This window comes from Macaca nemestrina, chromosome 20, assembly GCF_043159975.1.
Source record: "Macaca nemestrina isolate mMacNem1 chromosome 20, mMacNem.hap1, whole genome shotgun sequence".
NCBI classification, from domain to species: domain Eukaryota; kingdom Metazoa; phylum Chordata; class Mammalia; order Primates; family Cercopithecidae; genus Macaca; species Macaca nemestrina.
In genome coordinates this window covers 65,176,884-65,283,583 of record NC_092144.1, presented here as the reverse complement: position 1 = coordinate 65,283,583, position 106,700 = coordinate 65,176,884, and the positions used below count along the sequence as shown (strand labels likewise).

The following is a 106,700-nucleotide window of genomic DNA, read 5'->3' as shown; positions in this document are numbered from 1 at the left end:
TCTCCCTACCTTCCCTTCCTCCCTTCCTCCCTCTCTCCCTCCCTCCCTTCCCTTCCTCCCTCCCTTCCCTTTGTCCCTCCCTCCCTCCCTTCCCTTCCTCCCTCCCTCCCTCCCTTCCCTCCCTCCCTCCCTCCCTCCCCTTCCTCTCTCCCTCCCTTCCCTTCCTTCCTCCCTCCCTCCCTCCCTCCCTCCCTCCCTCCTTCCTTCCCTCCCTCCCTCCCTCCCTCCCTCCCTCCTTCCTTCCCTCCCTCCCTCCCTCCCTCCTTCCTTCCCTCCCTCCCTCCCTCCCTCCCTCCTTCTTTCCTTCCTTCCTTCCCTTTCTTCCTCCCTTCCTTCCTTCCTTCCCCCTCTGAACATCAGGGTCGGTCCTTCCTTCCTTCCTTCCTCCCTTCCTTCCTTCCTTCCTTCTTTTTTCTTTTTTTTTTCAGACAGGATTTCTCTCTGTTGCCCAGGCTGGAGTGCAGTGGCACCATCTCAGATCACTGCAAGCTCCGCCTCCCTGGTTCACGCCATTCTCCTGCCTCAGCCTCCCAAGTAGCTGGGACTACAGGCGCCCGCCACCACACCTGGCTAATTTTTTGTATTTTTTAGTAGAGACAGGATTTCACCATGTTAGCCAGGATGGTCTCGATCTCCTGACCTCATGATCCACCTGCCTCAGCCTCCCAAAGTCCTGGGATTACAGGTGTGAGCCACCAGCCTCCTCTGACTTTTTCTGAGACAGAATCTCGCTCTGTCGCCCAGGCTGCAGTGCAGAGATGTGATCTCTGCTCACTGCAACCTCTGACTCCCGGGTTCAAGCGATTCTCCTGCCTCAGCCTTCCGAGTAGCTGGGACTACAGGTGTGAGCCACTATGCCAGCTAATTTTTTGGTAATTGTAGTAGAGACAGGGTTTCATGTTGGCCAGGCTGGTTTCAAACTCCTGATCTCAAGTGATCCTCCTGCCTCGGCCTCCCAAAGTGTTAGGATTACAGGCGTGCACCACCATGCCCAGCCATGGGGGAGTTAAACTTATCTTACACTGCTGAGGTCTCTCAAGATGTGTGTAGGAAGAGAAAGTTGGGGGGAGAGGGAGAGACAAAGGAAAAGAGGAAGAGAGAGAGAGGGAGAAAGAGGAAGAGAGAGAGAAACAGAGAGGAAGACTGAGAGGAGAAAGAGAGTAAGGGGGAGAGAAAGAGAGATGGAGAGAGAGAGAGAGAGAGAAGGAGACACGGGTGGGGGAGAGAAAGAGGGAGAGAGAGATGAGAGAGAGAGAGCGATGAGAGAGAGAGAGAGAGGAGACACAGAGGAAGGGGAGAGAAAGCGGGGGGGGGGGGAGAGAGAGAGAGATTGATAGCACCCAGCTGTCAATCAGTCGCTCTAGTGCTGTGAGCCGGAAGGGAAGAATGGATACCGAGGAAGTTACTTGACTTTCCTTAGTGGGACAGTTCCTCCTTCTAGAACTGCCCTTCCTATGTCCCCTGTGCTCCTCTCCAGTCCATACTCTACATCTCAGCCAGAAAAAAACAGCAATTCTAAAGCACGTATCTGCCCACGACCCTCCGTGGCTCAACACTCTTCAGTGGTACCCAGCACCCTCTAAGTCTACGCCAAGCTTCCTACCATGGCATTGGAGCCACGCTCTGGGTCCTTTACTGATGGCTCCTGCCTCATCCCTTCCACCCCCTCCCATACCCTGCATGCCAGCCCAGGCAGCCCCTCCCCGCTCCCACAATAGCTCTCCTGCATTCCTGTCCCCTGCCTTCTGCTTAAGCTGTTCCCACAGCCTGGAGTCTGCCTCCTGGCTGGAGGAAATCCTGCCGGCTCACATGGCCGTGATCCCCATCATTTCCTACAGAAAAGCTTGCCCAGCTCTCCAACACAGGGGCCTTCTGCCCCTCCTGAGCCCTGAGTCCCCTCCGTCTTAACTGGGAGGTCACCTGTTTGCGTGGTGTCTGCTCAGTTTGCAGGCAAGGCCACCAACACGCTCCTTTCCTGTTTTGTTTCCTTCCTCCCATCCTCTCCTGTCCACCCTCTGCCCCTCCCTCCCTTCTTCTTTTCTTTCCTTCTAGTTACTGAGCCATGCCACGTGCTGCATGCAGCGAGGATGAATAAAATAAACCTAGAGCAATCATTCCAGTTACTACAGCCATATAACAAATTATTCTAAAACTCAGTGGCTTCAGACAAGGACCGTATTTATTTTGCTCAAAAACTTACCATCTGCACAGGCCCTGGTGGAGGCAGCTTATCTGTGTGCCCTTTGGTGATGGCTGGGGCTGGCAAGAAGCTGGGGAGGTGCTTGGGCTGGAAAGATTCAAACGGCTGGAGTCTGGGACAACTGGAGCTCGTTGGCTCCTGTGCTTATCTCTGCACAGCTTCAGGGTAGCTAAACTTACCTTACACTGCTGAGGCTTCTGAAGATGTATGTAGGTAGAGAGAGCTGGGGGGAGAGGGAGAGAGAGAAAGAGAGAGAGAAGAAGAGAGTGGGGAGAGAGACAAGAAGAGAGAGAGGAAGAAAAAAGGAGAGAGAGGAAGAGAGAAGGAGAGAGGAAGACAGAGAGAAGGAGGGAGAGGGAGAGAGAGAGGAAGAGAGGAAAGAGAAAGAGAAAGGAAGGGAAAGACGTGTGTGTGTGAGAGAGAGGGAGAAAAGAGAGGAGACAGAAAACAGAGGAGAGAGAGAGAAAACAGAGGAGAGAGAGAGGAAGAGAAAAAGGAGGGGGGGAGAGAGAGGAGAGTTAGAGAAGAACAAGAAAGGAGAGAGAGAGGATGAGAATGAGAATTGGGTGCCATAAACCCTCTGATGGGGAAAGCAAAGGGCATTGTGGGAGAATCCTCTCAGCACCTGGGACAGCACCCGATGCTGACCAGGAACTTAACAACCAGGAAAATGGTAAAGGGGTGCACAGCCCACCTGGAGTCCAAATAGATGTTCTAACTCTCTTGGGTGTGTCTGGGAATCAGGTAGGAGGTCTTCAGAGGAGGAATTTGCATGCGTTGTTCTCTTTATAATAACCATACTAACGGCCAGCAATGTTCTGGCACTTACTATGGATTAAGTCCTTGTTATGAATGACTTCACGTCATCCTTCCAAATTCAATGACAGGTAGCCGGGCGCGGTGGCTCACACTTTGCAATCCCAGCACTTTGGGAGGCTGAGGCAGGTGGATCACCTGAGGTCCGGAGTTCGAAACCAGCCTGGCCAACACGGCAAAACCCCGTCTCTACTAAAAATACAAAAATTAGCCAGGCGTGTTGGCGAGCACCTGTAATCCCAGCTACTCATGAGGCTGAGGCAGGAGAATCGCTTGAACCCAGGAGGCAGAGGTTGCAGTGAGCTGAGATTGCGTCACTGTACTCCAGCCTGGGCATCGGAGCGAGACTCTCAAACAGGAGCTGGCAGACTATGGCCCACTGCTTGTTTTTGAAAATAAAGTTTTATGGGAACACAGCTATGCTCACTTGTTTTCATATCATCTATGACTGCTTCCCAGTTACTATGGCAGAGGAGGTGCAAGAGCCACTGTATGGGTCACAAGTCTGAAATTATTTACTATCTGGCTGTTCGTAGAAAAAGTTTGCTGATATCTGTCCTGGAGGTCAGTGATATTAGGATTTCAGTTTACAGAAAAGGAGAAAAAGATATAGAGAAAAACAGTTTTTTTTTTTTCAAGGTTGAGAAAATGAGCATCTGAACCAATTGCCCGTGTTATTAAATTTAAACATTTATTATTATTTTTGAGACAGGGTCTTGCTGTGTCACCCAGGCTGGGGTGCAGTGGCACAATCACGGCTCATCATAGCCTTGACCTCCTGGGCTCAAGCAATCCTCCCACCTCAGCCTCCCAAGTAGCTGAGGCCACAGATGCATGCCACCAAGCCTGCTAATTTTTGTATTTTTTGTAGAGATAAGGTTTTGCCGTGTTGTCCAGGCTGGTCTCAAACTTCTGGGCTCATGCTATTCTCCACTTTGGCCTCCGAAAGTGCTGGGATTACTGCCACCATGCCCAGCCTAAAATTTTTACTTTTAGTTGTGGTAAAATATGCATAAAGTAAAATTTACCATCTTAACCATTTTAAGCGTGCAATTCAGTAGTGTTGAGTATATTCACATTGTTGTGCAACCATGTTGCACAAAAGACCTTCAGGTCTTTTTTTTATTTTGCAAAACAAACTCTGTATCTATTAAAAAACAGCCTCCCCCGGCTGGGCGCGGTAGCTCAAGCCTGTAATCCCAGCACTTTGGGAGGCTGGGACGGGCGGATCGCGAGGTCAGGAGATCGAGACCATCCTGGTTAACACGGTGAAACCCCGTCTCTACTAAAAATACAAAAAACTAGCCGGGCGAGGTGGCGGGCGCCTGTAGTCCCAGCTACTCAGGAGGCTGAGGCAGGAGAATGGCGTAAACCCCGAAGGTGGAGCTTCCAGTGAGGTGAGATCCGGCCACTGCACTCCAGCCTGGGCGACAGAGCGAGACTCTGTCTCAAACAAACAAACAAACAAACAAAAAACAAACAAACAAAAAAACAGCTTCCCGGCCAGGTGTAGTGGCTCACGCCTGCAATCCCAGCACTTTGGGAGGCCCAGGCAGGTGGATCACCTGAAGACAGGAGCTTGAGACTAGCCTGGCCAACATGGTGAAACCTCATCTCTACTAAAAGTACAAAAATTAGCTGGGCTTAGTGGCGGGCACCTGTAATCCCAGCAACTTGGGAGGCTGAGGCAGGAGAATGGCTTGAACCCGGGAGGCGGAGGTTGCAGTGAGCCAAGATCACGCCACTGCACTCCAGCCTGGGGACAGAGTAAGACTCCGTCTCAAAAACAACAACAACAACAACAACAACAAAAACAACAACAGCAACAACAGCAACAACAGCTTTCAGGCTGGTGCAGTGACTCATGCCTATAATCCCAGCACTTTGGGAGGGTGAGTCAGGTGGATCACCTGAGGTCAGGAGTTTGAGACCATCCTGGCCAACATGGTGAAACCCCATCTCTACTAAAAATACAAAAATTAGCTGGGTGTGGTGGTGCACGCCTGTAGCCCCAGCTACTCGGGAGGCTGAGGTAGGAGAATTGCTTGAACCCAGGGGGCGGAGGTTGCAGTGAGCCGAGATCACGCCACTGCACTCCAGCCTGGGCGACGCAGTGAGACTCTGTCTCTCAAAAAACAAAACAAAACAAAACAAAACAAGAAACAAATCCTGCGACTTCCCAATCTCATCTCCTCCAGCCCCTGGCAGCCACCACTCTTATTTTCTGTCTCTATGAATTTGACTCCTCCAAGTGCCTCATGTAAGTGAAATTATACAGCATTTGTCATTGTGTAACTGGTTTAATACGTTTGAGATGGTGAGAGCTTAAGGTCTACAGGACTAAGGTGTTTTTTTTTTTTTTTTGTCTTTTTTTTTTTTTGACAGAGTTTCACTCTGTCGCTAGGCTGGAATGCAGTAGGGCGATCTCGGCTCACTGCAACCTCTGCCTCCCGAGTTCAAGTGATTCTCCTGCCTCAGCCTCCTGAATAGCTGGGACTACAGGTGAGCGTCACCACAACCGGCTAATTTTTGTATTTTTAGTAGAGACAGGGTTTCACCATGTTGGCTAGGATGGTCTCGATCTCCTGACCTCGTGATCCGTCCACCTCCACCTCCCAAAGTGCTGGGATTACAGGCGTGAGCCACCGCGCCCGGCCATGGACTAAGGTCTTTTTTTTTTTTTTTTTTTAAAGTTTTTTTTTTTTTTTTTTTTTTAGGCGGAGTCTCGCTCTGTCGCCCAGGCTGGAGTGCAGTGGCCAGATCTCAGCTCACTGCAAGCTCTGCCTCCTGGGTTTACGCCATTCTCCTGCCTCAGCCTCCCGAGTAGCTGGGACTATAGGCGCCCGCCACCTCGCCCGGCTAGTTTTTTGTATTTTTAGTAGAGACGGGGTTTCACCGTGTTAGCCAGGATGGTCTCGATCTCCTGACCTCGTGATCCACCCGTCTCGGCCTCCCAAAGTGCTGGGATTACAGGCTTGAGCCACCGCGCCCGGCCGGACTAAGGTCTTAAAATAGCTCTTCCTGTCTGTGTAATCTCCATTATGGCAGGACTCATATAAGAAGATGACAGTTCATCTGATGCGGAAGAAAACTTACTCCTAGTTAGAGTGACTTGGATTGAATTCTTCCCTGTTCCCAGCAGTGTCTGCTCATGGAGTCTCAGGCACTGTCAGGGGTAGGAGGTGGTAATCAGATATGCTCGCTCTGAGCAGTGCAAGGGGAAGCAGGTGCCCAGAGGTGCATCCCAGTTTGGTGGGGGTGATAAACATGGACAGGTAAGTGCAGGAGTGTCTGCAATACTCAATCTAAGAAAGGTAGTTCCGGCAGAGTTCAGGGGAGAGATCTCTGTGCAGAGCCAGACATGGGGATGAGATTCTGAGAATTTGGAAATGAATAGGCCACCAGCCCCTCCTCCCTCTGAGTCAGGAGTCCAGGCACTTGTCCCTCCTCCCTGGGACCTAGAAGTCCATGCCCCCGGCCCCTCCTCCCTTGGACCCAGGAGTCCAGGCCCCTAGCCCCTCCTCCCTCGGACCCAGGAGTCCAGGCCCCCAGCTGCCTTCTCCCGCAGGACCCCAGGAGCTTGGGTACCCGCAGGCTACTAGATCCTTGTTTCTGTGCATGGAAATTCTCAAATTATCCCCAAAAGTCTATGAAGAAGGTAAACACACATTTCCAGATGAAGGAATAGGCTGATATATTTGAAAGACACACAGAGGGTCACAGTCTGGAATTGACAGTGGTGGGATTCGAACCTGTTTCACGCCAGAGCTGTGACGCGCCTTACATGGCGCGGCAAGTATGACGTCATTCGAAGAAACCATAGGCCCCGCCCCCTGACGTAGCCACGCCCATAGGCTACTGAAACCACTTCTCCCAGCTGTGACAGCGCTCAGGACCGTGCTCATAGGTCCGGCCCCTGGGATCCCCGCCCCCTCCGCCCGCGCCCCGCCCCTCGCAGCCCAGTTCCGGAACCCGCGGGCCCCGCCGCGCCTGCGCCTCCGCACGTGGATAGCTGCGCCGCGCGCTCTTCCTCCGAGGGGCCGGGGCGGCTGGTGTGCAACCAGCTCCGCTTCGACCCCCGACCCCTGTCCCCGGCCCGGCATGAACCGCTACCTGCTGCCGCTGTCGGCGCTGGGCACACTAGCAGGCGCCGCCGTGCTGCTCAGGTGAGTACCTTCTAGCCCCGCGTGCACGGTCTAGGCAGGCCTCCCGCGCAGGGGCAGGGAAGACGGCGGAGACCCCCGCCCCTCGCACCCGGGTCCAGCCCCCGCAGCTCCCGACCGGCAGTGTCCGCCCCAAGTGGGGCAAACCTGCGCTCTGGCCGGCCAGGTCACCGGCCCAAGGTCACTCGGAGGGAAGGGCGAACCAGGGCCCTTGTAAATGTTGCTTTCCTTCCAGACTTTTAAACTCTTTATTTTATTGTATTATTTATTTGTTCGTTTATTTTTAAAGGCAGCATCTGGCTCTGGCGCCCAGCCTGGAGTGCAGTGGCGCGCTCTTGGCTCACTGCAGCCTTGTCCTCCTGGGCTCAGGTGATCCTCCTACCTGAGCGTCCCCAGGAGCTGAGACCACAGGTGCGCCACCACGCCCGGCTAATTTTTGTTTTTTTAGGAGAGACAGGGTTTTTGCCATGTTGGCCAGGCTGGTCTCAAACACCTGCGCCTCAGATGATCCGCCCGCCTTGGCCTCGCAAAGTGCAGGGATTACAGACGTGAGCCACCTCGCCCGGCCTTCTTAATTTAAACTTACTTAAATTTTTTACTTAAAAAATTAGTGGCTGGTGGACACTGTATTGCATGGTGCCCTTCTGTCCTGTGGGTGCAGTGCTGTTAACCTGCTCAGCCTCCTGTTGCTGGAGACTGGCTTGTTTCCAGCATTAGCCTCTGTGGGACATGGGTGTGGTGGGCAGAGTCATGGCTCCACAGAGGGGTCCACGTCCTAATCCTCGGAACCTGTGACTACATTACCTCAGGTGTCAGAGGTTCTTGCTGACGTGTTAAGTGAAGGATCTTTTTTTTTTTGAGACGGAATTTTGCTCTTGTTGCCCAGGCTGGAGCGCAATGGCGCTACCTTGGCTCACCACAGACTCCGCCTCCCGGGTTCAAGCAATTCTCCGGCCTCAACCTCCCGAGTAGCTGGGATTACAGTCATGTGCCACCACGCCTGGCTAATTTCTTTTTTTTTTTTTTTTTTTTTTTTTTTTGAGATGGAGTCTGGCTCTATCCCCCAGGCTGGAGTGCAGTGGGGCAATCTCGGCTCACTGCAGGCTCTGCCTCTCGGGTTCCTGCCATTCTCCTGCCTCAGCCTCCTGAGTAGCTGGGACTACAGGCGCCCGCCACCACGCCCAGCTAATTTTTTGTATTTTTAGTAGAGACAGGGTTTCACCGTGTTAGCCAGGATGGTCTGGATCTCCTGACCTCGTGATCAGCCCGCCTTGGCCTCCCAAAGTGCTGGGACTACAGGCATGAGCCACCGTGCCGAGCGCCTGGCTGATTTTGTATTTTGCATGAGATTTCTCCATGTTGGTCAGGCTGTTGGTCTCGAACTCCTGACCACAGGTGATCTGCCCACCTCGGCCTCCCAAAGTGCTGGGGTTACAGGCATGAGCCACCATGGTCAGCCAAGCGAAGGATCTTATGATTATCATGTAGTCTTTTTTTTTTTTTTTTTGAGACAGGGTGTCTCTGTCCCTGGGCTGGAGTGCAGTCACGCTGTCACAGCTCACTGCAACCTCAGCCTCCCTGGGCTCACGTGATCCTCCCACCTCAGCCTCCTGAGTAGCTGAGTCTATAGGCGCGCACCACCAAACCCTGCTAATGTTTGTATTTTTAGTAGAGATGGGGTGTCAGCATGTTGGCCATGGCTGGTCTTGAATTCCTTACCTCAAGTGATCCTCCTGCCTTCCCAAAGTGCTGGGATTACATGTGTGAGGCACTGTGCTGGGCCTGCCTTGTGGTCTTATAGGGTCCTTATAAGAGGGAGCAGGAGGCTCAGTCAGAGGGGAGATGGAAGATAAGAGAGGTTGTCAGGTGTGGTGGCTCACACCTGTAATCGCAGCACTTTGGGAGGCCAAGGCAGGCGGATTGCAAGGTCAGGAGTTCGAGACCAGCCTGACCAACGTGGTAAAAGTCAGCCTCTACTAAAAATACAAAATAAATTAGCTGGGCGTGGTCGCACGTGCCTGTAATCCCAGCCACTCAGGAGGCTGAGGCAGGAGAATCGCTTGAACCTGGGAGGCGGAGGTTACAGTGAGCTGAGATCATGCCACTGCACTCCAGCCTGGGCGACAGAGTGAGACTCTGCCTCAAAAAAATAAAAATAAAAGCCAGGCGCGGTGGCTCACGCCTGTAATCCCAGCACTTTGGGAGGCTGAGGCGGGCGGATCACAAGGTCAGGAGTTCGAGACCAGCCTGGCCAATATGGTGAAATCCTGTCTCTACTAAAAATACAAAAATTAGCCGGGGGTGGTGGTGGACGCCTGTAGTCCCAGCTACTCAGGAGGCTGAGGCAGGAGAATTGCTTGAACCCGGGAGGCGGAGGTTGTAGTGAGTCGAGATCGGGCCACTGCACTCCAGCCTGGGAGACAGAGTCAGACTCCGTCTCAAAAAAAAAAAAAACATAAATAAATAAATAAAAATAAAAAAATAAAAATAAATAAAGGAGAGGTTCCAGTGATTATGCGGTTTGAAGATGGAGGCGGGGCCAGGAGTGGAGGAATGTGGCGATTTGTAGGAGCTGGAAATGGATTCTCCCCTAGAGCCTCCAGAAGGAACCTGACTCTGCCAATACCTTGATTTATTCCAGTGAGACGTATTTTGGACTCTTGACCTAAAGAACTGTAGGAGGATGCACTTACGTGGTTTTAAGCCACTAAGTTTGTGGTAATGTGTACAGCAGCCGCGGAAATCTCATTCAGTGGGCATTTTAAATTTAAATTAAAATTTTTTTGAGATGGCGTCTTACCCTGTTGCCCAGGCTGGTGCCATTTTGACTCACTGCAACCCCCGCCTTCCAGGTTCAAGCAATTCTCGTGCCTCAGTCCCCGGAGTAGCTGGATTACAGGTGTGCACCACCATACCTGGCTAATTTTTTTTTTTTTTTTTTTTTGAGACGGAGTCTCGCTCTCGCCCAGGCTGGAGCGCAAGTGGCGCGATCTCCTCCGCTCACTGCAAGCTCCGCCTCCTGGGTTCACGCCATTCTCCTGCCTCAGCCTCCCGAGTAGCTGGGACTACAGGCGCCCGCCACCTCGCCCGGCTAGTTTTTTGTATTTTTTAGTAGAGACGGGGTTTCACCGAGTTAGCCAGGATGGTCTCGATCTCCTGACCTCGTGATCCGCCCGCCTCGGCCTCCCAAAGTGCTGGGATTACAGGCGTGAGCCACCGCGCTCGGCAATTTTTGTATTTTTAGTAGAGACAGGGGTCTCCCCACGTTTGCCAGGCTGGACTCGAACTCCTGACCTCAAGTGACCTGCCCCCCACCCCCGACTTTGGCCTCCCAAAGTGCTGGGATTACAGGTGCGAGCCACCTCGCCCAGCTGGGAATCTCATGCAGTGGGCATTTATAAAATAACGACTGTCACCAGGCACGGTGGCTCACACCTGTAATCCCAGCACTTTGGGAGACCGAGGCAGGTGGATCACGAGGTCAGGCGATGGAGACCATCCTGGCTTACACAGTGAAACCCCGTCTCTACTAAAAATACAAAATATCAGCCAGGCGAGGTGGCGGTGCCCGTAGTCCCAGCTACTCGGGAGGCTGAGGCAGGAGAATGGCATGAACCCGGGAGGCGGAGCTTGCAGTGAGCCGAGATCGCACCACTGCACTGCAGCCTGGGCGACAGAGTGAGACTCCATCTCAATAAAAAAAAAAATAGACTGTCACTTGCGGAAGGCGTTCCACACACCAGACACTGGGTGGAGTCATTTATGGAGAACAGGACGGAGATCCCGTGGTGTGATGTGATGACGTCTGTGTTTCAGTTGGGGGATGGGAGTGAGCTCAGACGGCTTTGCCTGAGATCACTCAGTGAGGGGCACGTGGAGTGAGAGTTGGCAGATAGGACTGACCATGTCGCTGCTCACCCTCAGGGACTATGTCACCGGTGGGGCTTGTCCCAGCAAGGCCACCATCCCTGGGAAGACGGTCATCGTGACGGGCGCCAACACAGGCATCGGGAAGCAGACCGCCTTGGAATTGGCCAAGAGAGGTAAAATCTCCCCTGCTTTGGCTCTCAGAGAGATATCTGCACATCCATGCTCACTGCAGCGTTATTCACAGTCCGAAGGTGGAAGGAAGCCAGGCACCCATCCACAGATGAACAGAGAAACAGAATGTGGCCTCTGTAGACAGTGGTATATGATTCAGCCTTAAAAACGAAGGGCATTGGCCGGGCGCAGTGGCTCAAGCCTGTAATCCCAGCACTTTGGGAGGCTAAGGCGGATGGATCACCAGGTCAGGAGTTCGAGACCAGCCTAACCAACGTGGTGAAACCCCATCTCTACTAAAAATACAAAAATTAGCCAGGCATTGTAGTGGGTGCCTGTAATCCCAAGCTACCCGAGAGACTGAGGCAGGAGAATCGCTTGAACCCGGGAGGCAGAGGTTGCGGTGAACCGAGATCGCACCACTGCACTCCAGCCTGGGCAACAGAGCGGGACTCCATCTTCAAAACAAAGCAAAACAAAACAAAACAAAAAGTAAGGTCATTGAAACGATGAACCTTGAGGACATTCTATGAAGTGAAATCAGTCAGTCGACAGAAGAGCAAATACTGTATGATTCCACTTATAGGAGCTACCTAGAGTTAAATTCATAGAGAAGTTTGAATAATGGCTTGCCAGGGGTTGGGAGGGGAGGAGAGAATGGGGAGTTAATTATTTAATGGGCACAGAAGTTTAGATTGGGAAGACGAAACAGTTTGAGAAACAGGTGGTTATGATGGTTGCACAACATTAGAAATTATTATTACTGTTTCTTTTTGAGAGGGAGTTTTGCTCTTGTCGCCCAGGCTGGAGTGCAGTGGCATGACCTCAGCTCACTGCAACCTCCACCTCCTGGGTTCAAGTGATTCTCCTGCCTCAGCCTCCCAAGTGGCTGGGACTACAGGCATGTGGCACCACAACCAGCTAATTTTGTATTTTTAGTAGAGACGGGGTTTCTCCATGTTGGCCTCATCTTGAACTCCTGACCTCAAGTGATCCACCTGCCTCGGCCTCCCAAAATGCTGGGATTACAGGTGTGAGCTACCATGAATGTTTTTAATACCAATGAACTGGACGCTTAAAAATGGTTAAGAGGGCTGGTCTTGGTTCACATCTATAATTCCAGCACTTTTGGAGGCTAAGGCAGGAGGATCACTTGAGGCCAGGGTTTCCAGACCAGCCTGGACACTGTAGCAAGACCCACATCTCTACCAAAATTAGCCAGGCATGCTGGCACAGGTGGTGCCTGTAGTCCCAGGTCACTTGAGCCCAGGACTTCAAGGCTGAGGTGAGCTATGATGGTGCCAGCACCCAGCCAGGGCAGCAGAATGAGACTCTGACTTAAAAAAAAAAAAAAAAAAAAAAAAAAAAAGCAGGCGGGAGGTTAAGATGGTTAATTTTAAGTGATTTGTATTTTACCACAACAAAAAAATTGGAGGCCAGGCACTGTGGCTTATTTGTAATCCCAGTACTTTGGGAAGCTGCGGAGTGGATCACCTGAGGTCAGAAGTTCAAGACTAGCTTGGCTAACATGGTGAAACCCTTGTCTCTACTAAAAAAAAAAAAAAAAATTAGCTAGGTGTGGTGGCAGGCGCCTGTAATCCCAGCTACTCGGGAGGCTGAGGCAGGAGAATCGCTTGAACCTGGGAGGTGGAGGTTGCAGTGAGCTGAGATTGCACCACTGCACTCTAGCCTCGGTGACAGAGTGAGACTCCAACTACAAAAAAAAAAAAAAAGGAAAAAAAGTCCTAATGCCCTCCCCAAGTGCTGGGATTCCAGGTGTGAGCCACCGTGCCTGATGAATTCCATGGTGTTTAGTATAGAGTGCAGAGTGATGCAACCATCTTTAAAGTCAATCTTAGAACATTTCTGTTACCCTAGAAAGAAACCTTGCTCACTTTTAACTATCAAGCTGTAATTCCCTCTGCAGCCCTAGAAAACCAATAATCTATTTTCTTTCTCTATGGATTTGCCTATTCTGGGCATTTCATAGGTGTGAAATCATACACATAGCATTCATGTAAATGGGACTGGACACTGTAGTCTTTCGTGTCTGGTTTCTTTCCCTGAGCACAGTGTTTCTGAGGGTCATTCTTGCTGTAGCGTGAGCCAGTGCTTCACTCCTTTTCATGGCTAATGTTCCATCTCTATGGATGGACCACATTTTGTTAGCCCTTCATTCACGGATGGACATTTGGTTGTTTTTTTTTTTTTTTAATTTAAGTTCTAGGGTACATGTGCATAACTTGCAGGTTTGTTACATATGTATACTTGTGCCATGTTAGTGTGCTGTACCCATCAACTCGTCAGCATTTACATCAGGTATAACTCCCAATGCAGTCCCTCCCCCCTCCCCCCGGCATTTGGTTGTTTCTACCTTTTGGCTCTTATGAAGAATGCTGCAGTGAACATTGGTGCACGTGTTTTTGTGTAGACATATCATATGTTTTCATTTCTCTGGGATCAGTACCTAGGAGGGGATTATTATTATTGAGACGGAGTCTCGCTCGTCGCCCAGGCTGGAGTGCAGTGGCGTGATCACGGCTTACTGCAAGCTCCGACTCCCAGGTTCATGCCGTTCTCCTGCCTCAGCCTCCCGAGTAGCTGGGACTACAGGCGCCCGCCACGGCGCCCGGCTAATTTTTTGTATATTTTGTAGAGACGGGGTTTCACCGTGTTAACCAGGATGGTCTTGATCTCCTGACCTCGTGATCCACCCGTCTCGGCCTCCCAAAGTGCTGGGATTACAGGCGTGAGCCACCGCGCCCGGCCAGGCGTGGATTATTAATTTAAATCTTTTTCCATCCTGGGTTTTCAGGAGGCAACATCATCCTGGCCTGCCGAGACATGGAGAAGTGTGAGGCGGCGGCAAAGGACATCCGCGGGGAGACTCTCAATCACCACGTCAATGCCCGGCACCTGGACTTGGCTTCCCTCAAGTCCATCCGAGAGTTTGCAGCGAAGATCATTGAAGGTAGGAGGAGAACGCTGGCCGTGTGGGATGAGGACTGGCAGAGGCGGCTCCCAGGGCCAGGCTCTGAGGAGTGAATGGAGCAAGCAAACTTCAGAGCAGAGTTTTGGCAAACCATGGGCTAGGGACCAAATCCAGCTGCTGCCTTTTTTTGTATAGCCTGCAAGCAATGACTTTATTTATTCATTTATTTATTATTATTATTTTTTGAGACAGAGTCTCACTCTGTCGGCCAGGCTGGAGTGCAACGGCACGATCTTGGCTCACTGGAACCTCTGCCTCCCGGGTTCAAGCACACAGCCTCCTGAGTAGCTGGGATTAAGGTGCCCGCAACCACACCCTGCTAATTTTTTTATTTTATTTTATTTTTTTTTTGAGACGGAGTCTCACTCTGTCGCCCAGGCTGGAGTGCAGTGGCTGGATCTCAGCTCACTGCAAGCTCCGCCTCCCGGGTTCACACCATTCTCCTGCCTCAGCCTCCCAAGTAGCTGGGACTATAGGCATCCGCCACCTTGCTGGGCTAGTTTTTTGTATTTTTTAGTAGAGACGGGGTTTCACTGTGTTAGCCAGGATGGTCTCGATCTCCTGACCTTGTGATCCGCCCGTCTCGGCCTCCCAAAGTGCTGGGATTACAGGCTTGAGCCACCACACCCGGCCAAATTTTTTATTTTTAGTAGAGACGGGATTTCACCACGTTAGCCACGCTGGTCTTGAACTCCTCACCTCAGGTGATCCATCTGCCTCAGCCTCCCAAAGTGCTGGGATTACAGGCGTGAGCCACTGCACCCTGCTGACTTTATGTTTTGTTTGTTTTGAGACAGACGAAGTCTCGCTGTGTTGCCCAGGCTGGAGTGCCATGGTGTGATCTTGCCTCACTGCAACCTCCATCTCCTGGTTTCAAATGATTCTCCTGCCTCTGCCTCCTGAGTAGCTGGGATTACAGGCACCCGCCACCATGCCTGGCTAATTTTTTGTGTTTTAGATAGAGACAGTTTCACCATGTTGGTCAGGCTGGTCTCGAACTCCTGACCTCAAGTGATCCTCCTGCCTCAGCCTCCCAAAGTGCTGGGATTACAGGCGTGAGCCACCGCGCCGGGCCTGAATAATTAGTTTGTTTGAGACAGAGTCTGTCGGCTGGGCGCGGTGGCTCAAGCCTGTAATCCCAGCACTTTGGGAGGCCGAGACGGGCGGATCACGAGGTCAGGAGATCAAGACCATCCTGGCGAACACGGTGAAACCCCATCTCTACTAAAAAATACAAAAAAACTAGCCGGGCGCCGTGGCGGGCGCCTGTAGTCCCGGCTACTCGGGAGGCTGAGGCAGGAGAATGGCGTAAACCCGGGAGGCGGAGCTTGCAGTGAGCTGAGATCCGGCCACTGCACCCCAGCCTGGGTGACAGAGCGAGAGTCCGTCTCAAAAAAAAAAAAAAAAAAAAGAGAGTCTGTCTCTGTCACCCAGGCTGGAGTGCAGTGGTGCAAACACAGCTCCCTGCAGCCTTGACCTCCTGGGCTCAAGTGATCCTCCTGCCTCAGACTCCTGAGTAGCTGGGGCTATGGAAGCACACCACCGCATCTGGCTAATTTTTTTTTTTTTTTTTTTGAGACAGGGTCTTGCTCTGTCACCCAGGCTGGAGTGCAGTGGTGTAGTCATGGCTCATTGCAGTCTCAACCTCCTGGGCTCAAGTGATCCTCCCACTTCCAAGTAGCTGGGAGTATAGGCTTATGCCACCACACAGAGTAATTATTTTATATATATATATAAAAAATTCTTTTTTTTGTAGAGCTGGGGTTTCACCATGTTGTTCAAGCTGGTCTCAAACTCCTGGGCTCAAGTGATCCACCCGCCTTGGCCTCCCACAGTGCTGGGATTACAGGCTTGAGCCACCGTGCCTGGCCTTATTAAGTATTTATTGATCAATTGCTTTCCCCATCATGGTTAAATAAATATGTGTTAGTTATGGGACATTTATAAAATACTGCAGTGTAAAGAAGACAGAACTGGCCGGGCGCGGTGGCTCATGCCTATAATCCCAGCACTTTGGGAGGCTGAGGCGGGTGGATCACTTGAGGTCAGGAGTTCGAGACCAGCCTGGCCAACATGGTGAAACCCTGTTTCTACTAAAAATACAAAAATTAGCCGGGTGTGGTGGTACACACCTGTAATCCCAGCTGCTTGGGAGGCTGAAGCAGGAAAATGGCGTGAAGCCGGGAGGCAGAGGTTGCAGTGAGCTGAGATTGTGCCACTGTAGTCCAGCCTGGGTGACAGAGCAAGGCTCCATCTCAAAAAAAAAGACAGAACTAAACACCTTTGATCTGCACCAACCCCAGGAGAATCACTGTTAAAGTTTTGATGGATTTCTTTCCAGTCTTTTTTTTTTTTTTTTTTTGAGACAGAGTCTCGCTCTGCCGCCCAGGCTGGAGTGCAGTGGCGTGATCTTGGCTCACTGCAAGCTCCGCCTCCCGGGTTCCCGCCATTCTCCTGCCTCAGCCTCCCGAGTAGCTGGGACTACAGGCGCCCGCCACCTCGCCCGGCTAGTTTTTTTGTATTTTTTAGTAGAGACGGGGTTTCACTGTGTCAGCCAGGATGGTCTCGATCTCCTGACCTCGTGATCCGCCCGTCTCGGCCTCCCAAAGTGCTGGGATTACAGGCTTGAGCCACCGCGCCCGGCCTCTTTCCAGTCTTGTTTCTAATTGGTTTGTGTGTGTGAATTTATATATTTTCATGTAAAACTGGGACCATACTCTAGCTTTTCTATTCTTGTTCATCTTTAAATAGACTCAAGAATACATTAAAATTATTTATTGTTTAGTTGACAGGTACACTTGTATATATTACGTACAACATGATGTACATTGTATACATTGTAGAATTACTAAATCAAGCTAATTAACATATGCATTACCTCAAATACTTATATTACCTGTTTTTGTGGTGACCACATTTACAATCTCTTCTCTTAGGATTGCTTGAGCTCAGGAGTTAGAGACCAGCGTAGGAGGCATAGTGAGACCTTGTGTGTACCAAAGATTAAAAAAAAAAAAAAAAAAAAAAACAAAGGCCAGGCGCAATGGCTCAAGTCTGTAGTCCCAGCACTTTGGGAGGCCAAGACGGACGGATCATGAGGTCAGGAGATCGAGACCATCCTGGCTAACACGGTGAAACCCCGTCTCTACTAAAAACTACAAAAAACTAGCTGGGCAAGGTGGCGGGCGCCTGTAGTCCCAGCTACTCTGGAGGCTGAGGCAGGAGAATGGCGTAAACCCGGGAGGTGGAGCTTGCAGTGAGCTGAGATCTGGCCACTGCACTCCAGCCTGGGCAGCAGAGTGAGACTCTGACTCAAAAAAAAAAAAAAAAAAAAAAGATTAGCCGGGCATCCTGGCGTGTGCCTATAGCCCCAGCTACTCAGGAGGCTGAGGCAGGAGGATCACTTGAGCACAGGAGTTCAAGGCTGCAGTGAGCCGTGTTTGTGCCACTGCACACTAACGTGGACTACAGAGCAAGACCTGGCCTCTTACCAATTTTTTTTTTTTTTTTTGAGATGGAGACTTGTTCTGTCACCCAGGCTGGAGTGCAGTGATGCTATCTTGGCTCACCACAACCTCCGCCTCCCAGGTTCAAGCGATTCTCCTGCTTCAGCCTCCCGAGACTATAGGCGTGTGCCACCATGGCTGGCTCATTTTTGTATTTTCAGTAGAGACGGGGTTTCACTGTGTTGGCCAGGCTGGTCTTGAACTCCTGACCTTGTGATCCCCCTGCCTCAGTCGTGAGCCCTTGTTTCTAGTCTGGCACTGAAAGGGCCAAAGCTTTCTTGTTCGGAGTCAATGTGCCCCACTCAGTTAATGGGTACTCAGGAAATGAACAAGGAAAGGGAGAGTTGTGGGACTTCATTTATTTAGCAAAGGCGATCTGAGACCTGACCAGGTGCTGGAGGTGTGAGGTGAACCAGAGCTGTCCTTGTGCCACTCATAGCCATAGGGAGGCAGGTGCAGGTGCAGGTTTGGTCATTCATTCATTCATTCATTCATTCATTCATATTGAGCCCCTGCTGTGCCCTTGGGGATCAAGAAAGAGCTGGCACTGTTGTGGAGTAGGTGAGAGGCGCTATGGTGAGATCACAAAGAACAGTGAGAACAGCCTCAGAGTCTCAGAGGTGGATGAATATTTATTAAGCACCTGCTGTGTACCAGGTACAGCACTGTTGCCTTCATGCACACTGTCTGAGGTAATCCCGCCCAGGGCGCCTCTCCTCCTGTCTCTGGCTTGTGGAGACAGGTGTCCAGAGCATTGAGGTCCCTGAGACAGTGCAGGGCCTTGTGGGCAGCAAGGACGCAGGCTGGATGCACCTGGGCAGGTGATGCCTCCTTTTTTTTTTTTGAGATGGAGTCTCGCTCTGTTGCCCAGGCTTGAGTGCAGTGGCCGGATCTCAGCTCACTGCAAGCTCCGCCTCCCGGGTTCCCGCTATTCTGCCTCAGTCTCCCGAGTAACTGGGACTACAGGTGCCGCCACCTCGCCCGGCTAGTTTTTTGTATTTTTTAGTAGAGACAGGGTTTCACCGGGTTAGCCAGGATGGTCTCGATCTCCTGACCTTGTGATCCGCCCGTCTCGGCCTCCCAAATTGCTGGGATTACAGGCTTGAGCCACCGTGCCCGGCCTGATGCCTCCTTTCTTAGCCACACGTTTCTCTTCCAGGAAATGGAATAATAATTCCTTCTATTTTCTGATATTCTCTAGAGGATGAAGTAAAGCTGTGTCTGTGACATTTTTAGCAAATCAAGTACCAGCTTCTTGGTGTTTTCCTAAGATCAACAGCCAGGCATGAAGACATCAGTGGATTTAAAAATAGTGAAGATGGTGCACTTTATGTCGTGTGTATTCTGCCACATTTGGGCAGGTCCGGTGCAAGGGTTCACGCCTGTGATTCCGCACTTTGGGAGACAGAAGCTTTGGGAAGATCACAGTTTGTGAGTGACACTCTGACAAAGCTGGAAGCCGCAGCTCTTTCCAGCGCCAGACTAGAAAGAACGCAAAGCAAAGAGCCCCAGGAAGTGCCCACAGCCTTGTTCACCAGGGAGTTTGAGATCAGCCTGGGCAACAGAGCAACACCTCATCTCTACAAAAAATACAAAACAATTAGGCAGGCGTGATGGGCGCGGTGGCTCACGCGTGTAATCCCAGCACTTTGGGAAGCCAAGGTGGGTGGATCACAAGGTCAGGAGATGGAGATCATCCTGGCTAACATGGTGAAACCCCGTCTCTACTAAAAAATACAAAAAAACTAGCCGGGCGAGGTGGCGGGCGCCTGTAGTCCCAGCTACTCAGGAGGCTGAGGCAGGAGAATGGCGGGAACCCGGGAGGCGGAGCTTGCAGTGAGCTGAGATCCGGCCACTGCACTCCAGCCTGGGCGACAGAGCGAGACTCCGTCTCAAAAAACAAAACAAAAAAACAAAAAACAATTAGGCAGACGTGATGGTGTGCACCTGTAGTCCCAACTACTTGGGAGGCTGAGGTGGGAGGATTGCTTGAGCCTGGGAGGTTGAGGCTGCAGTGAGGTTTTTTTTTGAGATGGAGTTTTGCTCTTGTTGACCAGGCTGGTGCAATGGCAGGATCTCGGCTCACTGCAACCTCCGCCTCCTGGGTTCAAGTGATTCTCCTGCCCCAACCTTCCGAGTAGCTGGGATTACAGGCATGCACCAACATGCCTGACTAATTTTGTATTTTTAATAGAGATGGTGTTTCTTCATGTTGGTCAGGCTGGTCTCGAACTCCTGACCTCAGGTGATCCGCCCGCCTTGGCCTCCCAAAGTGCTGGGATTACAGACGTGAGCCACCGGACCTGGCCTGCAGTGAGCTTTGATTGTACCACTGCACTCGGGGTGAGACCCTGTGTCCAAAAAAAAAAAAAAAAAAAAAAAGGTTGAGGCAGTTCCCAGATAAACAAGACAATAGGCCAGGCACTGTGGCCCATGCCTGTAATCCCAGCACTTTGGGAGGCCGAGGTGGGTGGATTGCTTGAGCTCAGAAATTCGAGATCAGCCTGGGCAACACAGCCAAACCCCATTTCTACAAAAAATTTTAAAAGTGGCTGCTCGTGACGTCGGGTGCCTGTGGTTTCAGCTGTGCGGAAGGCTGAGGTGGGAAGATCGTTTGAGCCCTGGCAGTGCAGGTTGCAGTGAGTGGAGATCGCGCCACTGCACTCCAGCCTGGGCCACTGAGTGAGATTCCCTCTCGTAAAAAGAAAAAAAAAACAGGCTGGGTGCGGTGGCTCACACCTGTAATCCCAGCACTTTGGGAGGCGGAGGTGGGTGGATCACGAGGTCAGGAGTTCAAGACCACCCTGACTAAGATGGTGAAACCCCGTCTCTACTAAAAATGCAAAAATTAGCCAGGCACGGCGCAAAAATTGGCAAAGTGCAAAATTAGCCAGGCACGGTGCAAAATGCAAAAATTGGCAGGCACCTGTAATCCCAGTACTCAGGAGGCTGAGGCAGGAGAATCATTTGAACCCAGGCTGTAGAGGTTGCAGTGAGCCAAGATCACACCACAGCACTCCAGCCTGGGTGGCAGAGTGAGACTTCATCTCAAAAAAAAAAAAAAGAAAAAAACAAACCAAAACAACAGAAGCCCACGGCACTCCCGGGTCCCCAGCTGTGAGTGGAGTCTCCCTGCTCCCGCCTTGGGGCCTCACCTGCGATGTGCCTGCTGCCTGCATTCCCCTTCCCTGGGTCTCCGCACGTGCGCCCTGCCTCATTTTCCTGGTCCCAGCTTTTGTGTCAGCTCCTGAGAGGGGCCTCCTGTCAGCTCCCATGCAGCTCTGTCACGGGTAGATTCTCTCACAAGTGGAAGCGGGTCTCAGCTACACTGGAATGTCCGGTCTACGCGGACGGGGCCTCGGCTGTGCTGTCCACCCTGTATTTCCAGTGCCCAGTAATAGATGCTTAGAAAATACTTACCGAGGCGGGGCGCGGTGGCTCAAGCCTGTAATCCCAGCACTTTGGGAGGCCGAGACGGGCGGATCACGAGGTTAGGAGATCGAGACCATCCTGGCTAACACGGTGAAACCCCGTCTCTACTAAAAAAAATACAAAAAAAAAAACTAGCCGGGTGAGGTGGCGGGCACCTGTAGTCCCAGCTACTCGGGAGGCTGAGGCAGGAGAATGGCGGGAACCCGGGGGGCGGAGCTTGCAGTGAGCTGAGATCCGGCCACTGCACTCCAGCCCGGGCGACAGAGCCAGACTCCGTCTCAAAAAAAAAAAAAAAGAAGAAAATACTTACCGAATGAGTAACTATACAGTCGCACCAGGCAGGTGATGCTGTTATCCTGTTTTTTTTTCTAATGAGGAGTAAACTGCCTCACAGAGAAGCGATGTGACTTGGCCAGGGTCAGGCAGCTGGTCTGGGTGGAGCCAGGGTTCGAACTCAGGTGTGCTGCAACCCCACCTTCTCACACAGAGAACGGGACGGTGTCTGTGTGTTACACAATGGACCTAATTCATGATCCCCGCTGAAAGCCACTTCGGAGGCCGGGCGCGGCGGCTCAAGCCTGTAATCCCAGCACTTTGGGAGGCCAAGGCGGGTGGATCACGAGGTCAGGAGATCGAGACCATCCTGGCTAACACCGTGAAACCCCGTCTCTATTAAAAAATACAAAAATATTAGCCGGGCGCGGTGGCGGCGCCTGTAGTCCCAGCTACTCGGGAGGCTGAGGCGGGAGAATGGCGTGAACCCGGGAGGCGGAATTTGCAGTGAGCCGAGATTGCGCCGCTCACTCCAGCCTGGGCGACAGAGCGAGACTCCATCTCAAAAAAAGAACAAAAAAATAAAACCGCTTTGGGAGCATTATGAATTCCATCGTGTCTGCCACCCTCAAAGATAAGTTGGGGTCCTGACCCCCCCCCATCCCTCAGCATGTGACTTCACATTTAGAGGTGGGTGTTTACAGAGGTCCTCAAGTTAAAATGAGGTCATTAGGGTGGGCCCTAATCCAGTGACTGGTGTCCTTATTAAAAGGGGAAATTTCCACCGAAAAACAGACGTGCCAGCCGGGCACGGTGGCGTGTGCCTGTGGCCCCAACTACTTGGGAGGCTGAGGCAAGACGATTGCTTGAGCCTGGGAGGTTGAGGCTGCAGTGAGCAGTGATTACGCCACTGTACTCCAGCCTGGGTGTCAGAGAAAGACCCTGTCTCAAAGAAATATAAAAAATAGACCGAGTGGACCGAGTGCGGTGGCTCACGCCTGCAATCCCAGCACTTTGGGAGGCCGAGGCAGGTGGATAACAAGGTCGGGAGTTTGAGACTAGCCTGGCCAACATGGTGAAACCCCGTCTCTACTAAAGATAAAAAAAAATTAGCTGGGTGTGGTGGCGGATGCCTGTAGTCCCAGCTACTCGGGAGGCTGAGGCAGGAGAATTGTTTGAACCTGGGAGGTGAAAGTTGCGGTGAGCTGAGATCGCGCCATCGCACTCCAGCCTGGGCGACAAGAATGAAACTCCACCTCCAAAAAAAAAAAAAAAAAATAGGCCGCGGTGACATCACAGCACTTTGGGAGGGCAAAGCAGGAGGATTGCTTGAGGCCAAAAGTTTGAGACCAGCCTGGGCAACATAGTGAGACCATGTCTGAAAAAAAGTATATATATGCATATAAAATTTAAAAAGGAAAAAAAAAAAGAGAGACAGAGATAGCTCCAAAGGGAAGAGGAAGGGAGAAGGGACAGAGGCCAGAGCAGATTCTCCCTGAGGGCCCTCAGAGGGAACCAGCCCTGCCCACACCTTGATCTGGGACTTCCAGCCTCTGGGACTGTGATTAATTGATTGATTGAGTGATTGAGATGGAGTCTCGCTCTTGTTGCCCAGGCTGGAGTGTAATCGTGCGACCTCTGCTCACTGCAGCCCCTGCCTCCCGGTTTCAAGCGATTCTCTTGCCTCAGCCTCCTGAGTAGCTGGCATTACAGGTGCCCGCCACCACGCCTGGCTAATTTTGTATTTTTAGTAGAGACGCCATTTCTTCATGTGGGTCAGGCTAGTCTCAAACTCCTGACCTCAGGTGATCCGCTCACCTCGGTCTCCCAAAGTGCTGGGATTACAGACGTGAGCCACCACGCCCGGCTGGGTCTGTGAGGTTTTAAACCACCTGTCTGTGGCACTTTGTTATGGAACCTGAGCCGAGCGATATAGGGAGGAAGGCCCTGTGGTTCAGCGCATTTTACAGCTGAGGAAACTGAGGCTGCAGTCTCCATCTGTGTGCCCTTTGGTTGTCTGTGCGAGTGAGGTGGCAGGCTTCGGAATGAAACCGCACCTGCAAACCTGCAGTGCCAGGGCTCGCACCGGTAACCCCGTTTGGCCTTGGGGCTCCTGCAGGAAAGAGTCCCAAGGCTTAGGTGGAGGGGGTGTGAGTGTCCTGGACCTGCTGTAACGAGGTACCTCAAACCCAGTGGCTTTACACCCTCAGACATGCATTCCCTCACGGGTCCGGAAGCCGGCAGTCCGAATCACGGTGTCCCTGTGGCTGTGATCCTGTGAGACGGGCGGTAATCCTCCCAGCCTCTTCCACTTCCAGCGGGGGCGCCCACACTCATCTCAGAGCTGCGCCTCTCCGGTCTCCGCTTCCGTCCACATGTGGCCTTCTCCCCGTGTGTCTCTGTCTCTGTTTTCCCTTCCTATAAGGACACCAGTCACTGGATTGGGCTCAGCCTAATGACCTCTTCCTGACGTGGCCACTTCAGCACAGGCCGTGTTCACGGGTTCTGGGAGCACAGGAACGTTTCTACTGCTGCCTCAGGCTGGGGTCTGTCCTCTCCCTGATGTCTCCTTCCCCCCCCCTCCCTTCCAGAGGAGGAGCGAGTGGACATTCTAATCAACAACGCGGGCGTGATGCGGTGCCCCCACTGGACCACCGAGGACGGCTTCGAGATGCAGTTTGGCGTTAACCACCTGGGTGAGGCCTGGGCAGGGGGCTGCCCCGTGGGCTCAAGCGATCCTCCCCCGTCGTCCTCCCAAAGTGCTGGGATTTTAGACGTGAGCCAAAAGTGACCTTTTTGTCATCCTTAATCCAGGTCACTTTCTCTTGACGAACTTGCTGCTGGACAAGCTGAAAGCCGCAGCCCCTTCGCGGATCATCAACCTGTCGTCCTTGGCCCACGTGGCTGGGCACATAGACTTTGATGACTTGAACTGGCAGACGAGGAAGTATAACACCAAAGCCGCCTACTGCCAGAGCAAGCTGGCCATCGTCCTCTTCACCAAGGAGCTGAGCCGGCGGCTGCAAGGTATGGGGCGCTAGGCTCAGCCTCCCTCTTGCTTTACTCTGAGCCTAGAGCAGCCCTTCCATGATCCTAGGCTGATGGGAGGCCAAGCTGTGGCTCCACAACAGAATCCGCAAAAGTAGAGCACACGGACCACCCTGCCCGCTTCTGGTGCCTGAAGCAGACATCACTAATCGATTGTTCTTCTGCTGATCGTCTGTTCATCCCAGGTGGTCTAGTCTGCCTGGATCAGGTGTCCTTCCCTGCTGCTGTTGGGCAGGCAGCTCAGCCTTTTGGCTCCAGCCAGTGAGTCTCAACCAGGGGCAGTTCTGGCCCACAGTTGTCAATGCCTGGAAACACAGTGATCACATCTGGGAGAGATTGCTCTGAGCATCTGGAGTGTAAAGGCCCGGATGCTGCTCAAGGTCCTACAGCACACAGGACGGCCCCTCACTCCTCCCGATCCACAGCGTCCATAGTGCTGAGGTTGAGGAATCTGTGCTGGGCCTTTGCTTCTGAAAGACGGTCTGTGGACCAGCGGTGCCAGCCCCAGTGGGAGCTGGTCAGAGTTACAGTATCTCAGATCCCACCCTCACCCACTGATTTGGATTCCTGGGGTGAGCTCAGCGTTCTGGGTTTATCAAGCCCTCCAGGACAGCTCGGCTTCCAGCAGCCATGTGGCAGAGCCGCCTGCAAGATAAGACCACTAAGATTTCAGAGCAAGAGGGACGACGGGGTTTGAGTGTAGGAAGCAGCCTGGCGCCCGGAAGCCCCACAGCTGGGTGTGGGCTGCCACAGCCTTCCAGGTGAGGCTGGACCTCTCCCTCAGTCTTCTCTTTCTTCCCCAGGCTCTGGTGTGACTGTCAACGCCCTGCACCCCGGGGTGGCCAGGACAGAGCTGGGCAGACACACGGGCATCCACGGCTCCACCTTCTCCAGCACCACGCTCGGTGAGTCCCTCCCAGCCTGGGGTCTGCACGCTGAGCCCTCCACCCTTGCTTTCTCAGCCCGGGGCCCCGGACCCTCCCTCAGAGACGGTCCCTGGGGCCGCATGCCTGCTCCTCGCCTGTGTCTTCTGAGGCACAGGACGGGTCCCTTTCCTCTGTCGACCTGGCCTGCCAACCTCTAACAGCCTCAGGAAGCAGGCAGAGACCCGCTGGCCGATGAGAAAAGCGTGTCTCAGAGGAGAGGCCGTGGAACTGACTCCTGGAGTCAGACTGTGCTCAGGGTAACTCCAGCTTCACCCCAAACCAGCCGCGCCTCCTGGGGAAGTGCTGTTACCCCTCTGAGCCTGTTTCTTCATCGGCAGAGTGGAGGTCATAACAGCACTCACCTCACAGGCACTGGGAGGGTTAGACAAGACCTTCCTTAAAAGGGCTAGCACAGTGCCCTGCCCAGAGAACAGGCGGAATAAACAGTTGGAGCTTTATTTATTTTATTTTTGAGATGAAGTCTTGCTCTGTCACCCAGGCTTGACTACAATGGCACGATCTTGACTCATTGCAACTTCCACCTCCTAGGTTCAAGTGATTCTCCTGTCTCCAAGTAGCTGCGGTTACAGGTGCATACCACCACGCCCAGCTAATTTTGGTATTTTTAGTAGAGGTGGGGTTTCACCATATTGGTCAGGCTGGTCTCGAACTCCTGACCTCAGGTGATCCACCTGCCTCAGCCTCCCAAAGTGCTGAGATTACAGGCGTGAGCCACCACCCCCAGCCAGTTGAAGCTTTATAACTAGTGTTTATAATCCTGAAAAACATGGAGTGGGTGAGTGGTTGGCATCAAGAATCTTAACTTGGCCAGGCTAATAGCCATGCCTGTAATCCCAGCACTGTGGGAGGCTGTGGCAGGCGGATTACCTCAGGTCAGGAGTTCGAGACCAGCCTGGCCACCATGGTGAAACCCCATCTCTATTAAAAATACAAAAATTAAGGCTGGGCGGGATGGCTCACATCTGTAATCTCAGCACTTTGGGAGGCCGAGGCGGGCAGATCACCTGAGGTCGGGAGTTTGAGACCAGCCTGACCAACATGGAGAAACCCCGTCTCTACTAAAAATACAAAATTAGCTGGGTGTGGTGGTGCATGCCTGTAATCCCAGCTACTCGGGAGGCTGAGGCGGGAGAATTGCTTGAACCCGAGAGGTGGAGGTTGTGGTGAGCCGAGATCGTGCCATTGCACTCCAGCCTGGGTAACAAGAGCAAAACTCTGTCTCAAAAAAAAAAAAAAAATTAGCCAGGTGTGGTGGCGGGTGCCTGAAGTCCCAGTTACTCAGGAGGCTGAGGCAGGAGAATTGCTTGAACCTGGGAGGCAGAGGTTACCGTGAACTAAGATCGCGCCACTCTACTCCAGCCTGGGTGACAGTGAGACACCAGGTCTCCAAAAATAAATTATATATAAATTATTTTTTTTGAGATGGAGTTTTGCTCTTGTCACCCAGGCTGGAGTGCAATGGTGCAACCTTGGCTCACTGCAACCTCCGCCTCCTGGGTTCAAGGGATTCTCCTGCCTCAGCCTCCCAAGCAGCTGGGATTACAGGCACCCACCACCATGCCTGGCTAAGTTTTGTATTTTTAGTAGAAATGGGGTTTCATCATGTTGGCGAGGCTGGTCTGGAAGTCCTGACCCCAGGCCATCCGCCTGCCTCGGCCTCCCAATGTGCTGTGATTACAGGCCTGAGCCACCTCGCCTGGCCAAAAAAAAAATTCTTAACCTGAGGCTGGTGCTAGGTGTATTTAATAAGTAGAAGTTATTTAAGGAGAAATGGGGTAGGGTGAGGACTGGGGCTAATCAAGAGGAGGAGAGCTTCCATTTTCCTGGACAAAGCCAGGAGGGCTCCTTGGGGGAGGCAGCTTCTGGTCTGATCCCTGGTCTGGAGGGATTAGCCTGGGCAGTGCCAGGGAAGGGAACTGCAGATAGAGGCAGCCAAGGGAAGGGGCTGGAGGAGGGCTCTGTGGGACTCCAGGGGCCTGGAGCTCCCTGACGGGGGAGTGGGGCTTCCTCACTTCTCTGAGCGTGTGTTGACTGAGTGCCCTGTGGGCTGATTGCAGGGCCCATCATCTGGCTGCTGGTCAAGAGCCCCGAGCTGGCCGCCCAGCCCAGCACATACCTGGCCGTGGCAGAGGAACTGGCGGATGTTTCCGGAAAGTACTTCGATGGACTCAAACAGAAGGCCCCGGCCCCCGAGGCTGAGGATGAGGAGGTGGCCCGGAGGCTTTGGGCTGAAAGCGCCCGCCTGGTGGGCTTAGAGGCTCCCTCTGTGAGGCAGCAGCCCCTTCCCAGATAACCTCTGGAGCAGATTTGAAAGCCAGGATGGAGCCGCAAGACCGAGGGCCACTGTCTGCCATGCCTGCAGCTTCCTGGTACCACCTGAGCCGGGAGACCCAGGACTGCCAGCCCCCATGCCCGCAGCTTCCTCTAGGGGGCGGTGTTGGCACCACCTGAGCTGGGAGACCCAGGACTGCCGGCCCTCATGCCCGCGGCTTCCTCTAGGGGGCGGTGCTGGCCGCAGTGGACTGGCCCGCGGGTGACCACTGCCCTGGGCTCCGGCTGGTCCCATGTGCTCTGCTGCCAGCAGGGGAGCGGGGCCATTTGATGCTTCCCCTGGGAATCTAAACTGGCAATAGCCGAGGAGGCACAGGCTCCGTGCACTTGTGGGCCATGTCAGGAGAGCCAGCGGTGCTTGTGGGGGAGGGCTCCAAGGTGCTCCGCAAAGAGCATGGGCAAGCTGTCTGACACTCGGATTCTTGGGTACCCGTGGGACCTTGTGCATGCAAGGGTCTTCTCTGAGCCTTGGTTTCTTCAGCGGTGAGGTGCTCAGAATAACCGCTGTCTCCCGTGACGGTGTGGTGCGGCGAGCTGTTGTCTGGTTACTGTGGCTGTGCACAGCCCTTGCCAGGGGCGTTTGCTGAGGGCTTCCTGTGCCAGAGCCCGGCCAGAGAGCAGGTGCAGTGTCATCCCGAGTTCAGGCTGTGCACGGCATGGAGTGGGAACCCCACCAGCTGCTGCTACAGGATCTGGGATTGCCTGGGGCTCCCACCTTCCTGTCAATTCTCATGGCAGTCCAAACTGCAGACTCTCAAACTTGCTCACTAAAAAAGAAAATGTACTTGAGTCATAGGTTTTACTTTTTCCTCTGTGCATGGGTGAATGCCCTGAGCTGAACAAAGGCAGCTCCTGGATTTCTTCCTTTTAGTTTATCACCAGGGCAACAGGCCATGCAGAAGTTCAGACGTTTTAGAGATGAAAGCCCCCTTCACAGGCCATAACCGTTTCAGTCCGGGCATCTTACAAGACGGCTTGTTAGAAACTGGGTAGAGATCAGGGTGAGAGGAAGGGGCTCTCAGCTTAGGTGCAGAACCGAAGGAGACACGGAAAAGCTCAGTAATCGAGATATAAAACATGTTTTCATATTTGAGATACTGGGGAGGCCAGGGATGCTGCTCAATATCCTACAGTACGCAGAACAGCCACCCAGTCTCACCCTGTTGCCCAGGCTGGAGTGCAATGGCATGATCTTGGCTCACTGCAACCTCTGCCTCCCGGGTTCAAGCGATTCTCATGCCTCAGCCTCTCGAGTAGCTGGAATTACAGGCGTCTTCCACCACACCTGGCTAATTGAAGACGGGGCATCACCATGTTGGCCAGGCCTGGTCTTGAACTCCTGACCTCAGGTGATCCACCCGTCTTGGCCTCCCAAAGTACAGGAATTACAGGTGTGAGCCAGTGCACCCAGCCCTTTTTGCTTTTTAGAGACAAGGTCTCACTCTTGCTAAGGCTGGAGTGCAGTGCCATCACAGCTCACTACAGCCTCAACCTCCTGTGATTCTCCTGCCTCAGCCTCCTGAGTAGCTGGGACTACAGGTGCACGCCACCACACTTGGCTAATTATTCGTAGAGGTGGGGTCTTGCTATGTTGCCCAGGCTGGTCTCAAACTCCTGGGCTCAAGTGATCCTTCTGCCACGGCCTCCCAAATTGTTGGGATTACAGGTATGAGCCACTGTACCTGGCTGTCATTTTCTTTCTGATGCCATACCCAATGGCTGGAGGGTGTATTTGGGATGACCTGACTCTGGTAGGCAACTTCCAGTGGACCCCACAGTGAGACCACCTCCCTTTGACTGTGGGGAGATGTAGCAACCTTTTTTTTTTTTTTTTTTTTTTTTTGAGACGGAGTCTTGCTCTGTTGCCCAGGCTGGAGTGCAGTGGCGTGATCTCCCGCTCACTGCAATCTCTGCTTCCTGGGTTCACGCCATTCTCCTGCCTCAGGGTCCCAAGTAGCTGGGACTAAAGGCACCCACCACCATGCCCGGCTAATTTTTTTATGTTTTTAGTAGAGGCGGGGTTTCATCGTGTTAACCAGGATGGTCTCAATCTCCTGACCTCATGATTCATCCACCTCAGCCTCCCAAAGTGCTGGGATTACAGGCGTGAGCCACTGCGCCCGGCGTAGCGACTGGTTTCTAGCAGTAGGATAGGGCAGAGGTGACAGTTGGTTAGTTTTGTGGTTAGGTTACAAAACCGACCTCTGGATGGTAGCATCCCTCCTGCCAGCCCTCTGTCTTGCCCTCTCGCTGGCTGGCTGTGGTGGAGCCAGCTGTCATGGTGAGCGGCCCTGTGGAGAAGCCAGGGAGGAACCGGGAGAAACTGAATCACACCAACAACCACGTGCGTGAGCTTGCTGTATGCTCTTGCTTGGGGGCAAGTTACAGACTCAGCCCAAGAGGAGTGGACTCCTCCAGGGTGTGAATACCAGGAGGGGGAATCAGAAGCACGCCGACAGGAGTGTGTGTGTGTGTAGGACATTATTTCTCACTGGGAGAAAAGCTAGTTGGAAAAACACTCCCATGAGATGGGTGGGCTGAGGATACAAGCCTCAAAGCCTCTGGTTCTCTGAATAGGTGCATAGGACTCACCCAGGCACTCTTTCCTTTTTTAAATTGTGATAAAAAGTACACAACACTGGCCAGGCGTGATGGTGCACTCCTGTAATCCCAGCTACTAGGGAGGCTGAGGCAGAAGAACTGCTTGAATCAAGGGGGCACCGCTCCCGGCTATAACAAGTTTTCAACATCCCCCTCTTCGGTGGCACAGGGGCTGGCCCCACATACGTATGCGATGGCAACTGACCAGGTCCCTGATACACCGGAGTGCTCCAGAAACACCTCGTTGCCTGGGATGGAGGATGATGTTATGTGGCCCACCGAGGGTTTGAGTTTGATAAATGGGCAAAGGAAGTGGTTTTTAGTAGAAAGCCAGGCTTCCTTTTTTTTCCCCCGCAGCCAGCAAACCCCAAACAGGAACCTATGGTTGGTGATGGATGTGTGTTCAGAAAGCGGGGAGGAAGCGGGAGTCAGAGGTGAGGGCAGTCATCAGTCATAGCTGTCCGCTGCATCACCCTCTCGCTATCTCCAGAAAGTTTTCTGGACTTCTCCTGTTGTGCAGTGTGGCAGTGCCCCATCTTCATTCATATCGAGTAAAGTCAAAGGACAAACTCTAAAGATGGCAGCATCTTCCTGCCTTCCTAGTCAGGTTCCTGCCGTAGCGGAGTGCCACCCTGATTTCCAGCCCTGCAGCACACAGTCACACAGGGAGAACCTGCCTGGCGTGATCCAGAGGCAACATATCTCCCAAGGTGATTGTGAAGGAACCAGAGGGATAAACACAGCCCGTGAACCACAAGCCAGAAGATGGGTCCAGCTGGCTGCTGTTGACTCATCAGGGCGTGTTGCGTCCGAGCACTTTTCCAAACCACCCAAGTGGCACCCAGGGCGACATGTACATCACCTTGAGTACAATTCTCTCAAGGAAAAAACGAGTCCAGCATCTTCTGCGATGGCAACCCTGGCTTGGAGCCTCATAGGAGAGAAGGCCTTAAGAATACCATTTTCTTGCTCTAAGTTGCTCTTACAGGAAACAAATGATAATATTTTTTTTTTTTTTTTGAGACGGAGTCTTGCTCTGTCGCCCAGGCTGGAGTGCAGTGGCGCGATCTCCACTCACTGCAAGCTCCGCCTCCCGGGTTCACGACATTCTCCTGCCTCAGCCTCCCGAGTAGCTGGGACTACAGGCACCTGCCACCACGCTCGGCTAGTTTTTTTGTATTTTTAGTAGAGATGGGGTTTTTTTTTTTTTTGAGACTGAGTCTGGCTCTGTCGCCCAGGCTGGAGTGCAGTGGCCGGATCTCAGCTCACTGCAAGCTCCGCCTCCCGGGTTTACGCCATTCTCCTGCCTCAGCCTCCGGAGTAGCTGGGACCACAGGCGCCCGCCACCTCGCCCGGCTAGTTTTTTTGTATTTTTTAGTAGAGACGGGGTTTCACCGTGTTAGCCAGGATGGTCTCGATCTCCTGACCTTGTGATCCGCCCGTCTCAGCCTCCCAAAGTGCTGGGATTACAGGCTTGAGCCACCGCGCCCGGCAGAGATGGGGTTTCACTGTGTTAGCCAGGATGGGCTCGATCTCCTGACCTCGTGATCCGCCCGTCTCGGCCTCCCAAAGTGCTGGGATTACAGGCGTGAGCCACCACGCCCGGCATGATAATATTCTTTCTAAATGCCATCAATCACACCTACATGTGTCACCGAGGGCCGGATCATTCTCTGCCATGGTGGGGCTGTCCTGTGCATTGAAGAATGCTGAGCAGTGTCCTTGGCTTCAACTGACCAGACGCCAGAGGCACCCCAATTTCTGCCATCGGGTGACTGACTTACCTTCACTGTTGCGTTTGATTCTTTTCATGTATCTTTAAAAAAGGACACAGTGGGGCCAGGCACAGAAGCTCACACCTGCAATCCCAGCACTTTGGGAGGCTGAGGTCATCGGATTGCTTGAGCCTAGGAGTTCAAGACCAGCCTGGGCAACAAAGTGAAAACCAACTCTACAAAAAAGCAATTTTTTTTTTTAGACGGAGTTTCGCTCTTGTTGCCCAGGCTGGAGTGCAGTGGTGCAATCTTGGCTCACTGCAACCTCTGCCTCCCAGGTTCAAGCGATTCTCCTGCCTCAGCCTCCTGAGTAGCTGGGATTACAGGCGCGCGCCACCATGCCCGGCGAATTTTGCATTTTTGGTAGAGATGGGATTTTTCCATGTTGGTCAGGCTGGTCTCGAACTCCCAACCTCAGGTTGATCCGCCCGCCTCAGCCTCCCAAAGTGTTGGGACTACAGGCGTAAGCCACTGTGCCCGGCCGAGTTTATAGTTTTATAACCCTTGTGGCAAATCTCATAGTATTCTGCAGGGATAAGCACAAAACCAGTTGTTCAATAAATGCAAACAGAAACGCTAACAATTCTTAAGACATTTCGAATCTTATTTTACCAATAATTTTAAAGCCAGCTTTTGTATTAAAGATTTATAACCACTGTTATTGTTTAAAATTCTATGCAGCTTAAAGCATTTATAATTGATAAAACTGCCGATACTGAGTACCTGACCTAACATTTGAAAGGTGGCAGGCATTCAGCCACGGTCGCTGAGTTAATCGGAGACGTAGAGAAGATGATGTCAGGGAGGGTTTTTAGATATAAACACCCTGATATTTATCATTTTAACCACTTGTAAGTGCACATACGAGTCAATGGCATTGGCCAGGTGCGGTGGCTCACGCCTGTAATCCCAGCACTTTGGGAGGCCAAATCACAAGGTCAGGGTAGATCGAGACCATCCTACCTAATGCGGTGAAACCCCGTCTCTACTAAAAATACAAAAAATTAGCCAGGCATGGTGGCGGGAGCCTGTAGTCCCAGCTACTCAGGGACTCATGCCTCCATCTCCCAAGTAGCTGGGATTACAGGTGTGTGCCACCATGCCCGGCTAATTTAACGCCCAGCTAGCTTTTGTATTTTTAGTAGAGATGGGGTTTCACCATGTTAACCAGGCTGGTCTCGAACTCCTGATCTCAAGTGATCCACCCGCCTCAGCCTCCCAAAGTGCTGGGATTACAGGCGTGAGCCACCGCGCCCGGCTGATTTTTATTCTTTTAATGAAGGTTGGTTGATGTTACCTTGTCTGTATATACCGCACGTTGTTTATCCATTGTTGTTGATGAATATTTGGCTGGTTTCACCTCTTGGCTATTGTGAATAAAGCTGCTAGGAACACTGGTGTACAAATATGTTCGAGATCCTGTTTTCGATTCTTTTAGGTGTATACGCAGAAGTGGAATTGCTGGATTTTACGGCAATCCCACGTTTAACTTTTGGAGGAGCTGCTAAAACTGTTTTCCACAGCAGTGGCACCATGTTATGTCCCCGCCAGCAAGGCACGCGCAGTCCAACTTCTCTGCATACTCACCAACGTTTGCTGTTTTCCATTAAAAAAAATTATAGCTGGTCGGGTGCAGTGGCTCATGCCTGTAATCCCAGCCCTTTGGGAGGCCAATGTGGGCGGATCACCTGAAGTTCGGAGTTCAAGACCAGCCTGGCCAATGTGGTGAAACCCCATCTCTACTAAAACAAAAATTAGCCCAGCGTGGTGGTGCACACCTATAACCCCAGCCACTTGGGAGGCTGAGGCCGGAGAATCACTTGAACCCAGGAGGTGGAGGTTGTAGTGGGCCGAGATGGCGCCACTGCACTCCAGCCTGGGCAAAAAGAGTGAGACTCTGTCTGGAAAAAAAAAAAAAAAATTATAGCCATCCTAGAAGTTGTGAAGTCATAGCTCACTGTGGTTTTGATGAGTATTTTCCTAGCGACATCAGGGAGTTTATGGGAGCACGGGAACACAGGCCAGGCCCCAGCAGGCGGACGAATGGTGCAACGCCAGGCTGGCCAGAGGAGATAAGCGCGGCTCCTTGGAGCTTGTGTGCAAGTCACTGTCCTGGGGAGCCGGCTACGGCTCGATGAGTCTCAATTAGGAAAGGCAGGGGCTGGCGGAGGAAGGGAGGAGAGCATTCTTCATCCTCATCACATCCTGAGCCTGTGCCCAGGCTCCCACCACTTCCCTCCCTGGCCACAGAACCCAGGACAGGGCTGAGAAACCATGTCTCCATCCCCGACCACCCTCTTCTGTCTCGGTGAGTCCTGAGGGTCGATCTGGGAAGTGCTGAAAGACAGGCCTGGACTGCCAGACAAAGGATTTTTTAAGAAATTTGCATTGGTGATGAATTTCAGGACAAAAAGGGACCTATGAGAGCCCCTTCATTGGTTGGGTGGGGAAGTGGAGGGCCAGCGAGGTGGTATATTTCGCCTGAGTTATTCCAGTGTATTCGTGGCTGGGTCAGGAAATGAACAGAGGTGTCCTAGCATTGGTCACAACTTTGTTCTACGACACTGCAGTTGCCCCTTTTTTTTTTTTTTTGAGACGGAGTCTCGCTCTGTTGCCCAGGCTGGAGTGCAGTGGCGCGATCTCGGCTCACTGCAAGCTCCGCCTCCCGGGTTCATGCCATTCTCCTGCCTCAGCCTCCTGAGTAGCTGGGACTACAGGCGCCCGCCACCGCGCCCAGGCACGGTGGCTCATGCCTGTAATCTCAACTTTGGGAGGCCAAGGTGGGTGGATCACCTGAGGTCAGGAGTTCAAGACCAGCCTGGCCAACATGGCGAAACCCCGTCTCTACAAAAATTAGCCGGGCATGACGGGGGGGTGCCTGTAATCCCAGCTACTCGAGAGGCTGAGGTGGGAGAATTGCTTGAAACCGGGAGGCAGAAGTTGCAGTGAGCTGAGGTCAGGCATTGCACTCCAGCCTGGGCAACAGAAGAGAGACTCCGTCTCAAAAAACCGCTGAGTGCCGTGGCTCACGCACTTTGGGAGACCGAGGCGGACGGATCACCTGAGGTTGGGAGTTGGAGACCAGCCTGACCAACATGGAGAAACCCCATCTCTACTGAAAATACAAAATTATCTGGGCGTGGTGGCGCATGCCTGTAATCGCAGCTACTCTGGAGGCTGAGGCAGGAGAATCGCTTGAATCCGGGAGGCGGAGGTTGCGGTGAGCCGAGATCACGCCATTACACTCCGGCCTGGGCAACAAGAGCAAAACTCCATCTCAAAAAAACAAACAAACAAAAATTGTGGACTTGATGATATCTGGACTAGGTTATGGATTTAATTTGTCAGTATCCCCTACAGCAGTGGAGTAAATAAGAGTCTCCTGACCGATGGGTGGCAGGTCGAATGCATTTCCACTGCCTGCTCTTCACTTGTGCTGGGCATGTCGAATGCATTATTTCCTGATTTCTCCAGGAGAATTTGACCACTAAAGGGACAGCATCTCCAAAAGGCTAAGCAGGAAGGAGATGGTTGTGTTACTGGAGATGAGAGGGTTAACTGTGAATATAAACAACCTCTCATTCATTATCCATCCACGGATGTATTCTTTAACTTTTTTTTTTTTTTTTTTTTTTTTGAGATGGAGTCTCGCTCTGTTGGTTGCTCAGGCTGGAGTGCAGTGGCACGATCTTGGCTCACTGCAAACTCTGCCTCCTGGGTCCAAGTGATTCTCCTGCTTCAGCCTCCGAAGTAGCTGGGATTACAGGCATCCACCGCCAGGTCCGGCTAATTTTTATATTTTTAGTAGAGACGGGGTTTCACCATGTTGACCAGGCTGGACTTGAACTCCTGACTTCAGGTGATCTACCCGCCTCGGCCTCCCAAAGTGCTGGGGTTACAGGCGTGAGCCACCGCATCCGGCCTGTTTTAACTTTTATTTATTTAATTTTACTTGAGACAGGGCCTCACTTCTGTCACCCAGGCTGGAGTGCAGTGGCATGATCATGGCTCACTCTAGCCTCAACCTCCCAGGCTCAACCAATCCTTCCGCATCAGCCTCCTGAGTCGCTGGAACTACAGTTGCACACCATCATGCCTGGCTCATTTTTGTAATTTTTGTAGTTATGGGGTCTCGCTATGCTGCCCAGGCTGGTCTCGAACTCTTGGGTTCAAGCGATCCACCTACCTCGGCCTCCCAAAGTGTTGGGGTTACAGGTTTGACCTGTACAGGTTACTGCATCTGGCTTAATTTTTGCTTCAATTGCTTTTGGGATACAAGTGGTTGTTGGTTACATGGATGAACTATATAGTGGTGAATTCTGAGATTTTAGTGCCCCTGTCACCTGAGTAGTATACCTTGTACCTAATGTGTAGTTTTTCATCCCTACCCACCTTCTGCCCTTCTCTTCTGAGTCTCTGAAGTCCATTACATCACCCTGTATGCCTTTGCATACCCACAGCTTAGCTCTCACTTGTAAGTGAGAACATACAGATTTTTGTTTTCCACTCCTGTGTTACTTTACTTAGAATAATGCCTCCAGCGGCCGGGCGCGGTGGCTCAAGCCTGTAATCCCATCACTTTGGGAGGCCGAGATGGGCGGATCACGAGGTCAGGAGATCGAGACCATCCTGGCTAACACGGTGAAACCCCGTCTCCACTAAGAAATACAAAAAATAGCCGGGCGAGGTGGCAGCGCCTGTAGTCCCAGCTACTCGGGAGGCTGAGGCCGGAGAATGGCGTGAACCCGGGAGGTGGAGCTTGCAGTGAGCTGAGATCCGGCCACTGCACTCCAGCCTGGGCTACAGAGCGAGACTCCGTCTCAAAAAAAAAAAAAAAAAAAAAAAAAGAATAATGCCTCCAGCTACATCCAAGTTGCTGCAAGACATTTTTTTTTTTTGAGCTGGAATCTCGCTGTTGCTGAGACTGGAGTACAGCAGCGTGATCTTGGCTCACTGCAACCTCCTCCTCCCGGGTTCAAGCAATTCTCCTGCCTCAGCCTCCCGAGTAGCTGGGACTACAGGCGCCCGCCACCACGCCCGGCTAATTTTTGTATTTTTAGTAGAGACGGGGTTTCACCATGTTAGCCAGGATGGTCTTGATCTCTTGACCTCATGATCCACCCGCCTCGGCCTCCCAGAGTGCTGGCATTACAGGTGTGAGCCACTGTGCCTGGCCAAAGGACATTATTTTGTTCCTTTTAATGGCTGAGTAGTATTCCACACTCATTTATTTTTACTTATTTTTTGACACAGAGTCTCACTCTGTCGCCCAGGCTGGAGTGCAGTGGTGTGATGTCAGCTCACTGCAACCTCCATCTCCCAGGTTCAAGTGATTCTCCTGCCTCAGCCTCCTGAGTAGCTGGGATTACAGGCTCCTACCACTACGCCCAGCTTATTTTTGTACTTTTACTAGAGACAGGGCTTCCCATGCTGGTTAGGCTGGTCTTGAACTCCTGACTTCAGGTGATCCACCCGCCTTGGCTTCCCAAAATGCTGGGATTACAGGTGTGAGCCACTGCGCCTGGCCAGTGAGAACTTTAAAACCTACTCTCAGTGATATGCGAGTGTGCAATATGTTGTTATAAAACACTGGATGCCTGGTTAAATTTGAATTTCAGATAATTAGTACCTTTTTTTTTCTCTTCTTCTTATTTTACTGAGACAGGGTCTTGCTGTGTTGCCCAGTCTTGAGTGCAGTGGTGCAATCTCAATTTTTTTTTTCTCGAGATGGAGTCTTGCTGTGTTGCCCAGGCTGGAATGCAGTGGTGCGATCTCAGCTCACTGCAACCTCCACCTCCTGGGTTCAAGCAATTCTCATGACTCAGCCTCCCAAGTAGCTGGGATTATAGTTACGTGCCACCATGCCCAGCTAATTTTATATATATATATATATATTTTTTTTTTTTTTTTTTTTGAGACGGAGTCTCGCTGTGTCGCCCAGGCTGGAGTGCAGTGGCCGGATCTCAGCTCACTGCAAGCTCTGCCTCCCGGGTTTTTACGCCATTCTCCGGCCTCAGCCTCCCGAGTAGCCGGGACTACAGGCGCCCGCCACCTCGCCCGGCTAGTTTTTTGTATTTTTTAGTAGAGACGGGGTTTCACCGTGTTAGCCAGGATGGTCTCGAACTCCTGACCTCGTGATCCGCCCGTCTCGGCCTCCCAAAGTGCTGGGATTACAGGCTTGAGCCACCGCGCCCGGCCTAATTTTTTATATTTTTAGTACAGATGGTGTTTCACCATGTTGACCAGGCTGGTCTCGAACTCCTGACCTTGTGATCTGCCCACCTTGGCCTCCCAAAGTGCTGGGATTATAGGCGTGAGCCACCGCTCCTGGCCAGTGGTGCAATCTTACCTCACGGCAGCCTTGACCTCCTGGGCTCAAGCAATCCCAGGAGGGGATCACTTATATATATGTATTTATATGCATATATACATGCATATACACACATGTATACATACATATAGCGATCAGATCAGGGTAAGCAGCACACCCACGTTCTCAAACATGCATCCTTTCTCTGTGTTGGGAACCTTCACCATCCTCCTTCAGGCTACTTGAAACGATATATTATCATATATATTACATCCTACCATGTAATCACGGAATATCGATTCAACCAAATGTTGTAAATACTGTGAAACCCATGGCCAGTACACGCTGAGATGACCTGACTTACACACTGGGGCTCCATCCTGCTCCATCCCTGGAGCCCAACGCATCCCATTAGTGTGGGGTTTTACTGCATGTATTACATATACAATAAAATACAACAATATACAATATGCAATAGTATTTACAATACTTGTCTATACAATTGCGTACTATTGGAATGCCCTTGCATATTATTTCATATTGGAGACCGAAGGGAGGAACGAAGGGACAGCAATATCTGAGGTCCCATTCCTCACATCCACTGAGGAAGTCAACGGGCAAATGTCTAACACGAGGGAATCCACAGATAGCAGCATGCGTACTTTTTCCTAGAACGATGAAGATATAAAAATGCCAGAAGGAACAACAGAAATAGTAAAAAATGTATGCGGGGCGGGGACAGTGGCAGGAGCTGGACAGGGTGGGTCAAGGAATCTCTGCTTGACTTTCAAAAGATCTATTTTTTGAGATGGGGGTCTCACAATGCTGTCCAGGCTGGAGCGCAGTGGGCACCATCTCGGCTCACTGCAGGCTCGACCAGGAATCCTGGGCTCAAGGAATCCTCCCAACCTCAGCCACCCCAAGTAGCTTGGACCACAGGCACATACCACCATGCCTGACTAACTTTTTTTTTTTTTTGGTAGAAATGAGGTCTCACTATGTTGGCCAGGCTGTTCTCCAACTCCTGACCTGAGATGATGCACCCTCCTTGGCCTCCCAAAGTGCTGGGATTACAGTGTGAGCCACCATGCCTGGCCTTAAAATAGTTGTCATTGTGGTAAAATACATAGAAAAGTCTGCTATAGCTGGCATTTGGTACATTCAATGTTGTGCAACCATCACCTCTATCTAACTCCAAGACATTTCGGCACCCTCCGAGGGAACCCCACGCCGGTTCCGCCGCCACGTCTCGCCCTCCTCTCCCCCCTCCCCCAGCCGTGGATCTATTTTCTCCTCCTCCTTCTATAGATTTACCTATTCTGGATATTTCATGTAAACGACCTCATAGACTATGTGGCTTTTTCTGACTGGCTTCTCTCACTTAAATTACATGCACATGTATCTTCTGAAGAAATAAATAATTAGGACAGAATAAAGCATATGTGTGCAAATGTCTTATCACCGCGCCCAGCAGGCGGGAATGTCCATACGAGCGCGTCCTGGCATCTGGTCCCTTTCTTCTTTCCTCAGGGCTGTGTCTGGGGCATGTGCCAGCGCAGAGAGGTGAGTCCTTCCCCCAGACCCCTTCCCTCCTGCGGGATCCGCCAGCGTGCCAGGGCAGCGGGGCCCAGGCGGCGTCTGCGGGGAGGCTGACCCAGCCCTGCTCCTCTTCCAGGACCGCTGCCTAAGCCCTCCCTCCAGGCTCTGCCCAGCTCCCTGGTGCCCCTGGAGAAGCCAGTGACCCTCCGGTGCCAGGGGCCTCCGGGCGTGGACCTGTACCGCCTGGAGAAGCTGAGTTCCAGCAGGTACCAGGATCAGGCGGTCCTCTTCATCCCGGCCATGAAGAGACATCTGGCCGGACGCTACCGCTGCTCCTACCAGAACGGAAGCCTCTGGTCCCCGCCCAGCGACCAGCTGGAGCTCGTTGCCACCGGTAAAGGAAGGGGGATCGGAGCCTGGGACTGCCTGGTCCTCCGTTCAGGGCACAAACATGGGGGACACTGAGAGCAGGGATTAGGGCCGGAATTAGGGCGAGGCAAACCAGGCACTGGCCTAGCGGGTGGTGGTGCCACAACATTTATGGATCAATGTGAATAATATTTTTTTGTTTTTTGGACACAGGGCCTTGCTGCGTCACCCACGCTGGAGTGCGGTGGTGCGATCTTGGCTCACTGCAGCCTCTACCTCCTAAGTTCAAGTGATTCTCCTGCCTCAGCCCTCCGAGTAGCTGGGACTACAGGTGTGCACCACCATGCCCAGCTCATTTTTAATTTTTTTTGTGGAGATGGGGTCTCTTGACAGTTTTCACAAAAGGCATTAAAATAAAAGAGAGAGAGAGGGTCTCGCTATGTTGCTTAGACTGGTCTCAAACTCCTGGGCTCAAGCAATCCTTCCACTTTGGCCTCCCAAAGTGTTGGGTTTACAGGCCTGAGCCACTGCATCTGGGTGTGAATAACATTTTAATGCAATTTTTTAAAAAATCAAAAGAAATCGCAAACCATCCACGATGAAAAAAAAATCAGAATTTCACATAAAGGCAGAATCAGGCAGTGTCTGTGCCAAAACGAAAGACAGGCACTCCTTTATCTGTGTTTTAATGCACTTAAAAAAATTAGAGATGGGCTCTTGCTATGTGGTCCAGGCTGGAGTGCAGTGGCTGTTCACAGGAGCAATCATAGCTCACGGCAGCCTGGAACTCCTTGCCTTAAGCAATCCTCCTGCCTCAGCCTCATGAGTAGCAGGGACTACAGTCACAGGCCACCATGCTTGGCTCAGGATTCTTTTTAATTAAAAACTTGGTTTTGGAATCATTTTTAGACTGACAGAAAAGTTGCAAAGATAATATTAATGAAAATATTTCACCCAGGATCCCCTCATGTTAACATCTTACATTTGTTACAACTAAAAAATAAACATAGCACTGGTCCCAGTGGCTCACACCTGTAATCCCAGCACTTTGGGAGGCTGAGGCAGGAGGACCACTTGAGCCAGGGAGGCTGAGGCTGCAGAGAGCTGTGATCGTGCCTCTGCACTCCAGCTTGGGTGACAGAGTAAGATCCTGTATCAACAAACAAACAAACAAAAAACTAACCATAGGCCAGACGCGGTGGCTCACACCTGTAATCCCAGCACTTTGGGAGGCCGAGGTGGGCGGATCACAAGGCCAAGAGATGGAGACCATCCTGGCTAACACAGTGAAACCCTGTCTCTACTAAAAATACAAAAAAATTAGCCAGACGTGGTGGCGGGCACCTGTAGTCCCAGCTATTCAGGAGGCTGAGGCAGGAGAATGGCGTGAACCCGGGAGGTGGAGGTTGCTATGAGCCGAGATAGCGCCACTGCACTCCAGCCTGGGCGACAGAGCGAGACTCCGTCTCAAAAAAAAAAAAAAAAAATCTTAATAAATCTTTCTTTCACGGGAATAAGTATTCAAATAGAATAATGTGAGTTTTAATGACCTACTCTTCAAATTTGCAAACATTTTTTCAAATATGTTAATTGTTTGGGAATAATTACATTTTACATCCCAGGAGAGTGCCTCACTCATGCCACCCTAATTCCTGGCCCGCTGCACTGTGGTCTATTCCGCGTTGTAAATTCTGCCTACCTCCCCTCTTTCCTCCCTCACTCCTCTCTGCTGCTAGGATGGACCAGCCTGGCCACCTCATTACTTCTTTTGGGGTCAGACTCAAATGCCATCTTCTTATTAAGTATTTACCCCACCACCCTAGTCAAAATGGTCCTCCTCACTATCTGGTATGTCAAGTATACCTTTATTTTTACCTTGGTGATGGTTGTCTATTTTTAATTCCTGATGGGATTTTTTTTTTTTTTTTTTTTTTTTTGTTAGAATACAGGGCTGGGAGCGGGTGGTTCATGCCTATAATCCCAGCACTTTGGGAGGCCAAGGCGGGTGGATCACCTGAGGTCAGAGGTTCAAGACCAGACTGGCCAACATGGTGAAACTCTACAAAATACAAAAATTAGCTGGGCATGATGGCGAGTGCCTGTAATCCCAGCTACTCTCTAGGCTGAGGCAGAAGAATGGCTTCAACCTGGGAGGCGGAGATTGCAGTGAGCCGAGATCATGCCATTGCACCCCAGCCTGGGCGACAGAGCGAAACAAAACAAAACAGAACCAAACAAAACAAAACAACAAAAAAAGAATACAGAGAGACACTTAATAGTTGCTTAAGAGAAAATTTGCTGAGTGAATGTTACGATTATCAGGCAGCTTATATCCTTCCTTCCTTCCACCCTCTCTTCCTCCCTCTCTCCCTTCCTTCCTGTCTTTTTTCTTCTTGTTGAGTGAATGCCATAATTATCAGGCAGTTTATATTTTTCTCTTCCTTACTTCCTTTCTTTTGTTTTCTCTTTTTGTCTTTTTTTTGAGACAAGGTCTCACTCTGTCACCCAGGCTGGAGTACAGTGATCATGGCTCACTGTAGCCTCGACTTCCTAGGCTCAAGCAATCCTCCCACATTGGCCTCCCAAAGTGCTGGGATGACCGGTGTGAGCCGCCGCACCTGGCCTCAACCTTTGTCTTACTGACTCCTGGGTGCAGGCATGCATCACCACACCGAACTACGACAATACCCTCACATCAGAGTAGTGTAGGTTCGTGCTGAGGAGTGGAGACCCTAGAATCAAACTCTGTGAGTGCAAATTTCAGCTCCGCCCCTTATGATCTTGGACAAGTTATTTATTTATTTTTAAATTAAAAATTTTCCAGGTTTGTTGAGTTATAATTGAAAAACAAAAATGGAACATATCCAAGGCGTACATGTTTTGATGTACGTATCCACTGTGAGATAGTTACCACGAGCAAGCTAATTAACATACATCACCTTGCACAGTTAACTTTTCTTTTGAGTGTGAGAACACTTATAATCTACCCTCTTAGCAAATTTCAAGTACGCACTGCTGTCTTGTTACCTAGGGTTGGACAAATTAACGCCATGTGCCTTAGTTTCATTTATAAAATAGGGACGTTAAGAGTGAGGACTCCACAGGTCTCTGAGGATTCACTGAACTGATGTGCGTCATGAGTTCGGAAGGCACCCAGAGCTGGCACCGTCAGCCACGTTTCCAACGTAACGATTGTATGTGGCAATGCAAGCTTACGGCATGGTACAAGCTTAAGCTGTTTTACGTACTCCCATCTCATTTCAAGCGCTTGCTAGGCAACAGGCACTCTGCTAAATGCTTACTGTGTACTGTCTCGTTCGATCATCCCCATTTTAGCAGAACAAGGCAGTGAGGCTCAGATACAGAGGACATTTGTCTCCGGGGCCACTTAAAGGCAGAACCAGGATTCGCACCCAGGCACTAGGATGTGGGCACACAGCCTCGCTTCCTCAACCACTTGGTGCTTGACCTCTCTGTGAGCTTGGGTGGGGGAGTGTGCTGTCTGGGAGGGAAACAGCCAGAAAGCTCCCCAGCTCTCAGGCAGGTGTGGGCACCTCCCCAGTCTGAGCTGAGATGCTGGCTGCTGCCTTTAACATCAGACTTTCCTTTTCTCCCAGGAGTTTTTGCCAAGCCCTCGCTCTCAGCCCAGCCCGGCCCGGCGGTGTCCTCAGGAGGGGACGTGACCCTACAGTGTCAGACCCGGTATGGCTTTGACCAATTTGCTCTGTACAAGGAAGGGGACCCTGCGCCCTACAAGAATCCCGAGAGATGGTACCGGGCTAGTTTCCCCATCATCACGGTGACCGCTGCCCACAGCGGAACCTACCGGTGCTACAGCTTCTCCAGCGGGGACCCATACCTGTGGTCGGCTCCCAGCGACCCCCTGGAGCTCATGGTCACAGGTAGGGGTGGTGCAGACCAAACCTTTCTTCCTCAGCCTTTGTAGGTCCTGAGGGCCATTCCGAGGGGAGGGGCCATGGTGGGGAGGACGTGGGAGGGCAGGAAGCCCTGGGTTGCAGGCATCTGGGAGGATGGAGGTTTCTTTTCTTTCTTTCTTTTTTTTTTTTTTTGATGAAGTCTCACTCTGTCACCCAGGCTGGAGTGCTATGGGGTGATCTCAGCTCACTGCAACCTCCGCCTCCCGGGTTCAAGCGATTCTCCTGCCTCAGCCTCCCGAGTAGCTGGGATTACAGGTGCATGCCACCATGCCCGGCTAATTTTTGTATTTTTAGTAGAGACGGGGTTTCACTCTGTGGGTCAGGCTGGTCTCGAACTCCTGACCTCATGATCTGCCTGCCTCAGCCTCCCAAAGTGCTGGGATTACAGGCGTGAACCACCGTGCCAGCCTTGGCTACCATTCTTAAAGGGGGTTTCTTTCAAAAGAGAGCAGCATACCTCATATATATGTGGTTATACACATACCACATGTATATAACAATGTGGTTATACACATACCACATGTATATAACAATGTGGTTACATACATGCAATGGAATATTACGCAGCCTTAAAAAAGAAGGAAATTCTGACATATACTACAACATGGATATACCTTGAGAACATTATGCTAAGTAAAATAAGTCAGTCATAAAAGGACAACTACTATTATGATTCTACTCAAAGGAGGTATCTAATGTCAAAATTATAGAAACACAAAGTACAACGGTGGTTGTTAAGGGCCAGAAAGAGGGGAGAGCAGGAATTAGTGTTTAATGGGCATAGAGTTTCAGTTTTGCAAGAAAAATAGCTTCTAGAGGTCAACATATTGTACCACAATGTGAACATACCCAATGCCACTGGTCAGTACACTTAACAACGTCATATTAGGCCGGGCGCGGTGGCTCAAGCCTGTAATCCCAGCACTTTGGGAGGCCGAGACGGGCGGATCACGAGGTCAGGAGTTCGAGACCATCCTGGCTAACACGGTGAAACCCCGTCTCTACTAAAAAATACAAAAAACTAGCCGGGCGAGGTGGCAGGCGCCTGTAGTCCCGGCTACTTGGGAGGCTGAGGCAGGAGAATGGCGTAAAAACCCAGGAGGCAGAGCTTGCAGTGAGCTGAGATCCGGCCACTGCACTCCAGCCTGGGTGACACAGCGAGACTCCGTCTCAAAACAAAACAAAACAAAACAAAACAAAACAAAAAAAACGTCATATTAAATCAAACAAAATACATCATTTAGTTTTTTGGTAGAAAAAGTCTGTTTTGCCCCCAGGGTCACAGTGAGGGGTAGGACACAAGAATCCAGAAGAAGAAATAGAACTGAGGTTCAAAAAGGACGGACAGGAGTTGCATGCATTTCCTTGTTAAGTATCCCAGAATGTGCCAGGTGTGCTTTACAAATGCTGCTTTTTTTTTTTTTTTTTTTTTTGAGAGTCTCGCTCTGTCACCCAGACTGGAGTGCAGTGGTGTGATCTCGGCTCACTGCAACCTGCACTTCCCGGGTTTAAGCGATTCTGCTGCCTCAGCCTCCTGAGTAGCTGGGATTACAGGCACCTGCCATCATGCCCAGCTAATGTTTGTATTTTTGTAGATATGGGGTTTCACCATGTTGGCCAGGCTGGTCTTGAACTCTTGGCCTCAGGTGATCCGCCTGCCTCGGCAAAGTGCTGGGATTACAGGTGTGAGCCACCACGCCTGGCTAAGCCTTCTTTTTTTTTCTTTTTTTTTTTTTTGAGATAGAGTCTTACTGCATCGCCCAGGCTGGAGTGCAGTGGTGTGATCTTGGCTCACGGCAACCTCTGCCTCCCAGGTTCAAGCGATTCTCCTGCCTCAGCCTCCCAAGTAGGTGGGACTACAGGTGCGTGCCACAATGCCTGGCTAATTTTTGTATTTTTGATAGAGACGGGTTTCACCACCTTGGCCAGGCTGGTCTTGAACTCCTGGCCTCAGGCGATCTGCCCACCTCGGCCTCCCAGAGTGCTGGGATTACAGGTGTGAGCCACTGCACCCGGTCAGAAATACCATTTGACCCAGCAAACCCATTACTGGTTATATATCCAAAGGCATATAAATCATTGTATTATAAAGATAACATGCACACATATGTTCACTGCAGCACTATTCACAATAGCAAAGCCATGGAATCTACCCAAATGCCATCAATGACAGACTGCATAAAGAAAATATGGTATATACACAGCATGGAATACTATGCAGCCATAAAAAGGAATGAGGTCATGTCCTTTGCAGGGACATGGATGGAGCTGGAAGCCATTATCCTCAGCAAACTAACGCAAGAACAGAAAAGCAAACACCACACTTTCTCACTTGTAAGTGGGAGCTGAACAATGAGAACACATGGACACAGGGAGGGGAACAACACACACTGGGGCCTGTAGGGGGGAGTCGGGGGAGGGAGAGGATCAGGGAAAATAGCTAACGCATGTGGGGTTTAATACCTAGGTGATGGTTGATGGGTGCGGCAAACCACACGTTTACCTGTGTAACAAACCTGCACCTCCTGCACATGGATCCTGTAACTTATAAATTTTAATTAAAAAAAAAAAAAAAAGAAACAAGGCTTATTAATGCATCTCACAGGAAGAGAAGTAACAAAGACCAAATAACATCCACACTCTCATTATGCCACAGAGAGCTGAGCATAAACTAGGTTTTGCCGAGCTAGGTCCACCATAAAAAGACTCCCAGGATGGTGCCCACCACCACAAGAGCTTCATATTTATCAGCCGAGGCAGTTCAGGAAACATTTTGGTGGCCACAGGAGGTCCCTGGTTAAGAAAATGGCCTAAGTAGGAAGGTGGAGATCCCATGTTCTGAGGCTAACACAAGCTCATTCTTTTTTTTTTCGAGACAAAGTCTCACTCTGTCGCCCAGGCTGGAGTGCAGTGGTGCGATCTTGGCTCACCGCAAACTGCGCCTCTTGGGTTCACGCCATTCTGCCTCAGCCTCCCAAGTAGCTGGGACTACAGGCACCTGCCACCATGCCCGGCTAATTTTTTGTATTTTTAATAGAGACGGGGTTTCACCGTGTTAGCCAGGATGGTCTCGATCTCCTGACCTTGTGATCCACCTGCCTCGGCCTCCCAAAGTGCTGGGATTATAGGCTGAGCCACCGCGCCCAGCTAACACAAGCTCATTATTCTTCTGAGGCTAACGCGAGCTCATTCTTCCTAACATGAGCTCGTGAAGACGTGGATCCACTTATTCTTCTTCAAACTGAGATATAATCCACATACCATAAAATGGACCATGCCAACTAGGATGGCTGTGATTGTTAAAATAAAACAAACGGACAGGAAGTATTGGTGAGGATTTGGAAGAACTTTCCTGTATTGCTGGTGGGAATATAAAATGGTGCAGCTGCCTTGAAAAACAGTCTGTGGCCAGGCGCAGCCTGTCATCCCAGCACTTTGAGAGGCTGAGGAGGGTGGATCACAAGGTCAGGAGATCGAGACCATCCTGGCCGACATGGTGAAACCCAATCTCTACTAAAGTACAAAAAAAAAGTTGGCCGGGCATGGTGGCGGGCGCCTGCAATCCCAGTTACTCGGGAGGCTGAGGCAGGAGAATCGCTTGAACCCGGGAGGCGGAGCTTGCAGTGAGCTGAGAGCGCGCCATTGCACTCCAGCCTGGGCAACGGAACGAGACTCCGTCTCAAAAAAAAAAAAAAAAAAAAAAGAAAAAGAAAAAGAAAAAAAAGAAAAGAAAAGAAAGAAAAACAGTCTGGTAGTTTTTCAAAAAGTAAAAAGTAAAACACAGAGTCACTCTATGACCCAGTGATTCAATCACCCCTGGGTGTGTACCCAAGAGAACAGAAAACTCATGATCACACAAAAACTTGTATGTGAATGTTCACAGCAGCAATATTCACAATAGCAAAACGTGGAAAAAACCCAAGTGCCCATCCACTGATGAACAGATCTGCTTCTTACTCAGCCGGCGATGGAAGATAAGTCTTACACCTTTTAAATGTGTCTGTATTCAGCGTCTGCGCTGTGTCAGAGAAAGGGGTTTCAGGGAGCCTAGACATCTCAGAAGAGGAATGGAGGTATCTAGAGGATATAGGGAACCACGGGGAAGACCTCACATTGTTTTGCTTTCTTATAATTCTTAGAATTCTCAGAAGCCACCACTGAACTGACCGTCTCACTCACAAACAAAGTCTTCACAACTGGTGAGTCACCAGGCATTTCATGCTCAGCAGAAAGGAGTGTGAGGACGGAGCTCTCTCTTCCACCATCTAAGCCTATAGGCTTTTAATCGCTTCACGGAACTGTCTGTCTCTTCCCAGGAAAGTCCTCGGTGTGAGGATAGAGCATGGGCACAGAGGGGAGCTCTGGGGTTCAGGAGGAGGAGCATTTTGGGTATTGGGGCCATTTCAAAGACGGGGCCAAGGCTGTGGTGGGAACACCGCCAGCTATCCCTACACACTGTTCCCAGGATAAAGTCCTAGGCCTTTGGACTTGGCTGTGATCCGAGTATTTAATCTTGCTCCCCGCTGTGTCCAGGTAGAGCCCGCGCTCGGACGCACAGACCGTAGGTAGAGCCCGCGCTCGGACGCACAGACCGTAGGTAGAGCCCGCGCTCGGACGCACAGACTGTAGGCGCCTGGACCTAGAACATCTTCTAACCACTCCAGGCCTCTGCAGATACGCTCTCCTCAGTCTCTTTCCCCTTGCCTTTCCTGGAAAATCCCCATTTCCTTCCAGACTAAACACCTTCACGGATTCCCTAATAGGTGAGGTATCTCCATTGGGCCCACGGGACTCTTGCTTTCATGAGGTACCTGATCCGAGAGTTCTATTTTTATTTTTTAGAGGTAGAGTCTTGCTCTGTCACCCAGGCTGTAGTGCAGGGGCGAGATCTCGGCTCGCTGTAACCTCTGCTGCCCGGGTTCAAGCGATTCTCCTGCCCCAGCCTCCAAGTAGCTGAGATTACAGGTGCCCGCCACCACGCCTGGCTAATTTTTGTATTTTTAGTAGAGACGGGGTTTCAGCATTTTGGCCAGGCTGGTCTTGAACTCCTGACCTTGGGATCCACCCGTCTTGGCCTCCCAAAGTGCTGGGATTACAGGCATGAGCCACTGCGCCCGGCATATCCCAGAGAGTTCTAACCCTGTGATGGGGTCCTTCTCTATCTTCAGTTCAGAACCTCCCAGTCACCCTCAGGATGCAGTTCCAATTCGTCAGCTTGCTATTCCATGAGCGTAGATATCCAGCCACTGTTGATCCCTCCAATCTTGTCTGCGTACCTTCCATTCATTCCCACGCTGTTCTCAGCCCCGCACAGTCACTTGAATCTCTTTGAGAGGTTTCCTAACCTCTCCTGACTCTGCATCCAATCTACTTGCTCTGCCTTTTCTTCCATTTCCCCATGGCCTCAATTCCTCACGAAAGCCTTGGCCGTCCAGGCTGGATTGGTGGCTTCCTCTGCTCTCGCTCAGTGTCTTGTGGGCTGTCTATTACAGCAATTTTCACAGTGTATTAAAATTATCGCTTTGCTGTCGTCCCCGCACTTTGGGAGGCCAAGGCGGGTGGATCACCTGAGGTCAGGGGACCAGTGTGGCCAACAGGGTGAAACCCTGTCTCTACTGAAAATACAAAAATTAGCCGGGCGTGGTGGCGGGCACCTGTAATTCCGGCTACTTGCAAGGCTGAGGCAGGAGAATCGCTTGAACCCAGGAGTTGGAGGTTGCAGTGAGCTGAGATCACTCCAGCCTGGGCAACAGAGTGAGACTCCATATTAAAAAAAAAAAAAAATCGCTTTACTTCTCTGTCTCCTCCAATAGTCTGGGAACCGCAGATGGACAATGTCTTATGTTTTTGTTGTTGTTGTTTTGAGACGGAGTCTCACTCTGCTCACTCTGGGATCTGTGACTTCGGCTCACTGCAACCTCCGACTCCTGAGTAGCTGGGACTGCAGGCGCCCGTCACCACGCCCAGCTAATTTTTGTATTTTTAGTAGAGACGGGGTTTCACCTTGTTGGCCAGGATGGTCTCCATTTCTTGACCTCAGGTGATCCGCCTGCCTCGGCCTCCCAAAGTGCTGGGATTACAGGTGTTCAGCCAGTGCCATGCCTGGCCTGACAATGTCTTATTAATATGTGGGTTCCCATGGCCCAGCACATGGCTGAGTACCTGGCCAGTCTCAGGAGAAACTCGAGAAATAAGAGAACTGGCACGTATGAGGTGCCCGTATGTCAAGCACCGTGCTTTATATTACTAACGTTATTATTATCTTGACTTTCACATCAACCTATGAGGGATCTCGTTAATTTTATTGGACACATGGGGAAACCGGCTTACAGATGCTGAGTCACTTGCCAGATAACTCACATCTAACAGGTGATAGAGTTGGGGTTCAAATCTGGAGGACAGCCTGACTCTATAGTTCATGCTTTTTTTTTTTGGACAGGGTCTTGCTCTGTTTCCCAGGCTAGAGTGCAGTGGTGCAATCCTGGCTCACTGCAGCCTCGACCTCCTAGGGCTCAGGTGATCTTCCTGCCTCAGCCCCCACTGAGTAGCTGGGATTACTGGCACGTGCCACCACGCCTGGCTAATTTTTGTGTTTTTTGTAGAGATAGGGTTTTTCCATGTTGCTGAGGTAGGTCTTCAATGCCTGGACTCAAGCCAGCCTCCCACCTCAGCCTCCCAAAGTGTTGGGATTACAGGCATGAGGCACCGTGCCCGGCCCATGCGCTTCTTAAATGCTGTGGAATTCGACCTCCCCACGTGTGTGTGTTCGGAGTAGGCACGGTGATGGGAAAGGGAATATGGTTTCATTTCACACTTAGCCTTTTTTTTGTTCCCAGAGACTTCTAGGAGTATCACCGCCAGTCCAAAGGAGCCAGGCTCTCCAGCTGGTGAGTAAGTCGTCCTCTCCAGACCCCCTTCCTTCTCACCCATCTCTTCACCCGAAGCCAAGTCCTTTGTCTACACAGGGGCTGCAGCTCTCAGCTCTTGGGTTCCAGTGTGTAGAGTGAAGGCAGAATATCAGCGTATGGGGTTCAGAATTGCGCATTAAGACCAGGCGGGAAGGTTGAGATTTTAAAAAGGGTCAGAGAAAGAGAGATTCCATCTCTTCCCCACCCCTTATAACTGTCTTCCCTTTTGCAATACATCAGATAAGGAGGCAGCATCGGTGTCTGGGGCGGAGTTAGTTGTCTCAGAGCCTTGTGAGAGCACACGAGGGAGAGATGCTACTTAGAGAACTGGGGGCATCTGGCCCTGACACCTACTCGGGAGGGGACGAACCCTCCAGGAAAGAGAATGGCACCCCAGCTAGTGGAGAATAACAGGCTCTCTGAGAAGCCCAGGATGTGGCTTGGAGAGGGTCCTGGAGGTGGGCTTTTTCACCCGCTCCTGCCTGTCCTCATTCCTCCAGGTCCCACCCGCCACTACTACACCAAGGGCAACCTGGTCCGCATATGCCTCGGGGCTGTGATCCTAATACTCCTGGCAGGGTTTCTGGCAGAGGACTGGCACAGCCGGAGGAAGCGCTTGCGGCACAGGGTCAGGGCTGTGCAGAGGCCGCTCCCGCCCCTCCCGCCGACCCGGAAATCACACGGGGATCAGGATGGAGGCCGACCGGACGTTCACAGCCGCGGGTTATGTTCATGACCACTGAACCCCAGGCATGGTCGTATCCAAGGGACGGATCATGGCATGGGAGGCGACTCAAAGACTGTGGCGTGTGTGGAGCATGGGAGCAGGAGGGCAGAGGCTACAGGGTGGAAAGGAGGCCATGCTGCCTCCTCCTGGTGTTCCATCAAGGAGCCGTTCAGCCGGTGTCTGTCTGTCTGGCTCTCTGTCTGAGGGCACCTCCATTTGGGATGGAAGGAATCTGTGGAGACCCCATCCTCCTCCCTGCACACTGTGGATGACCCGGTACCCTGGCTGGACCACATACCGTCCTCTTTCTTCAAGCTTCTCTAATACGGGCTCCACACGGACCTCTAACGTTCCCGGCTCTCAGGGCTGACGCTGTTCCCTCCTCTGTGCAGGACCTCCCGTGCTTCCCCTTGGCCGTCTGTGCTCTTGTCTCGTGTCCCCCCAGAAACTCTCACCCTCACTCCATCTTCCACTGCAGTCTAACAAATCTCCTTTCGTCTCTCAGAACGGGCCGTGCAGGCAGTTTGGGTACGTCATTCGTTTTCCTTAGTATAAAACTAGCACGTTGCCCTCTTCCCTTCACATCAGAAAACAACATCGGCCTGTGCAACATGGTGAAACCCCATCTCTACCAAAACAACAAACATTAGCCAGGTGTGGTGGTGCATCCCTATTCTCCCAGCACCTCAGGGGGCAGAGGTGGGAGAACGGCTTGAGCCTGGGAGGCAGAGGTTGCAGTGAGCTGAGATCACACCACTGCACTCCAGCCCGGGTGACAAAGCCCGACCATGTCTCAAAAAAACAAAGTGATGAATACGCTAATTACCCTGATTTGATCAAAACACATTGTACACATGTATTGAAATATTGCTGTCTACCCCATAAATATGTACAATTATGTATACATTTTTAAAATAATAAAAATAAAATAAGATAATGCACCATCTCTACCCCTCTCATATTTACTTTCTGAAGGAAATGTTAGGTCTTCTCAAAGTAAAGTTCTATACTTATTATCGCATTAGGCATTTCTTGACCATCTAATGTGTGTAAAACTGTACCACTGGGTCAGGTGCAGTGGATCATGTCTGTAATCCTAGCACTTTGGGAGGCCAAGGCAGGAGGATCACTTGAGCCCAGGAGTTCAAGACCAGCCTGGGCAACATAGTGAGATCCCATCTCTACTTAAAGAAGATAAAAATTTTTTAAAAAAAGGAAAAGAATGGCCGGGCGCAGTGGCTCAAGCCTGTAATCCCAGCACTTTGGGAGGCTGAGACAGGCGGATCACGAGGTCAGGAGATCAAGACCATCCTGGCTAACACGGGAAACCCCGTCTCTACTAAAAAATACAAAAAACTAGCCAGGCGAGGTGGCGGGTGTCTGTAGTCCTAGCTACTTACTCGGGAGGCTGAGGCAGGAGAATGGCGTAAACCTGGGAGGCGGAGCTTGCAGTGAGCTGAGATCGCACCACCGCACTCCAGCCTGGGTGACTGAGCAAGACTCCGTCTCAAAAAAAAAAAAAAAAAAAAAAATTTTTTTAAAAAAGGAAAAGAATGACTGGCCACGATGGTTCATGCCTGTAATCCCAGCACTTTGGGAGGTTGAGGTGGGTGGGTCACTTGGGAAAAGACAGAAGGATGGCAGAAAGAAGCTCCAGGACGACGGCTGTGAATCAGGGCTAGTGAGCACACAGCTTGGGTGAAGGGGGAACGGGAAGGGTGCTCAGAGAAACCTCCAAATGTAAGAATGGGTCAATTGGCCGGGCGCGGTGGCTCAAGCCTGTAATCCCAGCACTTTGGGAGGCCCAGACGGGCGGATCACGAGGTCAGGAGATCGAGACCATCCTGGCTAACACGGTGAAACCCCGTCTCTATTAAGAAATACAAAAAAAAAAAAAAAAAAAACTAGCCGGGCGAGGTGGCGGGTGCCTGTAGTCCCAGCTACTCGGGAGGCTGAGGCTGGAGAATGGCGTAAACCCGGGAGGCGGAGCTTGCAGTGAGCTGAGATCCGGCCACTGCACTCCAGCCTGGGTGACAGAGCGAGACTCCGTCTCAAAAAAAAAAAGAATGGGTCAATTATCTGTCTTAACATAGTGGAAAATCATACTGAGATGCTATCAGAAGACAGATGAAAAATAATTACAGAGGTCAAGTAAACTAAGTATATTTTTAAAAGACAAGTATAGCCTAGGCAGGGTGGCTCACACCTGTAATTCCAGCACTCTGAGAGAATGAGGCAGGATCGCTGGAGCCTAAGAGTTCAAGACCAGCCTGGGCAACATGGTGAAACCTCGTCTCATATACAAAAAAATACAAAAAATTAGCTGGGTGTGGTACCACATGCCTACTCTCAGATACTCAGGAGGCTGAGGTAGAGGCTGCAGTGAACCATGATTGCACCACTGCTCTCAAGCCTGAGACCCTGCCTCAAAAGAAAACAAAAATAAAGAGCAAATATAAACGTTAGGGGAACAACAACCACAAAAATAAAAGAAGCAAGTTATATTACCTGAAAATTCTCAGCTGTGAATATCTGTGGGTATAAAAATGTGATACTGGCCAGGCGTGGTGGCTCATGCCTATAATCCCAGCGCTTTGGGAAGCTGAGGCGGGCGGATCACCAGGTCAGAAGATCGAGATCAGCCTGGCCAACATGGTGAAACCCCGTCTCTACTAAAAATACAAAAATTAGCCAGTCGTGGTGGCACACGCCTGTAGTCCCAGCTACTCAGGAGGCTGAGGCAGGAGAATCACTTGAACCCAGGAGGTGGAGGCTGCAGTGAGCTGAGATTGTGCCGCTGCACTCCAGTCTGGGTGACAGAGTAAGACTCTGTCTCAAAAAAAAAAAAAAAAAAAAGTGATACTGAATATTGATGTGCAGACGTAGACATAAACATTGGAAAAGAAAAAACAGTAAGACTGTAGAAGAACTAAGTCCCTGCCTATTATGATAGGAATCCAGTAAGTGTAAGCTCATTCACATGGTTACACATTTTTAGAAATCTAATATTAACAAGTTCCTAAAGAAAACAGCTAAAAGTGGGTGTCTCTTAGGCGGAGCAATGGAAGAGACGGTTGGTTAAGCCACTGCATTTTGTACACACCCTTTTAGTGCTATTGGAATTTTTTAAGGAGGTGCGTGTATATTTTTGTAACACAATAAATAATAACAGTATACATCTTTTCTTTTAGACGTATGCTGTTAAACAGAATTAAGAACAGGAAGTCTCAAAATTGTTTCCTTCAGGAGAGAAGACTTAGTGACCGGAGAGAGTGCTGAAACACCTGCTTTGCATACTGCTGCCTGAAGGGGCGGCCTACCCCTCCACACCTGTGGGCGTTTCTCGTTTCTCGTTAGGTGGAACGAGAGACTTGAGAAAAGAAATGAGACACAGAGACAAAGTATTAAGAAAAAGTGAGCCCAGGGGACCGGCGCTCAGCATACAGAGGACCCACGCCCGCACTGGTCTCTGAGTTCCCTTAGTATTTATTGATAATTATCTTTACCATCGTAAAGAAAAGCAAGTGGCAGGATAATAGGATCATTGTAGGGAGAAAGTCAGCAGTAAGACATATGAATAAAGATCTCTGTGACATGAATAAGTTTAAGGAAAAGTGCTGTGCCTTGATATGCATATGTAAACATCTCCATAAACCTTTTTAGTGCATAAAGAGCAGCATTGCGCTAGCAAGTCCCACCTTCAGCCCTAAGGTGGTTTTCTCCTTTCTCAGTAAACAGAACATACAATCGGGTTTTATACCGAGATGTTCCATTGCCCAGGGACGGGCAGGAGACACATGCTTTTCTCTATCTCAACCGCCAACAACCGCCAAGAGGCCTTCTTCCCTCTTACACTAGTCCTCCTCAGCACAGACCCTTCACGGGTGTCAGGCTGGGGGACGATCAGGTCTTTCCCTTCCCACCAGGCCATATTTCCGACTAGCACATGGGGAGAAACCTTGGACAATACCTAGCTTTCCTAGGCAGAGGTCCCTGCGACCTTTGGCAGTGTGTGTGTGTCCCTGGGTACTTGAGATTAAGAGAATGGTGATGACTTTTAACCAGCAAGCTGCCTTCAGGCACTTGTTTAACAAAGCACACCCTGCACAGCCCAAAATCCTTTAAACCTTGAGTCACCACAGCACATGTCTCTTGCAAGGACAAGGTTGGGGGTAGGGTCACAGATTAACAGCATCTCAAATACAGAACAAAATGGAGTCTCTTATGTCTACTTCTTTCTATATAAACAGTCTGATCTATCTTTCTTTTCCCCACAGCTACTTAGTTAAAAAATCACATTTTAACTTCAAAATATCCAAACTAATAACACAGTTTTAAAATAACAATTACAAATACTACAAAATAATAAAAATACAAGTAGTGCAGAGTGGAAATGCAAAGCTATGTGTGCTAGAAGGCTAACATTCAATTAGTCATAACAAACAACAAAATTAAAGAACAAGATAGTTGTGACTTACCTTGGTCAATCACTTTCCATAGTAATTCAAGCCACTCAATCCAGGACCTCGTCTCGGAAAATGAAGGAAAAAAACAACAGAAAATAGTGCAGAGGTCTCTGGTGTTCAAAGAATAGGCGCTGGAGGGAGATGTGGGTGCCTGAGCTGTGCCCAGTCACTCAAAGGGCACACCTGACGCTACCTGTTCACTTGGGGCTTCGGAGGAGAGGGGAAAGACAAGTTCCTCCCGGCCACTTTCTGTCTCCTGACTTCACTTCTTGCTTACCTTCGACTGCACTTCCTGGGTTGACATCACTTCCTGTCTTCTGACTTTGCCTCCTGTATGACCTCACTTCCTGTCTTCTACCTTCACTTCCTGTCTTCTGACTTTACTTCCTATATGACATCATTTCTAGTCTTCTACCTCCACTTGGTGTCTTCCGACTTTCCTTCCTATCTTGACTTCACCTCTTGTTTTTTTTTTGTTTTTTGTTCTTTTTTTCTTGACAGGGTCTCGCTGTGTCACCCAGGGTGGAGTGCAGTTGTGTCAGCTTGAAACCACTTTTGCAAAATTATGACTGAGACAGTGAAAGAGACTTAACTTAACTGACTCCATTTTGCTTGTAACCTCCAAGCTGTCCTTTTTCATTCCTGGGTGTAGGCTGAACTTTGGGAGAAACTTAGTTTATGGTTTAAACAAAGACGATAGCCCTTTCCCAAAGCAGACCTTTGTTGCCTGGGGACTAGATTGGCTCTGTAGGACTAACATTAGCCACGAGATTAGAAATTATGATTTAGGACATGCAGCTGGAGGCTACAAGATTGTGACCCTCCCTAAACTGCTTCTAAGGTAAGTGCTTGAGATAATTTGCAGAACCTGCACTGGATGGATCAGCTGGCACCATCCATCTCAATAAACTGGCCCATCTTATCTTTTGGCCTCCACTCAGGAACTGACTGAGTTGGAGAAGATAGCTTTGACTCCCATTATTTCATCCCTGACCAATCAGCACTCCTAGCCCACGGGCTTCCCACCCACCAAGTTATCCCTTAAAACAACTCTTCTCCCTGAATGCTGGGAGACACGGATTTGAGTAATAAAACTCTGGTCTTTCGTAGAGCCAGCTCTGCATGAATTATTTCTTAATGCAACTCCCCTGTCCTGATGAATCAGCTCTGTCTAGGCAGTGGGCAAGGTGAACACCTTGGGTGATTACAATCTTGGCTCACGGCAACCTCCACCTCCTGGGTTCAAGCGATTCTCCTGCCTCAGACTCCCAAGTAGCTGAGATTACAGACGTGCAATACCATGCTCAGCTACATTTTTTTTTTCTTTTTTTTTTTGAGACGGAGTCTCATTCTGTCCCCCAGGCTAAAGTGCAATGGCTCACTGCAACCTCCACCTCCCGGGTTTAAGCGATTCTCCTGCCTCAGCCTCCAGAGTAGCTGGGACTACAGGCATGCGCCACCACGCCCGACTGATTTTTGTATTTTTAGTAGAGACAGGGTTTCACCATGTTGGCCAGGCTGGTCTTGAACTCCTGACCTCATGTGATACACCCGCCTCCGCCTCCCGAAGTGCTGGGATTACAGGTGCGATTCACCGTGCCCAGCCGACCCCGTCTTCCGACTTTACTTGCACAGAGCACATTTACATGATCTACACTGCTGTGTCTGGGTGAGTAGAGGAACCTTGGAGAAGCCTGGGTCAGGGCTCAGGGAATGAGCAAGGGAGGAAAGGATGTGGTGACCATGGAAGTTGTTTTGGGGCACAGGATGTGATCTGCGATTGGGGATTGTGAAAAGACCCTCACTGAGGTCTTTCTTCCAGAGCTGCGGCTGAGCCAGAGGATCTCGAACAGCAGAGAGTTCTTCCTATTCTCGTGGAAGAGTTGAGGATTGAGAGAAGCCGGGCGTAGCTCATGGGAGTGACCTTAGCTTTGAAAAGCCTGAAAATGAGACTTGGATGTAAAGTGGTGTGTGTGTGTGTGTGTGTGTGGGAGGGGATCAGGCTCTCATGACCTCTGGCTTTTTTTTTTGCTCCAGGAACACTTCCCAAGCCCACCATCTGGGCTAACCCAGCCCTCGTGGTTCGCGGGTGCAAACATGGCCATGGAATTGTGGAATGATTTTTTTTTGTATCCTTAGCAGAGAACCCAGTGAACTTTGTTCTTGATCATCAATGTGATGAGATCCAGAATTCAGTGATGGGCAGAGGCGAGTGGTCACAGGTGAGGTGCAAGAAAATGGACAGCAGTACTTGTTCATCTCTGGACATAGATTCAGACACACATGAACAAACCCATGTGCCACAGGTTTCACTGTTTAGTACTTGTAGGTCATGAGGGTAGGCAACTGAGAGCTTGGCTAGATGAAGTACACACGTTGGAGAAAGATGGTTAATTATGAGTGCAAGTTTACATTTTATGGGCCCCTGGGGTATCAATACAGTTCCTAAATGGATGTGGATACATTACTCAATTTCTTCTGTAAAGATGGGGCTAGATTACAATGGTTCTTAACCTAAGAAAATTTTGCATTTCAGCAAATATTTTCTAATGCCCAGAGACATTTTTGATCGTCATAACTGTGAGGATGCTGGTATCTAGTGGGTAGAGGCTAGGGATGCTGCCAAACATACTGTAAATGTAGAGGACCATGTTTCCTAACAAGTAGTGATCTGACCCCAAATGTCAATAGTGTGGAGAATGAGAAACCTTTAGTGTCCTTTTAAAACTCTGTGCCTCTCTTTTACCAACTTCGCCCCTTCCTCCCAGTGAACCTGAGAATAAAGATGCTCTGGAGGCTGGGCACTGTAGCTTATTTCTGTAATTCCAGCACTTTGGGAGGCTGAGGCAGGTGGATCACTTGAGGTCAGTTCAAGACCAGCCTGGCCAACATGGTGAAATCTTGTCTACTAAAAATGTAAAAATTTGCCGGGAGTGTGTGGGGCAGAATTGCTTGAACTTGGGAGGCGGAGGTTGCAGTGAGCCGAGATCACGCCACTGCACTCCAGACCAGGGAATGGAGCGAGACTGTCCAAAAAAAAAAAAAAAAAAAAAAAAAAAAAAAAAAAAAAAAGGGGGGGGGGGATGCTCAGGGAATGACCTATGCTGTGTTGGATAAGGAGACCTTGAAACAGGAAACCTCAGAAGCCCAGAGTATGCAGTGGAACTGGAAAGTGATGGAGTGGTTTAAAGGTAGTATCAGAGAACTTGGATCTAGTCGGTAAAAATAAACCAATGGCCCCTGATGAAGAAATGAAAGTGTAAGAGTGAGATTAATTTTTTTAGTTTTCAATTTAAATATTGCAGGGTGCGGTGGCTCACGCCTGTAATCCCAGCAGTCTGGGAGGCCGAGCCGGGTGGATCACAAGGTCAGGAGATCGAGACCATCCTGGCTAACACAGTGAAATCCCGTCTCTACTAAAAATACAAAAAATTAGCTGGGTGCGGAGGCGGGCACCTGTGGTCCCAGCTACTCGGGAGGCTGAGGCAGGAGAATGGCGTCGGCCCAGGAGGCGGAGCTTGCAGTGAGCTGAGATCGTGCCACTGCACTCCAGCCTGGGCAACAGAGCAAGACTCCGTCTCAAAAAAAAAAAAAATTAAAACTACTTTTGGCCAGGTGTGGTGGCTCAGACATACAATCCCACCACTTGGGGAGGCCAAGCTGGGCAGATCACCTGAACTCAGTAGTTCGAGACCAGTCTGGGCAACCTGGTGAAACCCTGTCTCTACAAAAATACAAAAATTACCTGGGTGCAGTGGTGCACACCTGTGGTCCCAGCTACATGGGAGGCTGAGATGGGAGAATTGCTTGAAATGAGGAGGCGGAGGCTGCAATGAGCTGAGATTGTGCCATTGCACTCCAGCCTGGGCGACAGAGCAAGATTCTGCCACAAAGAAAAAAAAAATGTTGCTGGGTGCGGTGACTCACGCCTGTAATCCCAGCACTTTGGGAGACCAAGGCAGGTGGATCACCTGAGCTTAGGAGTGCTGTGATTACAGATGTAAGCCACCGTGCCTGGCAATAGAAAAGATTCTATTTTAAGTTGGAATTTTTAAAAAGCAAATCAGAGCAATGACATGGTCGTATATGAGCTACACTGAAGCACCTAAAATATTGGATGTTGGTAGGAGAAATCCTCTGGCAAGTAACACTCAACAGGCAGTGATCCATGCAGGTCAAGAAATAACAAGGCAGGCTGGGCACAGTGGCTCACACTTGTAAATCCCAGCACTTTGGGAGGCTGAGGCAGGAGTATTACTTGAGCCTGGGAGTTTGAGACCAGCCTGGGCAACATAGTGAGACCCTGTCTTGAAAAAAAAAAAAACCCCCAAGAACTGGCCTGGTTTGGTGGCGTGCATCTGTAGTCACAGCTACTGAGGAGGTTGAGGCTGGAGGATCACTTGAACCTACGAGCTCGAGGCTGCAGTGAGCTATCGTGCTGTTGTACTCCAACCTGGGCAACAACAGAGCAACACTCACTCTTGAGGAGAAAAAAAAAAAAAAAAAAGGCTGGGTACAGTGGCTCATGCCTATAATCCCAGCACTCTGGGAGTTTAGGTGGGCGGATCACTTGAGGTCAGGAGTTTGAGACCAGCCTGGCCAACATGGTGAAACCTCATCTGTACTAAGAATTTAAAAAAAAAATTTAGGCCGGGCGCGGTGGCTCAAGCCTGTAATCCCAGCACTTTGGGAGGCCGAGACGGGCGGATCACGAGGTCAGGAGATCGAGACCATCCTGGCTAACACGGTGAAACCCCGTCTCTACTAAAAAAAATACAAAAAGCTAGCCGGGCAAGGTGGCAGGCGCCTGTAGTCCCAGCTACTCGGGAGGCTGAGGCAGGAGAATGGCGTAAACCCGGGAGGCGGAGCTTGCTGTGAGCTGAGATCCGGCCACTGCACTCCAGCCTGGGTGACAGAGCGAGACTCAGTCTCAAAAAAAAAAAAAAAAAAAAAAAAAATTTAGCTGGGTGTGGTGGGGAATGCCTGTAATCCCAGCTACTCGGGAGGCTGAGACAGAATCGCTTGAACCTGGGAGGTTGTAATGAGCTGAGATCGTGCCACTGCACTCCAGCATGGGCAACAGAGTGAAATTCAAATCTTAAAAAAAAAGAAAAAAAAAAAAAAGGAAATACCAAGAAGGCAAGGCAAAGATTGACAAGGCAATAGAAATCAATGCAATTAAACACTGTCAACTTCCCCCACCCCCCAGGTTCTCCCCAGTAAGATACTTTTTTTGTTTTGTTTTGAGACAGTCTCGCTCTGTCTCCCAGGCTGGAGTGCAGTGGCCGGATCTCAGCTCACTGCAAGCTCCGCCTCCCGGGTTTACACCATTCTCCTGCCTCAGCCTCTGGAGTAGCTGGGACTACAGGAGCCCGCCAACTCGCCCGGCTAGTTTTTTGTATTTTTTAGTAGAGACGGGGTTTCACCGTGTTAGCCAGGATGGTCTCGATCTCCTGACCTCGTGATCCACCCACCTCGGCCTCCCAAAGCGCTGGGATTACAGGCGTGAGCCACTGCGCCCGGCCAAGTATCTTTTCTCTAAAGTGTCAAAGTCCATTATTAAGTAACAGCTTCATTTGTGAATGCTCTCACCTTTATTTCTCTCAATGTACCCGTGATACAGATATTTCATATGTAACAAAGTTAAGGACTTGTGCACGTGTAAAACAGAGGCAGAACCATGGCTGAAACATCTAGCCTAGCAGTGAGCTCATTATCCCTGAGGAGTGGGGGCGGGGGAGAAGAGGAGTCACAGGCAGTTCACCAACACCTGGAAAATCAACGACTTCATGCAGAATGAACCACTCTGGGGGGATTCAGATCATGAAGTCATGAGAAGAAGGTCTTTTTTTCCAGGGATCATGTTTCTCAGTATCAATAATCAGTTGTGGGTTGTTTTCTTCTATTTCTTCCAGCAGCTTATGGAGTTCATCATTAAAGTCATCTATTTTCAACCTGGGGTACAATGGGGGAGGAAAAGGTTACTTTGTGTATCAAGAAGATTTTTCAAATTCCCAAGTACCTGAAATTCTGTTGAGGTCACCTTTCCTGATTATTCTACGTGGCAAAGGAGTGTTCCATATTGATTTTCTTTTTTTCTTTGAGACAGTCTGTCGCCCAGGATAGAGTGCAGTGGCACCATCTCAGCTCACTGCAACCTGTGCCTCTAGGGTTCAAGCCATCCTATCCTCTGCCTCCTGAGTAGCTGGGACTACAGGCGCCTGCCACCATGCTCAGCTAATTTTGTATTTTTAATAGAGTTGGGGTTTTACCACGTTGCCCAGACCGCACCTGGCCTGATTGCTTATTTATTTTTAAATATAAAATGAGGCCAGATGTGGTGGGTCATGCCTATAATGCCAGCACTTTGAGAGAGTGAGGGGGGCAGATCACTTGAGGTCAGGAGTTTGAGACCAGCCTAGGCAAGATGGTGAAAGTACATCTCTACTAAAAATATAAAAGTTAGCTGGGTGTGATGGTGCATGCCTATAGTCCCAGCTACTTAGGAGGCTGAGACAGAAGAATCACTTGAACCTGGGAGGTGGATGTTACAGTAAGCCGAGATCGGGCCACTGCACTCCAGCCTGAGCAACAGAGTGAGATTTTTGTCTCAAAAATAAATAATAAAATTTAAAATTAAAGACTTTCATTTCTCTTTTTAATCCTTGTTTTCATTCCTCTTATTCTCAACCATGTTGATCTGATAGAGAAAAACATAACATCAGGTTAACCTTGTAATGGTATCAAGCCACTGTGTATTTTTAGATTCTTGTTTATCATGTACAGAAAATGCAATTGCTGAGTGTGGCTGGGCTGTAGCTCTAATACCTGCCTACCTGCTCCATCACGCACTTTGGCAACTTCTACTCAGTGGACCCAAGAGTACCAGGTTAAACAGAGGAGATGCAGGCCAGGCGCGGTGGCTCACGCCTGTAATCCCAGCACTTTGGGAGGCTGAGGCAGGCGGGTCACCTGAAGTCGGGAGTTCAAGACCAGCCTGACCAACAGGGAGCAACCCCGTCTCTACTAAAAATACAAAATGAGCCAGACGTGGTACACATGCCTGCAATCCCAGCTACTTGGGAGGCTGAGGGAGGAGAACTGCTTGAACCCGGGAGGCGGAGGTTGCAGTGAGCTGAGATAGCACCATTGCACTCCAGGCTGGGCAACAAGAGCAAAACTCCGTCTCCAAAAAATAAACTCAAAGCTTAAAAAGCCCTTAACGTCCATATGTCTTTTGACTTGCAAAGTATCTTAAGCTCAGTTTCATGTTAAGTAAATAAGTAATCTATGTTTCTTCTACATAAAGATTATTTTAAGCCAGCAGTAGACTATATTGCTTGTGAGAATTTCTGGTAGTTCCCACACTTCTAGGAAGGGGCTCTTGGTTCTTGCCATGGTATTGAAATACAACTCAGGCTGGGTGCGGTGGCTCATGCCTGTAATCCTAGCACTTTGGGATGCGGAGGTGGGTGAACCACCAAGGTCAGGAGTTTGAGACCACCCTGGCCAACACGGCAAAACCTGTCTCTACTAAAGATACAAAAATTAGCTATGTGTGGTGGTGTATGCCTGTAATCCCAGCTACATGGGAGGCTGAGGCATGAGAATAGCCTGAACCTGGGAGGCAGAGGTTGCAGTTAGCTGAGATACTACACCACTATACCCCAGCCTGGGCAACAGAGCGAGACTCCATCTCAGAAAACAAAACAAAACAAAACCCAAAACCCCAACAAAACCCAACAAACAAAACACAATCCAATGACAACTGGCTCTCGTGAGCAGGTAGACAAGCAGCCATGGCTGGGTGCAATGGTTCATGCTTACAAACCTGGCTACTCAGGAACTGAGGTAGGAGGATTGCTTGAGCCCAGGAACTGGAGTGAGCCATCACTGTGCTGCTGGACTCCAGCCTGGGGAACAGAGTGAGTTATTGCCTCCAAGGAAAAAAAAGGGCTGGGTGCAGCGGTTCACGCCTGTAATCCCAGCACTTTGGGAGACCGAGGCGGGTGGATCACCTGAGGTCAGGAGTTCGAGACCAGCCTGGCCAACATGGTGAAAGCCCGTCTCTACTAAAAATACAGAATTAGCTGGGTGTGGTGGCGGGAACCTGTAATTCCAGCTACCGGATCAGTCTCCTACAGCAGGTCCACGTCATTATGTTTCCCCTAAACCTACCACCCCGGAGGAAGCCTGATGGGGAAGTAAATAGATCATACCGGAGTGTCTGGAGGGTGCCAGGACGTGTCAAGGTTTTAAACAGCATCTTCACTCCACTAGACCCCAAGGGATTCTGGCCCAGGTCCAGAGTGATGAGGCTCTGGTTGCAGCTGAGGGCAGAGCAGAGGTCTTCACAACTGAAGGGAGGGATGGAACATCCCCACAACCTGAGGAAACACAGAAATGAGCACGTTGATTCAGCTGGTGCTGATCGATGCCCTCCCATAAGCCAAGCACAGCCTCGGGGCTTGGGGACCTGCATGACCAACACAAGTCTCAGGCCGGGCGCGGTGGCTCAAGCCTGTAATCCCAGCACTTTTGGAGGCCCAGGTGGGCGTATCATGAGGTCAGGAGAACAACACCATCCTGGCTAACACGGTGAAACCCCGTCTCTACTAAAAAATACAGGCCGGGCGCGGTGGCTCAAGCCTGTAATCCCAGCACTTTGGGAGGCCGAGACGGGCGGATCACGAGGTCAGGAGATCGAGACCATCCTGGCTAACACAGTGAAACCCCGTCTCTGCTAAAAATACAAAAACTTAGCCAGGCGAGGTGGCAGGCGCCTGTAGTCCCAGCTACTCGGGAGGCTGAGGCAGGAGAATGGCGTGAACCCGGGAGGCGGAGCTTGCAGGGAGCTGAGATCCGGCCACTGCACTCCAGCCTGGGTGACAGAGCGAGACTCCGTCTCAAAAAAAAAAAAAAAAAAAAAAACAAAAAACTAGCCGGGCGAGGTGGCGGGCGCCTGTAGTCCCAGCTACTCGGGAGGCTGAGGCAGGAGAATGGCGGGAACCCGGGAGGCGGAGCTTGCAGTGAGCTGCGATCCGGCCACTGCACTCCAGCCTGGGCGACAAAGACTCCGTCTCAAAAAAAAAAAAAAAGAGACTTAGACATAGACTAGAACTATTCCTTTAACTATCTTAGTGAAAGCTCGGTTGACTCTATCCAAGTCCTCTCAATTACCGGTTTCACTGATTGCTTCACGTTAGCCACAGATTCAATAAGGTCTAAGTAGAGGAAGTTGAACTTATAAGTTAACTCACCACAGACATTTCAAGTTGCACAGTGGTTTGCTCAAAGCCTCGCACAGGACCTTCACTCCGGTAACTCCTATGTGATTCAGTCCAAGATCCAAACACGACAGGCTTGATTTTTCTTGGAGGAGCTTTGCGAGACTGCAGCAGCCATCACTCGTGATGTCGCAGTTCCACAGCCTAGAAATCAACCACAGGAAGAAAGCAAGCCTGAACCTGTGAGTTCTCACTGGTGTGAGGCACCTTCGACTCTGAGCCATGGGTTTTAGACACGCTTAAGAGACAATGGTGACCTGGAAATGGAATCATGGGGTGGCGTGGTGGACCGAAGAATGGCCTCCCCAAGATGTCCAAGTCCCAACTTCTGGCACCTGTGAGCAAAAGGGACCTTGCATCTTAGATGTGACTGAGCTTCTTAAGATGCTTTATATCCTGGTTTATTTGGGTAGGTCCAGAAATCACAGGGATCCTCGTAAGAGGGAGCTGATAGTGAAAGCCAGCAGGAGGTGACGTGATAAGGGAGCCAGAGCAATGTTTGAAGATGCTCTGCTGAAGCTGGAGGAAGGGCCACAAGCCAAGGAATGCAGGTGGCCAACAGAAGCTGGAGAAGTAAAAAGGATCCTCAGCGGGCACGGTGGCTCACTTCAACCTCCGCTTCCCGGGTTCACGCGATTCTCATGCCCCAGTCTTCTGAATATCTGGGATTACCGGCACATGCACACGTGTTGTGTGTGTGTGTGTGTGTGTGTGTGTGTGTACCACCACACCCGGCTAAATTCTGTATTTTTAGTAGAGACAGGGTTTCACCATGTTGGCCAGGCTGGTCTCGAACTCCCGGCCTCAGATGATCTGCCCATCCTGGCCTCCCTAATGTGCTGGGATTACAATTCTATTTCCTAAATTCAGTTGCTAGAGAGGTAGTGTCTTACAGGCAAAAGACGCCAGCTCAGACTCCAACGTATCTGGTAGTAAGATCTGAGATACCAACCAACACAGCTTATCAGACAGATTTCACCTTAAGTTCTGTTTTCTTTCTTCTGTCTCAATAGAGTTCTAAACCTTAACTATAATTTGAACTATAATGCCCACATATCTTTGGGTCCCAAGCAAAGCGTACCACTAGCCGAGGGACACAGGACCTGGAAGGGCCATGGAAATAGAGGGCAGATTGGAGCCCATGACGACAGAGGAGTGAAAACATACCCCCAAATCTTAAAGGTTTGTGAATGTACAGAAACTTTTTTTTTCTGAGACAGTCTTGCTCTGACGCCCAGGTTGGAGTACAGGAGCACAGTCTTGGCTCACTGCAACCTCCGCCTCCTGGGTTCAAGCAATTCTCTGCCTCACCCTCCTAAGTAGCTGGGATTACAGACATCCGACGCCGCGCCTGGCTAATTTTGTATTTTTAGTAAAGATGGGGTTTCACGTATTAGCCAGGCTGGTCTTGAACTCCTGACCTTATGATCCATCTGCTTCAGCCTCCCAAAGTGCTGGGATTACAGGCGTGAGCCACTGTGCCAGGCCACCTGTCCTGTGATTTTAGTATTGACAGGAAGATCATATTGAGCATGTAGCTTCCAATAGCTTCCGTCGGGAGTCTGAGCCTGCCATGGCCCAGAAGACTACCTGATTTGCAAATCATCAAATAAACGAATTCCATTTACAACCAATTGCATGCAATTTACGTTACACAATGATAGGTCTAGGAACACAGATTAAGAGAAAACACAGCGTGGGGCGAGACGGCTCATGCCTGTAATCCTAGCACTTTGGGAGGCCAAGGCAGGAAGACCTCTTGCGCTCGGGAGTTTGAGACCAGCCTGGGCAACATTGCGAGACCCCATCTCTAAAATACATGCATAAAGAGGAGGAAAAAAAAAAAACCCCTGAAAACCAGCTACATTCTCCAAATCCCTATAGAATATTACTACTACTACTACTACTACTACTACTCCTCCTCCTCCTCCTCATACTTTTTTTCCTATCACCATCTCCCCAGATCTCACCAGTTGTAACCATTAGCATCATGCTTGGGGCATTTAGAGGAATTTAGTGTTCTCATAACCACCCTACCAGAACCCAGAGGTGGGGGGCTATGTACACACACACACACACAGGCAGCCAGCTATGTACACACACACACACACACACAGAGGCAGCCAGCTATGTACACACACACACAGAGGCAGCCAGCTATGTACACACACACACACACACACAGAGGCAGCCAGCTATATACACAGACACACACACACACACACACACACACACACACACACACACACAGGCAGCCAGCTATGTACACACACACACACACACACAGGCAGCCAGCTATGTACACACACACACACACACACACACACACACACACACAGGCAGCCAGCTATGTACACACACACACACACAGGCAGCCAGCTATGTACACACACACACACACACAGGCAGCCAGTGCAGACTTACACCAAGGCCTGCAGTTTACACTCGGGGTAGCTCAGGCCCTCACACAGAAACTTCACCCCTGTATCCTTGAGGGAGTTCTTGGCCAAGCACAGGTGTGTCAGCTCCCGGCTGACCACCAAAACAGCAGCAAGGTCCTTGCAATTGGCTTCTGTCAGGTGACAGTTTTCCAACCTGCAAAAGAATCACAAATGGCAACATGGTTGACATTTCCAACTTCAACCTTCTCGGCTATCTCCAAATGCCAGCATCCGAAAGCCCCTTCTTGTGAACGCCCCACCCTGTCACACGCTGGTGATCCTGTGAAGGAACAGGAAGGAGAGAACAAGATTCACAAGCCATCGGCCTGGATCTAAACATGGGAGCAGGTGTTCACATCAGCGAGAGGTTGCAAACAGCCAAGTCAGGCGTGACCACGCCCCGTCTATGGCCCCAGATCGAAACCACAGCTGCTCTGGAAGAAAAGGAGAGACTTACGACAACCTCTGCAGGAAGCACTTTGGGTGCCTCAAAGTTGTGTACAGCAACTTGGCACCCTCATCCAGGAGCTCATTGTCGGAGAGGTTTACGCACATCAGGGACCGGTTGGCTTCAAGGGCCAAGGAGAGATCAGCCCACTGCTGGGTGGTAGCAGAACAAGACACCAGCCTGTGAGAGAAATGGGAACAAGTTTTTTTTTTTTTTTTTTTTTTTTGAGACGGAGTCTCACTCTTGTTGCCCAGGCTGGAATGCAATGGCAGTCTCGGCTCACAGCAACCTCCGCCACCCGGGTTCAAGTGATTCTCCTGCCTCAGCCTCCCGAGTAGCTGGGATTGCAGGCATGCACCACCACGCCTGGCTGATTTTGTATTTTTAGTAGAGACGGGGTTTCTCCACGTTGGTCAGGCTGGTCTCGACCTCCTGACCTCAGGCGATCCACCTGCCTTGGTCTCCCAACGTGCTGGGATTACAGGCGTAAGCCAGCGTGCCCAGCGGAATACGTTATTCTTGAGAATCTAACCACGGAATCATCTTTGATTTATATCTCACTGGTTATGTTACACCCCGACTTGAATTATCTGGAGCAGTGATTGTCAAAGGATGGTCCCCAGACCAGTGGCATCAGCATTGTCCAGGAATCAGCTGGAAATACATGAGCCTCAGTCAACCTGACTCAAATGTTGGATGCAGAGTCCACTAACCTATGTTTCATTGTTTGGTTTTTTGAAAGGGAATTATGCTGTGTCACCCAGGCTGGAGTGTAGTGGCATAATCTCAGCTCACAGCAACCTCCGCCTCCTGGATTCAAGCAATTCTCCTGTCTCAGCCTCCCGAGTAGCTGGGATTACAGATGCGTGCCATCTTGCCTGGCTAATTTTTGTATTTTTAGTAGAGACGGGTTTTCACCATGTTGGCCAGTCTGGTCTCAAACTCCTAACTTTGGCCAGGGCAATGGCGCACACCTGTAATCCCAACACTTTGGGAGGCCGAGGCGGGCAGATCACGAGGTCAGGAGTTCGAAAAACCCCAGCTCTACTAAACATACGAAAATTAGCTGGGTGTGGTGGCGCATGCCTGTAGTCCCAGCTACTCAGGAGGCTGAGGCAAGACAATTGAACCCAGGAGGTGGAGGTTGCAGTGAGCCAAGATCACTCCACTGCACTCCAGCCTGGGTGACAGAGCAAGACTCCATCTCAAAACAAACAAAAACTCCTGACTTCAAGTGATACACCAGCCTAGGCCTCCCAAAGTACTGGGATTACAGGTATGAGGCACCATGCCCAGTCCACTAACCTACGTTTCAAGGTGCTCTGTGTTCATCCGGAAAATGTGTTAGAATAAATTCGTAAGAAATGAGTGGCTGGGCATGGTGGCTCATGCCTGTGATCCCAGTACTTTGGCAGGCCAAGGCAGGTAGATCATGAGGCGAGGAGTTTAAGACCAGGCAGGACAACATGATGAAACCCCGTTTCTCCTAAAAATACAAGAATTAGCTGGGCAGGGTGGCCCGTGGCTGTAATCCCAGCATTTTGGAAGGCAGGTGGATCACTTGAGGTCAGGAGTTCGAGACCAGCCTGGCCAACATGGTGAAACCCCATCTCTACTAAAGACATAAAAAAAATTAGCTGGGCGTGGGGGATTCCCGAGGTCAGGAGTTTGAGACCACCCTGGCCACCAGCATGGCGTAACCCTGTCTCTACTAGAAATACAAAAATACAGCTGGGTGCCTGTAATCCCAGCTACTCAGGAAGTTGAGGCAGGAGAATCACTTGAACCTGGGAGGCCGAGGTTGCAGTGAACCAAGATCGTGGCACTGCACTCCAGCCTGGGAGACAGAGCAAGACTATCTCGAGAAAAAAAATAGATTAGTGACCCACATCTTTAATTTACTCGATGTTCCCCCTCACCCTGTACCCCATTATTCTCATGTAACAAAGAAAAGAGGGTAATTGTAGTGGTTAGTGACGACAGCAGCCACTATTGAATATATGGGCTTGGATCTGGTTTCATTCCAACCTTCAAATACCTGCGAGACGTACAGTATCCCATTCAACTGACAAGAAGATCCCATTAAGCAGCCTAGGATCGTTATCAGTAGAGCCAGAGCAATTTTGTTTACCCTCGAGATGGAGTTTTGCTCTGTTGCCCAGGCTGGAGTACAATGGCGTGATCTTGGCTCACTGCAACCTCTGCCTCCTGGGTTCAAGCAATTCTCCTGCCTCAGCCCCCACGAGTAGCTGGGATTACAGGCGCCTGCCACCACGCCCGGCTAATATTTTTGTATTTTCAGTAGAGATGGGGTTTCACCATGTTGGCCAGACTGGTCTTGAACTCCTGACCTCAAGTGATCCACCCACCTTGGCCTCCTGAAGTGCTGGGATTACAGGCATGAGCCACCGCACCCGGCCAAGATTTTTTTTTTTTTTTTTTTTTTGAGATAGTCTCGCACTGTTGACCAGGCTGGAGTGCAGTGGTGCGATCTCAGCTCACTGCAACCTCCGCCTCTCAGGTTTAAATGATTCTCCTGCCTCCGCCTCCTGAGTAACTGGGACCACAGGCGTGTGCCAACACGCCTCGCTAATTTTTGTATTATTAGTAGAGACGGGGTTTCACCATGTTAACCAGGCTGGTTTCTAACTCCTGACTTCAAGTGATTCACTGCCTCAGCCTCCCCAAGTGCTGGCATCACAGACGTGACCTACTGTGCCTGGCCCAGGGGAACAATGAGGCCAGTGACCACCTACTATGCCAGTGTGGCCAAGTGAGGCTCCACGGAACCCCATGACACATGATGGTTCCCATCACCTGGGCAGCCACGTGGAGAGCTTCCCAAGGGGAGAGCTCTCAAACCAGAGGACTAACAGAAAAGGGGCAACTCGATGTTCCTGAAGGGATCTTGCTTGAAAAATGTCTATAGCCGGTATTCTGAATCATCATACAGGAGAAGCATGAACCATGGTGAATGATCTCTGACAGAAGCTAAAGATTCTGGGCTGGGCACGGTGGCTCACGCCCCACTTTGGGAGGCCAAGGAGGATGGATCACCTGAGGTCATGAGTTCGAGACCAGCCTGGCCAATGTGATAAAACCCCATTTCTACTAAGAATACAAAAATTAACCATGTATGGTGGCGCGTGCTTGTAATCCCAGCTACTCAGGAGGCTGAGGCAGGAGAATCACTTGAACCCAGGAGGTAGAGGTTGCAATGAGCTGAGATCATACCATTGCACTCCAGCCTGGGAGACAGAGCAAGACTCCATCTCAAAAAAAAAAAAAGGGAACATAAGGATTCTGGCTGGGCACAGTGGCTCACGCCTATAATCCCAGCACTTTGGGAGCCTGAGAGGGGGCAGGTCACCTGAGGTCATGAGTTCAATACCAGCCTGGCAAATGTGCCAAAACAGTCTCTACTAAAAGCACAGAAGTTAGCCGGGCGTGGTGGGTGCCTATAATCCCAGCTACTTGCGAGGCTGAGGCAGAATTACTTGAACTCGAGGGGCAGAGGTTGCAGTGAGTCAAGATTGTGCCATCGTACTTCGGCCTGGGCAACAGGGCAAGACTTCATCTAAAAAAAAAAAAAAAAAAAGATAAAGATTCTGGGAATTTCCTCAGATTCAGGGTCCTCACGTATGGTTGTCCAGGTTGTTTACTGCTCAAGGCAGGTAGAAACTCAAGTTCAGCCCATGCTGTCTCCTGGGTCATCTGCCTTTAGTACTGTTTCTAGTCAGAATAACAAACTTTTTCTCATTTACACAAAATTGCCACATAAGCTTGTGGTAGCTGTTCGTATGACGAAGGATTTTAACGATGAAGAGATATACCCGAGATATCGCAGGTTACATTCTGGGTGTCTCAAGACCTCACACAATGCAGGAAGCATATCCTTCTGGTCAGTGCCTTGAAGGGTCAGATGCGTTACAGTCTTGTGACCTCGAAGAGCTAGGCAGAGGTTCCGATAAGCATCAGCTGGGAAAATGTTTTTGAACCTAGGGAAAACAAAAGTGAAATCTTGAGTGTCTATACCTGTGGGGAAAAGAAAGAGATCAGCCTGTTTCTGTGTCTATACAGAAAGAAGTAGACATGAGAGACTCCATTTTGTTCTGTATTTGAGATGCTGTTAATCTGTGACCCTACCCCCAACCTTGTCCTTGCAATAGACATGTGCTGTGGTGACTCAAGGTTTAATGGATTTTGGGCTGTGCAGGATGTGTCTTTGTTAAACATGTGCCTGAAGCAGCTTGCTGGTTAAAAGTCATCACCATTCTCTTAATTTCAACTACCCAAGGACATGTACATGGCCAAAGGTCGCAGGGACCTCTGCCTAGGAAAGCTAGGTATTGTCCAAGGTTTCTCCCCATGTGATAGGCTGAAACAATGCTGCTAAAAGGTTTATGGAAATGTTTGCATATGCATCTCAAGGCACAGCATTTTCCTTTAAACTTATTCATGTCACAGAGATCTTTGTTCATATGTCTTACTGCTGATTTCCTCCCTACAATGATCCTATTGTCCAGCCACTCCCTTATCTTTAAGATGGTAAAGATAATTATCAATAAATATTAAGGGAACTCAGAGACAGGTGCCGGCGCCGGTCCCCTGGGCCCACTTTTTCTTTCTCTATACTTTGTCTCTGTGTCTTTTTTTTTTTTTTTTTTTTTTTTTGAGACAGTCTTGTTCTGTCGCCCAGGCTGGAGTGCAGTGGCCGGATCTCAGCTCACTGCAAGCTCCGCCTCCCGGGTTCACGCCATTCTCCTGCCTCAGCCTCCCGAGTAGCTGGGACTACAGGCGCCCGCCACCTCGCCAGGCTAGTTTTTTGTATTTTTAGTAGAGATGGGGTTTCACCGTGTTAGCCAGGATGGTCTCGATCTCCTGACCTCGTGATCCGCCCGTCTTGGCCTCCCAAAGTGCTGGGATTATAGGCTTGAGCCACCGCGCCCCGCCTCTCATTTCTTTTCTCAAGTCTCTCCTTACCTAAGGAGAAACGCCCACAGGTGTGGAGGGGCAGGCCAGCCCTTCATATACCTATGTTGTACTTAAATAGAAACTAGGGGCTCAATATATTTAGGCTATTTTTTCCATGTTTAATTTTTTTATTTTAAATCTTTATATAGATTTTTTTTTGAGATGGAGTCTCACTCTGTCGCACAGGCTGGAGCGCAGTGGCACGATCTCAGCTCACTGCATGCAAACTCCACCTCCCGGACTCAAGTGACTCTTACCTCAGCCTCCGAAGTAGCTGGTATTACAGGCGCCCGCCACCACGCCCGGATAATTTTTGTATTTTTAGTAGAGGCGGGGTTTTGCCATCTTGGCTAGGCTGGTCTGGAACTCCTGACCTCAAGTGATCTGTCTGCCTCGGCCTCCCGAAGTGTTGGAATTACAGGTGTGAGCCACTGTGCCCGACCCCTAAAAATTACTTTCTACGATTATCCCACGAGACAAATTTAAGGACAGGACTCTCAATTCTCTGTGTCTTCAGCACTTAAGAGTCTACGGGCCGGGTGCGGTGGCTCACGCCTGTAATCCCAGCACTTTGGGAGGCCGAGACAGGCGGAACACGAGGTCAGGAGATCGAGATCATCCTGGCTAACACAGTGAAACCCCGTCTCTACTAAAAACACAAAAAATTAGCTAGGCATGGTGGTGGGCGCCTGTAGTCCCAGCTACTTGGGAGGCTGAACCAGGAGAATGGCATGAACCCGGGAGGTGGAACTTGCAAGTGAGCCGAGATTGTGCCACTGCACTCCAGCACTCCAGCCTGGGCGTCAAGCGAGACTCCATCTCAAAAAAGTCTATGACAGGAATTTGAATATTGTTCCAATATTAAAATTGTAACATTTTCACACCCTTAGGATTTTAGTTCATGAATTAGTGTCTACTTACACCAGTCTCTGGAGATGACAGTTGTCAGAGGCTATCTGTTCACACAGGATCTTTACTAGGGAGGCACTCAGAAAGCTATTATTGATTTCTAGACCCATCAGATCCTTATTTGAGCCAAATATGGAACAAAGGTCCGTCCAGAAAGGAAGCATGTCCTGATCATCCTGGGATCTACAGGGAAGAGAAAGGGGTTACATCAATGTAGGTTCATCATGGCTGAAGTATTTAGGGTTTCTCTGGGCATATACCCCTAACAAATAAGTAGAAATAAGTATAACTGAAAGCTGGACCATTTAATCTTTTGGCACCACCATCAGACAACTCAACAGCCAAGAAGCATCACAGAAGAAAGAACCTACTCTTACACAAAAATCCAACAGAGGGTAAAAATAAGTTAAAATGCTAAGCACATCATTGATAAAAGAATACAGGCCGGGCATGGTGGCTCATGCCTGTAATCCTAGTGCTTTGTAAGGCTGAGGCGGTGGGATCACCTGAGGTCAGGAGTTCAAAACCAGCCTGGCCAACATGGTGAAACCTTGTCTCTACTAAAAGTATAAAAATTAGCCGGGCGTGGTTGTGGGTGGAGGTAATCCCAGCTACTCGTGAGGCTGAGGCAGGAGAATCAGTGAACCTGGTGGGGTGGAGGTTGCAGTGAGCTGAGATTGGGCCACTTCACTCCAACCTGGGCAAAAGAGTGAAACGCTGTCACCAAAAAAAAAAAAAAAAAAAAAAATCGTGAATATACATGTCAATAAAAAATATTTAGGCAGGGTGTATGGTACCTCATGTCTGTGATCCCAGTTCAAGACCAGCCTGGGCAACATAGTGAGATTCTCTTTCAAAAAAAAAAAAAAAAAAAAAAGTCACTTAAGTTAGCTGAGCACGATGGTGCACACCTAATACTTGTCATCCTAGGCACTCAGGAGCATCACTTGAGCCCAGAAGTTTGAAGCTGCAGTCAGCTATGATCACACCATTGTACTCCAAGCCTGAGCAACAGAGCAAGACCCTGCCTTAAAAAATAGATATTTGGGCCGGGCACGGTGAATCGTGCCTGTATTCCCACTTTGGGAGGCTGAGGCAGGTGGATCACCTGAGGTCAGGAGGAGTTCAAGACCAGACTGGCCAACATGGTGAGACTCTGTCTCTACTAAAAATACAAAAACTAGCCGGGCATGGTGACAGGTCCCAGCTACTCAGGAGGCTGAGGCAGGAGAATCGCTTGAACCCGGGAGGCAGAGGTTGCAGTGAGCCAAGATCGTGCCACTGCGCTCCAGCCTGGGTGACAGAGCAAGACTCCGTCTAAGAAAAAAAAAAAAAAAAGAGTCCAAAAAGAGGGAATTCCTGAGCCTAAGCCACAGCACATAGGAGGCTCTGGCCTCTTCCTAAGGGCGCATGGGATGAGGTTAAACGACCGGTCGAGTGAAAGGTTCCTACCTCTCAGCCTCAGCGTTGGATTCAGACGCAGCGACATTCTCCGGGAGCGTCTCCTTTTTTATCACCTGCAGTGACATTTTCTGCAAGTTTTGACAGTGCTTGAAGCAGAATGAAGACGGCGCAATGTCTACTGCATTTAAGTGCAGGGATATTTCTTTGAACTGAGCCATCACCTCCTTCACCAGCTCGTCCTCCTGAGACTCGTACAGGCAGCAGAGGAGCTCCCTCAGGTCTGCCGCCGTGAAATGTCCATTCTTACGACTTACGTCGCATCGCAGCAATTCCTGTTTGATCTCTGGTGACATCCGCCAGCCAAAGGTGGCCTCCAACTCCTTGACTCTCTCCTCATTAGCCAGGCCGAACAAGAAGCGTCCTGCCTGGATCAGGTCGGGGTTCTTGAGTCTTTCTTCTCTGGAAAGCAGCTTCTGCACGTCCCCAATGTCCCAGGCATGGCCGTCCCTGTCCTCCTCCTCCTCCTTCTCCAGGGCGTAGAACAGCGCAGTGAGAAACTGCTGGAAGCTGAGGTGGATGAAGGAGTAGCAGCCTTTGGCGACTCCGTCCTGGCGGAGGATGTTTCTGTCCAGGAACAGGCGGAGGTCGGACTCCTGCACCCCAGCGCTTTCCAGGTCCTCTCCGTGGAGCACGGACATCTGCGCCCACAAACTCTGCGCGGCCAGGAGGCTCAGCGCCCGCAGCGCGCCCGGGAGATGTGCGCCCTGCGGGAACTGGCTGCAGAGGAAGCGCAGGAACAGCCCCGTGCTGGTGAGGCAGGTGGGGGCCGGGTCCTCCCCCTTCTCCATCTGCAGCTTCAGAGTCGTGCACACGATCCAGCACACCGCAGGCGCCGAGCCCAGCTGGAACAGGGCCGCGTTGCTCCTCATCAGCTCAAAGGCACGCATGGCTTGGTCCTCATCTCCAAAGTGTCTCAGGAAATAGGCCCTCCTGTCCTCCTCCAGGAACCCCTCCACCCTTATGTAGATGGGCTGCTCTGCCAGGAACCGGAGGTCCCTCAGGGCCCTGGGCCGCGTGGTGACCAGCAGGGTTGCCTTGGGTAACATCTTCCTCTTCAGCAAACTCCCTAGGAGGACCGGCACCGGCTTCTGCTGCTCCCAGTCCCCGCAGATGTCCTGGATCAGCGCCCCAGGTGGGGCTCCCAGCTCATCGAAACCGTCAATCACAAACAAGATTTTCTGTGCTTGGGCTAGGATGTGTGGAATGTCATCCTGCAGTTCAGGCCAGTCCCTGAAGACCATCTGTGCAAAACTGCACGGGCCCAGGCGGCTGAGCTCCCTGCAGCTGAGGTAGAAAGCGTATTTGAATTTCTGGATGAGGTTGTCCTCTGTCCAGTCCAGCATTAGTTTATTGGCCAGCGTGGTTTTCCCAAGGCCTGCAGGACTGTGCAGCACCACTGTGTGTGAGAAGGGCCCGGGAAGCACCCTGGGGTTGCTGAATGGGATCAGCATCCTGTATCTCTCAGCCATAACATGGACCTCTTTGCTGTCTCCAGGCCAGCTCTGCCACATCTCCCGGAACTTCGTCTTCAGTATAAGCCTGTACCTATCCTCGTTATCTTTGGTGAGGAGGGAAGGGAGAGAGGATGTAATCAGTTATCCATAGGGAAAACCAGAACAACAAAATGTCTTGTGTTGGCTGGGCGCGGTGGCTCACACTTGTAATCCCAGCGCTTTGGGAGGCCGAGGCAGGCCGATCACCTGAGGTTGGGAGTTCAAGACCAGCCTGACCAACATGAAGAAACCTTGTCTCTACTAACAAATAAGTTAGCTGGGTGTGGTGGAGCACGCCTGTATTCCCAGCTACTCGGGAGGCTGAGGCAGAATTGCTTGAACCTGGGAGACGGAGGTTGCAGTGAACAGAGATCATGCCATGGCACTCCAGCCTGGGCAACAAGAGTGAAACTGTGTCTCAATACATACATATATACACACATACATACACACACGCTTTGTGTTGCATAGGAAAGTTAAGAGGGCTTCAAGTTTATAAAGATCAAGTTTATAACCTGATCCCAACCTCACTGCAGGAAGATACGGTACAGACCTGACTTTTCTCCTTTGACTTTGAAGACGTCGGTCAGGACGGTGACGTCTTCCTCTGTTTCTGTGCACTCTACAAAATACAAACTCATGTGAACGTGACACAAAATCAGGTGTATTTCCTGTGGAGTCCCAATGAGGGAAAAGGAGTGAAGCTGACAGGACCAGCTGGAGAAACAGATAAAGCAAGTGAGCTACAAATATGTTTTCCGGCCAGGTGTGATGGCTCATGTCTCTAATCCCAGCACTTTGGGAAGCTGAGGTGGGCTGATCACCTGAGCTCAGGAGCTCCAGACCAGCCTGGCCAACACAGAGAAACCCCGTCTTTACTAAAAATGCAAAAAGTAGCCAGGCGTAGTGGTGCACAGCTACTTGGGAGGCTGAGAGACGCGAGGTTGCAGTAAGAGATCCAGCGCTCCAGCCTGGGCAACAGAGCAATACTCCATCTCAAAAAAACAAGCTTTCTTCCATGGTTTAGAACGTACAAACAAGAGGAAACAGGTCAGCTATAGGTTTTTTTTTTTTTGAGACAGTCTCACTGTTGCCCAGGCTGGAATGCAGTGGCGCAATCTTGGCTCACTGCAACCTCCGCTTCCCAGGTTCAAGTGATTCTCCTGCCTCAGCCTCCCGAGTAGCTGGAATTACAGACATGCGCCACTGCGTCTGGCTAATTTTTGTATTTTTAGTAGAGACGGGGTTTCGTCATGTTGGCCAGGCCGGTCTAGAACTACTGACCTCAGGTGATCCACCCACCTCAGCCTCCCAAAGTGCTGGGATTACAGTGTGAACCACTGTGCCAGGCCAGGTCTGCTTTTATGGTCCAGGAGATATGGTCCAAGATGTTTAGCCTTCCTGACCAGATCACACACACAGCTGCTCACAAACTCCCTGCTTGCCATGAAACGCCTCAGTTTATCAAACATGTCTGCTGAAGGAAGATGGCAAGTTAAACCGCCTGTTGACTTGACCTTATCAATCAGCCCAAGCCCTATTCTATAAAATCTGCAGGAAGCTGTGGTCTCCTGGCAGTGAGTTTCTCCCGTGACAGCCTGCCTGCTGTGGTCTGCCAATGTCTTCTCCTACTTTCTCCAATAAATCTGCCTTTCTTTACATACGATTGTCTTGATAAATTTCTTTACCCATCGTGCCACCAAGCACTATTCACCCCCATTTCCTGCTGAAGCATGACAGACAGCAGGCTCCACAGTGCCCCCAGTCTCACTGGAATTCTTTGTCGAGATTGTGTGCTGGGAATGACATTGGCCACGTCTAGAGAGATGAACAGGGCAAACAATTCCTTCAACCAAGTTACTCACCTGTATTCTACAGAGCCATAACAAGAAATACTTGCTCTATCAAAAGTCAATGTGGGCTAGGTACAGTGGCTTACACCTGTAATCCTAGCACTTTGGGAGGCCGAGGCAGGTGGATCACCTGAGGTCAGGAGTTTGAGACCAGCCTGACAAACACGGCGAGACCCTATGTCTACAAAAAAAAAAAAAAAAGAAAAAGAAGAAAAAAAAAAAAAGAAAAAAAAAAATTAGCCAGATGTGGTGGTAGGCGCCTATAATCCCAGCTACTTGGGAGGCTGAGGCAGGAGAATCGCTTGAATCTGGGAGGTGGAGGTTGTGGTGAGCCAAGATCACGCCATTGCACTCCAGCCTGGGCGACAAGGGAGAAACTCTGAAGACAAAACAAAAATGCTACCAGGAAGATAAAAGGGAACATGAGAGTAAGCAAGGCTGATCTTAAACTGATCGCAGGCTGGGTGTGGTAGCTCCCACCTGTAATCCTAGCACTTTGGGAGACCCAGGTAGGCAGATTACTTGAGGTTAGGAGTTCCAGACCAACCTGGCTACCCTGGGGAGACTATCTGTACTAAAAACACAAAAGTTAGCCAGGCATAGTGGTGGGCACCTAGTAGTCCCAGTACCTGGGGAGGCTGCGGCAGAAACATCCCTTAGAACCTGGGAGGCAGAGATTTCAGTGAGCCGAGATCAAGCCACTGGACTCCAGCCTGCGTGACACAGTGAGACTCCATTTCCAGAAAAAAAACCCAGAAAAAATCTGATCACAAAGTCAGCTCAGACAAGTCACCTACCCATAAGACTCAATTTTCTGAGTTGTTTAAAGTTGTCTGAACAATGTACCATAAATACATTTATACCTGTCAATTTTTTTTGAGACGGAGTCTCGCTCTATCACCAGGCTGGAGTACAGCGGCACAATCTCAGCTCACTACAACCTCTGCCTCCCAGGTTCAAGGGATTCTCCTGCCTCAGCCTTCTGAGTAGCTGGGACTACAGGTACACGCCACCACACCCAGCTAATTTTTGTATTTTTAGTAGAGACAGGGTTTCACCATGTTGGCCAGGATGGTCTCAATCTCTTGAACTCACGATCCACCCGCCTCAGCCTCCCAAAGTGCTGGGAGATTACAGGTGTGAGCTACCGTGCCTGGCCACCTGTCAACTTGTAAAGAATTTAAAGAAGGCCGCGTGCTGTGGCTCATGCCTGTGATCCCAGCACTTTGGGAGGCTGAAGGGGGCAGATCTCTTGAGGTCAGGAGTTCGAGACCAGCCTGACTGAGATGGTGAAACCTGTCTCTACTAAAAATATAAAAAAAAGAAAAAATTAGCTGGGCTTGGTGGCGTGCACCTATAATCCCAGCTACTTGGGAGGCTGAGGTAGGAGAATCACTTGAACCTGGGAGGCGGAGGCTGCAGTGAACAGGGATGATACCACTGTACTCCAGCCTGGATGACAAGAACAAGACTTCATCTCAAAAAAAAAAAAAAAAAAAAAAGGCCGGGCGCGGTGGCTCAAGCCTGTAATCCCAGCACTTTGGGAGGCCGAGGCGGGTGGATCACGAGGTCAGGAGAGCGAGACTATCCTGGCTAACATGGTGAAACCCCGTCTCTACTAAAAATACAAAAAACTAGCCGGGCGAGTTGGCGGGCGCCTGTAGTCTCAGCTACTTGGGAGGCTGAGGCGGGAGAATGGCGTGAACCCGGGAGGTGGAGCTTGCAGTGAGCCGAGATCACGCCACTGCACTCCAGCCTGGGAGACACAGAGAGACTCCGTCTAAAAAAAAAAAAAAAAAAAAAAAAATTAGCTGGGTGTGGTGGCAGGTACCTGCAATCCCAGCTACTCAGGAGGCTGAGGCAGGAGGGTGAGGAGAATCGCTTGAACCTGGGAAGTGGAGGTTGCAGTGAGCAGAGATCGCACCACTGCATTCCAGCCTGGGCGACAGAGAAACTCCATCTCAAAACAAAAACAAACCTGCACCATGCTCCTAACTTTCTACAGACTGGTTCTAATTCTCCGCAACATTTGTTCTTCCCGCTATGCTTACGGAAGGGAGGTTGGAATTCTCTAGGAGACAGTGGGCAGATTAAGAATAGTGGAGGAAAAGATCGGAAAGAGACAGGGTTCTTAAAAGGAACAGGAGAAAGCAGCAAGATGGGGCAGCTTCCCTCAGCTGACTCCAGCATCGGAGGTCCTGTCACCCACCTAGTGTTCCTGCTTTGAAACGCTCCAGCATTTCCTCCACGTCTACAGGTTGTCTTTCTTTCCGTGTTATCCCTGAAGAAAAAGGGGGGGCATTACTGGCCTGTTGCTGTGCTGGCAGTGGGCCTCCAAGATGGCTCAAGTGCGACCACTGAGTCTCAATAGTTAAGCCTAGATGAGGTAATTTACTAGATTACTAAAAAGGATGTTGACGAGGTACTGGATGTAAAAGCGCAAGTACATTAGGCCATGATCCCAGGTTTAGGTGCCTTTCTGGTGTGAATTCTGAAAGTTCAGAACTCAAGGCGTGAAAAACAGACACACAGACACACACACAGTACTCACGCATAAGGTCACTGGAAAGGCTTTGAGGATTAACTGCCTAATTTTTCTTGAGACGGAGTTTCGCTCTTGTTGCCCGGGCTGGAGTGCAGTGGCGCGATCTCGGCTCACTGCAACCTCTGCCTCCTGGGTTGAAGTGATTCTCCTGCCTCAGCCTCCTGAGTAGCTGGGACGACGGTCATGGGCCACCATGTCCGGCTATTTTTGTATTTTTAGTACAGACAGGGTTTCTCCATGTTGGTCAGGCTGGTCTCAAGCTCCCAACCTCAGGTTATCTGTCTGCGGGGCCTAACTCCCTAGTTTCTGATGAGGTAAATTTAAAATGAACTGGGAAAGAATATAAGTACAAGGTGGAATCAGTCGGGTGGGGTGGCTCACGCCTGTAATCCCAACACTTTGGGAGGCCGAGGCAGGTGGATCATTAAGTCAGGAGATTGAGACCATCCTGGCCAACAGGGTGAAGCCCCATCTCTACTAAAACACAAAAAATTAGCCGGGCATGGTGGTGCCCAACTGTAGTCCCAGGTACTTGGGAGGCTGAGGCAGGGGAATTGCTTGAACCCAGGAGGCGGAGACTGAAGTGAGCCACGATTGCGCCACTGCGCTCCAGCCTGGCAACAAAGCAAGTGAGACTCAATCTCAAAAAAAAAAAAAAAAAAAAAAAAAGAACAAGGTGGAATCCTAATATCTGCAGCTTAACCCTGGATAATGAAGGGGCGAGTCCATGGAACTCCTGAAAAGATGCTGGGGAGGCGGCTGGACACGGGCATGTGACCCTCAGGACAAAGGCTGGTCTGAGAAGAACCTTTAGAGTCTTCACCACCAGGCGTGGTGGCTCACGCCTGTAATCCCAGCACGTTGTGAGGCCGAGGCAGACAGATCACTTGAGCTCAGGAGTTCGAGACCAGCCTGGCCAACATGGTGAAACCCTGTCTCTACTGGAAATACGAAAATTAGCCAGGCGTGGTGGTAGGCACCTGTAATCCCAGCTACTAGGGAGACTGAGGCAGGAGAAATCTCTTGAATCTGGGAGGCGGAGGCTGCCGTGAGATTGTACCACTGTACTCTAGCCTGGGTGACAGAGCAAGACTGTCTCAAAAAAGGTCTTCATGAGGCTGGGCACAGTGGCTCACACCTATAATCCCAGCACTTTGGGAGGCTGAGGCAGGTGGATCACGAGGTCAGGAGTTCGAGACCAGCCTGACGAACATGGTGAAATTAGCTGGGTGTGGTGGCGGGTGCCTGTAATCCCAGCTACTCTGGAGGCTGCGGCAAGAGAATCGCTTGAACCTGGGAGGCGGAGGTCAGGTTACAGTGAGCCAAGATCATGCCACTGCATTCCATCCTGGGCAAAAGAGTAAGACTTTGTCAAAAAAATAAAAATAAAAATAATAATAATAATAAAATAAAAAGTCTTCATGGCCAGGTGTGGTGAATCATGTCTGTAACCCCAGCACTCTGGGAGGCCAAGGTGGGAGGATCACTTGAGACCAGGAGTTTGACACCGTATCTGGCAACACAGTGAAACTGTCCCCACCAAAACTACAAATATTAGTCAGGTGTGGCAGGGCACACCTGTAGTTCCAGCTACTCAGGAGTCTGAGGTAAAAGGATCTCTGGAGCCTGGAAGGTTGAGGCTGCAATGAGCTATGATTGTGCCACCGCAATCAAGCCAGGGCAACAGAGCAAGAACCCATCTCAAAAAAAAAAAAAAAAAAAATCTTCAGGATATAAATAGCTGGTAAGGGCCAGGTGTCATGGCTCACACCTGTACCCCAGCACTTTGGGAGGATAAGGTGGGAGGACTGATTAAGTTTAGTAATTCGAGACCAGCCTGGGCAACATAGCAAGACCCTGTCTCTACAAAAAGTGAAAAAATTAGCCAGGTGGGGTGGCAAGTGCCTGTGGTCCCAGCTACTCAGGAGGCTGAGGCAGGAGGATTGCCTAAGCCTGGGTGGTCAGGGCTGCAGTGAGCCATGATTGCACCACTGCACTCCAGCCTAAGTGACAGAGTGAAGTCCCGTTTCAAAAAAAAAAAAAAAAGCCAGGTGTGGTAACTCACTCACACCTACAATTCCAGCACTTTGGGAGGCTGAGGTGGGCAGATCACTTGAGGTCAGGAGTTCAAGACCAGCCCGGCCAACATAGTGAAACCCCATCTCTATACATCTCTATAAAAACCACAAAAATCTAGCCAGGCCTGGTGGTGGGTGCCTGTAATCCCAGCTACTCCAGAGGCTGAGGCAGGAGAATTGCTTGAAGCCGGGAGGCGGAGGTTGCAGTCAGCTGAGATTGTGCCACTGCACTCCAGCCTAGGCGACAGAGCAAGGCTCCATCTCAAAAAAGAAGTCTCGCCGGGCGCAGTGGCTCAAGCCTGTAATCCCAGCACTTTGGGAGGCCGAGGCGGGCGGATCACAAGGTCAGGAGATCGAGACCACAGTGAAACCCCGTCTCTACTAAAAATACAAAAACTTAGCCGGGCGCGGTGGCGGGCGCCTGTAGTCCCAGCTACTCAGGAGGCTGAGGCAGGAGAATGGCGTGAACCCAGGAGGCGGAGCTTGCAGTGAGCCGAGATCGCGCCACCGCACTCCAGCCTGGGCGACAGCGTGAGACTCCGTCTCAAAAAAAAAAAAAAAAAAAAAGTAGTCTCTAGCTTATCCACTTTCAAAGGCCAAGCTTACCCTACCCCACTTTGTATGTATTTATAGATTTCCAACAAATGCTATCGTGTTTCAGCTTCCCAGGGCTTACTGCTACCCACCTGTGTGACCGGCTCCGTCCTGGGAGCAGGGATGAGAAGTCCGGCATTTCTTTACATTCTTAGTAGTCAGCAGCCTCTTCTTAAAACAAAGCCCCAAGTCCCCAAATCTCACATGAAGAATAAAAGTCATAAATGAGTAACTTACCTAATGATAAAGGCTTGTTTTTATTAAATGATTTCAAAGCTGCTTCTGAAAAAGGAAAACGGGGGGGGGGGAGATTTGCATTTTAATATAAACTCAAGATTTTATCACCTTCATAAAAGACAACACTTAGAACTGGATCACTTGGTCTTTTATATCCTCCCAGTTCAAAATGCTTGCATCTTTTTTTTTTTTTTTTGAGATAGTCTCACTCTGTCGCCCAGGCTGGAGTGGCAAGATCTTGGCTCACTGCAACCTCCGTCTCCCAGGTTCAAGTGATTCTGCTGCCTCAGCCTCCTGAGTAGCTGGGACTACAGGCACGCACCACCATGCCTGGCTAAGTTTTATATTTTTAGTACAGATGGGGTTTCACCATTTTGGCCAGGCTGGTCTCAAACTCCTGACATCATGATCCGTCTACCTTGGCCTCCCAAAATGCTGGGATTACAGGCATGAGCCACCGCTCCCGGCCGCTTGTATCTTTTAGCCAGCATCCTTAGATCTGCAGATAGGATCAACGCACTCAAGCCTTAGCACAATCTTCTTTGTAGTTTTAGCCTTTTTCCAGAAGATTGGCTTAGTCTGCCCACCGTAGTCACTCTGCTTCCTGGTGTAACACTGCCTCCCCTGGGCACACCAAAATCCTTGCCCTGTGTCACTCTGTGGGGATGGTGCTTGCCACACCTCTTACAGAAAGTCCGGTGGGTTTTAGGAACATTCACCATGTTTGTGTGAGCGCGATCGGCACAGAAAGAAACTCTGCATCTTTTTCAGAGCCCAGACCCTCGTAAGTTTACAACTCTCTGGGTTTCCTCCTTCTATTTTCAAACTTGTAACATCTGGAGGCCTGCTAGAGGTAAAAACCGTTGGCTGGGCATGGTTGCTCACGCCTGTAATCCCAACACTGGGAGGCCGAGGTGGGCAGATCGAGGTGGGCAGATCACCTGAGATCGGGAGTTTGAGATCAGTCTGGCCCACATGGTGAAGCCCCACCTCTACTAAAATACAAAAATTAGCGAGCACGGTGGTAGGCGCCTGTAATCCCAGCTGCTTGGGAGGCTGAGGCAGGAGAACCACTCCTTCCCGGGAGGCGGAGGTTGCAGTGAGCCGAGACCGTGACATTCTACTCTAGCCTGGGTGACAAGAGTGAAACTTAGTCTCAAAAAAAAAAAAAAAAAGGAAAACAGGGGCCGGGCCCAGTGGCCCGGTTACAAGCCTGTAATCCCAGCACTTTGGGAGGCCAAGACGGGTGGATCACAAGGTCAGGAGATCGAGACCATCCTGGCTAACACGGTGAAACCCCGTCTCTACTAAAAAATACAAAAAACTAGCCGGGCGAGGTGGCGGGCGCCTGTAATCCCAGCTACTCGGAGGCTGAGGCAGGAGAAGGGTGTAAACCCGGGAGGCGGAGCTTGCAGTGAGCTGATATCTCCACACTGCCCTCCAGCCTGGGCGACAGAGCGGAGACTCCATCTCAGAAAAAAAAAAAAAAAAAAAAAAAAATCCTCACCCATCCATTAAAGATAGGAAATATTATGCTAAGAAGTGATCTCCAACTGAAATAAAACTGGCAATTTTTACAGAAGACAGGATTTCCTTAAGGTTGAAGAGTATTCCATTGTGTAATTAATACCAATTTTTTTTTTTTTTGAGAGGGAGTCTTGCTCCGTCACCCAGGCTGGAGTGAAATGGTACAATCTCAGCTCACTGCAACCTCCAACTCCCTGGTTCCAGCGATCCTCTTGCCTCAGCCTCCCAAGTAGCTGGGACTACAGGCGCCCACCACCATGCCTGGCTAATTTTTTTGTATTTTTAGTAGAGACAGGGTTTCCCCACGTTGGCCAGGCTGCTCTCAAACTCCTGGCCTCAAGTGATCCACCCGCCTTGGTCTCCTAAAGTGATGGGATTACAGGCGTGAGCCACCGTGCCCAGCCTACCATGTTTCCTTTTTAAGGCTTGGGGTCCCAATAATCTCGTAACCCAGGCAGTAGGCAGTGTACCCAACGGGCACCACATTTTCCATTTATCCAGTGATGGTCACTTAGACTGACTCTGTATCTTGGTAACTGTAAATAAAGCTGCACTGGCCAGGCACTGTGGCTCATGTTTCTGATCCCAGGACTTTGGGAAGCCAAGTCAGGAGGATCAGCTGAGCCCACAGGAGTTTCAGACCAGCCTCGGCAACATGGTGAAACCCTGTCTCTACAAAAAAATACAAAGATCAGCGAGGTGTGGTGGGAAGCTATAGTGGCAGGATTGCTCGAGTCTGGGAGGTCGAGGCTGCAATGAGCTATGATTGCCCCACTGTACTCCAGCCTGAGCCACAAAGCGAGACCCTGTTTCAAAAAACAGTATAGCCAGGTGGCGGCTCACGCCTGTAATTCCAACACATTGGGAGACTGAGGCGGTTTGATCACGCAATCAGGAGTTCAAGAGCAGCCTGTCCAACATAGTGAAATCCCGTCTCTATTAAAATACAAAATTTAGCCAGGCACAGTGGCAGGTGCCTGTATAATCCCAGCTACTCAGGAGGCTGATGCAGGAGAATCGCTTGAACCCGGGGGACGGATGAACTGAGATTGCGCCACTGCACTCCATCCTGCACGACAGAGTGAGACTCATCTCAAACAAACAAAAAGTGTAAAATAAAGTTGTGGGGTAGAAAGTAGAGTTGTTAGGCCGGGCGCGGTGGCTCAAGCCTGTAATCCCAGCACTTTGGGAGGCCGAGACGGGTGGATCACGAGGTCAGGAGATCGAGACCATCCTGGCTAACACAGTGAAACCCCGTCTCTACTAAAAATACAAAAACTTAGCCGGGCGAGGTGGCAGGTGCCTGTAGTCCCAGCTACTCGGGAGGCTGAGGCAGGAGAATGGCGGGAACCCGGGAGGCGGAGCTTGCAGTGAGCTGAGATCTGGCCACTGCACTCCAGCCTGGGTGACAGAGCGAGACTCCGTCTCAAAAAAAAAAAAAAAAAAAAAGAAAGTAGAGTTGTTTTAAATGCACTAGCTGCCTGGGTGCAGTGGCTCACGCCTGTAATCTCAACATTTTGGGAGGCCAAAGTAGGCAGATCACGAGGTCAGGACAGAGACTATCCTGGCTAACATGGTGAAACCCCATCTGTATTTAAAACACAAAATCAGCCAGGCATGGTGGGACGTGCTTGTAATTCTGGCTACTCGGGAGGCTGAGGCAGGAGAATCACTTGAACCCAGGAGGCGGAGGCTGCAGTGAGCCGAGATCATGCCACTGCACCCCAGCCTGGGTGACAGAGCGAGATCCTCTCTCAAGAGAGAAATAACCACAGTTCATGTGCATTTTATTGTAATTTTTAATTGTCTTTGCCCCCATTATTTTTGATCTGGGATTGGTTAAATCCACAGATATGTCAGGCCAACGGTACGATCCCTGAAAGGGATAGAAACAGGTCGAAAATAAGGACCAGGACAGACACCAGAGTTGATGAAGATCTAGCACCTGTATTCAGAACAAGCAGTCCCTCTCTAAGCCTCAATGCCATTTCTTTTTTGAGACCGAGTTTTGCCCCTTGCCCAGGCTGGAGTGCAATGGCGTGATCTCGGCTCACTGCAACCTCCACCTCCTGGGTTCAAGGGATTCTCCTGCCTCAGCCTCCCGAGTAGCTGGGATTACAGGTGTCTGCCACCACGCTTGGCTAATTTTTATATTTTTAGTAGAGATGCGGTTTCATCATGTTGGTCAGGCTGGTTTCAAACTCCTGACCTCAGGTGATCCACCCAAGTTGGCCTCCCAAAGTGCTGGGATGACAGGCGTGAGCCAGTGCGCCTGGCCTTCTGAACGTCCTGGAGAGGTCGCCTGCTTCCTCCTAGGACACAGTGCGGACCGATTTCTGCTCACCTCTGAGTTCGTCCTTTGCTCTCTCAGACAGATCCACTCGATGCATCTTTTCAAAGACCTGGATGGTCGCCAACTCCGTCCAGTAGCTGTGACAGTGGCTGATGAGGATTTCCGCCAGTTGCTTCCCATCCGCCTCGTCTACCTCCTTCTGGGGGATCTTCTGGACCTCATTTCCCAGGGAGACTGTCCTGAGCAGAGACTTGAACTTGCTCAGCTCATCCTGGCTGAGCTGCTCCAGGAGAGCCTGCAGGTTGAAGTTCACCTGGGTCGAAGACACCATCTTGTCCCACGTGAGAGTTCTGAGGAGAATTAAGGGAGGAATGGAGAGGGATGGTGATCAGCACTCCTGTCTCAGTGCCAGTCCCCTCGGTGCCATGAACAAGGGAACTCTCACATTACCCTGCTTCTTCAAGAACAAACTCCCAGCCTGGGCAACACAGTGAGACCCCCATCTCCACAAAAAATAAGTTAGCAGTGGGTGGTGGTGCATGCCTGTAGTCCCAGCAACTCAGGAGGCCGAGGTGGGAGGATCGCTTGAGCCTAGGAGATTGAAACTGCAGTGAGGCTTGATGGTGCCACTGCACTCCCATCTGGGCAACAGAGTGAAACCTCATCTCGTTTTACTTTTATTTACTTATTTTTGAGATAGTTTCACTCTGCTGCCCAGGCTGGAGTACAGTGGTATGATCTCAGCTCATTGCAACCTCCGCCTCCCAGGTTCAAACAATTCTCCTGCCTCAGTCTTCCGAGTAGCTGGGATTATGGGCACCCACCACACTCAGCTACTTTATTTTTTTATTTTTTTTGAGACGGAGTGTCACTGTCACCCTGGCTGGAGTGCACTGCTACAATCTCAGCTCGCTGCAACCTCCACCTCCCGGATTCAAGCAATTCTCCTGCCTCAGCCACCCGTGCAGCTGGGATTACAGGTGTTCACCACTATGCCCAGCTAATTTTTGTATTTTTAGTAGAGATGGGGTTTCACCAAGTTGGCCAGGCTGGTCTCGAACTCCTGACCTCCTGATTCGCCCACCTCGATGCCCAGCTAGTTATTTTCATTGCAAAATAACCAGCTACTGTTAGGGTTTTCCCTGAGGGACTGCTCAGGCTCTAAAAGTTAGCCTATGAAGTAAAAACACTCTCTCATTACAACAAAGTAGTAACACAACAATGAAAGGACAAGCATAGATCGGATGAGGAAGTGGAAAGCTATGTGGATCACCCAGGAGATAAGACACTTCATGAAAACTGGGGTGAATGTTAAAATGCAAACACACAGCCAGGCACGGTGGCTCACGCCTGTAATCCCAGCACTTTGGGAGCTGAGGCAGGTGGATCATGAGGTCAGGAGATCAAGACCATCCTGGCTAAAACAGTGAAACCCCGTCTCTACTAAAAATACAAAAAATTAGCCGAGTGTGGTGGTGGGCACCTGTAGTCCCAGCTACCCGGGAGGCGGAGCTTGCAGTGAGCTGAGATGGCGCCACTGCACTCCAGCCTGGGCGACAGAGTGAGACTTCATCTCAAAAAAAAAAAAAAAAAAAAAAGAAAACGCACACACATGGACCTCTCAGGAGTGATCCAGGACTTCGCTTCGCCCTCTGGTCTTGCAGTGGCAAAGACAATGGTTTGTCAAGCATTTGAGGAGCAGTGGCCTCAGGCTAGGGCGGGGCGGCGAAGCTGGGGCAGAGAGGCCTCAGCAATTCACTGTGCTGGTGTGCTAGGGTTTGCTTTTTTGAGACAGAGTTCAAAAAACTCCCCAGGCTCGAGTATAATAGTGCAATCTCGGTTCTCTGTAACCTCCGCGTCCCAGGTTCAAGCCTCAGCCTCTGGAGTAGCTAGGATTGCAGGTATCGGCCACCACGCTAGGCTAATTTCTGTAATTTTAGTAGAGATGGGGTTTTGCCATGTTGGCCAGGCTGGTCTCGAACTCCTGACCTCAAGAGATCTGAACCACCTCAGCCCTGCAAGGTGTTGGGATCACAGGCATGAGCCACCGCATCTGGCCAACACTGTTTATTATCTAACCACTCTTTTTGGCTCTGGCCACTCCCCAGGTGGGTTGGATTCACACAGAATAAATGGAAAACAAAGAGCTAGTGAATGGAGGTTACTTAAATGGAAGTAAAATGGCAAGTTTAATTAAAACAGGCTTGAGGCTGGGCCTGGTGGCTCATGCCTGTAATCCCAGCACTTTGGGAGGCTGAGGTGGGTAGATTGCCAGAGGTCAGGAGCTCGAGACTGTCAGGCCTCTGAGTCCAAGCGGAGCCATCACATCCCCTGTGACTTGCACATATATACGCCCACCTGGATGGCCTGAAGTAACTGAACAATCACTAAAGTGAAAATGCTCTGTCCCTGCCTTAACTGATGACATTCCACAACAAAAGAAGTGCAAATAGCCAGTCCTTGCCTTAACCGATGACATTCCACCACAAAAGAAGTTAAAATGGCCGGTCCTTGCCTTAAATGATGACATTACCTCGTGAAATTCCTTCTCCTGGCTCATCCTGGCTCAAAAATCTCCCCCACTGAGCACCTTGTGACCCCCACTCCTGCCCGCCAGAGAACCCGCCTTTGACTAATTTTCCTTTACCCACCCAAATCCTATAAAACGGCCCCACCCCTATCTCCCTTCACTGACAGACTCTTTTCGGACTCAGCCCGCCTGCACCCAGGTGATTAAAAAGCTTTATTGCTCACACAAAGCCTGTCTGGTGGTCTCTTCACATGGACGCGCATGACAGAGACCAGCCTGGCCAATATTAGTCGGGCGTGGTGACACATGCCTGTAGTCCTGGCTACTTGGGAGGCTGAGGCAGGAGAATCGCTAGAACCCGGGAGTGGGAGGCTGAGGGTGTGGTGAGCCATTGAACTCCAGCCTGGGGCAACAAGAGTGAAACTGTCTCAAAAAAAAAAAAAAAAAAAAAAGGCTTGAAGATGAGTTAGAGGTGGAGCCTGGTCTCAGGACACAGGTGTGTGGCTTTTACTTTACTGAAGCTGGCTGGGGGCCGTGGCTCACACCTGTAACCCCAGCACTTTGGGAAGCCAAGGCGGGAGGATTGCTTGGAGTTTCAGACCAGCCTGGCCAACATGGCAAAACTCTGTCTCTACAAAAAAAGCAAACAAACAAACAAAAAAGCGCTGGGCATAGTGGCATGCACCTGTAGTCCCAGCTACTCAGGACACTGAGGTGGGAGGATCACCTGAGCTAGGGAAGTTAAGGCTGCAGTGAGCTGTGATCGCACCACTGCACTCTAGCCTGGTAAAACAAAAACACAACACTGGGGGTGGTGGCTGACGCTTGTAATCCCCGCACTTTGGGAAGCTGGGGTGGCTCACACCTGTAATACCAGCACTTAGGGAGGCCGAAGCGGGAGGATCACCTGAGGTCTGGAGCTTGAGACCAGCCTGGCCAACATAGTGAAACCCTCTATCGACTAAAAATACGAAAACTAGCTGGACATGGTGACAGGCGGCTGTAGGCCCAGGTACTTAGGAGGTACGAGAATTGCTTGAACCTGGGAGGTGGAGGTTGCAGTGAGCTGAGGTAGCGCCATTGCGCTCCAGCCTGGGAAACAGAGCTACTTTGTCTCAACAACAACAAAATTATATATATATAGCAGTAGCAACAAAACCTTTACAGAAAGGGTGTAACACCTCTCTATATGTGAATAACCTGAGAATGACAACTAGCATAGGTATTTGCATAAGACTCAGGTCCAGAAGCTGGAATAGAATGAGGATAAGAGGCTCCACCACCTCAATGAATAAAAGACAATACCTTCTGTTAAGAGGACTCATTAGACACAACCTCAGCACCGCCCAGGACTCCACACACAGCAACCACAGCATCTGACCTGTTCCATTTTTGTTTTTTGAGCTCTATTCTAAATCCCCCAAGAGAACAGAAATAAAAGCACACAAACTTATCCTCTTATGAACCAATGTAAACTAGAGACACTCTAGATCTAAGCCTCTGTTACTCTTTCCCAAGTCAGAACCACTGCATTTTTTTTTTTTTTTGAGAGTTTCTCTCTTGCTGCCCAGGCTGGAGTGCAGTGGCACGACCTCGGATCCCCGCAACCTCCGCCTCCCGGGTTCAAGGGATTCTCCTGCCTCAGCCTGAGGAAAGAGAGACCCTCTCATATTGTTTTATACTCAATATTTGTTTCAAGAAAAAAAACCAGGAGGTAAAACCAAAGACAGGCAGCCCGGCACCAAGCCCAGAACCAGGCCTGGGTCTGCCTGGCCTAAACCCAGTGAGTAGTTAAAAATCAACTCATGACTTAGAAACCGATGTTCCGGACGTTGTAGAGAAGAACATTGTGATACTCCCTGCCCTGTTGTTTCTGACTACCAGTGCATGAAACCCCCGTCCCGTATCCCCTAGATTGCTTAATCACAACCCTTTCATATGAAATCTTTAGTGTTGTGAGCCCTTAAAAGGGACAGAAATTGTGCACTTGGAGAGCTCGGATTTTAAGGCAGTAGCTGGCCGATGCTCCCAGCTGAGTAAATCCCTTCCTGCTACAACTTGGTGTCTGAGAGGTTTGGTCTGTGGCTGGTCCTGCTATAAGCCCCCCAAGTAGCTGGGATTACAGGCATGCTCCACCATGCCCACCTCATTTTATACTTTTAGTGGAGACGGGGTTTCTACATGTTGGTCATCACCTCAGGTGATCTGCCCGCCTTGCCCTCCCAAAGCACTGGTATTACAGGTGTGAGCCACTGAGACCGGCAGAACCACTGAACTTCTAACAGAAGATTTAGGCCTGGGACGGTGGCTCTTGCCTGTAATTCCAGCACTTTGGGAGTCTGAGGCAGTAAGATCTCTGGAGCCCGGGAGTTAGAGACCAGCTTGGGCAACATACTAACACCCTACATCTAGTGAGTCTCTACAAATAGTGATAATATTATTTAGCCATAACAGATGTGGTGGCACCCTCCCACGGTCCCAGCTACTTCAGAGGCTCAGGTGCGAGGATTGCTTGCGCCCAAGAGGTCAAGGCCTCAGTGAGCTGAGATCCTGCCACAATGCTCCAGCCTGGGAAACAGAGTAAGACCCTCAAAAAAGAAAACAAACAAAAAACGAAAAAAGACAACTCCAGGTTCCAGCAAGAAAAGCTATTCAATGTTTTCCAAGCATGGTGGCTCACGCCTGTAGTCCCAGCTATTCAGGAGGTTAAGGCATGAAAAAATCGCTTGGGCCGGGCGCGGTGGCTCACGCCTGTAATCCCAGCACTTTGGGAGGCCGAGACGGGCGGATCACGAGGTCAGGAGATCGAGACCATCCTGGCTAACACGGTGAAACCCCGTCTCTACTAAAAAATACAAAAAACTAGCCGGGCGAGGTGGCGGACGCCTGTAGTCCCAGCTACTCGGGAGGCTGAGGCAGAAGAATGGCGTGAACCCGGGAGGCGGAGCTTGCAGTGAGCTGAGATCCGGTCACTGCACTCCAGCCTGGGCGGCAGAGCGAGACTCCGTCTCAAAAAGAAAAAAAAAATCGCTTGAACCTGGGAAGTGTTCAAGCTTGAACCTGATTGCACCACTGCGCTCCAGTCTGGCCGACAGGGCAAGACCGTCTCCCCGCCAAGAAAAAAAAAAAAAAAAAAAAAAAAGAAGACCGGGCGCGGTGGCTCACGCCTGAAATCCCAGCACTTTGGGAGGTCGAGGCGGGTGGCTCACAAGGTCAGGAGATCGAGACTATCCTGGCTAACACGGTGAAACCCAGTCTCTACCAAAAAATGCAAAAAATTAGCCGGGCGTGGTGGCGGCGCCTGTAGTCCCAGCTACTCGGGAGGCTGAGGCAGGAGAATGGCGGGAACCCGGGAGGCGGAGCTTGCAGTGAGCCGAGATCTCCCCACTACACCCCAGCCTGGGCGACACAGCAAGACTCTGTCTGAATTTAAAAAAAAAAAAAAAAAGAGGAGACATTTTACCAACTGTGGAATGGAGAAATAAAGAAATGAAGTTGCAGAGTTGCCGGAGAGATACTCACCTCGTAACACCTGGCACCACTCCCCGGCGGCACTGAGGGATGGAGCCTGAGAAAGCGCTAATAAAAAGGCTCCTCTCGGCCGCAGCCCTGTGATTGGCCCTCGGGGCGTAAACCCTGCTGAGCACTTCCTGTATCCGCCGGAATTACTGAAAGGTCGGGGGGCGGGGGTCAATGCCTGACCTGAGCTTCCGGTTCTGCACCTGTGGTTTTCAATCTAGGCTGCCTGTTAAACTTACCCATCTGGGGCCTCATTTCAAAGCACGAACGCCCAGAGATGCTGGTTGATGAGTTAAACTGCGGCTGCCCAGACCCTGGAGTTCTTTAAAGAATCCCAGATAATTGTGATTGCCGCTGAGGATCACCGCTTAGAAGCCTCAGCTGTGACTGGCTACCTTCTCCCACCACCCCAAGTATATTATTAATAAAAATCCAACCGCATTTCAAGTGAACTATCAATGACACGTCAACTACGAGACACATGAAAAGCACCAAGTTCATCGGTTTTACACTCACAGTATTATTATTTTTAATGGAGTCTTGTTTAGTTGCCCAGGCTGGAGTGCAATGGCGTGATCTCGGCTCCTTGCAGCCTCCGCCTCCCGGGTTCGAGCGATTCTCCTGCCTCAGCCACCCGAGTAGCTGGGATTACAGGCATGCGCCGCAACGCCTGGCTAATTTTTGAATTTTTTTTTTTTTTTAAATGGAGTCTCGCTCTGTCACTCAGACTGGAGTGCAATGGCGCGATCTCGGCTCACTGCAAGCTCCGCCTCCCGGCTTCCCGCCATTCTCCTGCCTCAGCCTCCCCAGTAGCTGGGACTACAGGCGCCACCACCACGCCCGGCTAATTTTTTTTTTTTTTTTTTTTTTTTAATTTTCAGTAGAGACGGGGTTTCACCGTGTTAGCCAGGATGGTTTCGATCTCCTGACCTCGTGATCCACCCGCCTCGGCCTCCCAAAGTGTGGGGATTACAGGCGTGAGCCACCGTGCCGGGCCGAATTTTTTTTTAGTAGAGACAGGGTTTTGCCATGCTGGCCAGGCTGGTCTCAAACTCCCGACCTTAGGTGATCCACCAGCTTCAGCCTCCTAAAGTGCTGGGACTACAGGCGTGACCCACTGTGCCTAGCTGGCAGTATTAATTTTGTAAACATATAAATAAGACTAAAAAGTTGAGTTTTATAGCTTTTTTTTCATGTTTTTTTAATTTGTTTGGCCTTTTTTTTTTTTTTTTTTTTTTTTTTTTTCTTTTGAGACGGAGTCTCGCTCTGTAGCCCAGGCTGGAGTGCAGTGGCCGGATCTCAGCTCACTGCAAGCTCCGCCTCCCGGGTTCACGCCATTTTCCGGCCTCAGCCTCCCGAGTAGCTGGGACTACAGGCGCTGCCACCTCGCCCGGCTATTTTTTGTATTTCTTAGTAGAGACGGGGTTTCACCGTGTTAGCCAGGATGGTCTCGATCTCCTGACCTCGTGATCCGCCCATCTCGGCCTCCCAAAGTGCTGGGATTACAGGCTTGAGCCACCGCGCCCGGCCATGTTTGGCCTTTTTTTTTTTTTGAGATTGAGTCTCACTGTCGCCGGGGCTGGAGTGCAGTGGCACCATCTCGGCTCACTGCAACCTCCTCCTCCAGAGTTTAAGCGATTCTTCTGCCTCAGCCTCCTGAGTAGCTGGGATTACAGGCGCGTGCCATGGCACCCGGCTAATTTTTGTATTTTTAGTAGAGATGGGGTTTGACCATGTTTGGCCAGGTTGGTTTTGAACTCCTAACCTCAGGTAATCTGCCCACCTCGGCCTCCCAAAGTGCTAGGATTACAGCATGAGCCACTGCGCCTAGCCTTTTTTTTTTTTTTTTTTTTTTTTTTTTATTTTTTTATTTTTTATTTTTAGTAGAGACGAGGTTTCACTATGTTGGCCAGGCTGGTCTCAAACTCCTGACCTCGTGATCTGCCCGCCTCGGCCTCCTGAAGTGTTTGGATTGCAGGCAGGAGCCACCGCGCCCGGCCTTTTCCATGTTTTAGAACCAGTATATGTATATGTACATCTATATTTCTTTCCTTTTTGTTTTTTTCTTTTTGAGATAGGGTCTCAGTGTCACCTAGGCTGGTGTGCAGTGGCACAATCATAGCTCACTGAAGGCTACAGGCATACGGCATCATGTCTTACTAGATTTTTGTATTTTTTGTAGAGACGGGGGTCTCACTATGTTGCCCAGGCTGGTCTCAACCCCATGGGCTTAAGCAATCTTCCTGCCACGGCCTCCCGAAGTGCTGGGATTTCCGGCGTGAGCCACCATGCTTGACCCTGTATTTACTTATTAGGTCCTCTAAACTTTGCTACACAGTAGTGATTGCCATGACCCTACTCATTTTTCACATTCTTTGAGAAAATGAAGGCAAGGCATATTTAGAAAACCTGCCTGAGATCTTGAAGATCACGAACAGCTGTCAGCTTCTGGGATCCCAGCTCTTCACTGCTGCACTCAGTTGCCAATCCTAGGAAGAATCAGAAGGTGAGGGGCCAGGTGTGCTGGTTCACACCTGTAATCCCAGCACATTGGGAAGCCGAGGCAGGTGGATCACCTGAGGTCGGGCAGTTTGAGACCAGCCTGACCAACATGGTGAAACCCTGTGTGTACTAAAAATACACAAAACATTAGCTGGGCGTGGTGGCAGGTGCCTGTAATTCCAGCTATTCTGGAGGCTGAGGCAGGAAAATTGCTTGAACCTGGGAGGCAGAGGTTGCCGTGAGCTGAGATTGCGCCATTGCATTCCAGCCTGGACAACAAGAGCAAAACTCTGTCTCAAAAAAAAAAAAAAAAAAAGTGAGGGATGGAGGGAATAGGAAGGATGAATGAAAATGTGCCAGGAGCAGTTTTCAGACCACATTTCAGTGAATTATTTTTCTTTTTTTTTTTTTTTGAGATGGAGTTTCACTCTTGTCACCCAGGCTGGAGTGCAATGGCGTGATCTCGGCTCACTGCAACCTCTGCCTGCCAGGTTCTTGTGATTCTCCTGCCTCAGACTCCTGTGTAGCTGGGATTACAGGCAGACACCACCACAGCCGGCAAATTTTGTATTTTTATTAGAGACGGGGTTTCACCATACCGTGTTGGCCAGGCTGTTCTTGAACTCCTGACCTCAGGTGATCCACCTGCCTTAGCCTCCCAAAGTGCTGGGATTACAGGCATGAGCCACTTCCCCCCACCTTTTTCTACCTTCTTAATATGGACACCCTACCATAATTTGGAGATACCTTTTTTTTTTTTTCCTTTTTGAGACAGAGTCTAGCTCTGTTGCCCAGGCTGGAGTGCAGTGGCGTGATCTCGGCTCACTGCAATCTCTGCCTCCTGGGTTCAAGCAATTCTCCTGCCTCAGCCTCCTGGGTAGCTGGGATTACAGACGCCTGCCACCATGCCAGGCTAATTTTTAGCAGAGACGGTATTTCACCATGTTGGCCAGGCTCTTCTTGAACTCCTGATCTCAGATCCACCTGCCTCGTCTTCCCAAAGTGCTGGGATTACAGGTGTGAACCACCATGCCCAGTCACAGTGCCTTTTTTTTAAAAAAATTGTATTTTCTTTTATTTATTTATTTTGAGACAGAGTCTCGCTGTTGTTGCACAGGCTGGAGTGCAGTGGCATGATCTTGGCTCACTGCAACCTCTGCCTCCCAGGTTCAAGTGATTCTCCCGCCCTAGCCTTCCAAGCAGGTGGGATTACAGGTTCCCGCCACCATACCAAGCTAATTTTGTACTTTTAGTAGAGACAGTGTTTCACCACCTTGGCCAGGCTGGTCTCGGACTCCTGGCCTCAGATGATCTACCCACCTGGGCGTCCCAAAGTGATGGAATTACAGGCGTGAGACACCGTGCCCGGCCCCCTCCCCCTCTTTTTTAAATAGGGACTGGGTCTCCCTTTGTACACCCGGCTGGTCTTGAACTCCTGGGCTCCGTGGCCCTCCCGCCTTGACCTCCCAAAGTACTGAGATTACAGGTGTGAACCACTATGCCTGGCCCATTTTTTAGATTTTAATATAAATATTTACATTTATAAGTTTCCATCAGTGCAACACACACATTTCAACAGCCATTTCACCACCACTCAGTTCTAACATTTTAAAAAATACCCTTTGTTATTTCTTCTTTGACCTATGAATTATATAGAATTTTTTTTAAGACTCAAACACATGGGACTAAGAAATTATCTTTTGTAATTCTTGCTAACTTATGTTCTATTGAGGAAATTGAGACTGAAATGGTAAGTAGCAACCCCAAGATCACATAACTCATGGGTGGCTAGGGAGAAGGATGGATTTAAACAGACTTCTGGCTGAGCATGGTGGCTCACGGCTGTAATCCCAGCACTTTGGGAGGCCGAGGTGGGTGGATCACTTGAGGTCAGGAGCTCGAGACCAGCCTGGTCAACGTGGTGAAATCGCGTCTGTACTAAAAATACAAAAGTTAGCTGGGCGTGGCGGCAGGTGTCTATAATCCCAGCTATTCAGGAGGCTGAGGGAGGAGAATTGCTTGAACCCAGGAAGGGGAGGTCACAATAAGCCAAGATCTCGCCACTGCACTCCAGCCTGGGCAATAGAGGGAGACAAGGTCTCAAAACAAAACAAACCCCAGACTTCTGTTGGAATAAATGAGTTTGGTTCGGGTAGATGGAGCCTGCAAAGGCGTTTGGAGATCCAAAAGCGGAACTACGTGGCCAGAACAGAGTATTGGATGAACTGATAAGAAACCACAATTCAAAAACAATTCAACAAAATGCCCAGGTCTGTGAAAGCCTGTCTAAATCAGGCCTTGGGTCTCTGTGTGCATTGCCTGCTTCTAACAAGGCTCTGCAGCCAGGAGTCGGCTCTCAGGTTTGCATGGCTGGGAACAACAGAAGCTCAAGGGCAGACCTAAAACACAGCAGTTGGGTAAAATGAAGCTGTCTCCATTTATTTTCTACAGACAGACTAATTTTTATTTTTTTATTTTTTTGTAGAAACAGGGTCTCACAGTACTTGCTTTGGCAGCACATATACTAAAATCGGAAATGGGGGTCTTGCTATGTTGCCCAGGTTGGACTTGAGCTCCTGGGCTCAAGGGATCCTCCCACTTCAACCTCCGGAAGTGCTGATCTGACCCGTAATCTGCCTGCCTCAGCCTCCCAAAGTGCTGGGATTACAGGCATAAGCCACTGTGCCTGGCCACTAGTTATTATTATTATTTGAGACAGAGTCTCACTCTGTCCCTTGGGCTGGAGTGCAGTGGCCTGATCTCAGCTCACTGCTAGCTCCGCCTCCCAGGTTTACGCCATTCTCCTGCCTCAGCCTCCTGAGTAGCTGGGACTACAGGCGCTCGCCACCTCGCCCGGCTAGTTTTTTGTATTTTTTAGTAGGATGGGGTTTCACTGTGTTAGCCAGGATGGTCTCGATCTCCTGACCTCGTGATCCGCCCGTCTCGGCTTCCCAAAGTGCTGGGATTACAGGCTTGAGCCACGGCGTCTGGCCTGTTTGTTTGTTTTTGAGATGGAGTCTTGCTCTATCTCCCAGGCTGGAGTGCAGTGGCACAATCTCGGCTCACTGTAACCTCTGCCTCCCAGATTCAAGTGATTCTCCTGCCTCATCCTCCGGAGTAGCTGGTATTACAGGCGCGCGCCACTGCGCCCAGGTAATTTTTGTATTTTTTTATTAGAGATGGGATTTCGCCATGTTCACCAGGGTAGTCTCAAAGTCCTGACCTCAAGTGATCCGCCTGCCCTGCCTTCCCATAATCCTGGGATGACAGGCATGAGCCACGGCGCCCGGCCCTGTTTTTCCTACTTTCACACTCAACACAGAATACTTCACCAAAAATGTTTGTTTCTCCCCACCAACAACCAGTTCTCCAGCAGAGACCAGCTGGGTGTCCTCTCCTTTGGTTCGGTTCTGACACTCTCTACCTGGGGACAGCATCAGATCCCACAGGTTCAGGGCTGAGTCCTACAAGACTGCCCTTCCTTCCTTCCTTCCTTCCTTCCTTCCTTCCTTCCTTCCTTCCTTCCTTCCTTCTGTCCGTCCGTCCGTCCGTCCTTCCTTCCGTCCGTCCGTCCTTCCTTCCTTCTCTCTCTTTCTCTCTCTCTTTCTCTCTCTTCTCCTCTTCTCCTCTTCTCCTCTTCTCCTCTTCTCCTCTTCTCCTCTTCTCCTCTTCTCCTCTTCTCCTCTTCTCCTCTTCTCTTCTCTTCTCTTCTCTTCTCTTCTCTTCTCTTCTCTTCTTTTCTTTCTCTCCCTCTGTTGCCCAGGCTGGAGTGCAGTTGTGAGATCACGGCTCACTGCAGCCTTTACCTCCCAGTCTCAAATGATCCTTCTGCCTTGGCCTCCTGAGTAGCTGGTACTAGAGGCATGCACCATCACAGTTGGCTATTCATTTATTTATTTTTTGAGACACAGTCTTGCTCTGTCATCCAGGCTGGAGTGCAGTCCTGTCATCTAGGCTGGAGTGCATTTTTGTATTGCAATTTTTGCAATTGTGTTGAGGATCACAGTTCACTGCAACCTCAGCCTCCCGGGTTCAAGTGATTGTCATGCCTCAGCCTCCCGAGTAGCTGAGATTATGGACGTTCACCCCCATGCCTGGCTAATTTTTGTATTTTTAGTAGACATGGGGTTTCACCATGTTAGGCTGGTCTGACTTCAAATGATTCACCCACCTCGGCTTCCCAACATGCTGGGATTACAGCCACGAGGCTCAGTCTGGGCTTCCCAAAGTTCTGCTCTTCCTAAAGAAAATTATTCCACTGATTTTATTTATTTATTTATTTATTTATTTTTGAGATGGAGTTACACTCTTGTTGCCCAGGCTGGAGTGCAGTGGTGCGATCTCGGCTCACTGCCACCTCCGCCTCCCAGGTTCAAGTGATTCTCCTGCCTCAGCCTCCCGAGTAACTGGAATTACAGGCATGCACCATCACACCCAGCTAATTTTTTTTGTATTTTAGTACAGATGGGGTTTCTCCATGTTGGTCAGGCTGGTCTTGAACATCTGACCTCAGGTGATCCGCTCGCCTTGTCCTCCCAAAGTGCTGGGATTACAAGCGAGAGCCACGGTGTCCAGCTACCAATGATACTTTTTAAAAGCAAGTAAGGACGGGCTGGGCATAGTGGGTTCTTGAATCTCATGCCAGAAAGAATTCAGGGCAAGTCCATGGAGTATAGTGAAAGCAAGCTTATTAGGAAAGTGAACGAATAAAAGAATAGCTACTCCATAGACGGGCTGCTGGTTGCCCTTATTTGTTTTTTGAGATGGAGTTTTGCTCTTGTTGCCCAGGCTGGAGTGCAATGGCGTGATCTCAGATCACTGCAACCTCTGCCTCCCGGGTTCAAGCGATTCTCCTGCCTCAGCCTCCCGAGTAGCTGGGATTACAGGCGCCCGCCATCACTAATTTTTTATTTTTAGTAAGAGATGGGGTTTCACCATGTTGGCCAGGCTGATCTCGACCTCCTGACCTCAGGTGATCCACCTGTGTAGGCCTCTGAAAGGGTTGGGATCACAGGCGTGAGCCACCACACCCAGCCTTGGTTGCCCATTTTGATGGTTCTTTCTGTGGATATGCTAAACAAGGGGTGGATTATTCATGCTTCCCCTTTTTAGATTAGGTAACTTCCTGACTTTGCCATGGCATTTGCAAACTGTCCTGGGGCTGGTGGAGAGTGCAACAGTGAGGACAACCAGAGGTCACTCTTTTTTTTTTTTTTTTTGAGACAGAGTCTAGCTCTGTTGCCCAGGCTGGAGTGCAGTGGCGCGATCTCGGCTCACGGCAAGCTCCGCATCCCAGGTTCACGCCATTCTCCTGCCTCAGCCTCCCCAGTAGCTGGGACTATAGGCGCCCGCCACCATGCCCGGCTAATTTTTTGTGTTTTTAGTAGAGACGGGGTTTCACCGTGTTAGCCAGGATGGTCTCGATCTCCTGACCTTGTGATCCGCCCACCTCGGCCTCCCAAAGTGCTGGGACTACAGGCGTGAGCCGCCACGCCCGGCCAACCAGAGGTCACTCTCGTCACCATCTTGGTTTTGGTGGAGTTTGGTTGGCTTCTTTATTGCTAAGGGAGGAGACCACCCCTCACATTGTCTATGCCCAACTTCCACTTCCAAAGAAAGAAGAAGTAAAAACTAAAAGGCAGAAATGAAATCCACAGGCAGACAGCCCGGCGCCACACCCTGGGCCTGGTAGTTAAAGATTGACCCCTGACCTAATCGGTTCTGTTATCTGTAGATTACAGACATTGTATAGAAAGGCACTGTGAAAATCCCTGTCCTGTTTTGTTCCGATCTGATTACCGGTGCATGCAGGCCTCAGTCACGTAACCCCTGCTTGCTCAATCGATCACAACCCTCTCACACGCACCCCCTTAGAGGTGTGAGCCCTTAAAAAGGACAGGAATTGTTCACTCGGGGAGCTTGGCTCTTGAGACAGGAGTCTTGCCCATGTCCCCGGCTGAATAAACCCCTTCGTTCTTTAACTTGGTGTCTGAGGAGTTTCGTCTGTGGCTCGTCCTGCTACATTGCGACCTGTCTTACCAGCAAGGTCCTTATGACCTGTTATCTTGTGCTGACTTCCCATCTTATCCTGTGACTTAGAATGCTTTTTTTTTTCCTTCTTTTTACTGCAACCTCCGTCTCCCGGGCTCAAGCAATTCTCCTGCCTCAGCCTCGCAAGTAGCTGGGATTACAGGCATGCACCACCACGCCCGATTAATTTTTGTGTTTTCAGTAGAGACGCGTTTTCACCATGTTGGCCAGGCTGGTCTCGAACACTCGACCTCCACTCGCCTCGGACTCACAAAGTGCTGGGCCACCGTGCCTGGCATTTTTTTTTTTTTTTTTTTTTGGAGAATGCCTTAACTGTCTGGGAATGCAGCCCGGTAGGTCTCAGCCTTATTTTACTCAGCTCCTATTCAAGATGGAGTTGCTCTGGTTCACACGCCTCTGACAGTAGGTGCGCTTCCCAGTGCACGCTGTGAGTCCATTTTCCGTGTCACTGGGTTGCAGAAGAGAAGGAAGTTTAATCATAGGGCTGAGGAATGAGGAGATGGGAGGAAACCTCTAATCCATCTCCCCCAGAAGTTTGGGTCTAGGGTTTTTTTTGTTTTTTTTTTTTTTTTTTTGAGACAGAGTCTTGCTCTGTCGCCAAGGTTGGAGTGCAGTGGCCGGATCTCGGCTCACTGCAAGCTCTGCCTCCTGGGTTCCTGCCATTCTCCTGCCTCAGCCTCCCAAGTAGCTGGGACTACAGGCGCCAGCCACCTCGCCCGGCTAGTTTTTTGTATTTTTTAGTAGAGACGGGGTTTCACTGTGTTAGCCAAGATGGTCTTGATCTCCTGACCTCGTGCTTCGCCTGTCTCGGCCTCCCAAAGTGCTGGGATTACAGGCTTGAGCCACCGCGCCCGGCCTTTTTTTTTTTTTTTTTTTTTAAGATGGAGTTTTGCTCTGTCACCCAGGCTGGAGTGCAGTGGTAGGATCTTTGCTCACTGCAACCTCCGCCTCCCAGGTTCAAGTAATTCTCTTGCCTCAGCCTCCTGAGTAGCTGGAGTTATGGGCACCCGCTACCATGCCCGACTAATTTTTTGTGTTTTCAGTAGAGACGGGATTTCACTATGTTGGCCAGGCTGGTCTTGAACTCTTGACCTCAGGTGATTCACCTGCCTTGGCCTCCCAAAGTCCTGGGGTTACAGATGTGAGCCACTGTGCCTGGCCGGGGCTGGGGTTTTTTTTTTTTTTTTTTTTCTTCTTTTTTTTGAGATGGAGTCCCACTCTGTCACTCAGACTGGAGTGCAGTGGTATGATGTCAGCTCACTGCAACCTACACCTCCTGGGTTCAATCGATTCTCGTGCCTCAGCCTCCTGAGGAGCTGGGACTACAGGCACCCGCCACCACACCCGACTAATTTTCGTATTTTTAGTAGAGACGGGGTTTCACTATGTTGGCCAGGCTGGTCTTGAACTCTTGACCTCAGGTGATTCACCTGCCGTGGCCTCCCAAAGTGCTGGAGTTACAGGTGTGAGCGTCCGCGCCCGGCCGCGGCTAGGGTTTTTAAGTGTTTTGGTGTGGGCCAGAGTGTGGCCATGCTGAGTGCTGGTGGAGACGGGGACCTGAAGACGCAGTGTTCTCATGCTCACCCCGTTCCTCAGTGGGGTCTTCACGCTGGTTAGTGTCAGCTATTTGGCTGGAATTCAGGGTCTGAAAAACATCTGAAACCATCCTTAAACAAAAGCCTTGTAATTCTAACGTCTCAGAGTTTTATCTATAGGAATCATGCAGATGCAAATTCGTTTGATGACCCTCCTGTCAGAAATCCGATCTACAGGAACAATGAGGAGGCAAAGGTGCCCTGTCTAGAGCCATGTGACACTCAGCAGCCAGGAGGCGGGCCACAGTGCAGGCTGATTCACACTTTTTCATTTTTGTTTTTGTTACTAAAAGAGGGTTTTCTTTTTTCTTCTTCTTCTTCTTTTTTTTTTGTGAGATAGAGTCTCACTCTGTCGCATCCAGGCTGGAGTGCCGTGGTGCGATCTCGGCTCACTACAACGTTTGCCTCCTGGGTTCAAACGATTCTCTTGCCTCAGCCTCTCGAGTAGCTGGGATTACAGGCGTGAGCTACCATGTCTGGCTGATTTTTGTAGTTTTGTAGAGACGCAGTTTCACCATGTTGGCTGGGGTGGTCTCAAACTACTGACCTCAAGTGATCTATCTGCCTCAGCCTCCCAAAGTGCTGGGATTACAGGCCTGAGCCACTGTGCCTGGCCTACAAAGGATATTTTAAAGGATATTTTAAAGGATATAAATGAACAGTGAAGGAGGAGATGCATTGGGGGAGGTTCAGAGGAGTCCCGAGTGCAGGAGTTTCTGTCCCTGTGGACCTGGGGTGCACCACAGTCCTGGCACATGGGTGCACCCCAGTTCACCAACCAGGAAGCTCTTCTGAACTCTTTCGTGTTTTTTTTTTTTTTTTTTTTTTTTTTTGAGACAGTCTCACTCCGTCACCCAGGCTGGAGTGCAGTGGCGTGATCTCAACTCACTGCAGCCTCTGCCTCCTGCGTTCAAGTGATTCTCACACCGCAGCCTCCTGAGTAGCGGGGTCCACAGGTGCACTCCACCATGCCTGGCTAATTTTTCATTTTTTTTGTAGAGCTAGGGTCTTGCTATCTTGTCCAGACTGGTCTAGAATTCTTGGGCTCAAGCAATCCTCCCATCTAGGCCTCCCAAAGTGTTGGGATTACAGGCATGAGCCACATGACGCCTGGCCCAAACCCTTTCCTTTTGGAGTTTCTGGAGGATTCCTTAGGTGGGCTATGCTGATGATCACATAGCTGGCAGTTCATAATCAATTCAACCTTCAGCGCCTCTCCCCTCCCTGGAGGACACTTGGAGCCTGGGGCTGAAAGTTCCTAATGTCTAATCGTTGTCATCGGCAGCCAGTCCCCCGCCCTTGTGGGGTTATCTAGGGGCTTTCCAAAAATCACCTCGTTAACATAAACTCAGGTGTGGTTGGAGGGCCTGGCCATGCATAACAAGAGATACCTCTTTTACCTTTCTCCATAGCTGCTCTAGGACTAAAGGTCAAATGCTTTAACAAAATATACTCTCTCTCTTTTTTTTTTTTGTCAGCTAGAATAGAATTTATTTTGATTGTTTTTATTTTCTTTTTTTTCAGAGAGGGAGTCTCACCATGTCACTTAGGCTGGTCTTGAACTCCTGGACTCAGGCCATCCTCGCGCCTCAGCCTCCCAAAATGCTGGGATTCCATTCGTGAATCACTGCGGCTGGCCATCTCTCTCTCTCTCTTTTTTTTTTTCTTTTTAAGATGGAGTCTCTGTCGCCCAGGCTGGAGTGCAGTGGTACAATCTGGGCTCACTGCATTCTCCGGCTCCCAGGTTCAATCAATTCTCATGCCTCAGCCTCCTGAGTAGCTGGGATTACAGGTGCATAGCACCATGCCTGGCTAATTTTTTATTTTTAGTAGCGAGGAGGGGGTGTTTTGTCATGTTGCCCAGGTTGGTCTCGAACTCCTGACCTCAGATGATCCACCCGCCTTGGCCTTCCGAAGTACAGGGATTACAGGCGTGAGCTACCGTGTCCGGCCTCCACAGTGCCTGTCTCTATAGCTG

General features: G+C 50.3%; 3 protein-coding genes across 4 annotated transcripts; 2 read left to right on the top strand and 1 right to left on the bottom strand.

Annotated features, from left to right (window-relative positions):
• The first annotated feature begins 6,997 nt into the window (after positions 1-6,997).
• LOC105496976 (retinol dehydrogenase 13) lies at positions 6,998-33,535 on the top strand. Its single transcript, XM_071087866.1, has 7 exons — positions 6,998-7,182; positions 11,104-11,222; positions 14,036-14,191; positions 24,015-24,119; positions 24,238-24,450; positions 25,275-25,376; positions 27,476-33,535. The coding sequence occupies exons 1-7, from the start codon at positions 7,118-7,120 to the stop codon at positions 27,709-27,711; spliced, it is 996 nt and encodes a 331-aa protein (XP_070943967.1). The 5' UTR covers positions 6,998-7,117; the 3' UTR covers positions 27,712-33,535.
• Positions 33,536-34,276: 741 nt separating this feature from the next.
• On the top strand, positions 34,277-52,825 carry LOC105497308 (glycoprotein VI platelet). The gene is made up of 7 exons (XM_071087864.1): positions 34,277-34,433; positions 39,966-39,998; positions 40,111-40,368; positions 43,961-44,245; positions 48,421-48,480; positions 51,118-51,168; positions 51,690-52,825. Exons 1-7 carry the CDS (start codon positions 34,400-34,402, stop codon positions 51,923-51,925), a joined length of 957 nt encoding a protein of 318 aa, XP_070943965.1. The 5' UTR covers positions 34,277-34,399; the 3' UTR covers positions 51,926-52,825.
• Positions 52,826-61,939: 9,114 nt separating this feature from the next.
• Positions 61,940-94,689, bottom strand: LOC105497309 (NLR family pyrin domain containing 2). 2 transcript variants are annotated; one of them, XM_071087862.1, is made up of 13 exons: positions 94,578-94,689; positions 88,577-88,875; positions 84,706-84,750; positions 81,461-81,532; positions 77,952-78,020; positions 75,894-77,463; positions 74,454-74,624; positions 72,392-72,556; positions 68,568-68,738; positions 68,094-68,264; positions 65,643-65,813; positions 64,602-64,769; positions 61,940-62,337 (listed from the first exon to the last, which is right to left on the bottom strand). In XM_071087862.1, exons 2-13 carry the CDS (start codon positions 88,854-88,856, stop codon positions 62,199-62,201), a joined length of 3,192 nt encoding a protein of 1,063 aa, XP_070943963.1. In that variant the 5' UTR covers positions 88,857-88,875; positions 94,578-94,689; the 3' UTR covers positions 61,940-62,198. The 2 variants fall into 2 exon arrangements, with proteins under 2 accessions (XP_070943963.1, XP_070943962.1); XM_071087861.1 differs by lacking the exon at positions 77,952-78,020 and having other exon boundaries at positions 94,578-94,671.
• Positions 94,690-106,700: the final 12,011 nt, after the last annotated feature.

Excerpts from the sequence above, each read along its gene's own strand:
- LOC105497308 (XM_071087864.1), top strand. The coding sequence starts at position 34,400 with ATGTCTCCATCCCCGACCACCCTCTTCTGTCTCG. Across the intron at positions 48,481-51,117 it reads AAACAAAGTCTTCACAACTG|AGACTTCTAGGAGTATCACC; the intron begins GTGAGTCACCAG and ends TTTTGTTCCCAG. Across the intron at positions 51,169-51,689 it reads GGAGCCAGGCTCTCCAGCTG|GTCCCACCCGCCACTACTAC; the intron begins GTGAGTAAGTCG and ends TCATTCCTCCAG.
- LOC105497309 (XM_071087862.1), bottom strand. The coding sequence starts at position 88,856 with ATGGTGTCTTCGACCCAGGTGAACTTCAACCTGCAGGCTCTCCTGGAG. Across the intron at positions 81,533-84,705 it reads AAACAAGCCTTTATCATTAG|GGATAACACGGAAAGAAAGA; the intron begins GTAAGTTACTCA and ends CTTTTTCTTCAG. Across the intron at positions 68,265-68,567 it reads TGCTTCCTGCAGAGGTTGTC|GTTGGAAAACTGTCACCTGA; the intron begins GTAAGTCTCTCC and ends ATTCTTTTGCAG.
- LOC105496976 (XM_071087866.1), top strand. The coding sequence starts at position 7,118 with ATGAACCGCTACCTGCTGCCGCTGTCGGCGCTGGGCACACTAGCAGGC. Across the intron at positions 7,183-11,103 it reads GGCGCCGCCGTGCTGCTCAG|GGACTATGTCACCGGTGGGG; the intron begins GTGAGTACCTTC and ends GCTCACCCTCAG. Across the intron at positions 24,451-25,274 it reads GCTGAGCCGGCGGCTGCAAG|GCTCTGGTGTGACTGTCAAC; the intron begins GTATGGGGCGCT and ends TTTCTTCCCCAG.